At 30.8% G+C, this 116222-nt stretch overlaps 10 protein-coding genes across 14 annotated transcripts in view; 2 read left to right on the top strand and 8 right to left on the bottom strand.

Annotated features, from left to right (window-relative positions):
• The window catches only part of LOC106776849 (CBL-interacting protein kinase 8-like), a 5347-nt gene extending 4248 nt beyond the window's left edge, over nucleotides 1-1099 (bottom strand). The window contains exon 1 of the mRNA XM_014664317.1: nucleotides 632-1099. Coding sequence (XP_014519803.1) covers nucleotides 632-1099 — 468 coding nt within the window. The remainder of the gene's footprint in view (nucleotides 1-631) is intronic.
• Nucleotides 1100-5222: 4123 nt separating this feature from the next.
• LOC106777668 (heat shock protein 90-5, chloroplastic) lies at nucleotides 5223-11718 on the top strand. Of its 2 annotated transcripts, none has more exons than XM_022787379.1 (19): nucleotides 5223-5585; nucleotides 5949-6022; nucleotides 6222-6347; nucleotides 6436-6529; nucleotides 6620-6703; nucleotides 6805-6948; nucleotides 7295-7411; nucleotides 8122-8169; nucleotides 8288-8368; nucleotides 8494-8598; nucleotides 8682-8822; nucleotides 9103-9195; nucleotides 9323-9400; nucleotides 9487-9741; nucleotides 9938-10040; nucleotides 10141-10315; nucleotides 10418-10523; nucleotides 10739-10828; nucleotides 11013-11090. In XM_022787379.1, exons 1-19 carry the CDS (start codon nucleotides 5334-5336, stop codon nucleotides 11073-11075), a joined length of 2229 nt encoding a protein of 742 aa, XP_022643100.1. In that variant the 5' UTR covers nucleotides 5223-5333; the 3' UTR covers nucleotides 11076-11090. The 2 variants fall into 2 exon arrangements, with proteins under 2 accessions (XP_022643100.1, XP_014520835.1); XM_014665349.2 differs by lacking the exon at nucleotides 11013-11090 and adding an exon at nucleotides 11127-11718 and having other exon boundaries at nucleotides 5224-5585.
• An 848-nt stretch (nucleotides 11719-12566) lies between these two features.
• Nucleotides 12567-17356, bottom strand: LOC106776451 (aluminum-activated malate transporter 4). Its single transcript, XM_014663910.2, has 6 exons — nucleotides 16870-17356; nucleotides 15701-15838; nucleotides 14666-14935; nucleotides 14404-14540; nucleotides 14162-14308; nucleotides 12567-13332 (listed from the first exon to the last, which is right to left on the bottom strand). Exons 1-6 carry the CDS (start codon nucleotides 17219-17221, stop codon nucleotides 12727-12729), a joined length of 1650 nt encoding a protein of 549 aa, XP_014519396.1. The 5' UTR covers nucleotides 17222-17356; the 3' UTR covers nucleotides 12567-12726.
• Nucleotides 17357-32602: 15246 nt separating this feature from the next.
• LOC106776385 lies at nucleotides 32603-36703 on the bottom strand. The gene is made up of 5 exons (XM_014663827.2): nucleotides 36338-36703; nucleotides 34876-34969; nucleotides 33525-33562; nucleotides 33301-33436; nucleotides 32603-33135 (listed from the first exon to the last, which is right to left on the bottom strand). The coding sequence occupies exons 1-5, from the start codon at nucleotides 36665-36667 to the stop codon at nucleotides 32723-32725; spliced, it is 1011 nt and encodes a 336-aa protein (XP_014519313.1). The 5' UTR covers nucleotides 36668-36703; the 3' UTR covers nucleotides 32603-32722.
• Nucleotides 36704-39533: 2830 nt separating this feature from the next.
• Nucleotides 39534-42109, top strand: LOC106777311 (homologous-pairing protein 2 homolog). Its single transcript, XM_014664884.2, has 6 exons — nucleotides 39534-39698; nucleotides 39776-39801; nucleotides 39956-40223; nucleotides 41273-41343; nucleotides 41460-41648; nucleotides 41738-42109. The coding sequence occupies exons 1-6, from the start codon at nucleotides 39671-39673 to the stop codon at nucleotides 41834-41836; spliced, it is 681 nt and encodes a 226-aa protein (XP_014520370.1). The 5' UTR covers nucleotides 39534-39670; the 3' UTR covers nucleotides 41837-42109.
• An 848-nt stretch (nucleotides 42110-42957) lies between these two features.
• Nucleotides 42958-45000, bottom strand: LOC106776964. Its single transcript, XM_014664447.2, has 5 exons — nucleotides 44677-45000; nucleotides 44450-44553; nucleotides 44196-44367; nucleotides 43894-44013; nucleotides 42958-43802 (listed from the first exon to the last, which is right to left on the bottom strand). Exons 1-5 carry the CDS (start codon nucleotides 44860-44862, stop codon nucleotides 43158-43160), a joined length of 1227 nt encoding a protein of 408 aa, XP_014519933.1. The 5' UTR covers nucleotides 44863-45000; the 3' UTR covers nucleotides 42958-43157.
• A 3462-nt stretch (nucleotides 45001-48462) lies between these two features.
• LOC106777466 lies at nucleotides 48463-49301 on the bottom strand. Of its 3 annotated transcripts, none has more exons than XM_014665046.2 (3): nucleotides 49164-49301; nucleotides 48984-49065; nucleotides 48463-48781 (listed from the first exon to the last, which is right to left on the bottom strand). In XM_014665046.2, exons 1-3 carry the CDS (start codon nucleotides 49173-49175, stop codon nucleotides 48624-48626), a joined length of 252 nt encoding a protein of 83 aa, XP_014520532.1. In that variant the 5' UTR covers nucleotides 49176-49301; the 3' UTR covers nucleotides 48463-48623. The 3 variants fall into 3 exon arrangements, with proteins under 3 accessions (XP_014520532.1, XP_014520533.1, XP_014520531.1); XM_014665047.2 differs by having other exon boundaries at nucleotides 48463-48766; XM_014665045.2 differs by having other exon boundaries at nucleotides 48471-48787; nucleotides 49164-49297.
• Nucleotides 49302-49572: 271 nt separating this feature from the next.
• On the bottom strand, nucleotides 49573-53387 carry LOC106777411. Of its 2 annotated transcripts, none has more exons than XM_014664997.2 (3): nucleotides 53047-53387; nucleotides 52887-52968; nucleotides 49573-49935 (listed from the first exon to the last, which is right to left on the bottom strand). In XM_014664997.2, exons 1-3 carry the CDS (start codon nucleotides 53146-53148, stop codon nucleotides 49772-49774), a joined length of 348 nt encoding a protein of 115 aa, XP_014520483.1. In that variant the 5' UTR covers nucleotides 53149-53387; the 3' UTR covers nucleotides 49573-49771. The 2 variants fall into 2 exon arrangements, with proteins under 2 accessions (XP_014520483.1, XP_014520482.1); XM_014664996.2 differs by having other exon boundaries at nucleotides 49608-49938; nucleotides 53047-53378.
• A 3889-nt stretch (nucleotides 53388-57276) lies between these two features.
• LOC106777733 lies at nucleotides 57277-60866 on the bottom strand. The gene is made up of 6 exons (XM_014665460.2): nucleotides 60446-60866; nucleotides 59792-59859; nucleotides 59549-59671; nucleotides 58615-59439; nucleotides 58298-58514; nucleotides 57277-58158 (listed from the first exon to the last, which is right to left on the bottom strand). The coding sequence occupies exons 1-6, from the start codon at nucleotides 60720-60722 to the stop codon at nucleotides 57638-57640; spliced, it is 2031 nt and encodes a 676-aa protein (XP_014520946.1). The 5' UTR covers nucleotides 60723-60866; the 3' UTR covers nucleotides 57277-57637.
• A 24287-nt stretch (nucleotides 60867-85153) lies between these two features.
• On the bottom strand, nucleotides 85154-101400 carry LOC106777815 (bifunctional 3-dehydroquinate dehydratase/shikimate dehydrogenase, chloroplastic). The gene is made up of 12 exons (XM_014665584.2): nucleotides 101246-101400; nucleotides 100924-101141; nucleotides 96311-96416; nucleotides 95440-95658; nucleotides 90678-91024; nucleotides 89884-89947; nucleotides 89662-89770; nucleotides 89422-89565; nucleotides 86376-86524; nucleotides 85757-85919; nucleotides 85584-85628; nucleotides 85154-85403 (listed from the first exon to the last, which is right to left on the bottom strand). The coding sequence occupies exons 1-11, from the start codon at nucleotides 101264-101266 to the stop codon at nucleotides 85588-85590; spliced, it is 1581 nt and encodes a 526-aa protein (XP_014521070.1). The 5' UTR covers nucleotides 101267-101400; the 3' UTR covers nucleotides 85154-85403; nucleotides 85584-85587.
• Between the last annotated feature and the right edge of the window lie 14822 nt (nucleotides 101401-116222).

Here is a 116222-nt window from a genome sequence, read left to right as displayed (position 1 = left end):
AGTTGTCTCAAATTTTAGTTTATAAATAACTTTGTATTGAAATGACGTGGAAAGAACTTTTATGTTGTAGAACCTCAACATTGAGAAAAGAAGCAACAAAAAAAAGTTGTCGTACATAAGCTAAATGTTACTCAATGCATGACAGAAGTAGTACAAAATATATCATATATATAAAAACATCATCCCTACAAAATATCTCAAATTATCTACTACAAATTAACTAAAACAATTACAAAGATAATATAAAAATTTCTACTACTAATTAACTAACTAAATGAAGTTTCTCAAAACCTTCATTAACAAAAAAACAAATTAAGAGGGATATAACAATCCCTACCAGAAATACGCAACCATTCTTAGCACCTCTTGCAAATGTTATAAATCTCGTTCCGCGTTTAATATAACCAATGGAAAGAATATACTAAGTCCAATAAAGGCCACTCTCGGTTTAAATTCAAACAGAAAAACAAACAAGAACATTATAGGAAGTGCAACACCAAAACCTAATCCTAATGTTGATACGATTATAGGAGATATTATTTTTTTTAATTTCCCTATTAATAAATATCTTATATATTAAAAATTCAACCATTGGTACTAGAAAAGTACTCGTGATTGAAATAACTATGACCTCTCGTATGAGGGTCTTAATTGGCTTTTTGGATATAAATCCAAAAATGATCAAACAGTACCCATTAATTAAATTTCGAAAAAATTCTTGCCTGTGTTCTGTGTATTCGTCTTCTCTACCGGCTCCATCGGTTGTTCCACTGGCTTCAGTTCCACTAGCTTCAGTGACTGCTCCACCAGCAGCTTCTTCAAGGACTCCATCAGTTGTACTCAGCTCCGGCGTGATAACTACCACGCCATGGTCTGCTCCATCAACCGCTCCACCAGTTGGTTCTTCATTGAGCTCCGGCAAGATCACGACATTGTCTGCTCCAGCGTCTGCTCCACCGACCGACGATTCTTCGTCTCCACCAGCCGGTTCTTCAGCAGCCTGTTCTTCAGTAACTATCACCGGTTTATGGTTTGAAAGGATTCGAAATATCGCTAAAAGTATTAAAGGAACTAAACGGACTAGAAGAAATGATAACATGGTAAGACTCTTGGAATGCGAAACGTAAATGGTAGGACTCTCAGAAATGCGAAACGTAGAAGACAAAAATTTAGGTTATTACTGAAAAGAAAAGAAGGGCACTGGTGGAGCAGCAGCAGAAGTCAGGCAAGAATTTTTTAGAAATTCAATCTCTGGGTACTGTTTGATAATTTTTGGATTTATATCCAAAAGGCCGATTAAGACCATACTACAAGAGGCCGTAGTTAATACAATCACGGGTATTGTTCTAGTACCAATAGCTGAATTTTTAATATATAAGTTATTTCAAAATAGAGAAAGGGGAATTAAAGAAATAATATATACGATAATCACATCGACATTAGGATTTTGTTTTGGTGCCTCAGTTCCTCTAGTGTTCTTGAATGCTTTTCACACTAGTAAAAAAAATCATATTTTATGACGTACAAAAACAAACTATGACGTACATAGTTTTGTACGTTATAACAGGTCTACATATTTTATGACGTAGCAAAGATTTACGTTATCTGAACATATTATGACACGGTTTCTAGAAGAAATAACTCTAATGAATGTGAACATAAATAATTTTACTCAATTAATATTATGACACTCTTTCTAAAATCAGACCATTTTTTTTATATGAATATTGAAGAAAATTGTTTCGAATTGATATTGAGTAAAATTATCTATGTTTACATTCATTGGAGTTATTTCTTTTAGAAACAGTGTCATAATATGTTCAGATAACGTAAATTTTTGCTATGTCATAAAATATGTAGACCTATTATAACGTACAAAACTATGTACGTCATAGTTCATTTTTGTACGTCATAAAATATGATTTTTGTACTAGTGATATTTTATTAGTTATATTAGATATATTTACTAATGATATTTTATTAGTTATGAAAGAGGTTTTGTGAATTGATAAATGTTGTTTTATTATGTAGTGCAGACATGTTAATGTAATAAGTTCCACCATTTATTCCTTTAACAAGTTTTCTTGAATTCTTAAATCGGTTATGTGGGGTCCTTTTGTCCTTTCTTTTTGTAACGTCAAAGCAATAATGGAGACAAAGTGTATTTTGGTATAGTAAATTTTATAACGGTTGTATACTGATACGGGATAACAAAATATGTTAATTCAGAAACTGTTGAAGGAGATGTAGGTGCACGAGTATGAGTTCTACAGAGTATCAATCCGTTGGTTCGTTTCTAGTTTAGTAGTGATGCGAGTATTGTTTGTTAGTTTTGATATTTTTTTGTTATGACCTTACTTGTGATAGGATATTCTGGGTTGACAGAAAGGCATGTTAGGGTGACAAAGAATGTGTGATAATGATAATACACTAGTAGTACTTTTAATATAGTTGTACTCTCATTATGTTGGTGTAAAAGCTGAGGTAATACCTTTCCTCTTTTGAGAGGGTAGAAAGGTAAGTCTCTTCGTCTATATGAGGCGGTAGAAGATACAAGGTTCGAGTGTCACTCTTTCCTCTTTCGAGAGGGTAGAAAGGGTTGGATGTCTCGCCCGTAGGGTTTTCAATCAAGTTGAGTATAGTGCCCGTTGTGAAAGTAGCAGAGTTTTTACTCATAAGTCTTGAGGAGCAGGGGAGATAGATCTGAAGCTGCGGTGGAGGATGACTCGAACTATCCTGTTTTGGTGAACAGGTGTCCTGTTTTGGTGAACAGGTGTCCTGTTTTGGTGAACAGGTTTTATATGAGAGAGTACAAAGAGACAATGTATATTCTGTAGTTATTGGTTTTGGTGTACTTATTGAATATATCATGTTAACTATATTACTTTGTTAACTAATAATTGATGTGTTGATGTTGTATTAGATGATGATTATGGTAGCTTACCCTTATTGTTTGTGTGTGAATGCGATGATCGTATAACTTGTATTGTTATATGGGAGCAAATGTTGATACAGATGTTCCAGTTGATAAATAGAGCGGAAAGAAGTCGGGAATGGAACGGGGAAAGATTTATATGGTTTTTGAACATTTTCAGTTAATTTGAGTTATGATATTTCATTTAAGTTGACTTGGAGATACAATTCTATGTTAAATGTTCTTTTAATTGGATTGTAGTGGATTATTGTTTATTTCCTCAATCTAAGATGTAAATGGATGTTTTCTTTTGTTTTCGTTTTAAAAGAATTTTTTTTTTATGTCGCAACAATCAGAAATGGGATGTTACATTTTTGGTATCAGAGCATAGTTTTCGAAAATCTTTGGGCCTTGGGGATGTGAGCTCGACTAGCATTGACAGTGTATCTCTATAATTGTAATAGTTGTGTATAGTGCATTGAGTGATTATACTAAGTAATTTTCTTTGTTTAAAAGAACATGACACACGGGACTGGCGATCAAAGTCAACCATATAGGGTTGATGTATTCTCTCAAGCTGTCGACCGTACGGTCAATGCGATGGAGCGACAACATGCTACTCAGGTGCCAAGGAATAATTATGGTTTAAATGATTTCTTGAGACATGATCCCCCGAATTCAATGGAAAAACCACTCCAGACAAAGCAAAATCGTGGATCAGAGGGAATGAGAAGATTTTTCGAGTGATGACTTGCTCAGAGGAACAAAAACTTGCATATGCATCTTTCCTCCTAGAAGATGAGGCATAGTACTGGTGGGACGGAATGCAACAGTTGATGAGAGCTCGTGGCGAAACCATCTCTTGGGATAGTTTCAAGACCAGGTTTTTGGAAAAGTATTTTCCGAACAGTGTCAGGATTGAGAGGGAGACTGAAGATATGATATTTCATTTAAGTTGACTTGGAGATACAATTCTATGTTAAATGTTCTTTTAATTGGATTGTAGTGGGTTATTGTTTATTTCCTCAGTCTAAGATGTACATGGATGTTTTCTTTTGTTTTTGTTTTAAAAGATTTTTTTTTTTATGTCGCAACAATCAGAAATGGGATGTTACAAACAACCCTTTAGATGTGGGGATGAGTCCCTTACATAGGCTAGGAGAAGGACCTCTTAGAAACAATACAAAGGCGATGAACTACCTAACAAAGTCACAATCTATTTTTCTAGAAGCTTAATGATGACGGAGAGACAAAATATTCTCCATTCATTACAAAATCATGATGAAGGTGCATTCTCTTTCCTTCAAATGTGTATAATGACCCGCACTCTAAGATGTTCTCTTTTCCAGTTCTAAAATACTTTTCTTTTTCATTTTTACGAAGTCTTCTTAGCAAAATTAAGGATGTAGTGAGAATACTCCTTTGGGCTAGGCTCCTCCATGACCCTTCATTCCTTTAAAGAATGACAACTTAAAAAAAGAGAAGTGTCACTAATAAACCTACAGACAAACATGAGTTTTGGATTTTAAGAAAAACATTAAACTAGATAAATGAAAGAAGGTAGAGAAACTTTCTTCCTAAACCTGTTTATTTTCATCATACGCTTTCCTCCATCTTAGGTAAGGTTAAGGACTCATAACTATGGGTTGTGGAACTCTTACATGATCCAATTCTACAATTTACATAAAGGATGTATAAGATTATTTTTAACTTTAGCTATACACAAGCACATATTAGAATGTCCAAAATACATCTATGCAATTATATCTCAACAATTTTAACTCATAGATGATGTAATTACAGTCATTTAATGGCTTAGCGTCTGTCACACTTACCTACATTTAACGTCTACATCATTTTCTATAGTTACTGGTTTGGGTGTTGTGGAGAAATAAGGTTGCCTTTGATAAATCATGTGTTATGTTAACGAAGTTTTAACACCATTTAACCAATTTAAGAATAAGAGTCCAATTATATAAATTTTTCATAATTAAAAATTCAATTAAAATAAAAATAACTAAAAATCTATTTAAGAAAAATCACGAGAAATAAAAATCTAACAATATAATTAAACCTTTTACTTGCGTAGTAAAAGGTAACAACGCTTTTTTTATCCTTTATTGCAACAAACTTTAATTAAAAAAAAAAAATCAGTTTAGTTATTGAAATAAAATGAAATAAAATAAAATAGAATGTAAGAGTGGATATGGCATGTCGTGGCAGAATCTAGGCCTTAGAATTCCGACGGTAAAACGGCCAAAGCGGTTCCTATGATTCTAGAATAATCTCTGGCATTATATCTTCACTAAACCCTTTCTTCATTTCTCTGTAAGGGGTTTTCGTTACTCTCAGAGCAAGTCACAGTTAGGGATAACACTCTCTTACTCACTCACTCTCTTGTGTGTGGAGAGTTCAAACTATGGCTCCCGTACTCAGCAGAACCATGGCCACGCCCTCTCTTACCTCTCTCCTTCCTTCTTCCTCCTTTTCAAGGGCTTCCCCTCTCAGAACCGCTTTTCTGCCGCCCCAGCTCGCTCGCCGGAGGACCTTCTTCTCCGCTGCCGGGCTTAGATGGGCGCAGAGGCGCCAGAGGAAGCTCGTTGTTCGATGTGAGGCCGCCGTGGCCGAGAAGGAGGAGACCACCGGGGAGAAGTTTGAATACCAGGCTGAGGTGTGTTTTTAGTGAGTTTCTAGGTTTGTTAACCTTTTTGTTGTTTTTGGTCGTCTTGAGTGAGATAAGGTTCAACCTTTTTGCTATTACGTTTGGCTTCTAATTGCAATTCAATAAGCTGACATCGTGAACTGTGTGCGTGTGTGCGAGAGAAAGATTTACATATCTGTTGCATTTAGTTTGGAATTTTGATTTGTAAGTGATAGACTTAATGCATAAAGGAGTGTGTGCGCGCATGATTTTTACTGAAAGAAGGGATATATTAATTTGTTTTTGCATTTCGCTTGGAATGAAGGGAAATTTCCTGTTATGAATTGTATTAGTTTTGCTGAAGTACGTGTATTCCATTTTTCTTTTGTGCAGGTGAGTCGATTGTTGGATTTGATTGTTCACAGTCTGTACAGCCACAAGGAAGTTTTCCTTCGTGAACTTGTGAGGTAATCTGACTAATGTTTCCATGTTGCATGATTGTGCTATTATTGTTGAGTAGTGCATACTAAAAGAGGTTGCTTTAGTAGATGCCATTTTTTTTTTTTCATTTTTGGATTTTTGCACCTATATCTAAGACGGGTTATATGATATGAGTATGCTACCACTGGACTGTGATGTATTTTGTTGATTGTTCTGTTCTTCCAGTAATGCTAGTGACGCTTTGGACAAGTTGAGATTCTTAAGTGTGACTGAGCCTTCTTTGCTCGGAGATGCTGGAGATCTTGAGATACGTATAAAGTCTGATCCAGAAAATGGAACTATTACTATAACGTGTGTATCTGTATTGTTTTGGTTTTATTTCACTTTTCATGGGTACCTTTGAATAGGAGTATTAAACTGTTAACTCTTGACCCTGTAGAGATACTGGTATTGGAATGACTAAAGAAGAGCTCATTGATTGTCTTGGAACTATTGCTCAGAGTGGTACATCAAAATTTTTGAAGGCACTTAAGGTGATTTTCCATTGAGCTGAAATGTGGCTTTCATTGATAATTGATGCTTTAATTCTTCAATCATGTTTTCATATCCCCCTTGTGTTATAGGAAAACAAGGATCTAGGAGCAGATAATGGTTTGATCGGACAATTTGGTGTTGGATTCTACTCTGCTTTTCTTGTTGCTGAGAAGGTACAGAATGGCTTTCTTAAGCATATCCTGCTGGTTGATTTTTCTGATTTTAACTGTTTCTGAATTTTGCCATTAATTGGCTATTTCTGCATGGCAATCAGGTTGTTGTATCTACGAAGAGCCCAAGATCAGATAAGCAGTATGTGTGGGAAGCAGAAGCTGACAGTAGCTCTTATGTGATAAAGGAAGAAACTGATCCGGAAAACCTTTTGCGGCGTGGTACACAAATTACACTGTATTTAAGAGTGAGTGATGTTACTTTCGATTTTTAGAAAGGTTACATGGAATGTAAGAACTAAGAAGTATGTATTGATGAACGGTTGACTCAGGATAATATTATTTGGAAACTGTAAAACTAATTTAGTACAGACATGTGGTTGGTGCTCCCAAATAATTCTTGCTTCTTGTCTAGCCAGATAATCGATATTAATTAAATAGTATAATATTTTAAATTTCAGTTGGAAATCTTCTTTTGAAATCTATTTGTCCTCTTTCAATAAAAGGATAAATATAGTATAATATTTGGAACATTAATATAGTGCCGACATGTTTTATGTGGTTAAAACACTCAAATTCTTCTCTACTGGCCAGGAGGATGACAAATATGAATTCTCTGAGCCAACCAGGATTCAGGGTTTGGTGAAGAATTACTCACAGTTTGTTTCCTTCCCCATCTACACATGGCAAGAAAAGTCGAAAACTGTGGAGGTAAGCAGGCCTTCTCCTGTTACAGATTCTTGTGTTGATGTTGGGTGGCAGAAGTGTGCCAAGCCAATTATATGTGTACACGTTGTAGTTTTCTACTTTGCACATATGTTCAGTAGTTTTTATACTGATCTATTATCAATAATTTTCTCCTTCCTTTTATATTGTCTATGAAATGCTTTATTTTAATTTCTTTTGTTGGGGGAACATGACAATTACTTATGTAGTTTAAGACCCCACTCATTGGATTCTACTATTGTTCAAGGTGTGATATCAAGTTTTTTGGTATTGATTTCTATCAGTGAATAATGGGATTTTGTCTTCACTTGATGGTAATTATAAATATTTACTTATCAACCGAGGTAGAAAAGGAACGTGAAATGGTTCCTTGTTGTTTTGTGTTTGTGTTGGCAAATTTGTTCCACATTAGCTATGGTTTCTGTCACCTTTAGGACGACTGGGTTATTGTTAGTTTGAGACAACTGTTAGGTGGAAAAGAAACTTGAAGAAATGGTTCCTTGTTATTTGGTGTTTGTGTTTCAGTTGAATTTATTCTTTGTTAAATTTATTTACTTTTAATTCTCATTCTCTATTTTCTTAAATACTTTTGAAGCTTGTGGAAATGTTTTTCGGGGAGTGGCAAATGAATCAGCTCTAGGTTTTTTGGCCATTAATTTAATTAGCAATTAATTAATGAATTTTAATATTGCCAGGTGGAAGAGGAGGAAGAACCCAAAGAAGGGGAAGAACCAAAAGTAGAGGTAATGACTTATGTCTTTCTTAATGTTGGTGTTGTACTGTTTTTCTAATTTGTTACCAATACAAAGTGTTCTAAATCTGTTATCAATACCAAGTGACTCTATCTGCTTGTGTTATAAGGGTGAGAAAAAGAAGGTGAAAAAGACTAAAACCGAGAAGTATTGGGATTGGGAATTAGCCAATGAAACAAAGCCAATATGGGTGAGTTCGAGATATATCTACTTTTATGGTGCCAGGACATTATTTCCGTGCATTATTTTTAATCATTCTGTTGTAGTGCCTCTCTTACTGGTCTAACTTTGCAATTCTTTTTTAATTTTTGGTAGATGCGGAACCCAAAAGAAGTTGAAAAGGAGGAATACAGTGAATTTTACAAGAAGACTTTTAATGAATTCTTAGAGCCACTTGCACATACTCACTTCACCACCGAGGTATATTGAAAATTTATTGTATCAGCAGAAGGTCATTTCCCTTACGTAGTTATCAATTTGGTTAGAGGCTTTAAACTCTGCAGGGTGAGGTCGAGTTCAGAAGCATTCTATATGTTCCAGGAATGGGACCTCTTAACAACGAGGAAGTAGTGAATCCTAAAACAAAGAACATACGCTTGTATGTTAAGCGTGTATTCATTTCAGATGATTTTGATGGGGAGCTGGTGAGTACTAATTTACCATAAGCTTCTAACTGAGATTTGTCTTGTATATTTGAAATTTGTGTCAATGCCCCTCTTTCATTATATTGTTATTACGAATCATGAAAGAAGGAAAATGTTTGGTTCTTACTCTGGTGTATAACTTCAAGCTCTTATGTATCATATCTGTGCTTTTGTTGTTTCTTGCTCTTTATTTTATGGACTGTTCTCAGCTACCTAAAAGGGAAGAGCTTGGAGCATTGAAGAGCACAATTGATGTTTTACTTACCGTTTTATTTTTCAGTTTCCACGTTACCTGAGCTTTGTGAAGGGTGTGGTTGACTCAGATGACCTTCCTCTCAATGTTTCTCGAGAGATCCTTCAAGAAAGCAGAATTGTAAGAGGACTACCACTTTTTGTGCTTATATAAATAACTCATTTCATATGATAAAAATGAATGATGTTTTGATAATTATTTGAGTTTTTCTAATAATGTTACTTTATTCTAATAATATTGTAATCAGGTAAGAATAATGAGAAAGAGACTTGTCAGGAAGGCGTTTGATATGATTCAAGATCTTGCTGAAAGTGAAAATAAAGAGGTTCGTAGCGGCAAACCTCGCTTCTTTATATTTTGAATATGAATTTAGAGTCTATTGATTTAATGAATAGTTTTGTGTGATTCCAGGACTACAAGAAATTCTGGGAGAACTTTGGTAGGTTTATAAAATTAGGTTGTATTGAAGACACTGGAAATCATAAGCGCATAACGCCATTATTAAGGTTTTACACTTCCAAAAGTGAAGAGGAACTTAAAAGCTTGGATGATTATGTTGAAAACATGGGAGAAAACCAAAAGGCTATCTTTTACCTAGCAACTGACAGCTTGAAGAGTGCAAAGACTGCTCCATTTGTGGAGAGACTGATTCAGAAAGATATTGAGGTATCTCTACATGTTAATTTGTGCTTGTAGACAGGGAATTGGTCGGGGAGATGGTAGCCAAGGTTGTCAAGAGGGGGTTGTGTCCAGCTTTCCTCTGCAGTACCAACCTGCTATCTCGTGGAGGGTTAGGCTTTCTGGTTTTGTGTATGATTGAAATGCTTGATATAACTTAAGTTAATTGTGTCTATTGTTATAGGTTCTTTATTTGGTTGAACCCATTGATGAAGTTGCCATTCAGAACTTACAGACATATAAAGAAAAAAAATTTGTTGATATCAGTAAGGAGGATTTAGAATTAGGTTTGTATTATTTCCTACCTTGCTTTCAATTGCTCAAATACTATTTTGTTTCCGGGAAATTTGGCATTGAATATTGTTATCAAAAAAATTATTAAATCAGGTGATGAGGACGAGGTCACAGAGAGGGAAAACAAACAAGAATACAACCTACTCTGTGATTGGATAAAACAACAGCTTGGTGATAAGGTTGCCAAAGTTCAGATCTCAAAGCGCTTGAGTTCATCTCCTTGTGTGCTTGTATCAGGGAAGTTTGGTTGGTCTGCAAACATGGAGAGGTTAGTCAGTAACTCATTTAGCGTTTCAAGCCATTTTCTCACAAGCAATTGATCATTCTCATGACATAAGGCTTAAACAATTTTCAATTTTCATTTCTTCAGACTAATGAAGGCACAGGCTCTTGGGGACACTTCAAGTTTGGAGTTCATGAGGGGGAGGAGAATATTGGAGATTAATACAGATCACCCCATCATCAAAGACTTGAGTGTGAGTTGACATTGACTTTGGAGTTTATTGATTTATAAACGTTGTTACAAAATTAATAAATTTTCTTATAGTTTGCACACAACATACACACTTAGCCTAGACACACTTTTGAGATTAAAAGTACACATTTATTGAATGTAGAAACTGATACATAGCCATTCTCTGAACTGAACTTGTCTGACTTATTGTTTTAATTCGTTTTATCTTTCTTTCAGGCTGCCTGCAAGAATGCACCTGATAGTAGTGAAGCTAAAAGAGCAGTCGATCTCTTATACGACACAGCTCTAATTTCTAGTGGATTTTCTGTAAGTGCAATATAAAATTTGATTTTTTATATAACATGTATAGACTACATTTAGTGTATAACTCACTGAAATGATGTTGCGTAATTGATATTGCTAAGCTCATAGAGTAGGATAAGGCTTATATTCCCGTAACAAATATAGGTTATTCGCAGTTTTGACTAAACATAGTTTCTCAGTAAAGCAGCCTGATAGCCCGGCTGAGTTGGGTAATACGATATATAGTGGGATAATGCTTATTGTGTTGTGACAAATATAGGTTAACTGCAGTTTTGATTAACATAGTTTCTCAATAATGCAGCCTGATAGCCCAGCTGAGTTGGGTAATAAGATTTATGAAATGATGGCCTTGGCCGTAGGAGGAAGATGGGGTAGATCAGAAGATGAGGAGGGAGAAGCATCTGGTGAAGCTGAGTCAAGCTCGAATGAGGAAAATTCAGAGCCAAATGTTTATGAGCCCTCTGAGGTCATTGCAGAGACTGATCCATGGACAACAGATTAGGCATACTGTCTCAGAATTTTAAAATTTTGGCATTATAGGAAATAATGAATTTAAATGTTGGAAAGGAATTAGAGAGACTAGTTTTTTTTCCCCAATGATTTTCATGGTGTTGAAGCTGCATTGAAATGTAGAACTGTGAAGAATGTCTTAAGAGTCAAATCATTTTGGACCTTTTGGAATTAAGAAGTATTGTTGGTGGGCCAATTTTGATGCTTCCTGGTCTCGTGTCACTGTATTATTTTTTTTCAGTGTGAAGATCTTTCACGGGATTGGGAGCAAGTCTGGAAGCTGAACTGAAATGATCGCTGATTCTTGTTCCCTCATTTCTGTCATTGATGCGTTGTTTAATTGATAAATTTTATAAATACTTCAGACGGCTGTGTTTAAGTTCGATTAAGTTTAATTATAGATATGATTTTCCAATGCAACAGCCAGACGGTTTGGCTTCTGAATAATTAAATTACGATTAAGTTAAATAGTTCAATTGACAACAGTTTATGTATGGAATTTAATTGGAATATAGTGACAAATGTATAATAATTTGTAAAATTATTATTCGGCTGCGAAATTTTATGCATACAATACAATTAAAATTTGGGTTTTGGTACACTAAGTAGACTACTAACTATAAATATGCATACACCACACGATAGCTATAACTACACTTAAGTGATAAATAAACATTTTCAATGTCTTTATAAGACCTAAATGATTATATTTATAACAAATTTAGTACTTAATTTAAATGCACTAACTTGAAGAATGTTAGATATTATTAAAATATCATTAGATATTATTAGTTATAGTTTTAAATGTAAATCTATTTGTATTATTCTATTTGTAAATGCATAATCCTGTATGTACAACACACATTAGAAATTCATTCTATGCCTCTTTCTCTTTTATTTTAACATTCTATACTAATACCGTTAGAATAAATAAGATTAAAATATATGATTAATAGAACATAAAAATCAAATTAAATATATATCATTCAATTAAATTTCAAGAGTAACATTATAAGATAATTAAATGTATGAACAAATAAATAAATAATACTTAAAATACAAAACAAGTAACAAAAGTTCATGTTCTTTCGTATTTATTTGTTTTAAGAAAATTCAAAAATAACTACGGAAAAATTTAAGTTACAAAAATAAAAAGAATGAAAAACATGAGGTAGAAAAATGAAATAAAGAGAAGTAAAATAGATTAGAACTACAATTTGCAAGAAATAAAAATGCGAAATAACTGTTATATCATTATAGAAATATATATTATGGATGGACTATGATATATCATTATACATTATAGTTAGATACACAGATATACGATTATAATAGATACCTCGAATACTGAAATAAAGTTGCAAATGTGGTCCACATGGTGTCATTGTCACCTACTTTAATATTGTTTGGTCAAAAGGGTCCTTGAAATTGGCCTTCTCACTGAGATCTTGGAATTCATCCACAAGATTTTGAAGCCTCGCAACAAACTCTATTAAAAGGGAAGCAAAGGTTGCCAAAGACAAAGAGCTTGCACTTTCATATACTTTGGAATCTTGCTCAAGTAACATGTTATCTCCTAAAAATGAGAGGCGTGGCCAAGATATTTTCTTGCACATCATGCTTTGTGAAACGTGCAATTCAGGAACTGAAGACTCTATACCTATGTTGAGTCTTGAGTCAGCCCCTGTTTCACTTAAGGAAGAGATGAGTGAGTGTTTGTTTTCATGGTCTTTAAGATCAATCAAATTGTCATGACTCTCAACTTCCTTAGGCTTTTTTGAAGCTTGCCAGCTTTCTGAATTGACTAAGAGGAATGACTGTTGGTCAATCTTCATCTGCAATTGCTCAGCTGCATCATGCACGTTCAAGAGTATATCAATATGGCTCAGCTTTTCCATCTTTTCCACTTTGCTTCCAAGTTGACGCAATACTTTAGCTCCTTCAGTGCCAACCCTCTGAAGTTCGTTACTGAAAACCAGCCTTTTTTCTGGAGGTGCCTGTATATATATGAAATTTGAAAACCAACAATGTATATATAATAGTAACACCTACATACGTTCAAAAAAATAACTAAATAAAACGAGGGGATGTAGACCAAAAGGAACAAAATGTAACAGGTTAGTTTATCTTATCTTAATTATTGTATCTTAGTAGTAGTAGGATGATACCAGAGACTAGTAATTCATGCTTGATATGTAAAGAAGAAATGTACCAAATGTAATGCTTAATATGTAAAGAAAGGTGTGTTTCTTAGTCTAGTCTATTCGGAGATCAATACTAAAATTGACAATATAAACTCAAAAACATTATAATACATGCAACTAGGTCACATCTCTATAAATAAAGTTGAACGACTTGTGTCAAATGGCCTCTTAATAAAGTCATTTTATACTATGTGCGAGAATGGAACATTACTTACTATGTTGTGTGTCAGGGTTTAGTTTTCCTTTCTAACTATCATAAGAGATAACAAATGCAATAAAGTCCTCTACATTTGGAAGATTACATATCTCTGATCAATCTCATCATCCATATCATTCCGAATGACAAACTCATACACTTTAGCATTCTTTTACATCATGAATTATGGTTCATTAACCACTGATATATAGTAGTGCACAATTATTACTTTTTAGGATTTTCTTTCAAATGGTACTAGAGCAACCCATACTCTATGGGTAAAAACACATGGTTAAACAGAATTATTAATTAGAATTTTCCTTCAATAACTCTATGAAGAGCCCATTACTAGCCAAAAGTTCATCAACGAAAATGACAACAAAGCCAATATATAGCATATGCCACGGAAAGAAATGTTCCTTTTACCTGAATTTCTGAAAGTATGCATCCATGCATTGCCATAACCATGAAAGCACAATGCCTCAAAGCTCCACTGACTTGCACATAGCTTCTCCAAGGATAATTGAATGTCTTGTATGGACCATGAGGTGGCTCCCATAATGCAAAATCTACCTGCGAGGATAAGATAAAATAAAAAGATGTAGCACTTGTTTTGGTATTTAGGTACTTGACGAACAGAGAGATGAGAAAGTAAAGAATATGTATACCAAAGCATCCTCTTGACTTGACGATTGAACTGCTGCTCTATAGCCACGGTAGAGTGGATCATCTGAGGCTTGATAAACAAGAATTTTTGAAGGTACCCTCTCATATGCAACACATTGTAGGTACCCATTGACACAGCCTAAACATAGTTACAAAGGAACCAGTTCAGAGTGACAATAGCATCAAATTCAACACAGGAACTAGGCAAAACAACGTCTACGAATCTTTGCTAGGTTCAGACCACATGAGAAAATTCAAGCAAACCTTCTAAAGATGCAGCAACTCCATTGAAATTTTTCACCACCAATTTATGCAGATCCTCTCCAGACCAGATGGGGTATATGAAAATATTTACAAACAAACATATGCCAGCACCAATTGCAATAAGAATTAATCTGTAAAAGGCTGTGGAGAAAAATTCCCTGCTAGTTCTCCCAGATACCAATACAATACAAAACGTCAACAAAAACACCCGAAAGCCATATTCATATGTCTTCATTGCAGGCAGCAACTTCACATAACTTGCACAAAATCCTGCAAACCACTAAAGCATTAATCATCAATCCTAATTACTTTTCATTTCTAAGCAAAATACTGTAATAAGCATAAAGGTTAGTAATATTATTTGGCCACAAAATTTGCATTATTTTTTATATTAGCTAATCATGACTTAATTATTAGTTAATAATTCAGATAAATTGGTTAATGAAATAAGAGGCATTTGGAAGAGTTTTTAAGGAGCTCTTTACACTTAAAAGATGTTATTGATGATGTTTTGGTGCCTAGTCATATTGTACTTGTTAGCAGGTTAAAGACAGTAACAGCCTAATTTGTCTAAGGAGAAACTCGGAGGAACCAAATAAACTCATGCAATACCTCTGCTATGGACAAAGAGGAATGTATAGCATTTTTGTAATTTCAAATATTAAGTAGATGATTGGTTTTGTATAAGTATTGATATATTTTCTTTTTAATATAATAATTAAAAAGAAAAAAAAATAACAATTTTAATACAATTTTTTTAACTATAATAATTTTATTAATATTGAAAATTATTTTTCTTTTAATAAATATATATAATATTATTAAATAATCATCACCTCAATTATTAAAGCAATTTAAACAAAAATGAGATAATAAAAAAATTTATAATAAGACTATTTTATTTTTCATACTATACAACAAAAATTGTGAATATCTAGAGTCTTAAAGTGACTAAAAAAAGTGTATGAGAGAATGCTTTCAGTGCCAAAAATGGTAAAATTAAGAGGAAAGAAATTTAAACACAAAATATTCCACCTGCAATAAATATAGAGAGTACTATAATAAGTTCCTCGAACTTTCCGGACAGTACGGCCAATTCAGCGATACCGAGGGCAAGCCCTCCAGCGGAAATCGTTCCCAGTGAACGATTGAATCCTTTATTTAAAGTTGCACCTAAACCAAAAATAGTAAAAACATAAAAGCAAAATTAGTTATAAAATTCATTAAAATGTGTTTTCTGTATGAAAAACCATCATATATTTGATACATATACACTTACACTAAAATTATATAAGAATTAGATTAATGAAGTAAACAAAAGTTTAATTTAATGTAAAAAAGCTTTTTTCTTAATCAATCCTTTTCAATAACTTTAATCTTATTGTTACAAAAACTAACAAATTTATAATATAGATCTGTAGTAAATTTCTATTAAATTGAAAAAAAAAAATAGTCTACTACTAATAATATTAATAATAGAGTAATTTAAATATGCATTGGCTCTGATCTCTTACTGTTTATAAAAATTTGTTAAATTACATGAGAAATATATTAAGATACAAATTATGATGACAGTTTTTTTTTTTTTTTTTCTAGAACAGAGGCCAAAGGTAGAAAGTTTAATTATTTATTTAATTTTATAAAATAAATATTACTCTAAATTACCTTGAAATTTTTTGGATAAAATGTTCGTATTCTGACTGTACAAAGCTGTTCCAGTATTTTATTTTAGTTCTTACAATAAATTACAGCAAAGATTATTATAAAAAAATCATTATTAGTACAAATTTTGTAATTAAATACAAAATAAAACTAATTTATATTATTTATGCAATAACATTACTATTTTATATAATTTCTTTAGCCTTTATGATAAAAACTAATAAAAAAAAATAAACATGTAAAGATTAAGGATAATTAGAAACTAAAGTGGAACTTTTTCGTGTATAATTTTTCGTGTATAACAGTTAAAAAACAGTAGACTTTTATAATTATCTTTTGGTGTATAACTTTTTTCGGTATTTTTAATACTCTAATGACCATTTGTTTTAATTATATTAAATTATGTATTTCTGTGTAAAAGAATGTTGTAATAATAATAATAATAAATAAAATAATATTAATAATAATAATTAAAAAAAAAATTGTTGTGGAAGAAAAGTAAAAGTGAAGAAAAGAGGAAGGTGAATGCGAATTGTGACTACCTACGCTGAATTCGAAAACGACAACGACGGTGAGAATGGCCCAGATGGAATACTTGCTCAGCTGTTCCTCCTTTATGTAAATGAACAGCGAAACCACAGCCAACGACAGCCCCGCCTTTGCCGCAAAAACCACTTTCCTTCGATCCGATCGCGCCATATCCCGAAGCTGCCCAAAGAACTCTAAAAACCCATTGCAGAACCTAACCACGCGATCCGAGAGCGCGTGACGAGCAACGCCGCTGTTGCTGTTGCTGCCGTTCAGTCTCAGCTCTGAAAAATCCTTCCGCGAGAGAAGCCTCTCCTTACTCCTCTCCGCGAATATCTGCCTCAAAGAAACGTTTCTCGCCGCCATCAGCACAGTTCTTCTTTTTCCCGTTACGACATCGTTTGAGAAAACAGAGCGTCGTTTTTGTAACTTGAAGAGTGTAGAAAGAGTATAAGAGGAAGAGAAATGAGATAGAGCAGCAAATGAACACTTTTCTTTTTACAGTGCAGGAAGCCTGATGCATAATAATATTGTATTATTATTATTATTATTATTATTATTATTATTATTATTATTATTATTATTATTATTATTATTATTTTTATTTATTTTTATTTTTTTTTGAAGGAATTTGAAATTGTTGGGTACCCACCATTCAAGAACTCAATTATCATAAGAAAGGAAAGGAAAAGAAAAAGAATTGAATTCAAAAGAAAAACAGTTGAGACATGAAGAAAGTCTTTCATCTACTGGTTCAGATGAAAATGATTTTAATAAGTCAGCTTTTAAAACCAGTTAAGTTTAAATAAATAATTATTTAGAAATAAAAAAGACGAATAATTATTTTAATTTAAAAAATATCTTATTATAACGATAAATTAGAAAAAATTTAATACATTAATAATAATTCTTTTATTAATTATACATATATATAAAAGTGTTTTTACTTTTATTTGTACCAAATTTTGGTAGATGAAGGACTTTTTTCATGTCTCAGTCCTAACAGTTTTATGGAATTATTTAATATTAAAGCAATCTAAGAACTGATTCATTTTACAGAATTTTGTTTAAAATAAATACTTAATTTTTATTGTTTTAAGAAAGTTACACTCAATTCCTTTATTATATTTAAACGAATCAACTTTTTTATGAAGAATTAATTTTATATTTTAAAATATTAATTTTATTTTATTTTAATAAAAAACGTTTTAAATAAAATGAAAAATGAATATCATTTTTTAGAAGCGGGATAACTTGAAAACTAAAATAAGTCTGAATATATATTTTGTTTTTTACAGTAAAACCGGATAAAAGATTATTTTCATTTATAAAATTATAAATATTTACCCAAATAAAAGTATTTTACCAAATTTGTTTTCCGTTCATCTAAATAGCATCATCCGTGTTTCAATTTTAACCTAAAAATCTACTCCAATTTCTATACACGATTTTTCCTTTTTGTTAACATTTGTAAGAATTTTTTAAATTATTTTCATTTTAATTTATTTAATATAATTAACAATTAATATATTTGACATAAATAATTATTAATCTATTTCCAAATAATTTAATTATTAATGTATTTGATATAATTAAAAGTTCAAATATTTAATATGATTAATAATTTATTTATTTAATGTAATTAATAATTCTTCTATTAATACAATTAAACAAATCAGATTTAAAGTTAATAATTAATAACAATGAGTTTAATGAGGATTGATATTGAATGCTTCGATTTAAAGTAGTTTTATTAATAATTATTAATACTTATTTTAAATTAAAATGTGATAATAATTATTAAATAAAAATTAAATGTATTTACTCAATTAATAAATTTTTATTATTTTTTAATATTTAAAAGATGCTTTCAGTTATTTTATTTTATCTTATTAAATATATAAGGACCTGTAAAAGTATTAGTGATATTGTATAAATTGAATTTGAATATTTTACTATTAAAATACAAAACTCATAATAGAAAAATCAATTAATTATCTTTTATTTTATGAAATCGGTCATTTCTTTAGAAACTATCACTTTTTCGTTGTTTTTTTTTTAAGATTTATAATCTTTTTATTCATCTTTTTGAATATCATGCTAGAGTGATTTTGACATAAAATAATAAAACACATGTAAACTTAAAAAAAAAAAAAACTTTGAACAAAGTTTAAAACTTTTTTATCAATAGAGTGTTAGATATTATTTATAGAAGTTAGATGATCTACACATAGCATTGAACACTTCAAGATTTTAAGACGGATTTAGAAGGCTTTGAAAAACGATAAGAAGAAAGAAGACTTGTTTTATACTGGTTCACTGCAAACTGAGTTGCGTCCAGTTCTTTCTTAAACATTCTTAAGGGGTTTTACTTATCTTTAAAATGATTAGAACGAATTTAACCACTCTAAGTTTTACACTAGTCTAACTGACTAAACGAGTTTCACTATTTTTGTTTACAAATAATCCAATTAACTATATCGTTTGACTACATTGAGTTAAAAAACAAGCAATTTAAATCACTTTTGATTCTACAAAAACAACTAAGTGTTTTTATGAAAAACAAGTACAAATAATAACTCTTGTACAAAGAGGATAAATTTTCAATACAATGAATATTTGAAAACTTCTAACAAAGATTTTCTTTCCAAAGAATGCGTTAAATGATGCAAGCAAAAGAAAATGTTGACAACATACTAACAATGGTAATTCCTAACTCTTCTCATTATGCAATCCTCTTTATTTATCCTTATTAAAAAAATATTCGTTACTTAGAAGCATTGACTTTCTCAAAGATAGGTAGCCTTTTGGTATGAAGTCAAATGCTTTGTGTTTTTCTAGAGATAGCTTGTAAGGATGAGCAGAGTGTAAAGCACTTGATGAGTCATTCCTAGAATGTCTTCCTATCTCTTAACGTTCTTATAGTCTAATGTAGAATATTTGAAAAAGATTTGTACTTTTGTGATCTGCACAAATAAAAAGAACACAACACAACAGACAAAACGTATATTATTCGTACATGCATTTAATACGTTAAGCGTTTAGGCAGGCTACGAGTACTTAATGTTTAAACAGTTTTTAATATGATTTCAGCGTTTAGCATGTTTATCATAGATGGTTCATTTTATCCGATGTTATTTCGTTAAACACCATTTTTTAAACTTCAAAACACGAGTTATTAGACGATCTTGTCTTATTAGATGTTCTTGACTTATCAAACAAAGTAATCTTAATCAATCAAAATTTTCTTTTGAGTAAGTTCATCTTTAACCCTTTTCTTGAGTCCATTTAAGAAATTTTCCATGTATGTGCTATATAGTCTTTATGTGTTACTCAGAGGGGTTCAAAATGAATCTTTGTTTGATTATGATTGCTAGGATATATTCAAATCATTATTATGAATTTTCTATGTACAAATAAAGTATCTTGAGAGAGCTAGAGTCTTGAACCTTAGTTGGTTTAAAAGTTCACATCAAGTAAAGGAAACTAGTCCTTTTTATTTCAAATTTTAGAATTTATTTTTCAAGGGTGAAGCGGTCACCAAACTTGTTAAAGTTGATGAATATACTTTAGATATGTGTTGTGTAGTTAACGTTGATGAGATTATTGAAAAGGAATTGTTGAATAATTGTTATGGATTGTTGGACTTGTGTACATATTGAGATTAAAATGATTGTATATTAAAATGTGTTATGTTGTTTTGAGTATATCTAACTATGGTGAAATTGTTTTGAATGAGAAATGAATAAGAAATTTTAAATGTTGAATGAAAAGAGTTGATCAATTGGTTTTGAATTGAGTAAGTTGTTGAAATATTTTGATATATAATATTAATTAATTTATTCCATCTAAAGGATTTTTCTTGAAATAATTTGTAATATTTTGATATGAGAAAGGAGTAGGATTGTCCAAATTATCTTTTGATAATTTACATTCTCGAAAAATAAAGTTTTCAAAAGTGAATGATTAAGTAATATGAAGATTAAAAAAAAGTTTTTTACTCGTTGACAAAGTGATATGTTCGATTGATTGAGATAATATTATTGCTATAACGATTCAAATGAAAAATCAAATTGAACAAAGTTTTCTTAATTGGACAATTGTGAACATTGAAGCAAAAACATAATTCAAATCAAGTTTTAGCTCATTCATAAAGGAAAGAAGATATCTTGATTTAGAATTTGATATTATAAGTTCCTCCAAGCCACTTGACTCAAGACAAAGGAAGACTCCTAAATGGGTGGTGGTTTGTGAAAGCTTAATGGTGAAAAAAATATGGTATGCATATGATGGTTTTGATGTGATGAGATTACGACTCCTACTCCAAGTTATATGACTCAAGTAAGGAGGAGAGGCTATGGTGGTGTCTGGGTGCTCCCAAGAGAGGTTGGATCAACTCTTAAGGAATGGTAGCTAGAAGAAACGTAAAAAGGGTGCTTTAACCGTGGTGACTTAAGTTTAGTAGTATGACACAAATTTTACAGCATAATAACACTCAATTCAAAAGTTAATTTTAATGGGAGGAGACATCTATATATAAGCTAAGGTAACCCTAAAAGTGTCTTCAAGATGTAGAAGCAAAACCTTAATACTCCATATTAAGAGGTGGTTGTAATAACATTTCCTCCTTGGATAATGATACTTTGATAATATTTTTTTGACAACATTTTAACATCATCTACGTGTCATCCTGTGACTGGTCCATGGTAGTGTTTATGATTATTATTATTGATTGTAGAGTAATTTTGAACCAATCACAGAATGACACATAAATGATGTTAAAATATTGTCAAAAAAATGTTGTCAAAATATCATTATCCTTCCTCCTTAAGCAACATAATATTTTCCTTTGTTTCTCATCACTCAATATCTTTTTTTTTTCTCCTTTCTCTTCTCTTTTTTTTCTCTTCATTATATTTTTTTTCCTCTTCCTCTTACTCCTCTTTTTTCCTTTTTCTCTTTTTTGTCTTCTTCTCTCAATATTCTTTTGTATTCTTTCATCTTCGTCTTCTCAGTCTTCTCAATCTTCTATTCTTATGCTCAAGTCAATTTAAATCTTAATCAATACTAGCATAAATTCTTGTAAAAAGGTTTCAACTACCTTGGGATACTGTTGCCCATGATGAACATTTTTACCTTTTTATAGTCTTAATCAAAACTCAGATATCCAATAATCATCATTATATAAGTTAACGAGATAAGTAATCTAATTAGGATATTTGGTAGTTCGTCTAGCATTATTATCTATTCTCGTTAATGCGGCACGTAACTACTCAAGGTGCTGTGAAATGCATACATGGACGAGGGATTAACAAAACCATAGTTTATGAATTTCTTGAAATTAATTATTTGATAGTTCAGTAAGTAGTATTATTGGTAACCATGTACCCCAAGTATCATTCATGTCATTGTTGAAAACTGCTATAAATTAATGCATCGTACAACACATCCATAACTAATTTTTTTTTTTGGATTTTCAAGAAATAAAAATAAACAATATTTTAAACAAATTAAATTATTCATAACTTAAAATTAATTTGCATTCACAAAAATTTTTCAAATTTTTATTTTAAACTTTTTATTTCTTAGAAGTATTGTTCCAAACATAGTCTAATTATGTAAAGAAGCTGGCTTACACAATAGTATACTCAATAGTAGTTTTGAGTCTTGTTGTGCCCCACGCAAAAATGCATAAGAAATTAACATAATTACTACCGTCTTCATTCCAACACATTAACCCATCATGTTTATTGTGTCACTTATTCAGAAGTTGACTGAGCTATTCATATAATAAATTGATTTTTTTATTGTGATTTGGGACCTAAAATACTATTGAATCTCAGATTCATGCACTCGTCCAGTTATTTATTTATTTATTGAAAGAAAATGATACTTTAATTATGACAATATTTTAATATTATTTATATAATATTTTGTGATTGGTTCATATTAATTTTTATGATTATTATTATTGATTGTAAAATAATTTTGAATAAATAACGAAACGTTGTTTACATAATGTTGGTAAAGTATTATTATTCAAAATGTATTTGAAATGACGAAGAAACCCTTCCTATATGACGACATGCTTCAGATTCAAACAATTTAGATTTATATAAGGAAAAGAAGATCTGAGATTTGTCTGATCATAAAAAGAAATACAATTCCTAGTTTTTAAAGTAATAGTAAGATTAATCATATTTAATTAGCAAAAATATTCAAAATTATAGTTCAAATAGACCAATATTATTATTAGATAAATGAAAGAAGTTATTATTACTACAAGATATCCCCGTTAGATATAAGATCTTATATAAAAATAAAAATAAAAATCTATATCAGGAAGATGAATGAGTGCAGACCAACACAAAAATAAGATCACTATTATTTTATTTCATCAGTCTATAACGTTGACTACCACATGCTTAAAAAAATTAGTTAACAAAATAAGTTCGTAATTAACAAATAAAAAAATAATTTATTTTACTTAAATTCTAATGAACATTAATTAAATTTAATTTCTTCTTTTTTTAATAAAATTAATTGTTTTATCTTGCAAATAGTTTAAATACTTGTTCATATAAAAATACTTATGCAACTTTTTAGACAACTAATAAAGATACTAAAAAGTTTAATAAAACTTTGATTATTTTTTAACAAATTTAAAATTATAATTGATCAGTTATATATATGTTTATATGAATACTAATTTTACTTATATAATAATACTTATATATATATATATATATATATATATATATATATATATATATATATATATTTCTATTTATATATTTTTATATATATCAACAATTTTATTAATTAATTCTATTAAATATTTCTAATTTAATAAGTAAGTGAACTAGAATATTATCAATAAGAAGCTAAGTTATCTACTAATTTTCTCAAATGCACCAAAAATCTCTAAAAAATAATTTGTTAAACTCCCATCCCACAAATTAAGTTATAGTGTTTTTTTTCTGAAATTTATAAAAAGGAGTTAATCAATATCTCAAAATAATATCTACATTCAAATCATATAATATCTTGTATATGTCTCAAAGAGACACAACAAATCATATAATATCTTATTTTAAAATCCTTCTAATAAAATTGTTCTAATTTCAACATTTAAAAAAAATATATATATATATATATAAAGTAAAACTAATGACAAGAGTTAAACTAACTTGAATCAAATAAAAGAACATGGCTCACATGGGAAGATGCATTATTTGCTGTTCTATTATTTTGTTACAGCTCAGAGTGGGCGGGTTTTAAGGACCTTCGATTTAATTCGTATTATTATATATATAAGTTCAAATAATTATTCTTACACGTAATTAAAGCCTGTGGGAATTATTCAAATATCAGTAATCTTAATTTAAAAATAATGAAAAATGTTTTAGAAATGATATATCTTAATTAAGAGGAAATTAGTTTAATATAACTATATTTGTGTCTATAATACAAAATGTTTTAATTTCTTATCTTTTAGTTTAGAAATTGTAAAAGAAAAAAAATAAAACTATTATTATAGATATAAAGATGGTAAAATATATTTCTTTTATACACAAATAATTGAATTAAATGAAACATTTGGATGCTCTAACCTATATACAAGAAAAAAGATAAAATAAAATTGAGACGTTTTGAATAAAACTTCCATTTTTAAGTTGATGACAATCCACCTATATTTCCACACACAATTTCCTTTATAACTTAAACCAAGAAGAGTAAATAGAAAGAAGTTGGTTGGTACACTATTGTGATAAGTTGTACATATATACCTTCCCAACCTTAAATCCTAAACGTAAGATATGAGATTTAATAGCGATAATATTTTAAATAAAAAAAATCGAAAGTCTATAAATAAATTATAAACATTCATTTTCTTAGTTTATAGTAAATGTTATATTTTAAAATTTTTATTTCTCATTTAATTATCTTAAATTAAGTGAGAAATAAAAAATATTAATTTAAGTGTGAGTTAAAAATATTTTTTCTAGACATATATATTTTTAAGAAAGACATAGGGTTATAAAAGTAAAAAATATTTTTTCTAGACATATATATTTATACTAAAAATTAAATAAAATATTAATTAAAGTATGAGTTATATAAGATTATTGGGTTGAAGTAAGAATTACAAAATGGTCTTGAAAGTGATATGACAAAGTGAAATTCACATAAATTGAATTAACACTCCCTTTATGTAATTGTAATAGGGATGAGAACACAAGATCGAGTAGGATACAAATAGTGTTTACCTGCAATCCAATCTGACAAAAAAAATTCATTCGTTATCCGACTCATTATCTATAGAGATATCCGCTTAAAAAAATATCTACAAATATTTTAAAACTCGCTAATATTCGTGAATATCTGCATATATCTACAAATATTTAAAAGAATATATTTTTATGAATTATTAAAATAAAATTTAAATAAAATTACAAAAAATAAATATAATATAAGTTAAATTAAATATAAATTAAAATTTAATTTTAATTAAATTTAACCTTATAAAATATAAATTAATATTATTTTTCATTAAATTTAACTTAATAAAATATAAACTTTTATTTTTATTTTTTACGGGAAATAAATATCTACGAATACAAATAATATAATATTCACATTTCGATCTGTATATAAACGGGTATTGAAACATCCATTACTCATAACTCGCGAATAATAAATATTTGTGAGTATCAATTATTCATCCAGATTTTATCTGCGAATATCCGAAAACATAAATATTTTCGTCTTCCCTTATAAATGTATATATGACATATAATATTTTGTTATATGTAGGTAGGAATGATAAGGTGCGTCTGGCATGTAGGTTGACACATTCACCTGTCAAACAGACCAAGTTTGTGTTTTGAGCCCGCTAGTCTACTTTTGTTTGTCTTGCTTACTTTTTCCAACTAATGGGTCAAAGAGAGAGAGGATGGAACATATTGGTCTACTAGTCAACTTTTATTAAAATTAAGAATTAAAATAAAATAGATTAAAAAGTTCATTCTTTTGCAATAACACAGTATCCTTGTAAAGAAAAACTCTATCTTTTGTAACATAAACTAAGATTAGTAGTGCTTTTTAAATATCTAAAAATAGGTTTAACAACACTTATTGGAATTTTCACATAATTCTAGGTCCAGATTCTCTAACATATAGCAAAGATCCAGTCATTAGCTTATATTTTGATGGTTTAAACCTCTTTTTGGTCCCTAAGTTATAAGCAGATGTTCAGTTTAGTCCCCGTTTTTAAAAATGTAAATCTTTGGTCCCTAAGTTATAAAAAATGTATCAAATGAGTCCTTTTATGACTTGAAATACTGTTTTTGGTTGTTTCTTAACAACTGTTACATCTTTAGATTGTTCTGATTTGTTTCTTAATAATAATAACACTTTAGATTACTCTTTGTACTTTGACCATGAACATCAAAAAAGGATTCATTTGATATATTTTTTATAACTTAGGAACCAAAGGTTTACATTTTTAAAAGCGGGAACTAAACTAAACATCGGCTCATAACTTAGGGACCAAAAAGAGGTTTAAACCTATTTTGATTCATGATCTAATCCTAGAGATGTGTTTGGATGTACATGGGTTTTCATTTCTTTTACATCTTTTATATTCAACTTCTTAAAGAGTTCTTTTACATACTTCATCTTATAGATAAAAATATAATTTTTGGCTTGCTTAATTTAATTTGTTAATTTAATTTGTAGACTAAGAATTTTAGTTTTTCCATCATACTCATCTCGAATATTTAAAAACTTTCTTATAATAAAGAAACATTTTTTAAAAATCAAAATATTTAAAGTTGCAAAAAAAAATTAAATTGTATAATTCTAAAAACCTTATTCAATTACATTATTCAAAAATAACGAAAATAACAAACGAATAGAGATAATTTCAAATTAATTTGTCTTAAAAGTCTTATACCAAAAGAACTTTTAAAGAAACTTAAATCTTTCTCCCGTCATCTCTCATATCTATCATACATTTGGAACATCTTCAATATATTATACGATCATCGCCAATAGTTTCATTTTCACAAACACACATGTATCGGGTAAGCTACTATTAAAACAATCATAAAAACGAAATATAAACATAATGATTATATCAACCATAAACCACCACCCCATACATAGTAGTAATAACCATAGGATTCATGATCCTCTAACATAAATAATTCAATCATAATGAATTACTTTATCCTCGATTCCTGATTATCGATCCTTGATCTTTAACCATTGATGTCATCTCTAATATCTCACACCTAGACCCTTGGTCTACCCACTCATTAGCACATATGTTAACTACTTATTATAACCATTATAGTAGCACCACTATCAACATAGCATAACTAGGAGCATCTTCCACACCATGATCATCATCGTAGAAATATTACCATCATGATTATCCCAATCATGAACTACACCATGAGCATCACCAAACCATGAACTCCATCATGACAGGACTCACTCACACTCTTGTATCCTACCTCACCCACCTGTAGCCTTCCCTACAGGCATACTCGTGTCATCCTTCTTCTGACTTTAGACCTGTTTCCCTATCATATAAGACGAAACATATATCCCCCCATCAAAGAAGACTCAACACTCGATTACCATTCTCTTTCCTATAACTATTTGCCAAAGAAAACATTTTTTTTTCAATAACCAATGCCAAAGAGGGTCACTTCCTTTCCAACAACCAATGCCAAAGGATGTCACTATCCGCAGATAGTCTCAGGATTTACTAAGTACAACAAGTAAACTAATCTCTCATGCCTCATGCTCATTAACCACACATTCAGGTACATCCCCAACACTCACTCATGCTTTAATCTCAATCACAAGTCAAACTTGACCCTAACCATAACCACTTATCTCATTCTCTTATTATTACCATGCTCTATAGCTCATCAAGCTTAGTCCATGTCCTTCCTTCATTTAAATCACCATTTTTATTAAAAAAGCACTAGGATAATCGATTATTCTTAAGAAGGTTCACAATCACATAAAATACACTGTGATAATTGATTATCACTTAAGATAATCGATTATCTCAGTGGAAATTCCCATATTCATCACACAAGAAAGAATAATCGATTATCATTCCAGATAATCGATTATTCCTGAAACAAATCTCAAAATCAATGTGCAAATAATCGATTATAACTAATGATAATCAATTATTTTCGAATCAAAACACATCCTGGACAAAACTCAAGTGTTCAAAACACACATACATCAACCCTAAATCATGAGGGAACATACCCAAAACATCATGCATGCATTCAAGCCTCACATACCTTTATGATCAAACCCTAATACATACATTACATCACTTGAATAATCCAAAACTCATCATTATGCAGATTACTACCCAAACGAATCCAACATACTACGTATACTCATCATACCACTCTTTAAAACATATATTTGTATGGTAAAACCCCCAAACAACACACATTTGTTCTCCCTTAGCATTAATACATATTATCATGGGAAAACTCAATAAAGCCATACATGCTTTCATAGAAAAAATCCAACACAAACATGATATAACCTTATCATCATTCATACACAAACCAATATTGCCCAACAATAGTAATAGATAGCCAAGATCATAATCATATAAACATGTATCTAAACAAGGATTTCTATGCAAGAAAATCAAGAATACATAGCAAACAAAGGTAAGTTTCCTCATACTTGGTCAATACTAGGCTTTTATCTATACTCCAAAAACACCACAAATCTTCCCTTACACTAAGGTTTTCTACAACTTTTTCTCTTCTCTCCCAAAAACACCACTTTTCTATCTCTTTCTCTATATTTCTCTCTTTGTTTTAGGGTTTATAGGGTTTCTACACAAATGTCCATGTTTACCTGTATCTTAGTATTTATAATCACCCCCAAAGCCTATCTATAATATTCCCTCACTTATAATAATATTTTTTTAAATCTAAATCTCTATCTTTCTTCTATTCCATGTTTAGCCCTTTATTTCTTTATTTTATTCAATTTATTTTGCATGCTTTTACTTCTTACACCTCCTTATTTAATTTCTGCACCAATTAATAAAGGTAAAAGATCATTTTGCCACTGAGCAAAAATAGAAATAAAGTAAAGGTTTCCTTTAACTCTCTTCCTACTTATAATTGAACCCACAACCATTCAATCCTAGACCACCTTTCTATCATCAAGTCAACCTATCACATTGGTACTATCAAACGCAAACATATCACAATCCAACCATCATACCAAAACATGTTTTACACTTTATTAAAATAACAAAAAAAATAACATAATTATATTTTAATGAAGATATTCACACACAATACCTTACCTTATGAGGTTTATCAACTCTTAAAAGAAAACATACTAAAGTCTTAACAAAACTTTATTCCTAAAATCCCTATTTTCCTCCGAGTCTTACAACAATAGACATCATTACAACTCTCAATTATCACCTTACTTTGACGTTAAATTCCACTAGCCATTTGCTCCATGGCCCTTGCGATTGCAGACACATCAACAAAAGGTTGAGGTGGAGTTAAGGATGGCAAAAAAATCCGCGGACACGGATATTCGCAGGTAAAATTCGCGGCGGGTAGTTACTACCCGCGGATATTTACTACCCACGGGTAACGGGTAGCGGGTGTTTTAATACCCGCTTCTAAACGGGTCGGGTACAGGTAGTATACTACTGGACCCGCGGGTACCCGTTACCCGCAAAAAATAATAAAAAAAATTAATTTATATATATATATATATATATATATATATATATGTTTTAATTAAATTTAATTAAAAATAAAATAAAGTTATATTTTATCAAGTTAAATTTAATTAAAATTATATTTATATTTATATTTAATTTAATTTATATTATATTATATATATTTTTTGTAATTTTGTTTAAATTTTATTTTAAAATATATAAAATATATTTTTTTATTTTTTGCAGGTATCCACGGGTACCCGCGGGTTTTAAAATACCTGCGGGTATTTTTTAAACAGGTATCTGACAGGTAGCGGGTCGGATAACAGGTAGAATTTTATTCGGCGGGTCGGGTTGCGATTAGGCATTATCTATGCCCGACCCTACCCATTGCCATCCCTAGGTAGGGTAGATGGTCCACAAGCCATTGTATGAACAATCAGGGTAGCTAAAAAACTACCTCAAGCTCAACAAGCAAGCAGATATAATTCAAACAACTAAGCAAGCATTTCATGCAATCATAAAGCAAACAAGAAATCAAATACAAATATGGCACAATAGGAACCTAGTAAACCCACTTCCGAAAGACAACATAAGGGTCAACTTTGACTCTGATACCAAAAAGCGTAATACCCCTTAACCAAAGGAAAAAGGAAGGAAAACTATGTTAAGGAAGGTAGGAATGAAAGCTAAAAGCAAAGAAAAACTTCAAAAGCATTAGCAAATCATCTAGTTGTTAAGGTCATCTAATTGATCTAGTCATTTAATCACCTCGGTCGTCCAACGCTTAAGATCATCTAACAAGAGGGTAATATATTCAAGTCTATTGTACTATGAGTCATCTAGTCACCTTATTTGTCTCTTTTACTAATTTTGACATAACTTTAACCCATGCAACATCTTAATGGAAACATGAATATCAACTAAAACACTAGAGGTTTAAAAATAAAGGTTTTCTCACTCTAAATTCTTCAAGGAATAAGAAAGAAGGTTTCTAATACAATACCATTCCTAAGATTCATAACACACGAGGTTCACTAGCCTTAATCATTACATAATCATCAAGAACAAAAACTTCACCATGTACGAGTATACATCAATCTTAAACAAATCTAAACGAACTATGATTTTGCTTATCTCCAAGACATCTAGTTCCTTTCCATTTCTGCATTAACCTTTGTATAGTTTAATCTCGTGTTAGAGTAGTTCAAGTTGAAGCTAATGGCCCTATCAACCATGCTAAGGAACTCATGGTAAATTAAAGTCACAACTACGAGTCCACATTGAGTAAGAATCTTGATCTAGTTAAAACCACAATTCGTCAATATATGATAGGATTAATACCTTGTGGTTTAGTCATGATTTTTTTTACATCACCTTAAACCTATAAGGACCTCCATCAACTCTCAACACCTAATACATTATTCTATGTGAATTGAATGACCATAGAATTTGAATCACTTAATTATCAATATTAATTATTAAAAGATAGATTATTCATTAACATAGTATCAAAATAATTATTAATTATTATTATTATTATTATTACTACTCATAAGTATACTTTACTACAACGTTTTATACTATACGAAATTTAAATTAAATATTAATAATAATTAATTAAAATATTTAGTATTTTATATATTTTTTTATCAATTTTATATCTATATAACTTTGAAATATTTAAAAGTTATTATTATTATTAGCATAAATATACATGCAATCACCCATTCCTATTTTTTAATTTTTAAGAACGTAAATTGAATATATATATATATATATATATATATATATATATAATTTATTAAAAGATAAAATTATTCAATTAAAAAATGACACCAAAATGAAAGTTATCAAATGGTAAATGGTAATGAAATAAATATAAATATAGACTATTATCATTATTTGTATTTTCTATAATGTTTATAATATTAGTCATAAATTTAAATTATTTTCAAATATTAAAATTAATTTATAATGCTTTTAAATTATATATTTTTTTTAAATCGCAAAAATATATTAAATACAATCTTAATAAGAGTCGTATATTATTACATGATATTATACTATATTATATTATATTACATTTATTAAATATAAAAAATATTAACAAAACCTTCACAGAAATAATTTCTTGCACCTTTGTATAAAATTAAACTGCAATTGAAGATATGCAGCCCCATGACACAGCTGCCAAACACCGCACTCAGGTTCCTTTTAACTATTAATTTGACTTATTATAGGTTTGAGTCAGATTCAATTAAAAAAATTATTTTTTAAATGTAGATTAAATTAAATCTGGTTTATTTAATACACGTCAAATTTAAATTTAAGTTAAAGATAAATTCACCCATAATTTAGCAAGAACCGTTATTATGTTTTTTTTACCAGTTTTTACAAAACTTTTTCAATATAGTTATATTTTATTTATTATTTTTAATTATGTGATTAGTAATTTTATATTTTTAAAAATTAAGATTTTTCAATAATATTTGAATAATTTGAATATTCAAGTTATTTGTTTATCTAATTATATAAATTGATAATTTAATTTTTAACTATTATCTTCAGAATAATATTTCTTAAAATAAGTAAACACTTTAATTGTATTTTTATAAATAAATGAATTAAGTCATTAAACTTTGATTGTATAACAATAAAATATATAAAAAAAATTAAGACTCCTTAAATAAATTAATCTACTTAACTTACCAACCAGTGAATTGAATTACAAAATATTTTACTCACTTTGACACCCTTAATCCTAGGTTAGAGACACAATATTATTCATAAGGAATTTAAGGGCTTCATTTCAGTAAATGAGGGTGATATTTTTTTAGGTCTTTTAATTCATCAGTTCATTTCAGGAAATGAAGGGTGAAATTTGAGTTTTCTTTTAATTCTAGTTTACTTTGGGAAAAAAAATAGAGGTAATTCTCTAACATTTATTCACGAAATTATAATTGCAAATGAAATAAATGAGAATCGCAGATATAGGTAATCAATCCTAACCTTCATCAAATTGAATTCTAATTTAAATTCAAAAAATCATATTTTCAAAATGTGCAAGAGATTATTTTTAACTTAGTTATTTTAAGTGCTAGCTAGCACAGTAATCATGCCTCTTTGGGCTCCAAGCATAAAAGATAAGCTATTAAGCCAATCACGGGAACATACCTAAGATACTTTACTACAGCAACCTTGTTTTCTTGGACATTCTGGAGGTTGTCACCAATCAACCAAGGCTGGAAAATCATGTAAAGACATATGTCCCATATGAAGGCATAAGCCAGCCTTTCTGATCCAAGATAACCCACCAAGTAGTCCCATCTATCTGCTATGCCCCCAAAATTTGCATCCATTCGCCCATAAAGAGCCCACAATAGTGATACAAGACATACACACCCACCAATCACTCCAACAATTGGAGCACCATTTGTCATCACTGACTCAAATTGTGAAAGTTTTCTTGGAGCAGTCTCATCAACAGGATCATTCAAGCGGATAGCCATGTATGGGATCAGAAATGCTGGCATCATAGAAAGGAGTTATGATAGGTAATGTAATTACATAACATCTAAAGGAAGAATAAGTCGAAATAAAATCATTCATCTGTTTCGGATGAAGGAGCATTGCTGTTCTAGTGGAGGTAATAAAAAAGACTTGTCAAGCAAGAGAGGTTTGTCAGACATACTGTTTGTCAGGAACATTTGCCAGCCATAGAGGACATCTAGAGACCCTTTATATCTATCTTTCTTTTGATCTGTGAACAGCAATGGGCCAAACATAAACGTCCAACCAATCACAAAATTGAAGAGTCCTTCGGACATCTGAAATAAGAAAATTATCCAAAATTAGGGAGATTGTTACATCAAATGGTTGTATTTGGTGCCGATTACTTTGAGCAATGACACTTACAGGATGAAGAACTGGCGCATCAATCAGACGAATTCCAACTACTCTGCCAAAATGGTCAATGTGGAAATCATTGAAATGAAAAGATAACCCTAATAGTTTTCTTTAAAAAAGAAACACAAAAAGCAGTATATAGTCCATGTTATTCTTAAAAGAAGCAGATCAAGCTTCAGATCTGTTTGACTTTGAATAAAATAGCTTGTTTCAAAGCAGTAATGGATTCAAAATCTTTAAGAAGCAGGGGATTTAAGACAATGTTAAAGCATACAGAACACACTCACACACCCTCACTCTCACAATGGGGAAAAACTGTATTATTATTCTGGAAACAATGAATATGTCCGAAAACATCCAAGGGACCAACCTCCCTTCACACAGGATGAAACAAGTCCTGTCTACTACTAAAGATCGAAACAACGTGTCTGTCTCAAGACACCTTCCCCCCTTATAAAACTAACCCCCCAAGAGACACTACACAGCCTAACAATCCCCAACACCTCCTAACAGACTATGTTTTGTTTTAATTCCCTTTTCTCCTAACATAGACCCTCATGGTCCTATCAAAAACATTTTATAAAAAAGAATGGGTAAAATGTGGCTATGACGTGGTGTGACACGTTGTGGAAACAGCAGTCACTTAAAAATTGAAACAAAAATAACACAAAGGTTAAGTCTACAACTTTATAATAATAAAAAAAAAAAAAACAGGGCTATTGTTTCCGCATTAATTTCATTTCCTGCTACTTTTCCATTTTATTTGGCACATACGACATACATCTATTTCGAAGCTCATGTGTGCGTGAATCTTTTTTCTTAGAAACACACACATGTCATGCTCATGTCCCACGATCTTTATGCTTCACAGTTTATTAGACATCTTTTGCTTTCTTCTCTTTTCTTGTAAGAAAAACTAGAAACACGATAGAAGTAATTAGCAATTACTTCCGCAAGAACCTAAATACAGGATAAGATTATATACAATAGTTTTCTGCTGGGTATCTGGAGGCACATAATATACAAGGCAAGTCACAGCCTTGGGAATTATCCATACTACATGGCAATATAAAGGTTCCAAACATAAATTTTCATAGATAAAAAGATGAAAGGACTCAGAATGAATCTTTTGAAACAAGTTTCTTCTCTTTTATATATAAAAAGTGACCAAAATATAGTTCATTGACCAATATAATTGAAAAATGTAAACATGAGAACGTCATCAGTTAATCTCATTTGTCATTGCAATGCTTGTAAGTTAATTCAAATTAAAGAATCTCCATTACAAAAAGTTGAAAATAAAAGGAATCAACTAAGACATTATTTGTTACCTAGGTACAATGAGCAACAGGATACGTACCAAAGTTCATGAAAGGCAATATGAAAAAGAAATTTAGAGAAAGACCCACAAGAGAGTTCAATGTGTCAGAACTTATGGCCCATACAGGATCTCCCTGTCACAATACGAGGAGTCTTTGAGATTTCAAACTTTAATCAATTTATACAATATTAGCAAATAGAAAAAAATATATACAACATAACTATTCAAAATGTTCCAAATTGCCAAAACAAAGGAAGAAGCAAAGGAGAAAGTTTTGTTGCCAAAGCTATGGAAACAACTTTCTTTACAATCACTTTAAATTATTAGTTGTACGAAATTAAAGAGGTATAAGGGTACTCAAATCCGAGTTATAAAATTATACTGATACTGTTGTGAAAGATGTGATACATAAATCAAAAACACTAATTCCCTTAATCCTAATAAAGGGAGAAAACAAATAACGAAATAAAAAAAAATGATGGAAGCCGAAACTCAGGTTTGATTCTCTCCCTGATACAAACAAAAACTCCCTACACTGTTGAGTTTGTTTCTACTTGTGTTCCTCCATTTCCTATTTTATAGCATCGCTTGCAGAGTTCTAGTAGCCTGGTTACAAAAAAATAAAATAAAATAACACTTGAGGGTCATGTACCTTAAAGTATTCATTCAAGATAGCACACCCAACAAGCACTAAAGATAACAACAATAAGCGGCACCACAGATGGAGCAAATGTTTTGCAGTACCGGCTTCCTTTAGAGTAATCACTTTTATTTGAACAGTTTCTTATTATTATCTTATATCTAGAAACAAACTTAAAAAGTTAATTTTTCATGCATTCTCACTGTAACAAAGTTAACATCCAATGGTCAGTCAATCATAAATCAGTAACAAACAAACAACCATGGGAATCTTTACTACAGTGTAAAAAACAATGTTTAAATTCAAATAGCAATACATGGCAGATGTTCTAATATACTAGCTTTGTTCACATTTAAAAAGAAAATCACACTTTTCGTATTAAAAACTATAAGTAAATGTTAAGTACTTTTGCCTTTAATGACACTTTTCTTAAACGATCATAATTTTGATAAATATCTAACTTTTGATTTTACCATCATAATATGTAGCAAAAAGGGTATTTTAAGAACAAAGTTAAGAGCTTAGCTAAATTTGCTTTCTTTAATCAATACACAGTTAACTCTTTTTTTCTTATAAATAAGAACCGAAACAGAGGTAATACTAGAAAATTTTAAAATTATTTAATGCCTGTTTCGATATTCAACAATTTCCTCTTTTTTTTCAATTTCATGTTGAAAGTTAAAGTACCAAGTTACTTCCACCTTTTCAATTTTTGGATCCATTTTAGAGCTGAGGATCAATTTGAATGGTTATCTTGAGACGCACTTGGGAATCAATGAAGACCAAAATCAATTTAAGTTTATAAACATCCTTCTCATATGGCAAATTGAAAATTTGAAAAAGGTAAAAAAGGGTACGTACAGGGGCATAAGGAAGCAGGAAGAGCCATAAAATATAGACACCTTCTGCAACCCAAAGCGTAATTTGAAGCACTCTTCTGAGATCGTCTTCACCCTCTTCAGAAGAGAGTAGAGATTTCCGGCGAGCAGAAAAGCACAATTGGGTTCCCGAAACGCCGCGTTTGGCTTTGATAACGGCCGGGGAAAAGCAACGGGTGGAATTGTCAGCGTGGTGAAGGTGAAGCTTTCTTCTGTTGAGCAATTTGAGAAGATGGAGTGGAGATTTTGGAGGCAACGGTTTGAGTGAAAGGAATGGGGGCAGGAACGACGTCGTCGCTGTGATAAGCACCATAGCTTCAGAGGCTTGGGCATTGAGTGGTTCGCTTCACTCTTCACACTTTATATAGTGGACGCCAACCTGGTATTTTACTAATTTATTATTGTGTAAAGATAACAATTTCTATTATCTATAGTTAAAATAAAGTTAGGTTAATTACATTAAATAACTACCAACACACTACAAATTTTACAAATCAATTTTTCACATATTGTATTTGTATCATTATATTTCATCATTCCCTTATTTGTTTGTTCCACGGAATATTTTACATTTTTAATTAGGTTAATTAAATTTTAAATTAATAATAAATTTAAATCTTTTTAATTGAATTTTTATTAAAAAAATTGTTTTATTGGATTTTCAATAAAATGATGATCCAATAAAAAGAAGAATTAGATTATTGAAATTAAAAAAAAAAAATAACATGATATAATTAAATAAAAATTGTAAATACTTAATGTTTTTGTTAGGTTCATAACTATCTTAGGCGAGTTTTCAAAACTCTCTTCTATTTTTCTATATGATAGTCCATATTTAACTTGTGAGTTTCTTCATCGTTATTAATTTATCAAGATATTTATAAAGGATACTTAATATAATAAATGTAGGTGATGAAAAAGTATTAACTACTTATCTAAGTCCTATATTTATAGTGTCTTTGATGAACTTTTATCTTTTAGGAGGTCTAATTATAGTTCAATGACATCATAACTTTATGAGGGTAATTCTTGGATTATGCTCTTAACCTTGTTATCTTTACGACTTTTTGACTATAACATTCGGTACCACCAAGAACGTCTTTTTAATCGGGTGGACACTTGCCTTCGTCTGCTTACACTAATATATTAAGGGTCGATAATTGAAAGTTCTCGATTTAAGGTTTGATCGTTCGAGTTTGATCATGCTCGAGGGTTCTAACAAACATTGGCTCCCCAGGCCCGAGTATAAGACAAACATTTGTACAAGGGTTTGCAAAAAAAATAAAAAACATAATTTGGTTTGTGCTTGCCTCGCCATCTTGATTGTTTGGATCCCTATGCATATTGGTCCCCTAGGTTCGAGAAGGCCAACCACCAAGGGGTGCATTCGAAGGGTCATGCACTCAAGTCAACTTTGTTCTTTCATAGTGATGCAAAGTGTCACGACACATTCACTCTTGGATGATGTTTGATCCTACAATTGATCCTACGATTGGGGTTTGATGATTATTTACCTACCTTGACCCTGGTCCCTCTATAAATTGCTCCCTTGTGTCTGCTTTCTTTGTTCCTTCTTTAGAGTTGTGTTTTATCCTTTGAATAATAAGGTAATAATGTTAGGAGTTATTATCATTTCATCATTTAAGAAGTTTTTAGGAAATGAAGGTGAAGGGTATGTGGATAGCACATTATTGTCATATGTCTCAAAGTCATGTTCCAACAGGGGAAACGCCATGTGAAATGCATCATCAAGTGGTGGAAGTAAGGCTTCACTCAATGGCTAGTAGTGAAGACATCATATCCCAATCGATCAATATTTTTCTTCACTAAAACCATGAAAAATCAATATACAATGCAAGAATACACCACAAAAATTTCTAAAATTTTAAAAATAGTATGTGTATCTAAAATAAAAATGTAAAGTATAAAAGAATTGGTGAAAAATACAAATAAAATAAAAAAAGCCTTAAACTATGGATTTTTGAAAATTCCAAACAAAAAAAAAACACCTTCAACAATGGCCAGCGTGTTCATCACCATATTTCCAACAACTTTCATTTTTGGAGTATGATGAAGGGAAGTCCTTATTCTAAAGTTACTTACATAAAAAAAAAAAATTCTCTGTTGGATCAATACTAATTAGAAATATATTTGATGATTATTATAAATATATTTTTTATCCAGGAGGAAAGCAATAAGTCAAAGTTGTGCTTCTTTGAATATATTTCTGATTTGAGGACAAATCGTTTCTCAAGAGGGATGTTTCCCTAAATATCCATTTAGTTCCCTAAATAGGTTTCCATTAAAGTATCTCCTTTCGAGGTCCATGCCAAAAGCTATGACAATTTGAAGTTTACAAAACTCAAAGTTAAACTAAAAGTGCAAAAGCACAACCTTTAGGATACACAACAATGGTTACTAAATGAAAACACCAACCTTAATGAGAAATGTAATCGGGAAGAATGAAAGTTTCAACCCAAACGACCACCATAATGACAAGATAAAGTGAAATGAGTTGAAGAACTTACTCCTACGAGTTTAGCGTTGTCGCTGTACTTTTGTGGGAGGTTTCACACAAACATGAAAGAGAAGGATGAGGACAGTGACTTTAAAAGGAAAATTGATGTCATACATATTCACAACAAACATTAATTAGTCATTTAACATTGGCTCTATGGCCAACAAACGTTAAATGATTAATTGATGTCTTTTGTAAGTAAGTTAGACATTAATTTGGATGAAATATTTACAAAATTGTCATCACACATTTTTAAGGTCAAAATTTATTACTTGTGACATGGTGATTGTGACATTATAAATTTTTTTGCACTAGTGATACCTTTAACTTGATTTTATAGATTCTTTTACGATAATCTTTAATTAAGAGCGGCCTAATAATATCAACACAATTCTATTAAACTTGATTATTAATCTGTTTAATATGTTTGGATGATTAGTTAAATATGATAAAACTAATGGACCTACAATTAATATAAGATAGTTAGATAAATACTCATACAATAAACTTTTCAAATATTTTTAGCCACAGCCATTAAAATGAAACAAAACCATTTTACAAAAATTAGAAAAAAAAAGACTAAAATCAAAACGACCAATCTAAGTAAGTACCTTTTATTTTTTTCTCGATACCGTGCGAGAGCGGTAATTTTTTCCTTGATTTCCAAAACGACGTCGTAGTTCGTGGACCAGGGCCATTTCAATTCTTCCTTTCGTCTGCACCCCCTCGTTTGCTTTTGGCGGAAAAGAGAAAAGGAAAATCCTGAATTTTCCCGCCAATTTTTCTTCGATCCGAACAATGGCACCAAAATCCGATAGCGCCGAAGGTACCATCTCCGCCGCACACCTTTCATTTCACAGTTCTTACCTCAAATCCTAACATCTCCCACTCTTTCATTCACAGCTATCGTGTTGAACTTCGTCAACGAGGTAAGCAACAACACCGTTACTAATCTGGTGCTTCGTAACTCATCTTACGCGATACGCCTTCTTTATAGCAAGAAAATTAAAACTGAAACTAAAATCGCCTCATTTTGTAATGGTGATTTCAATTTTGATTTTTACTTTTTTGAAATTTGATCAGCAAAACAAGCCGGTGAATACGCAGAACGTGGCTGATGCGTTGCAGAAGTTCAACCTGAAGAAAGCGGCGATTCAGAAAGCGTTGGACAACCTCGCGGATGGGGGACGCATTTCGTTCAAGGAGTACGGTAAGCAGAAGATATATCTCGCGCGGCAAGATCAGTTCCAAATTCCCAACAATGAAGAACTTAACCAGATGAAGGAACAGAATGCTGACATGCAAAAACAGCTAGAAGATCAGAAAAAGGCTATCAGTGAGGTTGAAGCAGGTATATGTACTCTACTATAGTCATGGACCTATTTGTTAGGAAGCAACATTTTATGTAGTTTGGACATGTTTAGATAAACTTAAAAATTAAAAAACAAAAAATTAAGTAAGCACCTTCACAAACTAAATTAGTTTATTATAAACTTGAAAAAAAAAAAGCTTTTTTAGGCAACTTAACATGTGAGAGCTTTTGCAAATTAACTTAAACTTACTTTAGTTTAAGGTTTATTGACGAACCGATTTTATATTTTTCTTCTTAGCTGTAAGTGTTTACCAGAATTTGTCTAGACAGGTTTTTAGTGTATTCACTTAGTTAGCAGATCGGAAACATTGAAAGAAGATCAGATGATTCGTATACTTTAATAAATTGGACTTGAAACATGTATCTGAGATTTGGTTTTGATTGGTGTCGAGTTGCCTGATTTCCATCTAAAGGATTCGATTGGGCGACTGTAACAATTATGTGAATTATTGAGTATACTAAATCTGGGTGATTTGGTTTTGTCAATTAATTCACGCAATCATGTAGTTAGCGAAGCAGAGTTGTTAAACGAAGATTAGAAAACTCATTTTGTCTTTGGTAAATTAGACATAAAATAGAAATTCAATATTGAGTAGTTCTTCTTGAAGTAATTCTAATTCACTGATTGTGTGAATGCGTGGAATTGTTGACTGTGGCAAATTCGGACACAATGTGGATGCCTAGGATATAATGTTATTATGTAGAATGATAAGGGTTATGTGTCGTTAAGAAAGCACTTTCAGTTTTTATTTTTTGGCTACAAACTTAAAGGAAGTAATTTGCCATTTTGTAATTTTATGTGAATAGAAAATAAATAGAAAACTCTTTTTTTGTGACTAAACAAACAAGTCCTTCTTAGAGTACTGCTGTGGAATGGTCTTAATATTACTGCTGCATTGCTTAATAATTATGTTATAGAAACATTTCATTCTGGATTCTAGTTTTCTTAGATTTTGAGCAATTGAGAATTTGAAATTGTGGACATAACTCTTGATCTTGCAATCTATGAATGTAACTTGGTGGTGCAGAAATTAAGTCCTTGCAATCAAATTTGACACTGGAACAGATCTTTGAAAGAGAAGTGAACCTTAGATTGGAGGTAGCTGACGTGGATGCTTGTGTTTTTTTTTTTTTTTTTTTCTTGAAAGTGAAGTGTTGGTGAATTGTTCTTAGCTGTTTCAACTAAGATGTTTTGCATTTTATGTTCTGCTTCAGGTTCAAGAAATGGAGGAGAAATTGACTAAGTTACGTGGAGGTGTTACTCTGGTGAAGCCAGAGGAACGCAAGGCAGTTGAGGGTATGTTGTCAGAGATGATAGGTCACTGGAGAAAGCGTAAAAGAATGTTCAAGGATTTATGGGATACCCTTACTGAGAACTCACCTAAGGATCCCAAAGAATTTAAGGTTTCTTTCTTGGCCAGTCACATCCTTAGATCTTATTCGTTATTGTTAATGTTTCTGTTATCATGTTGATACTTGTATGTACTTTCCAGGAGGAGCTTGGAATAGAATATGATGAAGATGTTGGGGTGAGTTTGCAGTCGTTTAATGACCTGATTCAAAATGGTAAGAAGCGGCCTAGGGGGCAGTGATGTATTTATGGAAATCAACAAATAAGAAATGCAGATTATTTGGTGTTCTGACCACAGTATATATTACTGCAAAATACAGACAACTTATGCATTGAGTTTTTACAATTCTGATCTAGTTTGGTTTTATTCACTTTACAAGCCTATCTCATCACCAGAGCATCGTCTTAATGCAATATATTATTATTACTATCTCTTTTGGCCCAGGCATTGGTCCTCTTTACTTTGAATACTATTCTGGTGCTCATGATTCAAGGGCATAAAACATTATCTTTATTGTTGAACTTCATATCTACTGAATAATGAAATTGGCATCAACAGATCCTGGGAAACAAAACTAACTCTAAGCAGAAAGCACTCATAATCCATTTTCGAGAAGAAACTGCGTGCTCCCTTCTTAAAAATCTTACCCAGGGTTTTCCTGGTATACTCGAGTATAGTTATTAGAAAATCCTACTATGTATGATTTTAAATATACTATTTGATTAGTTATTTAATGAATTGGTACAATATTGTATAATCGTTGACTTGCATAATTTAACGTGTTTTTTTTACTTTATTTACTTTTCTTTCACCAATTCCATTGAAAGAAATTTATAAGTCATACAAGCATAATTGTTAAAAGGAAATGAAAGTCAGTTTTTATACCAAATTCGATCGTATTGCTATTTTATTTCTCTCACTCATTCAATAGATGAGCTTTGTTTGGTTTCATTGCTTTGTTTATATTATTTATTTTAAAGAGACTTCACAATCTCAATAAACTAGCAATTTTGTGTTATGAGACCTATGTTCAAGTTGATTTTATTTTTCTAGTGTTAAATTATTAAACGAACACAACGTACTATTTTTGCAATATATTGAAGTTAATTTTTTATTGGCTCTAATCTTATGATCCAACACAGATTTTGATTCAACTTTCAAAAGTTTAACTGTTCATGATTTGAATATCCCTTTGTATTATGTTTCAAATTGTCAATCTGAGCTAGGAAATACCATTAGATGGATAAATGGTTTAATTTAAAGTTAATGACATCCCAGGTTTTTTCTGCAGTCATATTTCTGTGTGATCAAATATCAACCTGCTTCCTTTGTCCACCAACTTTTATGTTGTAATTGCAATAAAGAAGAGAGGGAATCCCCAACAGTAATTTTACGTCGAATTAATTAAATTAAAAATTTAAACAATATAAAACATATTGACATTCTGATTACAAATCCATGAGACAAAATTTAAAGAACCAATCCATAGCACACTTAGCTAAGCTACCAGAAAAACTTCAACCTGAGGCCATACATGCAACCATAGACAGTAATTTTGCATTCATCTAGACCTCACTGAAATTGGCCTCTTATGCAAATCCAACTGAGGCACACCCTGCATCTTGGATTCTGACACTGTATTTAATACTAGTTTCCTGGAACCTGAATTGACATCTATACCAGCACCATAACTTGAAGATGCCTTCTTGGAAGATTCATTTTTATTCTGATTGTTATCAGTCTCATCATCACTATAATCAAAAACTACTTCCTCTTCAAAAGGATCACCCTCAATTTCAGCATCCACTGAGTCATTAGCCCCCATCAAAACCTTATCAGTTGAAGTTCTACTTATAACGTCTTTTGACCCTTTTAACTCATCTGTATCCTTGTTAAAATTTTCTCTTTGATGTTTCACATTATCATGTCCATCCTCCACTTTTCTTGTTTGAGGGCCTGGACTATCATAATCATCAGGATCATGTGATTCAGATCGGGAGAGTTCCAGTGCTGCTCTTGCAGCAACAGCAGCATATGCTGCTGACTCAAATGCTGCCTGTGCTGCATCAGCTACGTCCTTGTACTTCTTTTTGCCCTTAAAGGAATCAGTTAACTCCTCATTTTTTCCTCTACTAGGCAAAATGCTTTCATTCTCTTCCTCTTTCTCAGGTCCATGCTGGTTTTCCAATTCTACTGCGGATTGTTCCTGAGCAGTTATCATCAGATGCCATAAGTAGCTGTTTTTCAAATATATATACAACTAGAAACTGTAAATGTTGCTGGCTTAGTTTTTATACCTCAACTGAAACAGCAGTTACTTCAAGCTGCAGAACAATACCATTCTCAGAAGCAATGTCTTTGAGTACCTTCATTCTGCTTTCCAGGCCTGGCATCCTTGTTGACAGCTTTTGTATCATCTATGAAAAACGAGATAAAGAGATTGTAAAATAGTGTCCAGAGAAAAACTAATTAAAATCAGAACATTCTATCTTCTACATAAATCCTAGTTCCTAAGAAACAAATCAAAATAGCGGGAAGGCAACAGTATCAGACATAAAATAACAAAGATTGCTGATTTTCACGTCATATACATACATACCTGAGGATGGACGCCACAGTTGTTCCTCAATTCAATAGAACGAGCAGCAAACTCCTTGCCAAACCGCGAGGTCAAAACGGCACGAATCTCTTGAATCTCCGGAAAATCTCCACACCTTGATGCTGCATAGAGCAACCCCGACGCTGCCTCTTTCAGTTCCTCGGGACATTCCCTACAAGAAGAAGACCAAACCCATTATTTCAAGAGAAAATGAAAACGAATTCCTTCACCTAACAAATTACCCTTAAACCAACCTTTCTTGTTCAATGAGGTGGACCCTTTCGATCAAGAGGTTGCAGTATCCTTCAATCCTGTCATACACATCCAGCATGTTCTGATCCTTGATCACATGCTCAACCTAAAAGAAAAACAAACCCAGTTTTAAGTTATCTAGATAATATATCATATATGTCATTTGGTTGATGGGGTAAACAATTTTACACTGATAGAGAAGATATATAAAATGTGTAAAATATCTTACTCTAAGTGAAGCACGTTCAAGGTGACCCAGTTGGATGAGTTCAAGGACATCAGAACGTGCATGTCTAAGGCGAGCCTGGCGCTGGTTCTTGAGAACAGCGAGACGTGAGATGGCAAGGTTAACAATAGCCTTAAACTTTGCAGCCTTGAAGGTTCTACCAAGGAGAGCATCTAGCTTCTTACCCATAGATAAGAACAAAACAACACACCCAATGACAGTGTCAACAGCAATGGCAGAAGAAGCTTGCTCAAAATGAGAACCTATGTCAAAGAAAGAGAGAGAAAAATGAAGGTTTTATATGGTGATTTTGAGAACAAGTGTGCCAGTTGGCATTTCACTGATATTTTCCTTGCAAAAAGATTTAACCTTTTGATGTTTTTCTTTAGTGGGTGTTGTTGATTGCAACAGTTTTCTTAGAAGAGAAGAGTCTTCAACGCGGTTGGCGTGTCAAGTGTTGAAGGAAGATGGATAGCTGCTTCTCAGTTGCCACCTTCTCAGAAAATATGTCAAGAAATCACAGAAACGAACGCCAAAACATAAGGAAAAAGTTTATTTTAAAAACTCATTTTTACACGGGTAATGATACACAGACAATTATTTTTTTTACAATATTTGAACATCATACGTGTCATTGTATAATTGGTTCAAATGACACAATAACACCACCATAGACCAATCACACAATGACACGTATGATAATGTTCAAATATTATCAAAAAAATGTTGTCTAAGTATCTTTATCCTTTTTAGAACTCTTTGATATCAGTAGTATATAATTAATACGTTTTAAATATTTTTTTAAATAAATTCAGACACACCAAATAAAATGATCATACGTCCTGTTCTCGAAAAATTGTTAAAATATGATTATTCAAAACATAAATCGTTATTTTGGTGTGACTATTTGGTTAGACGCATCAGACGGAAATCCAATAGTCATAATCATTCTTCTTCTCAATTTCCACATTTATTACTTTTTCTTATGTATACATAAGTTTATTTTTATATTAAATTAAGAAAACTAATTGCTTTTTATGTTATTTATTTGTTTTATTCCGTTTATTCTTCTTATTAATAAAACGTTTAGTTAAATTTCTCTGTTTTTTAAAAGTTAAAATATTTCACTGAACATTTTATGAATAACGGAGAGTAAATTGATTAAAAAATTACTAATCCAACTTATAATATAGTCGGTAAATTATGATATTAAGTTCTGTGTGAAAACGCGTAAGTTCAATAATAATTTTTTGTTTGTTTATAAAATTATGCTTTATTATTTATATATATTTATGGAAAAGTTATATATGAGTGAGAAAGATTACGGAAAAGTTGAAAAGGTCGTATTATTTCATTTTCATGTTTTTATGACAAATTGACCTAAAGCGACTTTAAATTTTTTTATTCGATTTTGATTAAATTAACACTTTACATTATCAAAAAGAAGTTCTTAATTTTCAGCTTAAAAGCATAAATTATATAATTGCTTTTCAAGAGATACTTAAATATCTATCAACTTTTCAAAAATAATAAATTTAATATTAGTAGAAATTCAAAACTAATCAATTGATAGACCAATAATCACTAAAGTTATAAAAAGTAGTGTAGCATAACACTCATTCCAGCACAATTATAGTCTTTAAATTAATATAGAGAAAAGTTGGTATTTTTTTAAATTTTAATGTATTACTTGATGAATGATTGAATCCTAGTTTCTTTTGAGATGTTGAGATTATAGAATGAGTTTTTTTTTTTCTCCACCTCAATAAATAAAATACTATGTATTTATTTTGGTAAAAAAAAGCCAAAATTTAATTAGATATATTAATATAGAGATTACACATTTAATTAGCACTAGATGAAAATATTGTTGAAAAAATATCTCTTTAACACTTATAACGTGACTCACACAAATAATTTTACTCTTTAATCCATTGTGGATTTGACCACACAATAAATTCTTTTAATTAAACTTTGGCAACCTTTAAATAGGTGTAAATTGGACTTTGGGCCAATTACAAATAATAAAAACTGACAATAAAATGTCAACTTACCTAATAATAAAATCTTCTTATTCTATCAAAAAATAATATTTTACCTAGATAAACCAAAATCATAACTGCTCATCCTATTTTATTTCAATCAAAATCAAATCAATTATTACTAGGCTTAAAATTAATAAAATAATAAATTTCTAAATTTAAGTTTATCCCAATATATACAAAATATATACAAGGAAGTGAATTTGATGAGATGCAGAGTTTTCCTTCCTACCATGAATTGGTTGGAAAGTACGAAATTAGACTAAGTAGTCATACGGAGGAGCCTTCATTGTCACTATTTTGTACTCTGTCAAGAAACCAACATACATTCTTCTTTTCTTTTCTTTTTTAACTTTGACACATCAAAATTGCTTTCTAGATGTTTCTTCTTCTTTTTTTAATTAATGTTATTCTAAAATAGAGATACGGGGATTTTTTTCATTTTTGGTACTATTGGCATTTATTAAAATTGCTGTATATAATTATATATTTGATTAGTTTAGAGTTTTAGAAGAAAAAACCAAAACTAAGGAAAGAATAAAACACATTGAATCCATTGTAATATAGTGTCTTGTAGCTTAAAGAGGAGTTTCATAATGGTAATGGTTGCTCAACTCATAGTTTCTTATCAATCATTTCTATTACATTCCACCAATTTTTGTAATGGTCATAAGTCTTTCTTCTATATGTGAACTTTAAACAAATATGACTTTTTTTCCAATTAATAAACTCTTTCAAATATCTTTTTTATTCTATATAAACAAAGTTTCTCCTTTATTTTATATGGGAGAACCTTTGAATGATCTTATTTAGAAGACATTTAGATAAATTGAAAGAGACTCCTCACCTTACAAAATCTCTTCACACATTTTCTTGATAATATTAAACAGAACACTTTTAGAGAATTAAGAGATGAAATTTCTTTTATATTGTAATTTATTTTTATCTATTATGAAGAACTAAATCTTCTGAGTGTTGGAGTGAGACGTAATTACTTTAAACTTCTTGTATTCGATACTATCTTTATTAATGTATGTTTACTTTTAGTTCAAAGTTGGTTAATTTATTTATGTTTAACGTTGGATGAATTAATCACTCATCTTATTTCAACGGTTTAAGATTCAATGAGAACTAGTCTTAAGTTTGGTCTAATGAGTTATCATCTATACTTATAGATGCTACGAATAAATATAAGGTTGTAGTTGGGGATAAAGACTTGATGTTTTCACTTTTTAGGATTTTTGGTTTCAGACACACGTTTACGTTTTGTAAACCAAACTGTGGAAACTTGTTGCATTGGATTTCTAGATTTAAAAAGCTTTAATTGAAGCACAAGAGCATGATTTTTTGTACAACTCAGTTGTTTACAGTTCACATTTAAATTCAGAGTAGAGAAGACTCAGTTTAACTGTTTCTTTGAATCTTGGTGTAATTAGCAAATCCTAGGATGGACTTTCTTTCACATTGACTTGTGAAATGGGCCCAACTTAGGAGTGGCCCAAAAAGGCAAAGAAAAAAAAGTTATTAGGCAGCATACCAGACAAAGAAACCAAGAAATCAACAAAAAAAAATTTTTCATAAAAAAACTTTAAATTTAATTCAATCTCATATAATTATACTTATATATTTTAAATTAATCTTATTTCTAATTAATTTGAAACTTTCAACATTTATTTAATTGCATTTTACTTGTTTTATTTGGGATACTTTTTAGGATACAAAAACACCTTATTACCACTTATTGTAACAAAAATAAAATTAAATAAATCGAAGAATTGTAGATGCAAATGGTGTCTTTTTTTCAATTTCCAAGTAGAGTTTGAGAAGCAAGCACATTTGCAATTAAGCTATTATATACACTGTCTCATGCATGGCATGGTTGTTATTATTCTCTCTTCTATCTGCTTTCTATTCTCCTTCGTTTTCACCTTCTGCTTCCATTTCTTGAACTTCAAGGATCTCAACTCTTCTGTTCATCTTCTTCTTTATCTTTATTGCAACATCAGCTGCTTCAAATCTCCCAAACACACATACCCTACGCTGCTGCTTCTCTATCAAATGGTTCTCTATTACTTCAATACCAAATAAATAAGTGCTTGTTAAATATTTTCAACACTTGTTAAATAATTAATGTTAGAAGTTCCACCTCGACTAGAAATAAGATTAATTTATACTATATAAGTGGATATAAATTTCATCGAGAAGTTGAGTTAGATTTAAAGTTGACTTCTTAACAATTAAATTACAACATTCATTTAAGTCATTTACCTTTCATCCGTAGAATGATTCTCCTTAATTTTCTGCAACAAGAATTGCAGTCGACGTTGATTCTCATGATCATGCAACAATACTGCATTTGTATAAACGGAAGCTGCAACATTAAGAAAGCAAGAAAAACATTTGACCTAAAAGAAGAAGAATTTTTTGTGGGATAAAACAAAAACTTGCCTTTTCCGACATGGGGTGGGAATTGATGGAACCCACGATTGATTTTTACTTTGGATGAGCCAAAAGGAGTTTCTAGAATATGGAATATGAAATTATGAATATGATGTTGATCTTGGATCAACTTATATTCATATTCATATTCATTTTTATAGATGGAATCTGATTCCACATGGAGTTGGAGCAAGCTATATAAGGTAGTTCTTTGTCTTATAACTCCTTTTATCCGTCACTTTGCCTTTACACTTAATTCATTTGAAAACAACATGGCAAGAGAAGCATCTCTTCATGCACATGCTTTGCATAGCCTTCAATAATGCTCATAAAATCTGTAAAGAATCTCTTTATTTCTTTCTTAAGTTATTTGATAAACAGCATTACATATAAACCATACTTTTCTTGCCTTATTTGTAGAAAGTTACTATCTATGACTTTAACAAGTCATATATTTAAATGTTCAAATAATATTGTTGACTTTTCACTAAGTAAATTTAGTGGAAATCAGATGGAGTCATGAATACACTTCATCAGTGTCAAACACATTATGCAATGAGGAAACTGATAGAATGTACATAGTGAAATGAATGTACAAAAATATTATGAATATTTGTTCAATGACGGGAAGAGCGAAAGATCCGTTTGATGATAGCAATTTTGGGGAGTGAATTCTTGTTGATCTGAGTAATTTGTCGAGTGCTGAGTTTCTCCATAGATGGTGATTTGAAAGTAAGTGTCACTTTCTTTTCCAAAACATTAATCAATACGGACTCTGTCTCTGCTGAAGATTAACAAAACCTACCAATGTTAGCACCATATTTATTCCATTTCAAATCTCTCACAAAGTTTATAAGATAAAACACATTCTTTTTTCTTGAAAATTATCTAAACAAATATGACATCTGAAAAACACATGGAATATGATATAACCTCCACAAACTCTTTGTTGAAGGGTGTTTTACTTGATTTTTATAATATATATATATATATATGACTTTCACAAACTCTTTGTTGGACGGTGTTTTACCTAATTTTTATAATTACGATAATAATATTTTTTTATAATATATACTGGTTTGTTTAAACTTATTAGAAATTACGATAATAATATTTTTTTTATGATTAATATGTTAGGAAATTGATGATTGTATGGTATGAACCGATCGGTCAATGTTTACCGATTGGTCAACCGTATGTGAAAGCAACTCAGAGAAGAGTATAAATGTATAAACCGAAAGGTTGAAATATCTAATTCTAAGATCATTTTGTAGAATAATCCATATAAAAACATGTTTCGACGATATCAAGCTACAATTGGATCAACTTTAATCAAAAGTCTAGTAAGAAACTTATAAATATAGAGGTAAGGCAAAGAGGTAGATGATTGCATTTATTGGACATTTAAGACTTAATTGTAATAATTGATGGTAATCTAAAATTGACTTGAGTGTCGGAGTGTCTTTAGCAGACACTCACTCCTCCGATTTAGACGGTAGAAGAAAAAAGATGACAAGCTCGAAAGAGATAAAATGACTAAGTGAAAACAATAGACAATGTTAAATTGTGGAAATGTATCTCTTGATCCTATGAAAAAATGATCATCTTGAATAGTCTTCCAACCCTGCTTTTTCAGTTCACTATACTAGAACTTAAGACCTTGTTCAAACCTTTGTTGGATGGTGTGAAATAAATTGTGGGAGTGAAAAAGAAAGAAGATAACTAAGTGACAAATGATAGAGAAAAAAAACAAGAGAAGTGTAAAATTTGAATGATTATGTATTTGATTAAAAAAAAAGCAGAGAATTTTGTAAAAGATTACTCTTAAACCTTTTTCTTTCTCACTTTTTTTCTCTCACTTATTACCCCTCACCATCTCCTTTAAAATGCCTCTATCTGAGTTCCTAAAGACTAGATTATATATGAGATTTTCTTATTCAATTATAATATTTTATTTTATTCAATTGAGTCATAATATTTCTTAAATAAAATTAATATAATTTTTTTAGTAAATTAAATTTAATGATTGTTTAAAATATGTTATTTATCAAAATTTAGATTATTATTTTTATCTTGTGTCAAGATCAAATGAATTTTAGAATAAAAAAATATAAATTTTAACACGTGAAAAATTCAAATTTAGATCAATATTTTAATGTCAATATATAAAGAAAGACATCATATTGAGTCTTTTAAAAAAAAATAAATAAAAACTTAAGTTAAAAACAAATATAAAAATTAAAACGAATAAAAACCTGTATATTAAGACTAAATTAGTAATTAAATTTATCTATCTTGAATCAAAAACTTACATATTAAAACTAAATTACTAATGAACTAAATTAATAATTAAGTGTATCTTAAGTCATCTCATCTAAGCCTACATATTTCTTCTCACAAATCTTCTTGTTTTTGTGTTATTACTCTCTTGAACTCTCAAAATGTAAACTAATTTAGATATCTTAAAATGTATTAAAAAAATTAATATATCAAGTCAAGATGATATATTTTGAAGGTTAGATAGATAAACCATATTAAAAATCCAACCAACCACCAACATTGCATGGCACTGAATCAGAATTTTCATTCTTCATCCTGAAGGCTTAGCTTCCAACCTTATCTAACCCTAATAGGCTTATGGATACTAAATAATAACCAAACTTATTATGAATGGTTTTGCCTCCTTCGCCATTACCCCAGTTCTTGAAAGAATCTATTTTTTTTTTTATATCAGTCAAATCAATCTTAAAAGAATTGAGTTTAGCATTAATTAAAAAAAATAATTATTTTTAACATATCTAAATATTTTACATTTATTTATTTATTTATTATTTTCTTTGTTTTTAAGAAATTGTTTTGTTTAAATAAATGTAAAAATGTATTATAGTATCACTTATATCATGAGAAACAACATTTTGTTGATTTAAAAGAATAGAAATATATGAAAATGAAACTCTATTATTTAATGTTTAGGTGAATTAGAATTATGGCAGACTAAACCATAAGCATGTGATGGTTTTGTTGTTTCTTATGTCTTGATGCCAAAGTGACTTTATAACTTAGTTGTCGAATGCATAGAAGATGTCAAATAAGGAATGGAAAATGATATTTTAATACCATTTTTTTATACTATTTTGACACTGCATACGTGTCAAAATGTGATAGAACGATTTCAAATTAAAAAAGTTGAGGTAGGGATACATTTTGGAAAAGAAAAATCAAAGTTTGTTTTTTTAATTTGAGATCGTCTAACCATATTTTGACACGTGTGCAATGTCAAAATGGTGTCAAAAAAAAGTGTTAAAATATCATTTTCCATAAACAATTAACAACAACATGGATAGTTGAGAGAAGCAAGAGTTTTCACAACAATCAAGAACAGAAGATTCCAAAGGTGGAGTTAATAAGAATAATAAATGCAGTAAGAATTAAATTACCCTCACATCCTTCCAAAACATATATGGCAGACTATTCCTAGGTCGAAACCAAGAAGGACCACCTCTTACAATGTCTCTCTTTCTCTCTCTTCTATGACTTCCCCAAGGGAATCTAATTCTCCTGTTCTTCCTAGGATACTTTTCTCTTCGAATCAATATCAACCAAAAATTTCTTTTGCTATGCAGACCCTTCAAAATCAACCTAAACTTTTCTCTTGCCAAACATCTACAACCTTCTTAAAAGCAACAGTTCTAATGAATATAACAAAACAAACAATCAAACAAACAATCTTACCATTCATCTTTGTAATAATGTCAGTAACCTTTCTCTGGCACTTTTCACATTGCATGTCTGCAGAGAGAACAACCTCTTGAACCTGTTTCAACCATATCAAACCATATCACCTAAAAATTCTACAAATCCAAAACATGACCAAGCTAACACACAAATTTACCTGAGGCATGGACAAGGACTCCATAGAAGCTAGACTAGTTCTACTCCCACCCTTTGATTTTTTTATCTCAAGCTTCCTTTTAGCACCATCTTCCAAATCCATACCTGTGATTAGGTGTGCAACAGATTCATACAGGACCTTACAAATATATATATTTAACAGATTGTGTGGAGAGAGAAATTTGGAGAAAACGATCTATGAACAGCTTGTATTGCATCTCAATGGTTAAGTAGTTGGTTGAAAAAGAAAAAGAAAAAATTGTACAGAGAGCATAATGGCACAGTATGGTAAAGTGAAAAAGCTTCTATGCCAAATTGACAGAGATTGTTCTTTCACTAACGTGCAGAAGCAGCCCCACATACTGCTTAATTCTTTTTTTCTTCACCATAATTATTGCTTATTAAACCAGGTTCTAGGCTAATTCAATGAATCAATTAAACTAATGCTGTTTAAGGAGCCTCTTGGCTCACCATCAAGAAAGCGACTAAGCAAGCCAGCCCACTGCACAACTTGTGACTCACTATGCTACTTTTGCTACCACTGCTTTCTCTTAACAATTTTTTTTAACAACTTTTTAACGATAAATTATATATCACTATTTTATTGATCCGTTTAAATTTATTTTTAAAAAATATTTGAAACGGATAAATCACATGTCACTTTATATGAGTTGTTAAAAAGTGGTAAAAAAAAAAGTTATTAAAAGAACTTTTCCTTCATTTAAACAAGAAAAATAATTATTTGAGTACTTAAATATTTTACATTCATTATTGACATTATTCTTACTTACTTTTTACTCTCTTCTTTCTTGAAAAATATAAAATATTACATTTTACCTTTGTATTCTATCTTAATAAATGTAAAAGTATCTCATGATATCATTACTCCTTAAACAAAGAGTAATTAATGGAAATTATGCAAGGTAAATGGCTTCTACCCACTTAGAGAGTAAAAGAAACACATTTCAAGAAATGAATTTTTTAAAAGCTTTAGATAATTATTATGTTAAAAAAAACAAAATAAATAATAAACTTTAATCGAGTTAACTTTCTTAGTCTATATAGTAATGAAGATCTTCAAAAGTTTTGCTTGTGAAAGGTACATGGTATTTTTTTTATTTTGTCACGGTGATTAAATACAATTGTTGTTTGGAAGAGAGTTGATGTGTCAAAGATTTTATTATATATAATGAATCTAGTTTGAATCGCATTGACACACTAGTATTTATTTCATTTGACTTTCCTTGATGTCTTATTTTTAAGACATGTAATTATTTTACTTCTAATTTTGTTGAACATATCAATCTTCTCTTTTGAAGACTTAGTTCCTATCGTCCTTTATCGTATCTACTCATTCTTATTGTATTAAAATACATTTCTTTTATGTGGTCCTTGCTATTAAAAGTTAATTTGGATATTATTTTTCTAAGGAACTTTAAGGAAAGGAAATAAGAAAAAAAAAATTCATGTTGGATATTAAAGATCACGAAAGCACGTTTTTTCATCTTCTTAGAGATGTTTTTTCATCATGACCATTTCACCTACGAAAGCAAAACAATCAAAGCTAAAACTTTAATATACTTTGTTCCGAATGAACTTCAACTGATAACACGCTCCTCCGAAATCTCTGGGTAACCCGTGCAAACGATCCTCCAGTCCTGTGCCAACTCCGTACGCTCTTACTTAGATCAACCGGGTACCTACTAAAGACACTCCAACGCTCAAGTCAGTATAAAGGAAAGGGTAAAAGATATAACTAATGAAAATAAATGAACATTCAATGTAACCAACTACCTTTCACCTTTGACTTGTATTTATAGTATTCATCATGGGCCCTTAATTACCTAATCCTTAATCACGGCCCAATCTATGGCCCAATCCTTCTAATTATGTTTTGTCATACTCTAATTACCTTGTTCCCTAACACCCATCTCGGATTTAACCGGTCAGCCGAAATCCATTATCTCTTTCCTGGCATCTTGGTTTGCAACGTCGTAGTGACTTCCATAGTCATGCAGACACGACCGGTCGATGTTAACAATCGTCCGGTGCCATGACTCGTGGGATGCTGCTTTGGAATGTCATGATCTTTCGTGACCGTCCGTCCACCGATGCTGTTGTGGAGGTGGCAATCTTCTGCAAGCCCTAGCTCCTAACATCGTAGTGACTTTCAGTCATGCAGACACAACCGGTCGATGTTAATGATCGTCCAGTGCCATGACTCGTGGGATACTGCTCTGGAATGTCATGATCTTCCGTGACCGTCCGTCCACCGATGCTGTTGTGGAGGTAGGAACCCTGAGCCTTAGCTCCTGGCTTCCAGCCACATTATTTTGGTTGACCAGTCTTTGACCGCCGCCGATATGTAGTGAGGCTGCGCGACACCGCGCTTATCCGGTCCTTATTGTACATACTTGTTTATTATATACTAAACATTAAGAATATCACATATAAAAATGCATTCAACACTATTGTCTAGTGAACACAAAACTAACTCCTAAGAAAGGACAAAGATAAGTGAAAAACATTTTATATAAATATTCTTATAATTAATACATACAAAAAAAATAAACACATAGATTGCAAAAGACAATATATAAACTCAAACAAAAAAAAAAACAAATTACAAAGATAATCACCAACGAATTATGCAAAAATAATCAACAATTAATTATGCAAAATTCAGTACACAAACTCAAACAAGAAAAAACAAATTACAAAAATAATCAACAACAAATTACATAATCCAACTCTCTTTAAAAATAATTACATAAATAATTATAAATATATGGACCATTTATAATAGTTAGACCTATAAATTGTTACAACTATAAGAAAATAATGGAACCTCTAACTATTTAACCACAACTATCTACTAATTTCCATAAATATATGCAAAGAACTATCTAATAAACACCGTAAGTATATGCAAATATTTCTGGTGGTAGACAACATTTACCAAAAGAATCTCTATTAGTAACACCAACTAAAGGTTGTCATTAGACAATTCACCAAACGAAGAAGCAGCAGCACAAAATTCAATATTTTAAAGTTTAAATTATTTTTGAACAAATTAAATTGTAAAAGCTCTCTATATTAGTTTTCTAAATTTTTATGTTTCACTTTAATATATAAGCTAATTTTAACCTAAAGAGAAGTGAAGTTGATTTTATTCTTCAATTATTTTTCCCTTCTAAGAGCACTTTTTAATAAAGAAACTAGTCCAAATAGCCTCAAACATCATTAACCAAGACTTTGAAATATATAACAATTACATATATGGTATGTTTGTAAAAAAGAAATCCTTTAGAATCACTTATAAGAGAGAAAAATATAGAAGAAAAAGTAAATCAATATCTCCATTACTTAAAATTAACATATGCATAAATTAGAAATTAAACTTCAAAAAACAAAAGAATAATTTCAATTTGAATAGAAAAGTTGGATTAATTTTTCCTTTTTATTTTTCTTTAATAGAAATATTTATAAACATACTCCTAATTAATTTTGACAACCAATTATTACTTTTTAAGATAGTAAAATGATGTAAGAGATGGTTTATGAATTAAATATATGTCATTTGAAAAGACATAGAAGGGTGGCCTTGTTAGGATAGCCCTTATCCAAAAGTTTACTTGCTTAGTGGTAAGCGTTGGATCCACGACCTACCAAAAGTCAAACAAGTGGCTCCTCCTTGTGGACCAAAAACACAAAATATAAATAAATAAAAGGGTTTCATTTCGCTTTCGAGATGGTTCTTTTAATGTAGTCGTGCACGGCACAAAAAAGCTGAACAACTGTTCTCTTCCTAATTTTCTAATTTCTAATTCTCTTCCTTTATTTCTACTAGGCGGCTGCTATTACTAATTTACATAAATTTGACTCATAAATATCCTCCCAATCACTGTCATTACTTTTACTTAAACTCTTTTTTCTTCATTCCACTCTGCATTCATAATAGTGTTTTTTTCTGCTATTTTTAATTCAAGTTACCCACCTGATGCTAATTTCAACCAAACTGACTAGTTTTTACTTCATACAAGTGATCAAATCAAATTAAGTTGCCTTTGAGCTTAACCTTCATCAATCCGAAACCAACCATTTAAATTAGTAAAATATTTTACTTCTTTGCTAAGTTATACTAGTTACAATTTAGTAAATATTTAAAATAACTACAGTGAAAATAATTTCACTAACTTCATAAATCGAAAACATAACATTCAGCTCAAAATAAATATAAAAGAACAAGCCAAATTTCAATTCTTATAGCAGAAAGTTACACAAATTACATTACATTGGATCCTTTTATCTATCCTATAAGTCAGAGCCATCCTCAGTTATTCCACTACGTTACACTTTTCCTACGCCAAAACTTGTATGCATCATCCTTGCCTCCTTGGGCTGCTTCTCTTCGGATTCAAACACCCAACTGGAATGAAGCTTCGATGCCACAAACAAACTAATGAAAGGTGGGGAAGAAAAGGGCTAACCTAAGGTAAATTTTCTATGTTAACATGGATGAAGAAACCCTAGATGAAAATCTCGGCTTGATAGGCATCGAAAGGATGCCACTAAGATATGAATCAATGGAATCACCTACACATAACCATGCTAGTTAAAGAAGGCACAACTGAAGAAGTGAAAATGGAAGGATCCCCTCCTCCATACTTGCAGTCATCATGATCAACTTTCAATGATGCTGGGATCACAAACCTGTCAGGAGCATTTGATTTCAGAACCTTTGGCGACCTTTTCCGATGGCTTTCAGTGAACCGTGGCTTCTGATAAGAGGTACTACCATGTCTCCTCTTTCTGGTGGTCATCCACCTTAACTGCAATAGCAAATCATCCTTCAAAAGGTCTACGGACTTTTTTGGTCTATCCCTATCAGAATTCAAGCTAGTATCTGATGGCTTATGTTGTATTCCATCTCTAGTTGATCCTGCGATTGATTTGTTTTCATTGGATTTGGACGAGTTTTGTGCTGTTTTCAAGTTTGATAAAACAGACGCCACCAGATCAGGCCTTTCCCTCACATTCACCCACTCATTCCCTACCCAATCTTGAGCCTGTCTTAAGTTACCAGAACCAAATACTGACACCACATTTTCCCCTGCAAAGACATTATAATAAGGATCAATCGTAATTACACATAGTAATTAAGTCAAACAACCTAATATTATGTGAACATCAAATACTAACAAAAACCATTTAAGATGAAAAACATCGAAAGTGTAAAGAAAGATCCATACCTGGGAAATAAACATGATAATTAGCTTCGGAGTCTCTTTGAACAACTAATCCTTCCCACCATCCATCATGCCACCAGGCATCAACAACGGAACCAACATCACCAACCCAGGATAATTCGCGTTTGTTGGACAATGGAGCTGGCCGGACCATCGTCCTCCCATGCATTCGAAGACCCAGACTATCAGGCACTGAAATTCTGGAAGCTAGAACCCATTCCTTAACCAAAGAACAAAAAAAAAATGATTATATTATACTCCTCATATATACACAAATGTTTTTCCGGTAACCAGTACAAAGACAGATAGTTTCAACGTACCTCAAGCTTCTTGGTTTCATCAACCGCATCTTGAATGTCTCGATATTGCACCTTCACTTTGTATTTGTGTCTCTTGACGACAGAAGCTGTAAACCAGCATCCTCTCATCCCACTATCTTGAGAGAGGACCTCGACTTGGGAACCTACAAGTAAATGCTGAGAAGAATGGTCATTCGTCCCTTTAATCGTTGCTGTCATGTTTCTGTGCCCGACCAGCTTCAAGGAATTGTTTCCAGAACTGAATTTGGTATTATTCTTAATGTTATTCAGATTTTCCAATTTAAGGGCAGTTAAATCAATTGCATCTTTGGCATCATCTTTGGCAAGGCGTAGCCTCTTCTTAGGTCTGATCGAAATAGTTGACATATGATTCTCATCCAGTTCCGGAACATCATCTGATTGCCCAGAACTCCCACTACACTTTGAGTCCAATTGGGTATACATGTACCTGAGTATTTCCTGTTTCCAATAACCCTTAATTTGTGTTATATCAAAGGGTTTCACATCATCATTATCAAACTGGTGGATGCACACGAATGGTTCCAAGTGGGTTCGTCGGGCCTCATTCCGAAACTTTTCGTAATGTTGTGGACTGAGGACGAAAGCCAATCCATCTATGCATTCAATACTCAGATCTTGAAGATAAAGAGAAAAGAAAACCTCTCTGTCACTAAAACTGTGAGGCAAAACAATACCAACCTCATCAATTTTGTGAAACCAGCGCACCACAACCATCTTGTTGCCTCTGGAATCCTCATATAGGTCTTCCAAGTAGGCAACTAGACGCTTGTTCTCTTCTGCCAGAACAAATACAAAATCATGAACCTGAAAACATTTAAAAACACCGCAAAAATTTGCCAGAGTCAGATTACGAGTCATGCATGGCTAAAAATAAAGGATAAATAAGAAAGGCAAACAAGAGGGCGACACTCACGGATATCTGAAAACCATTCCTCTTATAGGCCTGATAGTGCTTTCTTCTTTTCCTACACGTCCATGGAAACCCTATCCATGAAAACTCCTTTGAACAATTTTGCATTTTCTGCAGTTGAGTATCCTGAATTACACGAAAAAATAATCAGAAAAGAACCGAAAACGAAGAGTAAAAGCAGAAAAATAACCACAAATACCAACATAAGGATACAAAGGAGTCGTTATATCAGCATATAGTCAATACCTTCAAGGCTCCACTTTCAGATTCACAGCCATGTTTTCCCACCATAACCGCATCTCCAGAAGGCGAATCTGAAGGATTTAATGCAAATACAACAAAATCAATTTCAATTACCAAAGGAAAATATACAGTATAAGAAAACCAGTAGAACTAACCAAAGACACTTTTCTGATGGTAGGATATTCAAACCATAGAAAACCAAAAATAAAAAATAAAAGAAAATTCTCCAGGGTAGAACAAATAAATAAATTAACCACGTAATTTCAGATCCAGATCGAGGAAATCTCGCCCTGGTAACACCTTCCAGAACCTCAGATCCCAAAACCAAACCAATCCATACCAGACCGAAAAACCAATACGAAAACTAAAATCAAATAACGCGAGGGAATTAAAAAGAATTTTTTTTTTCTCTCAGCTCATTAAATCGAAAGAGCCCAGAAGTGTAGCTCACTCAAACCAGAGTCCTACATCAGAACCCCTAAATTTGTGAGAGACCACCAAAAGCAACCAAAAACTACAAAAATTTGTGAAGAACACGAGCTTCTTTACCATCTTATTTCGCAAATTAAAAGAAAACGAAAAACCGAAACTTGTTTTCAATTTCAATTAAAAAGGAGAAGGTGAAGAAGAATCATAAGCGTGAGAAGGACAGCGAACCTGAAACAACCGAGTCTAGCCAATCCACAACCTCTCTTCGCGATTTAAGCTTGACGTAAGGCCCCAACGACGGGTTCCGAATCGCGTAGCGATAGGACATGTGTCTTAGGGTTTTTTCTTTTCCAACGACGGCCAGATCCGCCGCACCGCCGCGTCGTTTCAGCAGGTAGTGAACCTCCCTCCTCCCCTTGTCGCTCGATACCGGCACCTCCTCCCAGCTCACGTACACGCTCTTCTCGCACAACGTCGTTCCGGCCCAAGATGCCACTCTCTCCATCCAAACGACAGAACCCTCTGCGTTTCACCCTCACCCAAAACGCACACTTCAGAAAAAAAAAAAACGAAGGCTGGCTAGGAAAAATAACACAAACGAAATAAAAACGAAGAGGGAAGAAGAAAAAGAAGAAGATGGGGGAAGAGAGAGAGGGTTTGAATTGCGATTTATAAAAACGTTGCATGTTCGAGGGGTCTAGGGTTTCGAGATCTGGGAGATGGATCCGACGGTCGAGATTCGTTCTGACGCAGGAAAGGCGAAGGAAGTTACGCGGAAGTTCGGAGTTACGAAAATGCCCCTGAGAGTTTTGTAGAACTGTGGTTTTGCCATTAGTTTTATTTTTATTGTTTAATTTTAATTTAATGACATGTTGGAAAATGGAGGGAAGGGAAGAAAACTCGGTCTTTCTGAGTGCCAGCTGGAGGTCATACCAGAGTGAAAATGATGTTAATGGATGTCTTCTTATATTGTTAGAATTTAACACAAAAACTTTTTCGAATTAAAAAATAACATTTTTTTCTTATTTAATTTCAATTTTGATATATTATTTAATGTCTGTATATATATAGTCCAATAAATATATTTAAAGAGTACGGTCAAATCAAAATTCATTTGTAACGAAGATAATTCTTGATTCACTTACTCTCTAATCAAATTTTAGTAATTTAATTATATGATATGATATATTAATATCATTAATATCCTTTTATACCAAATATTAACACTATAAATTATGGTTAGTTTAGTTTTACAAAACGATATATAGTTAATCTAGTTTTACACTACATTCATGTTATTACTTTGTTAATTTATCTTGTGGTAAGTTTTTATTATTTATAATATTTTATATTATATAACAGATTTCATAATATAAATAAAATTTATTTTTCTAAGAAACAAAGTACATTTTTTCATACTCACTTATACCACACACTTATATAAGTGACTTGATTTAAATACCAAAAAGTGTTTTTCAAATAAATATTTTTTTTGTGTTTTAATTCTCATAAACATTATCACCTATAAAAAAAACAATCACTTTAAATCCTAATAAGAGAATATAAATTAACTATTTTATATATACTACTTGTAAATAGAGACTAACTTAATTTTATTTAGGTAAAATGTTTTATAAAATTTTATTTTGAAATATTTAGTATAATTATATAGGCGTAGTTTTTAATGTTGATGTATTTAATTAAGATTAAATTAGTTATTTGTTGTGATAATCTCTATTTTTACTTGGTTTTTATGTTTATTGTCACGAATAAATCAATCTTTTTTCTAGTTTTAAATCTTGTTTTATTTTCAAATTTAATGTATTTTTATATTATTTTGTATTTTAATTCTTTTATGTTTCTTTATTTTAAATTTTTTGTTTATTAGTGTAAAATAAATTAATAGGAAATAATTCTATTTAAAGAAAACAAACAAGAATTAAAAAAAAACATGTTTTAGAACAAGAAAATATTAATTTGAAGCTAATACTTACATTAGGTGTTTTTGGGATCACATAAGTGCTTAAAATTTAGAGTGTTGTCAAATTGTCTAGGGCCGAATGGTGGAATAGTAGGGCTGAGCTCCATCAGGATAGAGCTCAGCAGTGAAAAATGATGTTGAGTGATGGTTTGACATAGATCTCCTTGTGTGTTTTAACTAACAGAGCTCGGTACTAATATGGCATTGAGCGGTGGCATCGTTGACATGTTAAAATGGATTATTTAAACTTGTTTCTTGTGAGGTTTTGGAGATATTTTTCCTCCCACACTTCACTTTCAACCTATGACGAGTGAGAGAGGCTATTGAATGTTGTTCTGGGTGTTGGGAAGCTCTCCCACTCCTCCTTTAGGTATTCAATCTTCATCCATGATGTTTTTCCCTTCTTAGGGTTGATGAGGGAGAGGAGCTACGAGTTGGAGGCGTTGACACGAAAGGGAGGCGCAATTAGGTCATGGAGTAGCTGTTAAGAACCTTGGGAGAGAGCTTGCATCTTCTTTTTAGTTTCCATTTCTTTTCTATTTCTTTAATTTATAGAACCCTAACTTCTTCACCATGGAAGTTATTCTTATTTGTTGAGATTAACGTAAAACATGGAACTCTTTTATAATTTTGTGCTTTTAATTATATATCTTTTTTCAATTAATGTTAGTATTCAATTTACATACTTAATGCTTGATGTGGACTGTTTGTATGCTTGACTTTATATTTTTTATGTATTGGAAAATATGACTTAGTGGATGTTTTTATCTAGGAAAAGAACATGATTCATTAGTTATATTAAAACTCTAGAACTTAATGCGTGATTGCTTGTTGAGAATTCAAGAAATTGAAACTTGATGACTTATTATAGGCTCAAAGTCAGTAAGGATGAGATTTGAGTATGATTGTGAGTTGATTTTTACTTGAATATGAAATTGAGATGCTTGTCATGAAAGTGAGATCGATGAACTGTAATCTTTACAAATTTTAAATACTATGTTATATTTTCTTACACAAAAACTGTTTGATGAAAATATCAAAAAAAAGTTTATTGTTTGTTTTTTAATTTTGTCGTCTAATTAAATTAAAATACAAAACTTGTCAAGTTTATATAAATCTTTTAGAAAAAAAAAATATTTATCACTTATTATGACCGTGTACTTGTAGTTAGTTTTGTATTTATAATCATATTGTAATTATAATTTTTAATATTAAATATATAATCGTGAACGGCATTCATTATTCAAACTATTTTCAATTCTTTTACATATTTTTACCAAAAATGAATAAATGTTAGAAATTAATGATAAGATGTTTCCTATTATATTTTTAATGGAGTTTTACGTAACGATGATGTGCAAGATATTATTACATAAAAGTATACAATAAATTTACAATTTTTGAAAAGATAGAGATTAGTATCGAAGGGAATAATTTTGGATTTTTTTTTTCAAATAACTCTATTGAATTTGACTTCTTAGGTAGGAAGGTGAGTTTAATTATTTAGGTGACTTTATTTTGAGGAATATACGCACCTATTTTCTTAATGATTTTAGATTAATTTTCTTTATTTATGTAACATGAGACGAGGAAATTTTATGTGATATCTTTATAAATATGATAAACTTCACATGTACACATACATTAATCTATAAAATAAATATAAACCATCATTGTTACTACCATTTTTAAATATGTTTGAAATTTAAAACATGATAATATAATAAATCAATTATGTACTATATGTTTGTACATTATATGCATGCGGATGGTTGGACATAGAAAATGATGGATCCAACGATTTGTAGTTCTAAATAACCTTAAGTACAAATATAAAATTTTACTTTGACATCCATTTGGTCACACTATTGACTTGAGCGTTAAAGTATCTTTAACAGATAATTGCTTATACGGTTTGGACCTCAAACTTTAAGAATTTAAAAGAGTTTGACCAAGTGTGATTGAGACAATGTAAGTAGACAAGGAGAAAAGTGTGAAACATTTTTGTGTACCATATGCCTGGGATCTACGCATGTGGACAGCTGGACATAGGACAATGAGATCAAACAGTTTATAGTGCTAAGCTACCTTAAGTACAACCTCTTCATAGAAGTACCCGGACAATGACACACACACACACAAATATATATAGAGGGGGGAGAGAATAATGGGTAACAATAAGTAGTTGAGCATTAGAGTGGTGGTAGTTATGATTGAGATCAGGTGGCTCAGCGATGGAAGGCGGAACCGAACAGTGAACAACTGATTCGAGCAGTGGAAGGCGAATCTGAGTGGTGAATGACTAAACCGAGCAGTGAACAACTGAACTGAGCAGTGAAAGACGAAACCGATCCGTGGTGAACGTATGAACCGAATGGTAAAGGTTAGGAGTGTGAAGTGGAAGACGAAATTGATTGGTGGTGAGCGTATGAACCAAATTGTAAAGTGTAAGATCGTGAGTTCTGACACCTCTAATGAAGTTTATTAGTAAACCCTATTTATCTGATATTGGGTCGTGATTACAACCTTGTTAATCGTAAGTCAATTATGAAACCTATAAATAAAGGTCAAAGTAAGAAGGTAGGTGATTGTATATATTGTGAGTTTAATATTTTATTGTGACACCCATTAGACTAATGACTTGACATTAGAGTGTCTTTGACAAGTACCTGTAGAGTTTAGAACTCCAACATTAAAAACTCATAGGAGTTTGACCAAGTGTGTTCGATACAACATAAGTAAACAAAGAAAAAAAAAGTAGAAAAGAGTGTTTAAAGGAGATTCTCCACCCTATACCTGAATCAAATTCAATTTAATTTCAAACTATAACAACCATATGCTTTTTTTTATATCAATGAATAATGAATCAATGCACACAAAGACAATATCATATTTAACAAACGAGAGACACCTTTTAGAATATTCAACAAGTAAAATATTTCCCAATTACTTCCCTAACCTTCTAGAGTTTTGAAAAAGAAATTAAAAACCACATTATTTGAGGTAAGAGAAGCTGAATTTTTAGTTAAGTGTATTTTAAGTTAAAAGAAGTGTGGAGAATGGAAAAAAATTGAAATTTTATGTTGGTTTGAATAACATACTATAACTTGTTAATGAACTGGTATGATGTTGATTTTAATTAAGAAAATATCATGAAAAAATATTATTGGAAGAAATTTTGCAATTATGAAATTAAAATTTATAAAGTCGAAGAAGATTTAGAATATAAATAAAGTTTATATAAATATTATCTAATTAAGTTTTGTTCAAAAGAAAAAGAATTGCGTTTTTGTACTCTATGTTTAGCCTGGTATTTTAATTTCGTAACGGTATCGATTATTCTATTAATTATAATTATGAAGTAAAATGACTTGAAATTTTTTTTGTATTGAATGAAAGTTATTGAGGTATTAATAAGTAATTATTAGTGATATTTTTTTTATAAATACATATACTATATAATTAGAAGGTACTACTAAGTTATTGATGAATCATATGATTATTAAAATAAAAATTTAATATTATTATAGATCTTATTAAATTATTGGGTCCAATATGCAAATGTATCAAATTTGGAGAGTCGGTGAGAATTTCTGATAAAGTCAAAGATGAAAAGTTATTTATATTTTAATAACTAAAACTTAGTTTTTAAGTTTTACAAATTTTGTTAAAAATAAACAACATTGACAATATAATAAAATGATTCATATTTTAATATGTGTGGACTGTGTGCGTATATGGTCTAGTATAAATCCTATATGGAGAGGCTTAGGAAAATATATTGGACACTTTATTTTAATTAATTTTAATAATTTTATACTGCATTTATATTGTTTAGGATAGTTACTCATTTTAATTATTTTTCTTCTTTTGTTATTTTTATTTATTTACCTAACTCTCTTAGTGTAGATTTTATAAATATTAGTTTATTATAAATTAATTTGAGTTTGTTGAAAGATGACTTTGTATTAACTTATCCATAGTAACCTTTTCAGCTACTTTCTTATCCATATTGAGGTTTTCATAAATATTTAATATTAATTAAGTAGCTTTAGCAATAATATTATCAAACTTAGTATAGTTGTCGAGATACTACAGTTTTTAATGTTTTAATTCTTATTTGTAACTTAAATTAAATTAAAAAACATATATAAAAACTTGTAACTTTGGTGAATGGATTTTTCTTTTTGTCTTTATCTTTCTAATTAAAAGCATATAATGTGAAAAAATAAATTAAAATATTATAAATTACAGAAAACTTCCATATTTAAAAAAAAAAAATAACGATAGACTATAAATTGATCGCCGTTTCAAATCTAAATAATAGAATTTTGACTTAATATCGCTTTTGGTCCCTAGTTTGGAAGGGTTTGTTCAATATGGTCCTACCTTTTTTTTTCATAACAATTGATCCCACCTTTTAAAAAAATTGTTCAATTGAGTCCTTTTTGTTCATAGAGATCCCATATTCAAGTTTAAATTGTTTATTATAATCCTTATTGTATACGATGATGACATGATTTTTAACATAACATTATGTCAGGACAGTTAAAATAACATTTGGATAGGTAAATGCATGAAAGAACTTATTAACGTTGTAACAAAAAAATGAGTCAATTGAACAGATTAAGCCTATAATTTTGTAAGATAGTGACTTTCATTAGGTAATTTTTCAATGGTTTATCTATTTGATAAATTTAATGAAAATTATACTAAAAAGTAATAGATTACTTTTGAAAATAAGTTACGCATTAAATAAAAAGTAAAAACAAAAATTGATACATAAAATACGAGAAATATTTGTAATCCTATTTTATTTATTTATTTAATAATAGCGTTCCTTTGCATAATGCAATTAAAAAGCACCTAACTTATTTTAAAAATATTTGAAGAGTTACTTTATTGTTATTATAAAAAAAAAACTGTATATATTACTGTTAAGTATTACATAACATCTTCATATTAAAATAGTTATTTTCTTTAGGGCTGGTTTGAATGAAATTTTCAGTAAATGCTTTTAGAAACCGAAAATTAGAACAGTTAATATTAACTTTTTTACCAGTTAAAATAAACTAATTTATTCTATAATTTTCTAAATTTATATTTTTAATTAATATAATTTAATTTTAACTTCTGAAAATGTTATTTTTTTTTATTTTTTCTATAAATCATTGGGAAATCAATTAATTAAATTATATTTTTATTTGCAATAAAATATTAATTCAACTAATTAATGTTAAATCGTCGGTCCCTTAAACCATATATGTGTATATGGTATATAGATCCAATGAAAGTAAAATTTGTAAAAAAAATATTTATTATGGATATCATTATTTGCAAGTTATATATAAGGTATGTATATATGTATATATACTAAATATTTTGTTCAAATAAACTAACCTTTCTTAAATTAATATATTTTTATATATGAATTAAATAAAACTATATAAGATTTTGCAATACCTCGTACATTATAAACATAGTTTGGATTCTCTACTAGTTTTTTCTATGCTATTTCTTTCTTTTGCCTTCAAAATATATTAATTATGAAAACGGATGATTTTTTATATTTAAATAATTATATTTAATTTTTTTTTATATTAAAACTTTTATGTATACTTTAATGAATGTTATATATGTATCTTTCTAAGCATGTGTATAATAGAGGCATACGAATTTAGGAAAAAGTCTTTTAAGAATTATTTTTTGACAACGCATACATCGTAATTTGTGATTTATTCGTTTCAAATATTTTTTTAGAATAGATTCAAACAGACCAATAAAATAAACACGTATCCTCTTGTCAAAAAATTGTTAAAAAAAATTGTTAAAATATCATTATCTATGAATTTACGCATATGCGAATCATGTATTTAAGATTAGTCTTAAAAGATGATAAAATTCCACAGTCGTTGGGTTTTGATAAAGCCATCAATAATTGCTCTTTAGTTTTCACACTTGACTGTTCCTAATATTTCAACATCCCGAAAATGCAATTCGAATTTAGTGTAACCTTAGTCAAATTTAGTCTATTCACACTTGGTTCTATTATATTGAAAAAAAAAAAACTTCATATTTACGATTATTAAATTGTTATAAATAATAAAAGATTAAAGGGTATTTAATTTACAAAAGTGAGGTAATATTTTTTTAGGAGGTCCACAACGTTGCATCCCGAGAATATTTACTTATTAAATTTTGGTGTTCTCCTAAAATTTCTTAAAATTACAAATTGACTCCGATATATATTTTTTTAATCATTGAAAATTGGTTCTTATTTTTTTTTATTTGCATCTTAGTCTTTTTTAATATTTTTAATAATAGCAATTTAGTTTCTTGTCAGTTTTTTATGATTGCAATTAAACCCCTAATTAATTAACTAATTGTGTTGGTTTTTGCAAATACTTCAAAATTTTAGTGAAAATTATTATTTCAATATATAATTATTAAATTTATAGTGATCCTTGTTATTTGATTTAATTATAAATTTAAGCTAATATTTTTAATACTTTTAGATTTCGTTGATAATTCTGTGAAAAAATTCATCACTAGTAAGAATCATAAAATTTTTTATAAAATATTTGAAAGTAAAAGTAGATCTATTTTGAAACTAAATCTATTTTAATGTATAATAAAATTTTAAAGATAAGTTTTATAGGTAATGATATTTTAAAGTATGACAAGTGAAAATCGATGAGTAATATATTTTTTATTAAAAGGTAAAAAACAAAGAAATGAGAAAGTTAAGAAAAGAAGTACCTTATAAAAATTAAGGTTTTTGTACGGTATATGTTCGAGGACACCTCTAAAAGGAAGTTGCAACTCATTGCACAAATTGTTAGTAGTTAATATTTCATAATATTAAAATCAAATTATCAAATTTATGATATTCTATAAATTTAACTTATAATGCTCGCATCAACCAAGGAGTTTTGAGTGTGAATATTATGTGACAAGACATGTGTAGAAAGTCATATCCTCAAATGTCGTTGACTCATGGAATTTGGTAATGTGAACACTTTATTACTAATATCTTAAGTATTTATTTCTATAAGTTGACTCAAACTCTTCTTTGTGTAGATTTTGGGTAATGCCTCTTCAATGAAGCAAGAGGTTCTAAAGGAAGTTGGTGAGTAGTGAGTTTTTTTTTTTTTTTCCTTTTAAGTGTGTAAAAAAGATTATGTTAGATATTTTATGAATTTTTGGGTAATTATAGATGCTTAGTCATTATTTGAACATGGTGAGAAAGTATTACAATGTTAGATTGTTACATGTATACTACACTATTTTGGACTATATTTTATGCAGATTTTTGTGTGGTAGGTAGCACATACAAATCAATCATTCAAAAAATGATATTTTTTATACTAGTTAAAGCTTAAACTTGTATAGAAAGTAACTTTTTATATCGATTAGTATTCCCATAAGTATATGAAGTGTCTCTTTTTATTTCCTGTTAGTGTTTTAGCCAATATAGAAAATAATGCTTTTTATACCGATTAATGTTTCTATTAGTATAGAATATGAAATTTTTTATATGAATTAGTTCAAAATTGATATAAAAAGTCTGGGTCATATATTATATCTCTTTTTCCTAGTAAACTTTCTATATTAATTCTTAAGCTGATATAAAAAATAATGTCAATTATAAAACTAGTATAAAAAGTTAAATATTTTTTATACCTCTTGCTTTTATATCAATTCAATAACTTATATAAAAAATCTTTTTCAGTTGGTGTAATAAAAACTGTTCTATATTATTATTTGTATATATTGATTCACCTTGTCACTATGCAATAGATTTCAACTTACATATTTGTAAGGTTCCATCATTTTAGAAACTCGATTTTTTAACAATAATAGAAAATTTTCAATTCAAATCAAATTTATGCTAAAATATTAGTATATTTAATATTTTAAAACCAATTTTATGAAGTAGATTGTATTTGACATGTGGGTCTACTACCTCTTTATCAATCCAACTTAAAATAGAATGGATCGAGATTTTATCACCTGTTGACATATTCAGTTTTCCTTGACTTGTTAGATGAGAATGGATAGTTTAATAATTTGTGAATAGGATTGCAACCATTTGATTGAAATTTATAAACACCATATTGATGTAAAGTGTAATTTTGAAGAACCAAAATAAAGTATATTTGACATGACATCTTACATAATTAATTTGATGACACGATCAATCTAAGGAGAGATTTTTGTTTCCTATTTTGAGTTTTTTCTTTAGCATTCAGTTATGGATGTCAGAGCATGTTGTCTTCTTCTTGACCGTTTCACTTTATTAATGTCAGTTTTTGTTTGATATTATTTCATGTAATGACAAAGCGCTGATTGAGGTTGCGATAGTCAAATAACATTCTATCATTGCATTATTGATGCTTATGTATATACAGCAAACATTTGTATTCAATTTCTCATCCTCAACTCATTCCATAAAAAATCTATGAATAGAGTGTATTATTATAAATTATACTCACTTAATTTCTTTTCATCACTTGTTATATTATTACTTCAGCATTAAAAAATCTTCTATGTTTCTTTTTAACTTGGAATCCTTTTATTATATTTGACTTTTTAGAAACTCATATTCTCTTTCAAACAATAAATTCAACATTATTTATGATCAAAGCATAATTTTTTTATACCTTTTTATCCTCTATTTTACTTTTTATTAATTATTTTCTTTATATATACAAAAGTCATTTTTAATAATCATATTGTTTTTAAAATGATTGTTATAGAAGTGTTTTTTTGTCATTTCATACCAAATTTGAGACCAACGTTATACTGGAAGACGTTAAATGATATCGAATTTAAAAAATTTGACATTAATTTATGTTAATTAACGTCAGACATAGAACAATCTGACGTCTCCAGTAGAGCAAATTGACTTTGTTGCTTTATGTCCGACATTAATTAACATCAATTAAGATCATTTTGTTGGTGTACGATGTTAATAAACTTTTTTGGTTTTTTTTTTAATTAATTGTGATCTTTTTTACAAATCTACGAAATCTAAAAACAGAAAAACAACAAATATAATCCAGTTTTTGGTATTTTATACAACATGAACTATGAACTCTAATGCAGTATCAACAACAAACAACAACAACAACAAACAAATTCGACAAAACAATAAGAACAAACAAGTTCAACAAATAAGTTCTTCAAAATGAAAATGAAAACTAACCTTCAAAAGGTGGGTTCGTCAAAATAAATTGTTGCCACCAGTGAGAAAAAGTAGAATGCACCTGCGAAGGACAAGAACACAAAAACAATCGGTTAAAACAAACAAAAATCATACATAAAGTAATTAATCAACATGCATTTGTATCAAATAATGAAAGAAAGATTACATGTGATGGTCATCAACGTTTGTTTGAGAAAAGTTTGAACAGAGAAGAGAGTCTCACACACTAAGATAAAGTGAATGAATTTTAAATCTTTCGCTCAAATTTTTATTGAATTCATTTTGACGTCTAATTTTAGGGCATTCAACGTCATAAGTTCATTTTTACCTTCGCATCAAACATTTTCGCAAAATTTACTTAATAGGATGTCGAACTTCTCAATATTCGACGTCTTATAACAAATTGACGTCAAATTATAGTCCTAAACAACGTCTAATAATTCTATTAATTTACAAAAATGCCAACAATCATTTTTAACGTTGATTTATTCAGTGGTTGGATGTTGAACACACGTCGTTATATGTTGTTTTTGTACTAGTATTTTTTTTTTAATAATCATTTTATTGATATGAACATATAAAGATATAGATGTAGAGACATATCTAGATAATAAGAACACAAATGTATTAACTATTAAACTATATAAAACCTTGAGTTGTATAATTTTGAAATGAAACTTTAATGTTATAACAATAGAAAATGTATAAATGTTATATTGTAATAATTATATCTTTTGGTTGATTGTACTATCGTATTTTTATACCTTGAATTAATTGTTTCTGAATATTTATCATGATATATTCTATTTTATTAATATTATGTATTAAAATGGAATGTCATAAGTTATAGTTAAATTTTTCATTTATTATTTATTTATTTAGTTATTGATTTTGTGATTCAATTACGACCTTAGTTTCCAAATTATGAGTTATTAAATTTCGTCTTTCTTATCTTGCATATTTTTCTCTTTCCGTACATTACTTAAATTAAGATATTATTAAAAAATTATTATCTTGTAATTTAGAAAGGAACAAATAAAAATGAATAACCATTTATTAGAAAAATTCCAATTTAAAAAGGAATAAATGGAGTGACCATTATCTTATAGTTCGATGATGTAATTTAAGGAAATAATTCATTTAGTTGGTGAATTTAATTTTTTCTAGAGTAAAATTATTTGTTTGATTGAAAAAATAAAATAAAAAATAATTTTTTACAAAGTATTTTAAATGACTACAATAGTAAAATTTTAAATTTATTAAAAAAAAAAATTCCCCAACTAATAACATTTTATTTATATATACATACATTAAAAAAAAACTGTTAAATGTTATTTGAATATTAAAATTGAACTAACATTTTCTAAAAGTTTAATTTTACAATTTTATATTTTAAAATAAATATTTTTAAAATGAGACTTATTTAAAAATAATTATTTAATTAAAAAATAAAGTATAAATATTTTAATTATTTTATCTAAATAAAATATTTAAAAGGTAAAAATAATTCAATTACAAATAATTTAAATATTATACATTTCGATATCGTAAAAATGTAAAATTTTTGTATTGAAACACAATGTTAGGGGTAGTCTACATACACTTGTTACCCCTTTGTTTGCTTGTTTCTGTAAATGAAAAAGAGAAAACGCATTTAATTTAAATGAAATGTGCCAAACTGAGAAATGGAGGACAATTTTCTATGTAAACTACCATATCCATGTAAAAATTAAATAACCAATTCCATCATATATATTTTATTAATATTTATATTACATAACCGATCATTTTTGTATATAATTAATTATATTATAAATATTGTATTAACATTTACATTAATTAAGCAATTATATCTTTAATATACTTAATTATATTTATTAATTATATCTTCAATGTACTTAATTGTATTTATATAGATTGACGTTAATGAGATATGAAATATTAACGAAGTACTTACAGTTCATTTATTATAATTAATAATAATAAAAGTGAAAAATTAAATAAATTTATTTGACATGTAATGATCCAATTATAATAAATGGTTAAATAGTATATTTCAAGCATAAACATTATAAACATATTATGCTCATTAGTGTTACAAATATCTAAAATAGTATTTAAAAAATAGGAATAGTTTATCATATAATATATATATATATATATATATATATATATATATATATATATATATATATATATATAATAAGTGAATGCGAGGTATATAGAAGATATAATTAATTATATATATAGAAGCGAGGTAGGTGTTTAGAAGTAGGTCAGTACATTAACCGATGTCTTAAAATGAATTTTCGTTGTACATTAACCACTGAAAAGAGATAAGGTGAGAATATGGTGCCATATTCTTTTTCGTTGGCGGTTGGAATGGTCTTAGGCAACAACCTAAGTTCGTCTTTCGGTTGAAATGCCATGAGAGATCAAAAAACACAAGTTTTTCTTACGAGGAAACTAGCAATGGGAGAAGGTGCACTACGCTACCCCAAAGAGACAAGATAAATCGCACCAAAACACAATGAAAACTCATTTTAATCGGTTCAAATGAAAGATAATACATGAAAAATTATTTTAATCGGAGTAAAAACAACTTTAAATGGTTAAAAGGAGATCAAACGCACCTGAAAATACAGTGTAACGGAGAGAAAAGGCGAAGACGATGAAACCGTTGATTGCAAACTGCAGGTTCGCACAATTATTTAACAAGAAATTAAACGTCAATTGAACACAAAACCGACGTCTATAATTGATTATACGTCGGGCGCGTCACTAATATGATGTCCATTGTATTTAAAAATTAATATTTGTGTTATATATAGACGTCGGCTTGGCGGGATGAGACGTCTAGTTGGCGAAAATGAATGACTTTTTCACCACCTGGTCAATTAATAGACGTCTGTTACTCAAGTAACGGATGTCTATAATTGTTTTTAGACGTCATTTCGATGGGATCCGACGTCTAAGAGGCGGAAAAGATTAACTATGCACTTATCCGACAGACATATAGGCGTCAGGTAGCAGGTTCACCGACGTCTATAGTTTGACAAGTAGGTGAACAACAATTAATTTCCACCATATAGACGTCGGTGCCCCTTCGACCGACGTCTATATTTTTGAAAAAAATGACTTTTCACCTAACTGTCAAACATATAGACGTCAGATGAGAGGTCCCCGATGTCTAAAATACTATAGACGTCGGAGAACTTTCTAACTGACGCCTATATGACTAACTTATTTACGAAATTCCATTAATCATCAATATATGTCACTCTTACCTTTAATTGACGTCTAAGGAGTGACATTCAACAACGTTTTTACCCTAGTGTTTGTTGACATTACACTTCTCATATTACCGTATAGTATTATTCTCATCATATGAATAACTACATTTACATTCTAGAAAATTCAAAACAAATGAACCCACATATTTATGAGTTTAAGATTAGGATTACAAATTTATAAATATATATTTTTATTCGGTGAATGCATATCTCACTCAACAAGTTTACATTGGATTCAGATCTGCCAAGCGACTACCTTTTGATAAAAATATATCACTAATATTGTCTATTTTTTACATTAGTTTTCAAAATAAACTCTTTATTTTCTTGAAATATATCCGAATGGAAGTGAGTAACCTCATTCAAATATTTGGTATGCAACACGTAATTTAATTATTCACGAATCTGATCTCATTTAAACCAATTCATTTTATTTGAGTTTATATACGTAAAAATTTAGATAAAATCGAAGCCAATCTGTTTCGTTTAGAAATTAATCACGATATATTATTTTTAAAACTATGATCACAACCCATTGATATTAAATGGCATTTTATTTTACTAAATTATTATTATTATTTATATAATATATGAAATTAAAAAAATTAAAAAAATGGTAATAACACTTTTATTTTATTACTTCTTCATGCTTCAAAATTTTTGGGTTACTATGTTTCAAGAACAAGTTATTTTAAGTGGATACAATTATACCTATATAATTTTAAACTTCATAAAGCTAATCAAACAAAATTTGATCCTTCTAATTTTGGTTAGGCTTTTCTTAAACAATAACAACATAAATTCTATACATCATCAAATGTTATATAATTAACATCAAAATATTTATTTTGTTCTAATCCGAGGGGAACTCTAATCAGAGTGTTACGAAAATTACCTTTATAATTATCTATTACCATTTATTTAGAGAAAAATTATAATTTAGATCTCCTCACCATTTAGGATACATAATCTAGAGAGGCATTAGAAGAATAATTTAATAAGATCGGATTCTTAATTTAAGTCTATTTCTAAAAATATTGTAATAAATATATAACAAAAATGATGAAGTCCAACTAAAACCGTTTTATGAAAAGATTACATAAACTGAAAATTCCTTTTATCAGAAACGTTACATTAATTTCAAGTGAGTTTAGGGCCAAACATGCTATAGTGGATGAAATAAAGGAATGGTCAAAAATGGCGGGAAAAAGTAAGAAATAATAAGAATTGAGAAAATTATAATTCAAGATGGGACCACCACTATGCAACTTGATAACATGTTTTAAAGTTTATTAAGTAAAATAGAAGATTAATAAATTTGTTAATACATATATAAATTTAATTTTTTTATAAACGAAAAGAAAACTAATAAATATTATGAAATGTAAAAAAGATCTACTTAAGATGGGTGATAGCAGATTGACTGTTTAACTTGTTTATTATTTATAACTAAAAAAGGTGACATCACCATGTAACATTGTTAAAGTGTCAGAAAATTGAAATTTGAAGAGAAAAAATTAGAAATAATAATTAATATGAAAATAAAACAATAATTGTAAGAAAGACAGTGACGTGTTTAGGCCATAGTGCACAGAAAATGGATCAAAACGACAACTAAGCCGACCGAACCACGTATTATTGAACCTGAAAACGCGGGAGATTTCAAACCGGCTACCGTTTTCTTCTTGCCATTATCATTGGATTCCTTGCTCAAGTGGGACAGTTCCTTGCACCGGCTTTTACCGGTGCCCGCGACCATTCTGTCTTAAATTGTCTGCATTGCATTTATTATTGAGCCTGCACGTGACCGTCACATCTGCACTCTGAATTTCTTGAAGGAAAAGAAGTTTGTTTAATTTTCAGTACCTTTTTTAAATTATAATTTTTAAAAATAAAATTACAAAGCATGAGTGAGTGAATTACAATTTACGTTTTAAAAACACTTAAATTCTTAAAGTTTATTTTAATTGGTCATTTGGTTATTAATTGTGTTAAGTAATATCTACCGTTTTAATTAACTGCTATGTTAGACATTTTCAGTTTATATATTTGATCTAAAATAAAAATTACTCCATAATCTTTATCATTATTATTATTGATTATGGAATAATTTTTCATCAATAACAGATTGACACGTAATCGATGTTCCAATGTTGTCAAAAAAATATTTTTCAAATATTATTATCCTTAAAATAATGAAATTTTGGGACAAGTGATCCAATTCATTTAAAATTTAGTAAATTGGGTTGAAACTTTTAATTTCTCAATTTATTTTGATTCGTCTTGCTTAATTAGTCAAATGCCACGTTACAAGTGAGACGGGAAGGAACATATTATTGATCCATTGACCATCTTTTTTAAAATTAAAAATTAAAATAAAAAATAATGTAATAATATTAGTTTTTCTATATTAAAATAGAAAATATTAAATTATAAATACTTATAAGTTAAATTTTAATTATTAATTATAACAGAATAATTTTATATATGATATGATTATTATTTTAATTTATTCAATTACAAACATTATTCTATCAATCAAAATCTTAATAGATATTTTTACAATTAAATATGATTGATATTGTACTGCACGGTTGTTTAGTTAATCTTCAATCGAACGGTTCACATTGTCTGTAACATCCATTAAAGCATTTAAGATTCCGTTGGTTGAATCAAGCAGTTATCTTTAAACAATAATTATGATGGGTGATGATTAAACTAAGACAAAACAACATTATTAACAGTTGGACGTAATTAGATCATGCTAATTCAAAAGTGTATTTTGAAATCTATAAATACTTGTTTGTTTGAGATAATGAGATAGGTTGGTTATATTATACATTAACCAATCTTATTTTTGACATGTTATAGTACAGTGAGAAAAAAAAATATGATAGACTGATTATTTTTTCATCTCTATTAATAAATTTTGTTAAGTAAAATAATAATAATATTTAATGTTATTCAATATTAAGTAATGTATACGAATTTAGTGTTGTTAACTACATTTTCAAAGAGAAGCATATTATTGTTCAATGTTAAAAATATATTCTTATATGATGTAAGGTTTAATATCTATTTTGGTTTTTAGGTTTGTTTAAAGTAGTTTTATCTTTTTTCAGATGTCTATAGTTGTCTCATATTTTGTAAAAAATGGTTCAAGTTGGTTCTTTTTGTTTGTGACGCTAATGACGTAATGTCCAACTTAGCCAATAGTGAACGACCTGTCCAATTTTTCATTATGTGTCAATATCAACCCAATTGATGTGGCAACGTTAAAAGGTTGTTTGACACTAGAGTAACGCACACTAAAATTAACTAATTGTTTTGCTCTCGGCCTTCGGTTTTGTGCTTCGAGCTGAGTCTCGCTATTGAGAAAGTGAAGTTGTTAGGTTTTGACCCTTTAAAAGTTGAGTTTTGCTCTGGTGCTTCAAGCTAAAAGGGTTGTTTCAAAACCCTTTTGGGATACCAAAGTCAACGTCTTGAAGAAATGGAGTTGGTCCGAAGATGATAAAACGTAAAATTCAGTTTCTTCCATGTGAGATTTTTCACTTTTCTCCAACGTAGTTGGTGTTTCTTCTTATTTACATTGTATATTTCTAATAATTTATGTGAAATTGCAAACATCTTTATCTCCTTCTATATGCATAAAAAGAAAATAAACAAAGCATAATTCGCTATAGGAAAAATGTTTTAGCTCAAAATATCATGTTCTTATTTCTGAGTTGAGAGTATTATTTCAATGACTACCTGTATTCTTAATGAAGGAAGTTCCAGAAACTTGACGGTGGATGTTGGAAGTTTCAGGTGTGTCAACAGTAGTTCAGTTTTTCCTCACGCTCTTACTACCTGAATCCTCCAAATGACTCTTTTTAAAGGTTGTACAATTGTTAATTTTGTATGGTTTTTTCTTTTTCTTTTCAAGTTAATTTTTGATTGAATTATGTATTGGTTTGTATTCATAACTCGAACTCTCTCTTTTTGAGTATACATTATTTTTTACACACTGTATATTAGTTTTGATGCCATAAATTTGCACTCAAACTTGGCTTACACACCTTTTTTATTTCATATCAATGTCGTTGCTACTTGGACATTATGTGAGAAATGTTATGTTGTAATGCATTTTTTTTATAAGCCAAAATGAAGAAAAGAAGGTTCTTTTGTGTTAAAATCGTTGTCGTATTTATGTACAGTAAGTACTTTGATTGTTGTTGTGGTTTCTTTTAGTATTTATGACCAGAAATTACTTTGAAACCTTTAATTTTAAACAATGATTTTTTTTTTCTAGTTGTTCAAGTACATGAATTCAGTTGAATGTTTATGCTCATATTGTATGAAATAAATTGAATTTGAGACAGTTAATACATAATGAATCATATGGTTATCCACCAAAAGAACTAAAACATCATTAATTACAAAACAAATGCATGTTCACTTGAGGTATCAAAAAAGATTATGTTATATCAATTGTTTGCTATGTGGTCTTTTGTAGTATTAGGTGAAAAATGGGTATAACATGATCATTTTGTATCTTTTTGCTTGACTTATCTGACTGGTTTAAATTTTTAGGATACTTGTAGCAACATAAAAAAGGAGGAGGAACTCGGAAGACCAAGTAAATGTGGAGAAAGCTCTGAAAGATAGGCTTGGAGATTTGGAGAAAATCCCGTGCAAAGAAGAAGAACGAGATGGGAGCATCACCGGTAGCGATGCCAAACACGATGCCGCTAATGCCTTCGGTTGCACCGTAGCGGCGCAGTGGTTGGTGTTGGCGTTGTGCCTTAGTTCCTAGGTGAAGAAGCAAACCCTAGTTATTTTGAAATATCAAGTGCCCTCCTTTCCTTTTACATTAAATTGCCACGTCAATTGGGTCATAGTTGTTATGTAATAAAAAATTGGATAAGTCATCACTATTGACTAAGGTGGACATTACGCCATTAGCGCTTTGAACACCGTCAACAAAAAGGACTAAATTGAATCATTTTTACAAAACATGTGACAACTGTGAACATCAGACCACTTTGAACAAACTTAACAAGCCGAAGAACCAAAATAGGTATTAAACCATGATGTAATCATAAGACATGTAAACATGCATACTATCTCTAATTTTGGAAAAGTGAAAAAGAAATTTGGAAAGAAAAATGTACATGACTTAATAAAATTACTACAAATTTTCATTCAATTGCTTATATTTGTGGAAGAATTAATTAAACATTAACCAATTAATATTAAAGTTAACAAATATGCATAAACCTTCAAGATGGTTAAGGATAAAACCTCGACTAGATCTTTCTCTCGATAGAATTCATGCAAAAGCTAGAACTAAACTAATTGTATGTGCAAATATTTTTTCTCTGACATATGTATGTATATGTATGGAACTTATTATCTTTATCTTCATTCATTTTAGTAATAAGTTGTGTTGGAAGTCCCACATCGACAGAGATAAGACCATTTAAGTGTATATAAGTGGGTGCAAACCTCACCCTACAAGCCGATTTTGTGGGGTTGAGTTAGGCTTAAACTCCACTTCTAACATGGTATCAGAGCCATGATTGGAGCCTATCCTAGGGATTTCTGTTGCCATTGGGCATGTTGTTCCACCCGCTATCGGGCCGCTATCGCACCACCCATTAAAATGTCTAATCCCACGTTCGAGATGTATATACCTCGACGTGAGGGGGTGTGTTGGAAGTCTCACATCGACTAGAAATAGGACCATTTAAGTGTATATAAGTGGGTGCAAACCTCACCCTACAAATCGATTTTGTGGGGTTGAGTTAGGCTTAAACTCCACTTCTAATAAGTTGAACTTTAAAGTTTACTTTTATATGAACTACAATGTCATATTTTACGAGCAAATAACCAAAAATTAGTTATCATTTTATATTGATTTTGAGTGCATTTTGTTAATAATTTATAATTTATTGTAATTAACCCTTTCAATGCGTTATATAATTTTAATTCATCCTCTCTTACAAGCTTTAACATATTACTTAAGAAATCCAACATAAGTATTACTTAACTAAAACTGTATTTATATTACTTGTGAAATAACAAAATACTTGAAATATTTGTGAATATCACCCTAATGCACAATGTTGGACAACATTTAACTTTGACATTACTTATGTGATAACTAAGTTACTAAAAGTTACTAACAAAGAGTGATTAAATAATCAACATGTCAACTACAATAAAATATAGAAACGCTTAAGTATTAATACCTATATATTTAAAGAATCAAAATTATAACTTTAATCATTTTTATGTTTTTAACTTAGATGATAAGACATGACAACAAAGAGTGATAAAAATGTGCTAGCATGACACTTATAAAACATAAAAGATATATAAAGTTTTAACAAGACATTACTTGCAAAGTGGAAATGGAAATATGCAAAAGAGAACTCTGATTTGTAGAGGAATATATTAGAATAATCTAGACATGGGTTTGAAGAGAACAAAATCAACCCAAACATGAATATGTGCGGTGAAAGGATTTGAAAAAAATATGTGGGATAGGGAATGGGCAAAAATATGGCAACAATTTAGAATGTAGGAATTTAGAGTAATAATGAATGTGAATGGAAACTAGAGTGGAGGAAAGAATGATTTAAGTGAGAGTTATCTTAGGTTAAATAATTGAGAAATGGCATAACAAAGTATTCATCCAAAATACACGACTATTGGATATGGAAGGGAGAAGACACATATGCATATATAATCAAATATGTCTATACAATATTGCAAAATAATATAAGAGAAGAAAAAGACGAATTGTTTGAATTACTACGAAGAATAAATGCAATCCAACGTAAAACACTTAATTTCAGGAAAAGAGTTGAAAAAAATTGCAACAAGGGTAACATTGAACATAGAAGAATAGAAGTACCGTGGAAGAAATTGATTATAGGGAGAGAATTTTTCTGTATCTAAGAAAGATTTTTTACAAATAATCATGATGATATTAGTAACTCATTTTGATTTTGAGATACATTAAATAGATGTGAAAACAACATTCTTTAATGATAATCTAGAGGAAGATGTTTACATGAAATAACTTGAAAGATTTTTCTCTAGAAATTCTTGACATGTAAGCTTAATAAATCCATATATGGATTAAAACAGGATTCACGCCAATGGTATTTAAAATTTCAGGAAATTATCTTTTCTTTTAGTTTTGAAGAAAACATCATGGATCAATGAATATACCAAAAGGTCAGTATGAACAAAATTTTCTTTCTTGTTTTATATGTGGATAACATTTTACTTGCAACCAATGACAAAGGTATGTTATATGAGGAGAAACAAATTCTCTCAAAGAACTTTGATACGAAGAATATGCATGTGACATCTTATGTCATAGGCATTAAGATCCATAGAGAAAAATCTCAAGGTATTTTAGATTTGTCTAAAGAGACCTATATCAACAAAGTTTTAGAGAGGTTTAACATGAAAATAGATTTGTCTAAAGAGACCTATATCAACAAAGTTTTAGAGAGGTTTAACATGAAAAATTGTTCACCAAGTGTAGCTGCCATTGTAAAGGGTGACAAAGTTGAATTAAGTCAATGCCTAATAAATGATCTTGAGCAAGAAAAAATGAAAAATATTCCATATGCTTCAACTGTTGGAAGTCTTATGTATGCTCAAGTTTGTACTAGACCTGATATTGCATATGAAATTCGAGTTTTGGGAAGATATCAGAGTAATCCAGATGTTGATCATTGGAAAGCTGCAAAGAAAGTAATGAGATAATGCTCGTGTATAGATGAACTGATAATTTGGAAGTGATAGGCTACTCTGATTCAGACTTCGTTGGTTGTGTTGATACTAAAAAATCTACATATCTATGTTTTCATGCTAGCTTGTAGAGTTTTATCTTGGAATAACAAAAAGCAAACCTTGACTGCTACTTCTTCTATGGAGGTTAAGTTCGTTTCTTGTTTTGAGGCTACTTCACTATGGTTGAAGAGTTTTATATTTGGGTTTAGAGTTGTGGACTCAATTGTTAGGTCGTCGAAGTTGTAATGTGATAACTCTGTTACTACTTTTATGGCTAAGAATAATAAAAGTGGAAGTCGAAGTCAACACATCGAATTAAATATCTAGTCATAAAAAATGTGTTAAAGAAAAGAAAGTGGTCATTGAGTATGTTAGCACTTAGTTGATGATTGTTGATCCTTTAACTAAAGGCATGCTACCATAGAATTTTGAGAATCATGTAACACGAATGGGACTTGGTTCCATGATATGTCAATCATTGTAAGTACTTTCGTTTTAATAAAACTCTTATCTAGTTTAATATTTTCTCATTTATTTTGTGCACATAACTCCTTACTTTGAGAAAACTCGTTTAATTGTGACCTAGAATAGATATATGATTTATTCATTAGAGTTCAGAACTTATGATGAACTTAATATATTATGATACATGGGAGATAATACTAATTGTCAGAGGAATTGTCATCAGAATTCATATATTTAGTTTCTTATTATGTTTGATGGTTACATAATGGACCAAGTAAGAGAATTGACATTTAGACATTTTTTTTGAAGATAAAATAATTATCACATAGTGATGGCCTTCGATTTTTATGGTCATATTTTCTTCCTTAATTATTTAATTAGGAGGGAACATATTCCTTAAATGTAGTACATTTTTTAAAATTATTTAAACAGGTTTCAAATGTGTACGGACAGGTGCCGTGATTTTCGTAACAAATTCCTCCAACGTTTAAACTTTGTGATAATTTAGGAGTTCTAAAAATTAGATATTGTTATGTGCTTTGCTCATTGAACCTATTCTTCACTCTAGAATATATCATCATGGTGTTTTTATGAGCAAAAATTCAAAAACTAGAAATTAATGACAAGAAGTTATAACAATGATTAGAAATTGGACTTTCATTTTCTTCATTTCATATAATCTAAATATGTTTATATGTATTTGTTTGACATATTTAGATTATTTGAACCTATAGTTTTTCAGTCCAATTTTTAGGTTCAACAGTAGGCGTTTTATCATTAGTATTATTGTTATCCATTTGCATCTCACTAAGCTTTTCATGTATCACATGTGCAGAAGCTTCACCCTTTCTGTAAATTCAGATTTAATTGAGATACACTTCTCTGCATTTTCTGGAACTCACAGCATATCTATTCCCAAACTTTTATTCCGAAATAAAAATTCAATAATGCAGTATGGAATTCATTTTCCGATATTCTTATGTACGGTTACCTTTCCAATTAATTTTTTCCAAATAATATTTTACTGTTTCAGAAATAAAAATTTAGAAATCCATTTCTCATTCCTCAAAACAATCAAGGATTAAAGTGAAATTTTAAAGAAACTTAATTAATCACTAAGTCCCAAGTTGAAAAATTTCAACTAGGTTCTCATTTTGCTTTTACTTTCAATTAAGTCTAAAAAAATATTTAATTTGGTTCTTTTTATTAGTATTATTTAAATATATGATAAAAATAATATCAACGATAGACTCACATATCAGTATTATAGTCGGATATTATTGTCATCTATTTAATTCAAGTTATGTAAATATATATATATATATATATATATATATATATATATATATATATATATATATATATATTTTAATTCATATTTTTGATAAGATTAAAAATAATTTATTTAAATAAAATTCAATAATGTCAATATAGTTGGTTTAAAAATAATTTAAAAAATATTTAATAAAATAGTTAATTTTTATATAAATCCTATAACATTAATATAAATAGTAAATTTGATTTCAATTAAAAAAATATTTCTTTATTTTTAAAAAATCGAAACTGAATTAAATTAAAAAAAATATCGGATTGAATTGAATACATGATAATAATACATCATACTTACACTAACACATAGATCTAACATATAGATAACAAAAAATTTACAAAACAAAATAAAAAAGTAAAAAATATATATAAAAAAGTATAATATGGTATGTGTAGTTTAAACATCATTAATATATTATTAACCTTGATATATTAATAATAAAATTTAATTGAAATAAAAATGAAAATAAAAATTTGCTTAAAATTTTCAAACAAAATTGGAACTAAATGACTGATTAAACTTAAAATGTGATGGTCAGCTGATTGGGTGCAAGAAGCAATCGGTTCAAATTATTAATAAGAAATAATGTATAATGTATGTGGACAAACTGATCAGGCAATTGTCTAAGAAAAAAAAATTCCACACTACACAATCATTGAAGGCTTTTCAAATATATTTAATAAATAACTTCTATGTTTAGTTTTTCTTTTTTCAAATATTTATGAGGATATAACCAACTTATTGCATTTTTTTATTGCTGTCATCTATTCATATTCCATACATTATCTTATTTTTATTACATTTCTGTTTAATAAAGTAGTTCGTCCTAGCACCTTTATAAATTTAAATATTGAACATTTTATGGTTCATCAATTTATCTATTTATTACAAATAATCTCATCTGATATATAAATACTTGTTATTGTACTCGGACAAAAATTTTCCATTAATTACAACATAGCTAAATTTGGTTTCACGGTACTTGTTGGATCCTTAACCTAATTTTGACCAAAAAATAAAAAATAAAACAGAACTCAGCATTTTAGGGTTACCGAATGGAAGCCTCTCTTCTAAGCCTGTCTCAAACCGTTCCGTTGCTCAGTGAAAACTGACCACTGCAAGATAAAAAACCATGTTAGATATTTCACATTATTATTATTATTATTATTCTCGTATTACATTAAAACACTGCTGACATACTTCTCCCATAAAAGAAAAATAAAATTAAGTTTATTTCATAAATATAATTAATTTATACTAATTAAAATAAACTTTGGAGCTCTCTCGGTGCAAACCTCATTAATAATTTTCCATAATCTTTCTGAAGAGCTCTCTCGGTGCTGCAAATTCAAAATAGAATCAAACAAATAAAAGGGTAAATGAATTGGATCAATTGAGGAATAGACAAGGGAGCTAAGGTAAATAATTACATGAAACTCAGTTCACTAAACTTTAACATTCAGCTTACCTGGCAATCCAGTGAAATTCTCATATTGTCCATATGCTTGCCCCATAAACATCTCCAATCCTGTTACAATAGTGGCTCCTGATTCTTCTGCTTCTTTCAAGAGTCTAGTAATTTTGGGCGTGTATACAGCATCAAAAACCAGGGAATAATATTTCAAAGCGTTCTGCAAAAAAGAAGGAATTACTGCTCTCTGGATTTCAATTTCAACTTGCTCATGGTATATGATAAAATTTCGTCCCTTTGTACAAGCATCAGAATATTTTTGTTGGATAGGTTTGTCATTTTGTTCAAGTAAAACTCAACTCTCTCACTCCTCAGAGTGCATGAATATGTCAAACCAAAAGCCGAAGTGATAGAAAAGACTTAAGAACCATTTAGGCATAACCAACTAATTATATTGATTCCCTACCAACTTTCCATTAAGTAGGAATTATGCAATGGTAATATAACACGATTTCAGTGAAATCAAGTAATGAAATAAACATTTTCATTCACCAATAATCATATTTCATCAGGAAATGGAAGTAGATATGATTGGCAATAACATCAAATTAAAAGCTTCACCAACAATATATCAAGGTCTTAACTGGTATGACAAATCCATATCGAAGGAGCGAACCTTAGAAATAGGCGTCTCATCAACTTTTGGTTGCATTCCAATTGATGTTGTATTTGCAAGAATCATACCATCCTCGGGATGGTAACTATCTAAATCGGTAAGAGCTAAAGCATCTCCTCCAATTGCATCAGCAAGTTCTCTAGCACGGTCTATATATATGAATAAAAAAAATAATACAAATATTAATATGCCATTAAATATGATTTAGAAAAGACAGGAAATAGTAGTTATGCTTGTTTTTGTAAGAAAGACTATACAATGAGTAAAATATATTAATAACTCAATACTGCTTAGAAGTACTGATTTCGAAGGTTACCGTATATAAAATGGGAATTTGGAACCACAGAAGTATTTTTTGAAAATCATATTCTCTACTATATTCAAGTAACTAATTGATTCTCTCCCTCTACCACTCATACTATTATAAAAAGCATACTTAAGACTGAAAATAAGAGAAAAAAACAGCTTAAAGAGACTGATTATCACTCAACTTATGTCTTATTTATAGAAGAAAATTACATTAGAAATAACTATGTAATTCATGCTAATAGTTTACAACATACAAAAATTTTCCATACAACTGCTAACTACTTAGATTATATACCTATTCTAACAATTACCTTTATTTAATACATATCCTAACACTCCTCTTTAAGCTGGAGCATACAGATTATATATACTAAAGTCGGAACAAATAAATTTAATTTGAGATACCCTTAAGGATTTTTTTACACATGCAAGTTGATCATTGGATCTAACAAACTCGGTACAAATTTCATTGGCCAACAAGTTTCCTTGAATAAAATGAAAGTCAAGTTCTACGTGTTTAGTCCTTTCATCAAACACTAGCTTAGAAGCAACGTGGATGGCAACTTGATTATCACAACACATCTTCATTTGTTGGATTTCATAGAGTTCTAATTTTTGAAGAAATTGTTTCACCCATATATGTTCTGATAGGTTCCTGGATAGTGAACCTAATTGGACACTCCCTTCTTGAACAGAACACACAAGGTATGGAAGAAAACGTAATCTTATTCACAAAAGAATACCTTTATACAATGAAGAATAGAAGCTTAACCCTCTCCCTCAGGTCGAAACCTGTTGTACAAACAATCAACCAAAAGTCCCTTCCCCCACTAACTACTCTTCTATTTATAATTGTCTCCCCGCCTCTCCTTAACTGCTGAAGGCAGTTAAGTGACAAACCGTTAGTTAGTTATGCCTCTTCCTTCTCTCATACATTATCCACTTCTTCCTATTCTTTTCAGGTCTATCATGTTCACAAGTGAGAGACGCCATTGTCCTATTTTCATGTTCAACATTAGATCGAGCAAATACAATTTTTTCTTGCTTTTATAAGAAATAATGTTTCTTCTTATGAGAACATATACCTTGTAGTGGAGCTTCTATCCATAGAAGATCCTACCCAATCAAGCATCACAATACCAAGAAATTTGGGTATTCCCTTTATCTTCATATAGCAAACCTTGCACTAGAGCCTTTTTGAGGTATCTTAAGATGTGAATGATAGTATTTCAATAATCAATTCAAGGATTTTGCATGAACTGACTAACAACACCCACTACAAAAGATAGATTAGGTCTAGTAATTGTGAGATAAATAAGTTTTCCAACAAGTATTCTACATCTCTCTAGATTAGAGAGAGGTTTACCTTGATCTGCCATTAATTTTTTATTTGGATCCATAGGGCTATCTATTAGTCTCTTGTTAGTCATGCCTCTTTCTTCCAAGATATCTAAAGCATATTTCCTTAGAAAAGCTACAATGCCTTCCTTTGATTGAGCCACTTGAATGTCTAGAAAGTATTTGAGATTTCCAAGATCTTTGGTCTGATAGTGATTAATAAGTGTTCCTTTAGCTACAAGATTCTAGTAGCAAAATTTCTTATAATAACTGTCACTAAATATACACCTTTTGTAGGTGAGGTATGACAATAAAAAACAGAATGATCTATCTCATTGCGTTTTATTCCAAATGTTTGAACAATGAGACTGTACTTTTCAAACCAAACATGAGGAGATAGCTTGAGATCATAAAGACCGATATAACTTGCAAACCAAGCCAGATTCCCCCTAAGCAACAAAATCAAGAGGTTGTTTCATATAAATCTTCTCTTCTAGATCACCATGAAGAAAAACATTTTTCATATCTAATTCGAGAGGCCAATGATGCATAGCTGACATGGCAAAGAAGAGACACAATAATCATTTTGGCTATAGGAGAGAACTTATCACCATAATCAATGCCATAGATCTGAGTATATCACTATAATGGAATTTTATGGATTTTAATTCAACATGATGTTGCAATGTTAATAATATAATTTGTAGAAACAACTAAGTGAGAAGCAATAAAAAGGATAAAAGTGTAATTACTAATAGCCTCATACAAATGGATAAGTCTGCACATGAAATACTTTCCTCATCTCTTACAAATCTTTATGACTTTATTTGTTACTAACACAACAAAATTAGACAAGTAGTTGAATATAATTTCTTGTCTGTTAAGACAAAATTGTCTATAAGACTAAACTTGTCCTCATATGTTTTAAAGTTTAACAAACAACAATAAATGAAATGAGTATACGAGTGGAATACAAAATTTAGTAGACAAAGAAATTACTACATCACAAAGGAGCATTAAAAGGAAAAAAGGTACGGGAAAGTAAAAGATGAAAAGTTAAACAGGTTAGACATTATCATTAACAAAGAGCAAATTGTCTTAAACTTGTAATAAAAAATATCAAAAGAAAAACTACCCAAAACAAACAAACGAGATGTTTCAAACCACCATAATTGTACCCATAAGGGCAAAACAATACAACTTTAACTAAAATGGCTCTCCTTTTCTGAACCAGAAATGTTGAAGACATTTCTCAACCATGTGATCACATTAAGAGACTTGATCACATTATTAATTATCACCTATATGTGATGCTTTGTCAACAAAGTCTAAGAAGAAACTTTAACAATTAAAAATGTTCACACATTAAGCAAGAAAAAAACAAAATCATGAAGCTTACCATAGGTACGGTTTGCAATCACAACCCTTGCTCCTTTCTCTTTTGCACCATAAGCAAGTGCCTTACCAGCACCACCAGCCCCAATAACAACAAACAACTTACCAGCTAATGGTGAAATATTTGTGCTTCCACCATTATGTTTACCTGCCAAGAAATAATGGAAGTGCAAGACATTTTCAGAATAATAGTTACCAACAACGCTGATAGTAATATTGCTTAGTTACCAAACAAGACAACTACCTCGTAAACCATCCTCAATTGCAGAAATAGAACCGACATAATCCGTATTATATCCAATCAATTTCCCGTCAGTTGCTCTTCTAATAATGCAATTCACAGCTCCTATTGACTGTGATTACAAACAATTTGAAGAATTTAGAAAAGAAAAAACGGAATCAAATCATTTCCCATTATGATCCATGGTTGCCAATCGTACATTTTAATAAAAAATACATCAATTACCTTAGCCACTGGATCAACCTCATCACAACACTCAAGTGCCGCCTCCTTGTGAGGAATGGTAACACTGAAAGCAAATACTAAAGATCAAATTCAAGCAGTGCTCTTAGAGGTTTACAAGATATTCATAGAAGTGGAGCAAAAATAGGAGGCGTATATATGGTTACTTAAGCATTTAAGCAAAGGTTGACGCATTACATGATATTAAGAAACAACTTCACAACTGCATAACATTTCTTATTTGTAATACCCGTAGGTCATGTATACCTGGATTTGAAAGGACCAGATACAATTATATGTTTATGACTTAACCAAATAATGCAGTATATCGAGGCATTGCATGTGAATGCGTAAACCCTAAACCTTAAACCCTAAATCCTAAACCAATATACTAACTACATTCAGTATCCACCTGGTTGGAAATATTAAAGAAATATCCATAGAACTCTAAACAATTACGCAACTTAAAAGGAAAAGGCCAGACGAATTCCAAATTTCAGATCAAATTAATCATTCAAAGACTTTAAGATAAACAAATTACATCCTTATTGGTTTTATCAAATAGATGCTTGAGCCGTTAAAACACTTTAACTAAACTTGGAATAACAACATATTAATAATCCTATAGATACAAAAGACCAAGCAGTAGACTAATAGCTTATTTTGCATATATGGATCTTTATCAAATCCAAGAAATATTTCTAGCATGCAAAGAAGAACCTAGAACATGAAACCGCACTTGAGAGAACAGCTACATTATAATATAAATTCAAAATATCTTGAAAAGGAGTTGGAACCTGAATCCCACAAAATCTGTAGAAGAGTAAGTCCTGAGAAAATTGGCAAGGTCATCCACCAATAAAAATACATAAACACCATTATAACCAACTGACTTGAAAACTTCATTGAATAAAATGGGTGATTTACTGTGACCGACAGGCTTTCCAATAATCCCATATACTTTTGTATCAGGTGCCACTTGTCTCAAATTGTACAGAGATAATAAATCCTTAAGTGTAGGTTGTCCAGGAGCTGAAACTACTCCTGACTTGAGGGTACCAAAAGTAAGATATCCACCAAATTTTGCACAAAGTATACGAGAAATCAATCCCCTATCACCCATAACAAGTCCAATAAACGGAACCTGGAAATTAGAACAATGGTTATGCTAAAATGATTCCTTATCATATAGAAAGCCTCAAGCAATAATCATAATAGTTAAAATATAATTAGAACTATCAGAGCTATGAAATTTTATCTTGAATTATGAATAAGTTTTATGTAATATTTGGGTTATTGTCGCAGATTTAATTGTTTATTTTTGTTTTAGTTAGTTAATTTAAACTTCAAATAAATCTTAGAAACCTTTGGTTTTAGTAAGCTTATCCATAGACATTCTCACTTACGAATTTTCAAGGATTATTTTCGTCCGATTTTAATCTCCTACATTTTTGTGCAAGTTCCAGTATCTCTTTATATTTATTTTATAAAATATTTCCAACAGTATCAAAGCTAACTTCCTCAGAACTGTGAGTAAGCATTAAACACAGTGAGGCTTAATGTAAACACTATTGACTAATTCATTTTTCTACTAGTTTGATACATATATGTTTACTTCAAAAATTCTTTTGATAGGATACACAAAGAAGAGAAATTAGTTAAGAAATTTAGAATATTCATGAGTTAGTTATTTGAGGTGTTAGTTATATATAAATAGGAAAGAAGGAGAGGACATGGAAAAGGGAGGTGAGTTTTTGTGGATTGAGCTTTAGCTCTTTGTGAAGGCAAAGCCCTTGAAGGAGAAAGTGCTCTCCTATTTTTTGTTCTTTTCATTCTATTCAATAAAAAACCTATCTTTCATTCTCTTTTCAGTATTTGGTTCTTAATATTTTGGTCCAACATGCCGGATCTACTAAGAAGAGTCAATAAGGAAAGGTGTTTGAACACGTTGGAAAGAAAGGTTAGTGAACAAGGGAAGGTGGTTGCAAAGCTGAAAGTTAATATGGTTGTTATTAAAGAAAGTTTGTCAAACATGAAAGAAATCAAAAAACTGTCTGAAGGAGAAGAGTATTTGGTTAATGATGAAGAAAAGAAGGAAGAAAGACATCTACGTAGTAGTAGATCAGAAGAGGAGGGAGAGGAATTGTTGAGGCCTTGGGTTAAAATAGTGGAATTGCCCATGTTTGAAGGGAATGACTCCTCAAGGTTGATTTCTCAAGTGGATCGAACAAAAGAAGATCAATAGCAGGGATATTTCTTTGCAAGGCTATAATCTAATGTTCAAAATCAAATTCCACCATAGTATCCAAAGGACTTGACTAAAGCTATGAAAAATGCTCGAGATGTGGGAGAAGGTTCAGCAATAAAGAATCACACACTCTGTAGTGAAGAAAAAACCAAAAAAGAAGTGAGATTTGCAAGAGAAACAGAAATTATGATGGAGAAGGGGATGAATCAATAGAGAGTGAAGCTAATTGATTGTGAAGGTCAGTTTCTTGATAACCCAATTACAGAGTTAACTAATAAGAAAGTTGAAGGTGGAGATGCACCCGGCCATCATTCTTTCGTAAATTCAGATTTACGTTATATGAATAAGAAATCATTGTTGGATTTAGATTTAATGATGAAAGTGGTTGGAACATCAGTGACGTTGGAATCTTAGATTTTCAACTTACTAGGTTCAGAGACTTTTATAAAAAAGTTAAATATGTTTTTAGTTCCTAAACTTTGACGCGAAATTGAAATTTGTCTCTGTTTCAAACTTTGATACAATTTGGCTCCCAAGCTTTAAAAATGAATAGACATAGTCTTCCTAACCAAATTGTGTTAAACTTTTTTTGTGTCAAATGTTCTTTCAGATTGACATTTGAGTTGTTTATACCATTTGACAAGTTCCAGTTCAAATGTCAAGCTAGAGCACGTTTGATACATAAAAAATAAATTAACACTTTTGGGTTAAAGAGACCATATCCACTTATTTTTAAAGTTTGGAAACTAAAATATATCAAAGTTGAGATAAGAACGAATTCCAATTTCACGTCCAGTTTAGGAACTACAAACATATTTAACCCTTTATAAAAAAAACCACTCTCATATCCACCACCACCCAAGCCTCCAAACCTGAATTTGCATATAGTAGTCAATGGGTTTCCTCCCTATGATAGGACAATATTACAACGCTTTCAAGAAAGGGTAGATAACAATCACGGTGATGGAGATGAGCCACGACCCTGTTCCAACCTTGAGGACAACGTTGATTTTTGGAGGAGTGTATTGTTAAGATACAAAGAGAAGAGAAATTAGTTAAGAAAGTTAGAATATTCATGGGTCAATCACTTGAGGTGTTATATATGTGTGTGTGTGTGTAAGAAATAAGGAGAAAAGGAAAAGGGAGGTGAATTTTTGTAGATTTAGCTTTAGCTTTGTGAAGGGGAAGCCTTTGAAGGAGAGAGTGGTCTCCTATATTTTGTTCTATTCACTTTATTCAATAAAAAAACCTTTCTTTTCATTCTATTTTCAATTCTCTTTGAAAGTGTTGATTGAAGCCAAGTAAGCAAGATTTGATCTAGCACTTCCCACTCTTCATAGGATAGGTTTATTCTACTAGAAGCACAGTAATCATCCAAAAGGAGAGATCACTACATCGAATTGATGAATTTGTGACCTAATGACAGGTTCATATTGTTATTTCCAATGAAGATAATTGGAATCATCAACTTTTTCAGTTACAGAATGGGAAAAATATTGGGAAGCGGAAGGGGAGGGAGTTTGAATTGGCCATTGTGGAAAAATCCCTGGCTCATGATAACATACTAGAGTTTTAGGTATGAGATAAAACAGAGAAAAAATTAACAGAAAAATAATGGAATTATTATTGCATTGAATGAGAAAGGTACCGGTTATGTGTAAATAGGCTCAAGAAGAGGTTACCTAGTAACAAACTAATCATAACAGAAAAACAAATAACTAACTAACATCCAATTGAATAACTAAACTTTACATTCACATCTCTAGAGTTATTTGAAAATTTATTGTGTGCTTTGTGATGTACTTAGTTTCTAGATATGATTTGTCTTATTTTTTCACTTCCTTCTCATTCATTGTATCTGAACCTCCAATATCATCGTAATGAAGAAAAGAAAATCACTCTCTCGATTTCCTTCTCCATTCATTTTGATTCATCTCATTCATGTGATGTTTCGCACAAAATATTGAGATGACATATCTTGGTATACAATTAGGATATAAGCAGAAAGAGAAATTTACTCTGATAGTTAGAATATTGATGGGCTAGTTAGTTCGTTAAAGGGTTTAGTTAGATATAAATAGAGGAAGAAGGACAAGAGGGAGTTAGATTTGTTGTTATTGTAAATTGAGCATTAGCTCTTTGAGAAAGGAGAAACCCTTTGTGAGGGAAATTGGTGGAAAGATTTCTCTCATGTATTTTTTTTTTATCATCCTTTTCCTTAAACTTCCTTTCTTTCCTTTCTTTTTTCTATTCATGATTCCTAACAAACTGGTCCGACATCTCAAACCCCAATCAGGATGGAGAATCGGGTGGGAGAAGTGGAGAAATTTGTCACTGAGCTAAGCTTGGAAGAGGAAGAATTAAAATAAATGGTTTACATACTAAAAATAAGATATCGTCATCTATTGAGGGGGAAAATTATATTCATAAAGGTGAGAAATCAACGGAAGAAGAGGGGGAGAACAATGGGTTTGATGAAGAGATGACTTTCTTTGTTTTTCTTGGGCAACAAAAGTTGAATTGCCGACTTTTGAAGTTTCAGTAATCAAGAACCACACCCTCTGTTGTGGACAAGAAACCAAAAATGTTGAAGGGAAATTAGAAAGAGAAAAAACGATTGAAGAAGTTATGATGGAGAAAGAAATTAATATTTCCATGAAGAGGAAGGAATGCATCGAAAATGAAGTTTTTTGCTGGATGTGAGAATTGTGAAGAAATTGGGTTGCTAAGACCATTTTCTACCTGATGACATAACTTGATCAAGAAGCAAGATGAAGTTCAACAATCAAGCTTGGAAATGGACCCAAGACAGAAGGAAGAAAGTCAAAGCCACTATAACAACCTCCAAAGGCGGTTTCTCAAAGGACCACATGACTTGAAACTAACAACAAAAGGTTTTAAGTATTAAATTGTGACATTCATACAAACCAAGTGTATTGCATATTTTTTATGCAAGGGAAATGTGCTTATGAATTCTTTCGACTTCCAAAAATACATGGTTTTAAATGGTCGGGAAAATGTTTCATTAAATTTACATTGGTTCTTTCTTATTTCCTAATACATACATACATACATACATACATACATACATACATACATACATACATACATATATATATATATATATATATATATATATATATATATATATCTTGTTAACATCTTTGACCTCTCCTCCTCAATTGAATTTCGCATCAATTTCATCTTTACCATACTCTAATTAAACTTACTAATGCTTAGATTAATAGCTTATTAAAAAAATGCATATGGATTCAATATCTTTTCCAAAATTTCCATTTCTAGAGCCTTACTTGAGAATGCACCATTATTTGAAACATGCGTGCCACATCAGTGATGTCAGTGGCAGTAGTTGCAATCTTCACAATGTCTGCTCCCGTTGCTTGTATTCTTGCAACAAGGTTACTAAGATCCTCAATTGAAGGTGTAAGCTGATAGTTGTGAGATGAAACAATGACCTTCGTTTTATTGAATGTCTTTCCACGTATAGAGTCAAAGAATCCATGCGCTACCTTTAGAGATACGACAAAAATAGGAAATGTTTCGTTAAGTTTCATTGTTCAGACGCAATACAAAAACAGCGTTTGGCATTCATCAAATGGGGGAAAGTTTTAAATGGAGGAGAAAATCACATTATTTTCCTTCAGGTGAACTATCTGATATTTCCAGACACTAGTTTGCTTATTCATATATTAGAAAAAGTTCAAGCAATTCAAATCTGCAGTTGATTTTGCCCAATGTTAGATGTCATCTTTCCGTGAGAATCATGCAAAGACTTCTATTTAAACATAAAACAAGAGAAAGCAAAAAGCATCTTTGGGATTGAGATACATATATTTCTTCAGCATAATGCACAGCACTAGTTATCTAAGAGTGTATCACATACGAACATGATATAATAGTATATATATTACGCAATAACATGTACACTGTAACATTTATATTTCATTCTCCACAGCATAATATCCTGGCAAAACTAGCGTACTAAAATCAGAAAAATTCGGTGTAGTAGCATTATCATATAACAGAACCTACCCGAATATTTGTTGAGTTCAAGAGAACTGCCTCAATATGTCTAAATATTACATTTGGGCTCATATATTTTCAATTGTATACAGTACAGTTAAGTTTTCAGTGGCTTTATATGGACAAAGGGAACACAACCTGAAGTTCAACGTCAATAAAATCAGCTCCCAACTCCATGGCTAACCGTAGTGCATCCAACCGTTTGTTTTCATCACCGTCATACATTCCACCTTCCCACTTGGGCCTTAGAAAAGATATTGAATTTCATCATTCACAACGCTTAAATCTTCTAATTAAATCACACCATAGCTCACGGCCCAACAAATTCAAATTTAAGCGCACAACTATAGTGATAAAAGCAGATGACAGCTAAGAGAGGCTACACACTATAGCTACATATAATATATAGCCATAGTATTGTTATTTTGATATTTATAACAACAAATGTTTTCACTTTTAGATTTAAAGACTGAAAAAGTTACGAGAAAATACCATAGCCTTCAAAGAGGAGAACTAAGTCATTATGATGATTCGAAATTAGAAGAACTTCACTCTTCCTAGTTTAAAAAAAAATGTAAAAATAAAATATGAAACATATAAATAATTTTTGGAACAGTTTAACTGTTTAGAAAAAAACAATAAACAATTTTTTATGTATAAAATCATGTGTCTTTAATTAATTCATGAGAAAAATGTAAATATACTAAAATTTATAATAAATATTCTGATGTTAAATTTGTAAAACCCCAGAATATGGTATTTTTAGATGTGGTGGTAGTCTAAAAATAATGAGACTCGATTATTTTAATATTAAACGGTTTTATTATAAATAGTTTTGTTATAAATGAGTTTCATTATTTTAAAACGTACCATTTCTCTAGAAACCACTTTTCTAGAGTTCTCTACCTTCTCACTAAGAGTTCTAACTCCTGAATCATTTATTTGACGATCAGGAGCTACCTGATCAACCACGGCAACAAGGTCTACGTTTCCACCCGATCAGTTTCTTCAATAGAGCAAGTAAGTTTCTACTCGTTTTTCTGTCCTCTTTGCTTTGGTGATTGATCATGCACATAACTTTTATGCATGTATAATTTAGTTCTCTTTTCTTGCTCTTGGTGAATTTAGAATTCTAAGAACTTTGTCCGTTTAAATTTTGGTGTCTCGTAGGTCCGTTTAGGAATTTCTTGCATTTCAAGCAACTGGCGGGAAGCTTCTGTGTGTTGAACTGTTATCTTGAGGTAAGGGAAGCTAGACCTTGTCTTAATTGTGTTTGTAGAGTAAATTTAGTAATTCTATAAATTTTAGACGTTTTAGTAAAATTTGGTGTGTTTGCGTAAATTTGACATATGTTAAATTGATGTTTTGATGATATGGTGTTATTGTAGTTGGTATGATGATATGATTGTTGTTGTATACTGTTTTAAATGTGTGTGATAAGGGATATTTTATTGTTTGAAAACAGAATTCAAGTGGTTGTGAGAGTATTAATCAAGTTACTTAGATTTTTAGCTTAAAAGGAGGGGTTTTGAGTAGTGAAATTTAGAAATAGTTATGAGAATGTTATGAGAACTGTTTTGGTACTATCATGAGGTAATTTGAAACTTGTTAGAAGGGTTAGATGGTTAAAAAACTGTGTGAATTAAAAAGGGCACCTCTAGAGGGGCTGTTTTCAAGTGTTTTTGGTGTAAAAGGAGGGTGTTGAGTAGTGAAATGTTAAGGTAAGTGTGTTGCACTGTTTTGGAAGGTTAGAGGTATGTTATCACACCAATTACGACTTGTCTAAGTTCTTAAACCAGTAAAATCTGTTAGGAAATGATAAATGACTTCATAGGTTGAGATTTTAACCCATTTTAGAGGCTTTCAGGGATGAAAATGAGAAGTAACATAACTGGGACAAATATGAGGCTTTAGAGAGTGCTAACAAGTATATTTGGACTGGTTTATGCAGGTTATAAATTGTTTTGGAAGTTTAAAGGTGTAAAATTGAAATTGGGTAGCTTGTAGGAGTGAAAAGTGAGTTTTCAAGTGTTAAATTGAGTGATAGTAGGGTTCTCTAAGTTTTCTCAAGTTCTGGAGGGTCCTAGAGGTCTTTAGAAGTTGATGGTAGGGTCTCCAAGGTCCAATTCAAAGTGGTTTTGCTATTGTTATGGCATTGGGCGCCACTTGGCTGCACTATAACATTTTTTGAGAATTTTCAGGGTTCTGGATGTCCGTTTTGGACGTTCTTTAGGTCGTTTTGGGGGGTTTTGGACCCTTTCAAAGTTGTTGGTGAGGGTTTCAAAGATGTTTTACTTTTCTAAGTATGAGTTTAAAGGGGTTTTGTGTTGTTTAGTGGTTCTTCTTGGACTATTCTTGTGTATTAATGTATAAGGAATGATTTCATGTGATTTTTGATGACTTGTTGGGTTGTTTATAGTACTTTGATGCATGATAAGTGATAATATATGTTGATATTCAAATGTGAAAGTGTATGGATATATGTATACGGTTTCAAAATGGATTCAATGTAAAGTTGAAGTGACATCAATGGTTTCAAAGTTGTGAACATGGGTTCCACGGAGGAACTCTTTCGGTATGGTTTCAAGTATTGATAGTATGAATGGCCAGAGTTAGTCAGGGGTTTATCTTGAAATTCGAATGATCATCCAAGCTCAAGTAGAGAATGATGAGTCATGTGGTGAGAATAGCAGGAGGTCCTAATCTAGGAGTTTTACCTTGGCCTAAAGCGAGTGATAACGAATTAACCTGGTGTGGTAGCTTGGGGTGGTCCAGTTGTTCCACCACACCGATGCAGAAACCTCTTTAACTCGACATTCCATACAATATCCGGATAGTCAGTCTAGGTCTTTGCATGTTAAGATGTTTGTGTTGATGTATGTGATATAAATGATTTATTTATGTTATGTTATAAAGGTGATATGATTTGTCTTGTATCTAGCTTACCCTTGCTTTTGTGTTTGTTTGTCTGTGTTGTTTTCTCTTTTGCAATGATCACCTTAAGCGGTGTGAGTTTGGGAAAGACATCTTTCAGGGGATCCATCAGTTTGTAGAGAGAGAAGTAATAGGATAGAGAGTTTTGCTGTTCAAGGGTGGAATCTAATACTCTAGTAGTTTGTAGTTTTCTGGTAAGTTATCATCCATGTAATATTTTATTTTGATGGTTTTATTCTACTAAAATGGGATGTTACAAAATTTATAATACATTAATATTTCTAATAAATATTTTGCTAATAAATCATTAATATATTAATCAAATATTATATTTCAAAACGATGATGTTTTATCACATCACATAAATATTTTTTATTTCATACAAAACCATACTTAATAAATTATGCGACTAAAATTGGTCATCTATTCTAAATAGTTGCTATTAAATGCAATTAGCATTTAAACTCGTAAAAGCATAGAATAACTTGATTATATGCATACAAATTATAAAATTTAATCATATAATTGAAATATCCTTATCATACTCTTTCTTTTGAGAGCATTTTATTATTTAATATAAAAAAAATATAATTTAAAGTTAATATTACGATATAACAATAGTATTTTAAGACTGTCAAGATTACTAGCACTTAAAATGAAATACAACTTAATTGAAAGCGAAGATAATACACATTTATAATAAAAGTAATTAATATATCTTAATTGCAATTTTTAAAAAATAAAGTAAAGGTATTAAATAAAAAACACAGTTAAAAATTATTTATAGGGTATAAAATTTCGCTGAACACATTTTTGTTTAATGCTTGTCCCGATAATTTCTTTTCTAAATTACCATTTTACCCTATATATACTTTTTAAAAACATGATTCAAGATTCGATGTTTAAATCGAAATCGAACCAGGATCAAACTTGTATTAATAAAACTATTTTAATGACCAACAATATAAAAAATGGTATAATAAAATATAATTTCATAATCTAAAATAAAACATAAACTTATAGATTTTTAACATTTAAAATAAAATAAAAATTAAATAAAATATGTTGTATAAAATTGTATTTTAATAATAACATATAAATCCAATTTGTATTTCCAAAACAATAAAACATTCAAGACTAAATTACATCCTATCTTACTAATAATAATTACAATAACAGTATTAGAGTATATTGTATTTCAATAATTAAAAAATCACCTAAAAAATACTATTAAACTAAATTCACTTATTTTGTTAAGTAAATTTAAAGTATATAGTTTTAAAAGTTAAATTATTTTATGAAATTTTAATTTTAATGATGTAGTAAATTATTTTAATTTTTAATTATTATTTTATAATCATAAATGTATGTGTTGTATGTGTTGGACTAACTTATAATAAGGTGAAAAAAATAAAATTAAAAAAAATAAATTCAATTTAAATCACAATTATTTTATATTTATTCATCCTGACTAATGTTCTTTCAAAATTCTAATAATAATAACACGGAAAAGACTTTCAAAAAATATGAATATGATAGAGAAAAAAATATTTGGAAAAGTTTTATTTTAATTTGTATGTAAATTTTAGGATTAAACTGAATTTTATGACGCCTTTAACAACAAATTCATCACTGTATCCTTTAAATATGAAAAAACCTGTTTGTTTAGGGTAAAGATTTTGATTGAGGTCATCATCTCCAGAGAACAGTGTAAAAGTTGTTAAACTGTAATCATCGGCGCTGTTATTTCGGCCGCCAAAAGTGCAGAGCAGTAATGAGAAAGCGTGGGAGAAAAACTACAGGTAGGAATTGCAAACCTGTAAGTGAACAACAAGGGCAAAGCGTGATGTTGAATGAGAGTGGTGAGATCTTGATAGGGATCAAAGGTTCTCAAAGAGTCCAATCGAATTTCGACAACGTCAGCACCTCCAGCCTTGGCGTTCTCCACGTCAATCTTCATTTTCTCAATGGATTCCCCCATTATTGGAGCGCAAATTAGGGTTGCGTTCTTCCTACCCGCCGATGGAGCAGTGAACTGAAGAAGAAGAAGCAGATATCGAAATTGATATTGAAATTGAAATTGAAAGAATCATTGATTGGTTGGAAGAGAAACAGAAATGAAAATGAGAACTACCATACCAGGACGTTAGGAGAGTCCATTGGACAGGCACTTGTTGAAGAGAAAAAAATTAGAGGAAGATGAGCTTGCGAAGGTTGGTGGGGATTCTGATGAGAGAATGAGAGAATGGAAATGGGTGTGAAAGAGTAGTTGAAGTGCTTTGGTTGGTGGAAAGGGGAATAAAATAATATTTTGTAAATTGAATACTATATTTTTAATTAAAAATATTTATATTCCAGTACACTTGTTTTATGTAGCTTTTCTTTTTTGGGTCTCTTCTTTCATGGAATTCACAGGTTTGCAGTAAATCTTTCCCTAAATTTTCATTCATTTATATGTTTATGTTTCGAACCCATCCATTTATTAGTTTGAAGAAACTCTGTACCATGGCTTCCTTTTGTAGACAAACTGTATTTTTATCCGTGCAATGCCACGGAACTTTTTAAAAGAGAGAATATAATTTTGTGTGAATTTATATTTATAAAAAAATAACTGAAATTTAATATAAATATTTTATTTTATATATTTGAATAGTAATATATTACTATTTTTGTGATAGAATATATTTAATTAATTTTGTAAATAATGTAATAAAAATATAATTAAAATTAGAGTTAAATGTTCCATGACATTTAATAATATAAATTATAAATTATGACAATATCACAAATAGATAGAAAGCATACAAAACATTAATACAGTTATTCAAAGTAATAATTAAGGTTAAATATACTTTTAGTCCCTGAAGTTTCATTGATTTTTGAGTTTAGTCCCTGCATGAAACATTGATGGCATTTGATCCTCTTAGTATGAAAACTCTTATATTTAGTCCCCAATTTTGGACGGCGTCAAGTTTTTGCTTAGGTGTCAAACGGCTATGCCACCTATTCACTGTGCACTCTGCTACGCGTTGGTTTATGAAGGTTTGGATTGAAATTTGCACGTGTTGAATTATCTAATTATGAATTAGCTTACGAATTAGGACAAAGTGAATTTTTGCAATTGGGGAAAACTTTTTCTTCGACTTCGACAAGCACTGTTCAAGTGGGAGATAGTCTTCTTCAAGAGGTAAGCGTATAGTTGTTTTGCTGGTAATCGTTTGATTTTAAGGATTGGGGAATTTGGGGATTTACGATTTCGGTTGGTAGGAAACGTGATGAAGTTATTTGGTAGTTGTAGTGAAATGAAAGGTGAGAGTGCAGGAAATGGTTGGACGCGAAGGACGATTGGTTCAGCCAAGTCTCAAAGCTGTGGATCATCTTCACGGTTACCATAAAAAATGTGTGGTTGTGGTGAGACATTGTTGCTTTTGAAAGCAACTACTGCCAAGAACAAAGGAAGACTATTCTATAGATGTAGAAATTGGGCAGTAAGTGACTAAATCTTTCAGTTCGTGTGCTGAACTTTCTATTCATGATGTGTTATTTTGATTGCAGAGTAATTCAACCTGTAATTACTTCGAATGGCATGAAGAAGAAGTTTCTGAAATTCAAGGAAAACGTGAAGGAGTTGATCTGTGTTTGGAAAATGATATAATTGTCCTGGATCAAAAGAAGAAGATAGAGAAGCTGAAAAGGAAATTACAATAAGAGAAGAAATATGGGAAAATGATGTTTTACCTGTTTGTGTTGTCATGGGCATTAACCATTTACTTTTGAATTATGTTTTTACTTAAGATGAATTGTAATTGAGATGATGATAGCATGAAGGCTTAAGTGAAGGAGATGTAATGTGAAAGTGAGGCAGAGCTTAGGTAGAAGGTTGTTTGTCTTAGGTTGTTTTGAAAAGGGGCTAGTAATTATGCAGATAATGTTGATGTCAATATTATGCAGTCCAAACAACAGTGGTCCCAATACTCACGTGAATAAAGTGGTTCCATAAATTATGCATTCAATAAAGTAAACATCAAGTGGTCCATTCCCATCCAGAAAAAAATATTGTGCATTCAGTACTACACACTTTAAAACACATACTACACGCAAAAGTGGTCCCTGCCACCTACAATCTGTCAACTACATCACTTTAAAAAACGTACTACACACTACAAAATACATCAACAAAAGGGTCTTCTGGGTCTTCTTGCAGATTGGTGTGTTGATGGAGCTTGGTCAAGTGGTGCTAGCTTGGGAACCGAGATGGTGTGCACCCAGTCCTGAGGCTGTTCTCCCTGCAACCTGGCTTCTTGATGCTCCACTATGCGCTGTTGATGGTGCTCCAGCTGCAGCTCCTTGTGAAATTGATGGTGCTGCTTCTGCTTCAGATCTGGGCCTGCTACCAGATCCTGCAACACTTGAAATGCCCCTTGTGTTCTACAAAAAAAGAGTAAGCAACATTAGAAAACATGCTGTGTAAATAATTAAGTGAAGTTGTAATATAGAAATTTTGTACCTTCTTTCTTCTACATGATCTAACATTGTGGCCAAACTCTTTGCAACTGCTGCACTTCATAATAGCATGCTTCTTGGACAGTTTTGTATGCCTCACAGGTTCATCTGCCTCTCTCCTTCTTAATTTTTTTGGCCTCCCAGGAGGTGTTTTGTAAATTGGAGGGAGGAGTAAGGGGGTGTTTTCAGAAGTTGGCCACATTTGTTGTCCATTTATTGGGACTATTTCAGGGGCATAACAAGTCATATATGCAGGTTTCTTGTAATAAACATGGACATAATCTTCAGGATTTTCAACTTTGTAAGTAATGGCAGCAATAGCATGCCTACAGGGTATTCCTATATAGTGAATTTGAAATACCTTTTGTTGATCAGAAATAAACACCCAACGTTGGCAATCAGTTCCACCTATATCATCCAATAGCTGTGTTAAAAACCATCTCCAAGTTTCCTTGCATTCATTCTCGACCACTGCAAAAGCTAGTGGGAAGTATTGATCATTGGGGTCTCGGCCAACTGCCACCAACAATTGGCCACCATATGTTGTCTTAAGATGACAACCATCCACTCCTATAAAGGGCCTGCAACTTCCCAAAAAACCTTGCTTACACCCCTCTAAACACATATAAAAAGAGCCAAATCTTGGTGGCAAAGTTGGTTGGGGTTGATTCACTTTAATTTTAAAAGTTCCACACTTGACTCTAAGCAATTCCCCCACATAATCATATAATCTCGCATATTGTCTTTCCCCATCACCAACCAGAGAATCCAAGGCAATTTGTTTGGCCTTTCCAGCTTTCCAAGCTGAGATACCAACACTGAATGACTTTTTAATGTCATCAACGATTTGGTTGATAGTCATGCTAGCAACATTTACAAACCTGTCAATTAAAACTTGTGCTATCCAATGGACACTTGCACTTTTGTTTCCAAATACTCTTCCACACCTATGTTGTCCAACTAANGTTTTCACCCTNAAGGTTGCCTTCCCTCCTACTTTACTNGCCATAATAANAAAGCCACATTTCTTTTTACATTCTGCCCTTACTCTTGTGAGATCATTCTTCACAAACTTAATCTCNTTTCCATTCAATACACTATNCTCCATTAGAGCATTTTTAAACTCCTTCAATGAACAAAATTTCATCCCTAATGANAATCTGAAATCCTTGTTCATATCATNTTGTCTAAACTTTTTANAAGTGNCCNTTCTCAAACTGTCATCCTCATCACTTTCTAAATCTGAATCCAATTCATCACTGTAGTATTCCTCATTGATCTCATCCTCTCCAACTTCATCATCCATTACAATTGAACCTTCTCCAACAAAGCCTTTTCTAGTCACACGTTTCCTTCTTTTTTTTTTTTTTATTGCATTCCACCTTTCCAAAACTGGACTAATGTTTCTACGAACATCATCCATCCTATCATTATCAAAACCAAACCCATCATCTTCATTATCCATTCTTTCTTCTTCACTCTGATCCACATACTCCTCATCTGAAGCTTCTACTTCCCCCTCAACCACATTCCTCCATGTTTCCTCTTCTAAATGAACATAATCATCTCCATCACCACCATCATACTCTACCTCTTCCTCACCAATTTTAGGTTGTTCCTCACCAATGTCAACATCTTGCTCACCAATTTCAGCCTCTTCCTCACCAATGTGTACCTCTTGCTCACCAATGTCTACTTCTTCCTCACCAATTTCTGCCTCTTCCACACCCTCTATGTTTGCATCAAGTGTCTCTTCACCACAACCAAGAAACAAAACTTCCACTGCCTCACTGGGAACATGTTGAACATATATGTCTACCATGTCATTAGTCTCCTCTGCATACTTAGCCAAGTTGATTGCTTCCCTGTCATCACTCAGTAATCTCAGATTATTCATCTGCATTTCCCTGGATCCCTTCCACCATAGTTTGAAGTTTGTATCATACTTAAATTCATTAACAATTCCAATTGCTTCAAAAAAAGACCAACGATCTGGATCAAGGCCTACTATGACGTGTACCTCTCCACCAACATACCGTAGCCCCTTATCAAACTTTCCCATGTGATGCAAACGAACTTCGAACACCATCTCTATACCTACATTCCCACATTAAAACTTTACTCCCAGAATGTACCCAACAATGATAGAAGAAAAGAAAAATGACAACTTACCTTGATAAAATGCGCGATTGCAACGTCTCTTTCACCGCAAGGACCATCGCAACGAAGACCTTGATACAATGCTTCCAGAACACCTTGATACAATGCTTCGAGATAACCACTATCTCCCACTTGAACAGTGCTTGTCGAAGACGAAGAAGAAGTTTTCCCCAATTGCAAAAATTAACTTTGCCCTAATTCGTAACCTAATTCTTAATCAGATAATTGAACACGTGCAAATCTCAATGCAAACCTTCATAAACCAACACGTGGCAGAGTGCACAATGAATAGGTGGCACGACCGTTTGACACCTAAGCAAAAACTTGACGCCGTCCAAAATTGGGGACTAAATATAAGAGTTTTCATACTAAGAGGATCAAATGCCTTCAATGTTTCATGCAGGGACTAAACCCAAAAATCAGTGAAACTTCAGGGACTAAAAGCATATTTAACCCTAATAATTATACTAACATATTATGTACAAGATCACAAAAACTAAACAAGTTTTTCCAAAGATAAAAAATGTTATAAAAACAAGGTTAAAACCATATGATGATTCTCATGTTTGTAGTGAAATCTCAATTCGATTCTCAAGTTTCAAGTTGTTTAAATTGGTCCTATTTTTTATAAAAAATGTGTAATAAATAGACACTTTCCGTTAAGTAAACAAAAATGGCGTATCGATTTTTTTGATTCATTTCTATTGTTGGTGGTGCGAGCTTAATGTTCGTGATCCAATGATTTAGTTTTTTTTTTTTTTTTATCTCTTGTGTTATGGGTACTCATCTTTGGTGGTTGCATCTTGGGGTTCTAATTTAGAAGTGAAGGTTGTTGGTGGTAGCTAGTCTGACTTAAAGTTTCTGGGTGGTGGCAAGAGCATAGTAGCTTGCCTGTTCTGACAATTATAACTGCAGTACGAAGAAGAACGATACATATCTCGACTGATCAATTTTTGAAGAAGATGAACAATGTTTTACTTAATTTAAATGTTAGGATAAACAATGCATGACTAAAAAGGATGAAATAACACGTTAATCACTTAAATTATTCAACAATGACATGTGTTTCGTTAAATATTACACCTCAACATATTTTAATGGCATTTTTTTACTTAACGGAAAGGATCTATTTATTACACATTTTAAAAAAATTAGGATCCAATTGAGACAACTTGAAACTTGAAGACCGAATTGAGATTTCAGTACAAACATGAGGACCATCCAAGGGTTTTAACCTGAAAACAACTAACTAAAACATAAACGATCACTCGATAGCATGTTCGGCCTTCACTAGAGACATGTTGGCACATAACACATCCACTACTCACACCAATAAATGATCATTGAAAAAGAGAAACATCATAGAAAGAAAAGAAGATAGGGTATGCTAGTTTTCAAAAGAAAACTTCATAAAAAGATTTAAGCATATAACATATTAATTCAACAATTATAACATATTATAACTCATGTGAACATACATACAGATGACTCTAGACTCAATTATCCGATACATGCTTTGACATTGGGCTTCATTATAGTTGTGCACTCGTAGTAGTATTTATGTTCTACAAAGTCATAAACATAGAGGTCTCACAAACTTGAAGGGAATTAGTCCATCATATTGTATGCATAGAATCTTAATGGAGAATAATTACAAACCCGTGGCTCAACCACAAAAAAAGGTCAACCTACTTAAAACTATTGAAAGCCCTTTGAGCCTTAAAACTATTTTCTTATTTTCAACCCATTGTCAAAATGCGAAAAGAAGAAAATCATATTTGTCCTTACCTTAGAAAGAAAGAAGGAGTAATGAATTGTGTTAGAAATAAGTGATAAATAAGGGTATGGGTGAATACCTCACCCACAAAATAATAAAAATGAAAAAAAAAGATAAAAAATTAGAGTTTTGAAAAAACAAAAAAAAAATAAAGAAAAGAAAAAGGAGAAAAATTCTTTCTTACAAGAGCAACAAATAATAAAGTTGGTTTTGAAATTAAGTTGTATTGTTCTTTCTATATTTATTTCAAAAACTCAAAAAATTCTAAAAAAATTTCTACCATTGTCTTAGCCTCATTATAACCTTTAAAAAGTCCTCATGATCATTAAGTGCATGTTTTTCTTAAGTATGTGAATATTAGAGTCTTGTTAAATATCAAGGGTGTTTACTTACATAGGTATTTTGAGTGAAAACTCAAGCTAAAAACACTTCAGAAAGTTAGGGAGAGATACATTTTGACTTGAGTGATATCTTTCATATTTGATTTCCTTGAAAATTCAAAAGATAAACTCATATGTGAAAAATAGAATGTTTTCATTTGAAATGACCAATTGATTTTGAGATAATTGATCTGTATCTAGTGTTATTCATTATAAAATAACTCAGAACAAATTTTTGAATTAATCAATTTTGTCTAGGAACCAAAAAGATAAGTGTGAAGGTGTGATGAGTACATATTTATAGTTTAATTTCAAAATTTTGATGGAATTATTGTGTTTAAATGATTAATTTGATAGAATTTATAATAATTGGATTTATCGGGTTTGAGAATTAAAAGGTCTTAAAAATTTTTCACTTTTTCTTTGCATTTCGCCTGAGCGGTCTCCCTGAGCCCTAACACTCTCCTTTCAATTTCAAGAGCTTTTTAGAGAGATTTCCTCACTTTTTCATCACCCACTCACCAAAAATTCAATTTTCTACCATTGCTTTATCAAAGTTTGGGGTTTTTGGTTGAGGGACTTGCATTGGAGAGGACATTTATCATCAATTGATCAATTTTTCTGCAAGCATTCAAAGTCCTCACTCAACTAAGTATGCAAATTCATGATTAGGGTTTCTATTTTGGGAATTGTTGATGAACATGCATAGGAACATGATAAATTAGGGCTTTGATTTCTATGCATGAATTGATAGAATAAGAACTGTTTGAACCGATTGAATTGCATGATTTTGGTCTAGGTTGATGAAATTAGCAAAAGAGTGGAGATTAGGATCATTTAGGAAAAGATTTTGAAAAACCCTAACTTCCACTGCTGAGCGGTCTGCTTTGGCGTTAAGCGGTGGCGCGGCTTGAGGCAAACCGCTTGGGCGGTATTCTTTGAGGCTGAGCGGTCTGCAACTGATTTGCCTAAATGTTGAAATTTTTGGATGTTTGTGTGTTGAGGAGCCCTGTTTTTCCTCAAGAATTGTATGATCTGATGATGCACTAACCTCTAATGATGTTTCTGTGAATACTATTGGACGAATTTGATTTATACAGGAATGTCTACTTCAAGAAGAGTTAAAACAATGGGCAACAAGAGGAAGGAACCAGAGAGACCCAGGAGATTCTATTCTTCTAGGTTCCTTTCAAGGAAACATGAAGAACATTATGCTATAGTCTAGGAGAGGCGTTTGCTGATGGAGAGGAAGGCTATGTACATCCCTGACTTAGCTCTAGAGTTTGGTTTCGAGATTGAGAGGCGAGGTTGGGAGAGATTGACGACATACCCAGCACCAACTAGTATTGAGTTGGTGAAGGAGTTCTACGCCAACGCCTTGCCTAGAGGAGGAGGAGTGTCTGCAGGGAGATACATGAGCTATGTGCGTGGGCACTTAATCAGCTATGATCCTGACACCATTAACGCCTTCTTAGGGACTGAGTGGTCAGGAAAGTAGTGCATCTATGCTGCTATACTAGGGGAGGCCAGGGATTATGAAGACATTGAGCGAGTGATGTGCATCCCTGGGAGGCATTTTCAAAGAAACCCTAATGGAGCATCGGTGAACATCCTTAGGGCAGATTGAACTCCCCTAGCTAAATACTGGATAACATTTACACATGCTAACATCTAGCCATGTTCTCATGTTTCCGACATCACTTTACATCAGATCCTGGTCATCTATTGTATGTTGAGGCAGATGGACGTTGGTAAGATCATTACTAGCGAGATCTTGAGTTGCGCCAACACTGTGAGCAGCAAGACACCATTGGGACATCCGTCCCTGATTACATATTTGTGCCAACAAGCAGGAGTGGACACTGCAGTCCCACCCTTTTAGAGGCCGAGGAGAGCTATTGATGCCTCCTATTTTCGTCAGTACTGTAGGGAGGACGAGCCAGTCAGAGCAGTTCCTAGGAGGGCAGCACACCAGGAGGATGAGCCTGCAGATGCACCGGCACAACAGTCTGAGCCTTTTCAGATGAGAGACATGTACATCTCTATGATGGAGGCGAGGATGGAGTCCCTTTGCAGAGGGCAGGTGGCCACTGCCGAGATGATTGTAGGACTTTATGATCAATCACCAGTGCACAAGTGGACTATGGACGAGTTTCGTAGTGTGATGGCTTGGCCTCAAGGGCAGACACAGGGTAGTGGGTCCAGAGCAGCTGGAACCTCAAGTAGACAGGATGATGACCAGGAGGATGAAGATTTTGAGGATGCCCAAGAGGAGGATGAGTACGATTTAGATGAGGATCTGCGCTAAGAGCATCTACTAATGGATACCAGCATTTGACAAGGATTTTTCTTTTTCTTTTTCTTTGTACTTTGAATTAGTAGTATAGGTTGAATTTATGTTTGTGTCTATGCTTGACTTGTACACTTATTCAGATAATGGTTCAATTTTATTGGATGATGAGTTACTTGTTATTGATGATTTATTGTGGATGATGATTGAGAATGTGTGAATGTTGATATCCAGGTTGATGGTTCACTAACTATGTGAACAGATGAGTAAGTGACTCATGATTGTGATTTTGATGCTAAGCAAGATTCATGAATGAGAAGTGAGAAAGCCTGGTTGTGTGAGGTATTGAGCTTCAAAGTTTTATTATTGTGTGTACTGTTTACAGGGAATCATGGATGATATTGACTTAATATTGATAATTGATTGAATTGCATGTGTATGTCATATGATCAAGGCCATGATTGGAAAGCCCTTACTTAGCCAAATTTTCACCCAAAGAATTTTAAATGATATACCCTTTTTGAACCTTGACCTTAAACAATTTGAAAAACCCTTGCTTGAATTGATTTACCTTGAGTTAGGGTTGAGAATAAATGTATGTGTTGAAAAGGTTCAAGTTTGGGGTTGTATGGGGAAAGTAAAAGGCAAAAGCAAAAGTATTGAGTTCAAAAGATGAAAAAGAAAAATGCATGAGAAAGAAAAGAAAAACAAGAAAAGAGAAAAAGCATGTAAAGTGAACTCAATGTAAAAGGAAAAAGGGAAAAAGTTGGGAATGAGTGAGATTGGTTAAAAAGAGAGTGTGCTTGAACTTTGAATGATGATTTAAACTCTTTTAACTCAAGGATTTTGTATTCCAGAAAAAACCAATTTTTCTTGATAGCCCAACCATAATACAAGCCTTGACAAAGTCCTTGTGATGACATGTGAATGTAAAGATTTTGATTGTTTTAGATGAATGACAATATTGTTTTATGTGACATGTGAACAGTAGAGAGTAGAGTGACCTCCTAAACACTTGAGAGATTGAGTGAAACACTTGCTTGGTGAGAATTGTTAAATCCATGTTTATATCTTTGCTTAGTTGATTAATCATTCATGAACAAAACATCTGTTGGAAAAAGATTGATTATGTGAACTAAATTGGATTGAAAGCATGCATGCATCTTTGTAGGATTCCACTGAAATTTGAAGTGTATAGTAAAGTTGTCAAAACGGGTAACCCGGCTCGACTCGGCCCGGCCCACCACGGGTTGGTCACTTAGTGAGCCAACCCAACCCGGCTCATTTTTTAGCGAGCCAGAAAAACTTGAACCCGACCCGAACCACCACGGGTTGGTGGGTAAACGGGTTGGCTCACTAGCCCGTTTAATTATATTTTTTGAAAAAAAAAATACAAACTTTCTGTAATTTAAATTTAAACAAATTTCACTCCCAAAAAATTATGTTAAAGACAATTCAAAATAATAATAAAAAGTACAATATAATCCAAATATCATCCAAAAACAAACACAAAAAACATACAAATAAGTTTCTTATATTCATCATTTTTTGTTCCTTATCCATTTACGATATTAGAATCTTGAATAAATAAGTCCATAATATTCTGCTCTCTTGAATCATCCTGAATGTCAAACCAACCTGAATGTAGTTGATCACATCAATTGTTGTAACCCTTGACCCTTGTTCTTGTTGTCTCCAAATTCACTAATAAAGATTTTCTTAATATCAGAACAATTCTGACAATCAATAAAAAAATATTAGTCAAAAAAAAGAGAACCGGTACTCAATAACATCAACAAAAAATTAATAGTTTAATCTATAACATAATTTGCCAAATTTAAAGATATCAAAAAGAGCTTGTTTAAATAATGTATACTCAAATTGTTTAAATAAAATGAACAAAATCTGATACAAGCATGTCAGAACATAAAAAAATCATTTCATGACTTCAAATCCCCCAGAACAAAAAAAACAAATTTGCAAACCCCTATTTTTGTCATTACAGGGTTTTTGAAAAAAAGAAGAGAGAAGTGAGAAAACAAAAATGTGGAGAAAATAGAAGAAAAAAGGAAGGGTGTTTTACCTGCTCCTTGAAGTATTTCAGTGAGAGTGATTTGTGAGAGCAGAGATTACTTTTTTGGTATACACAGTGAGTGAAGAAAGTATTTTATTTTTTAGGGTTTCATAAATAAAATAGTAAATTAAAAAAATAAAATTAGGTAGGTGGGTTGGTGGGCCAACCCGGCTCACCACGGGTTCAACCCGCATGAGCCGGGTCTAAATGAGCTGGGTTGACATATGACCCGCATATAAGTGGGTTGTATTTTTCAAACCCAACCTGGCCCGAACCCGTGATGGGTCGGGTTGGCCCGTGGGTTGTGACCCATTTTGACGGCTCTAGTGTATAGTAACTTGTCATGAGAAGAAAGAGTTTTGAAAAGTGTGAATTATTTGATAAAAAGTGGAAAGTCAAGTTTTGTCTTGTTTGCTTGAGGACAAACAAAGTTCTAAGTTTGGGGTTGTGATAATGGTCTAAAACCGTTATTTTCATGCTTAAATTTGATAGTAAAACACACCCTTATGGCTTAGAATGAGCTTTAAATTAAGTAAAACACTGAGTTGAGTCTTTTGAGAGTCAAAAGTTGGTTTTAGAGATATTATGCTTGTTTTACATTGTTTTGCAGGGTTTTTAGATGAATTAAAGATGGAAGTGAAGTAAGGTGGACTTAGACCCATGAAAGAAGGAGAAAAATGATGAAAAGAAGGGTCAAGTGAGCCGCTAAGCGCCAGAATGGTCCGCTGAGCGCTCAGAGCGATTAGAGGGAAACCGCTCAGCGGTTAGTTTTGCCACTGAGCAGTGAACTTAGGCGCCTGGACGGTTGTCTGTTTTCATTAGCTATGTTCTGTAATCTTTCTGTTATCGTTTTGGGCTTATATATAGCCCCAGTACGAATTAGAAGGGGATTCTTTTGGCAGAGAGAAACGTCCAGAGCTATTTCACACACCTTGGAGGAGGTTCTTTGGATGCTTAGGCTCCAACGTACAGAGTTTAGGGTTATTTCTTCCATTCTTTCATCATATTTCATCTAGTTTCACCATGATTATGGTGAACTAAACCCCTTCGTTGTTGGGGAACAATGTAATCTTTTGAAACTCTCATATTCAAATTCTTATTTATTTCATATGCTTGTCATATACTTATTTATCAATTGTTGGGTTCTCATCTGTGCTTTAATGCTTTTATTGTTTAACTCATTCATTAAAAATTGTTTGTCTTTATCGATATGGAGACCTACGGTAATGTCATGAACTGGTGAGAAATTCCTTGATTATGCTAATACCACCTAGGGATAGGGGTAGGACGGTCAATTGTATTTGCTTCCGATCGCATTGCATTATTGGTTACTAGGGGAGGCTAGGGATAGCAAGTCGGTAATTAATAATAGGCTCTTTTCACCAAGGGATTGGGTTAAGGGTAGACTAGAAAGTTTGCATGACAATTGGATAAATAAGTGAATTAAATAAGAAGAGTAGATATATGAGAGTGGATAAGATGAAATTGTAAACCTCAACAACACCATTCATCCATAGTTTCTTAAAACCTATTGAATCAACTGCATTTGCATGTTTATTTTTATTCTTTGCATATAACCACCAAATTAATTCTTTTCTCAAGTCTTATGCGATTTGTTTACATGAAAAGTAAGGCCTAAGAGTTCTTTAGGAAGAACGATATTAGGTTTACCGATTATATTACTTGATAACGATCTGGTACACCTGCCAGTGACTTAACAACACTTTATTCTACTAATAGAGATAATTTTTCCACAAAATAATTGACGTTGTTAGTAAGGATGAAGGTGGATTTTTTTTTGTATGGATACGGATAAGCAGGGAAAACCTTCATGTGTTAAGATCCCAACAAAATATAATTTTGAATGTTGCTTCAAGTGGAATAGCCTCTCGTTTGCTTCCTAGAGGAAGGATAGCACATTCAAAATTTAAAATTTCAGTACCTGCTGCATTAGACAACTCAATATGTAACATCATGCAAGAAAGTGAAGCCTCTTAATTATTAAAATAAACTAACTTAATCATCTTGGATGAAGCGCCAATGGCAAACAAATATTGTTTTTAGGCTTTGGATAGAAGATTGAATGACATAATGAGAACAGAAAAACAACATAACACAATTTTTGGAGGTAAGGAAATAGTATTTGGTGGTGATTTTAGACAAATCATTCTAGTAATTCCAAGAGGAAGCAGATCGGATATTGTACACACAACCATAAATGTTTCGTATCTATGGGATCATTGTCAAATACTAACTTTATAAAAAAAACATGTGTTTATCATAAGGTCATTCAAATAACAACAAAACAAAAGAAATCAAGCAATTCTCTGAAAGGATAATCAAACTCGGAGATTGAAAACTATCTTAACCTAATGATGTTATAATAGAAATTCAAATTCTACCGGAGTTTTTAATCTCAAAATTTGATGATTCGATTGAAGCATTGTCCGCAACACATACCTAGACCTCATGCACAACTATTGTGATTACAACTTTTTTGCAGTCTAAACCAATTCTAGTTGCCACAATTAAAACTGTCAATTAAATAAATAGTTATGTTTTGCCATTAATTCCAAGTACGTCATTCAACTGAACAGTTACATATTATACAGGCTAATAACTTAGATTAACTAATTTCAAAATTGCAGGCTTAGAAAAACAATATCTAAACTTTGATAACATTGATAATACTAAAGGATTGGAACTAAATGCATTTCAACATGTTACACCAGGATTCCTAAATACATTAAACACATTTGGACTACTAAATCATAACATTAATTTGAAGATTAAGGCACCCATTATGCTTTTGAGGAACTTGGATCAAACTAAAGGTTTGTACAATGTACTAGATTAGTAGTGACAAGGTTGACAAACCATGTTAAAGGAGCACAGATTATTACTAGGAATAAGAGCGTATATAAAGTATATATATTACAAATGTCTATTTCGCCATCACAGTCACCATGTCCTTTTAAGCTTATCAGAAGACAATTTCTAGTGATTTTATCCTAAGTAATGACTATTAACAAATCCCAAGGACAATCACTAACATTAGTAGGATTATACTTACCATTTACAGTTTTCACTCATGGTCAACTATATGTTCTAGTATCTAGAGTATGGAGCAAGGATGAGATTTCATCGGGTTGATTGTTATGTCAGCTGATGGAAAAAAAATTCCCGTACTCTGCGAATATTCATAGATAAAATTCAAGACCGATAATGGGTACACGTGGATATTTATTATTCGTGGGTTAAGGGTAGCGGGTAATTTAATACAATTTATAAACGGATCGGATGTTAGTATTATACTATTCGTATCCACAGATATTTGTTACCCGTAAAAAATAAAAATAAAATTTAATTTACATTTTATTAAGTTAAATTTAATTAAAATTAACATTAATTTATTTTTTATAAGATTAAAATTAATTAAAATTAAATTTTAATTTATATTTAATTTAATTTTTATCATATTTTATATATTTTTTGTAATTTTATTTAAATTTTATTTTAATAATTTATAAAAATATATTTTTTTAAAATATTTGCAGATATCCGCAAGTATCCATGGGTATCCGGATTTTAAAATATCTGCGTATATTTTTTAAGTGAGTATCCGACCAAGAGCGGGTCGGATAGCGGGTGAATTTTTTTTTTTTTTATCGAGTCGGATTACAGGTATGTACTATGCGTGCACTATCTGACCCGTTGGGGTGTTGCTCCGTACACCTCCCCAAGTGGGACCTGTACCTCCCCGTTAATTTAATTTATTTCAAAAATATTTTACACCTCCCCATTATTTTCTTTATTCCAAAAATACCCTACACCTCCCCACTATCCTTAACAATCTTTCTCTTTCTCTCTCAACATTAATGGAGCATTCACCTGGTTCAGATTTGAATTTGTAACATACTACAAAATATAAA

Source organism: Vigna radiata, chromosome 11, assembly GCF_000741045.1.
Source record: "Vigna radiata var. radiata cultivar VC1973A chromosome 11, Vradiata_ver6, whole genome shotgun sequence".
Lineage (NCBI taxonomy): Eukaryota > Viridiplantae > Streptophyta > Magnoliopsida > Fabales > Fabaceae > Vigna > Vigna radiata.
The sequence above is the reverse complement of the archived record's forward strand: the minus strand, read 5'-3'. Positions and strand labels throughout refer to the sequence as shown.

What these genes read in the sequence shown, in the direction of transcription:
- LOC106777668 (XM_014665349.2), top strand. Translation starts at nt 5,334, where the DNA reads ATGGCTCCCGTACTCAGCAGAACCATGGCCACGCCCTCTCTTACCTCT. An exon ending in TCCTTCAAGAAAGCAGAATT is followed by an intron (nt 9,196 to 9,322) that starts GTAAGAGGACTA and finishes TATTGTAATCAG; the next exon opens with GTAAGAATAATGAGAAAGAG. An exon ending in CCATCATCAAAGACTTGAGT is followed by an intron (nt 10,524 to 10,738) that starts GTGAGTTGACAT and finishes TCTTTCTTTCAG; the next exon opens with GCTGCCTGCAAGAATGCACC.
- LOC106776385 (XM_014663827.2), bottom strand. Translation starts at nt 36,667, where the DNA reads ATGGTGCTTATCACAGCGACGACGTCGTTCCTGCCCCCATTCCTTTCA. An exon ending in TCCTGCTTCCTTATGCCCCT is followed by an intron (nt 34,970 to 36,337) that starts GTACGTACCCTT and finishes GTATTGTGACAG; the next exon opens with GGAGATCCTGTATGGGCCAT. An exon ending in GCAAATGTTCCTGACAAACA is followed by an intron (nt 33,136 to 33,300) that starts GTATGTCTGACA and finishes CTATGATGCCAG; the next exon opens with CATTTCTGATCCCATACATG.
- LOC106777411 (XM_014664996.2), bottom strand. Translation starts at nt 53,148, where the DNA reads ATGGATTTGGAAGATGGTGCTAAAAGGAAGCTTGAGATAAAAAAATCA. An exon ending in AGTCCTTGTCCATGCCTCAG is followed by an intron (nt 52,969 to 53,046) that starts GTAAATTTGTGT and finishes TGGTTGAAACAG; the next exon opens with GTTCAAGAGGTTGTTCTCTC. An exon ending in CATTATTACAAAGATGAATG is followed by an intron (nt 49,939 to 52,886) that starts GTAAGATTGTTT and finishes GTTAATCTTCAG; the next exon opens with CAGAGACAGAGTCCGTATTG.
- LOC106776964 (XM_014664447.2), bottom strand. Translation starts at nt 44,862, where the DNA reads ATGGGTAAGAAGCTAGATGCTCTCCTTGGTAGAACCTTCAAGGCTGCA. An exon ending in ACTGTGGCGTCCATCCTCAG is followed by an intron (nt 44,014 to 44,195) that starts GTATGTATGTAT and finishes CGTTTTTCATAG; the next exon opens with ATGATACAAAAGCTGTCAAC. An exon ending in TAACTGCTGTTTCAGTTGAG is followed by an intron (nt 43,803 to 43,893) that starts GTATAAAAACTA and finishes ATAACTGCTCAG; the next exon opens with GAACAATCCGCAGTAGAATT.
- LOC106777733 (XM_014665460.2), bottom strand. Translation starts at nt 60,722, where the DNA reads ATGGAGAGAGTGGCATCTTGGGCCGGAACGACGTTGTGCGAGAAGAGC. An exon ending in CTGAAAGTGGAGCCTTGAAG is followed by an intron (nt 59,672 to 59,791) that starts GTATTGACTATA and finishes CGTGTAATTCAG; the next exon opens with GATACTCAACTGCAGAAAAT. An exon ending in TTATCATGTTTATTTCCCAG is followed by an intron (nt 58,159 to 58,297) that starts GTATGGATCTTT and finishes ATGTCTTTGCAG; the next exon opens with GGGAAAATGTGGTGTCAGTA.
- LOC106777466 (XM_014665045.2), bottom strand. An exon ending in AATCATTCTACGGATGAAAG is followed by an intron (nt 48,788 to 48,983) that starts GTAAATGACTTA and finishes TTGGTATTGAAG; the next exon opens with TAATAGAGAACCATTTGATA.
- LOC106777815 (XM_014665584.2), bottom strand. Translation starts at nt 101,266, where the DNA reads ATGGACTCTCCTAACGTCCTG. An exon ending in GATTGCAAACCGTACCTATG is followed by an intron (nt 86,525 to 89,421) that starts GTAAGCTTCATG and finishes TCATATATATAG; the next exon opens with ACCGTGCTAGAGAACTTGCT. An exon ending in ATGAGACGCCTATTTCTAAG is followed by an intron (nt 85,920 to 86,375) that starts GTTCGCTCCTTC and finishes TCTTTTTTGCAG; the next exon opens with AACGCTTTGAAATATTATTC.
- LOC106777311 (XM_014664884.2), top strand. Translation starts at nt 39,671, where the DNA reads ATGGCACCAAAATCCGATAGCGCCGAAG. An exon ending in TGTTGAACTTCGTCAACGAG is followed by an intron (nt 39,802 to 39,955) that starts GTAAGCAACAAC and finishes AAATTTGATCAG; the next exon opens with CAAAACAAGCCGGTGAATAC. An exon ending in AGGATCCCAAAGAATTTAAG is followed by an intron (nt 41,649 to 41,737) that starts GTTTCTTTCTTG and finishes TGTACTTTCCAG; the next exon opens with GAGGAGCTTGGAATAGAATA.
- LOC106776451 (XM_014663910.2), bottom strand. Translation starts at nt 17,221, where the DNA reads ATGGCGGCGAGAAACGTTTCTTTGAGGCAGATATTCGCGGAGAGGAGT. An exon ending in CGTTTTCGAATTCAGCGTAG is followed by an intron (nt 15,839 to 16,869) that starts GTAGTCACAATT and finishes TTTTTGGTTTAG; the next exon opens with GTGCAACTTTAAATAAAGGA. An exon ending in AGTTGCTGCATCTTTAGAAG is followed by an intron (nt 14,541 to 14,665) that starts GTTTGCTTGAAT and finishes AACTATGTTTAG; the next exon opens with GCTGTGTCAATGGGTACCTA.